Below are 112050 nucleotides of genomic sequence, written 5' to 3' on the forward strand. Positions count from 1 at the left end.
CCGCGCCGGGGACGTTGGGGACAACGCCCCCCCCCCGGCCCCCCCAGCGGGGGCGGCCCCGCCCCCCCCGGCCCCCCCGCCCCCCCCGCCCCCCGCGGGTGGGGACGTCGCTGTCACCCCTGGGGACCCCCCTGGGGACCCCCCTGGGGACACTGGGGGCAGGGACCCCCCTGGGGACCCCCCTGGGGACACTGTGGGGGGGGGCGCCGCGGGGGGACACGCGCTTGGGGACAGCGCCGGGGTCCCCTGAGGGGACGTTTGGGGGCGTCTGCTTGGGGACAGCTCCTGGTGGCATTTCCTTGGGGACCCCTTTGGGGACACCGAGTGGCCCTTCCTTGGGGACCCCGTTGGGGACACCTGGTGGCATTTCCTTGGGGACATCTCTTGGTGCTTCCTTGGGGACCCCTTTGGGGACACCTGGTGGCCCTTCCTTGGGGACATCTCTTGGGGTCTCCTTGGGGACATCTGGTGGCATTTCCTTGGGGACCCCTTTGGGGACGTCTCCTGGGGTCTCCTTGGGGACCCCTTTGGGGACACCTGGTGGCATTTCCTTGGGGACCCCTTTGGGGACATCTCTTGGTGTCTCCTTGGGGACATCTCCGTCTCCTGGGGTCTCCTTGGGGACCCCTTTGGGGACACCTGGTGGCCCTTCCTTGGGGACATCTCCTGGGGTCTCCTTGGGGACCCCTTTGGGGACATCTCTTGGTGTTTCCTTGGGGACATCTGGTGGCCCTTCCTTGGGGACATCTCTTGATGTCTCCTTGGGGACCCCCTTGGGGACACCTGGTGGCACCTCCGTGGGGACCCCTTGGGGACCTTCTCCGGGGTCCCCCTTGGGGACCTGGGCGGGGGACACGTCCCTGGGGACACCTGGGGACACTTTTTGGGGTCCCCTCCAGGGCAGCGCTGTGGGGACATCCCTGGGGACCCATTTGGGGACATCTGGGGCCTCCTTGGGGACATCCCTGGGGTCCCATTTGGGGACATTTCTGGGGAACCCCTTGGGGACACTTTTGGGGACCCCTCTGCCTTTGGGGACATTTCTGGGGGTTCCTTTGGGGACATTCGCGGGGATCCCTTTGGGGACACTTTTGGGGACCCCTCTGCCTTTGGGGACATTTCTGGGGGTCCCTTTGGGGACGTCCCTTGTGTCCCCCCCCTTGGGACGTCCCCAGGGGGGTCCCCGGCCACCACGGGGACGGTGACACCGGCGCCTGGGCAAGGGGACCCTGGCGGGTGTCCCCAAGGACCCCCCTGGGGACAACGCGCCCTCGGGGACATCCCTGGTGTCCGTGGGGACGTCACTGGTGACAAAGGGCACGGCCCTGGTGACACTTCTGGTGGGGTCTGTGACATCTCTGGTGGGGCCGGTGACACTTTGGGTGTCCCAGGTGGCACCTCTGACGTGGTCGGTGACATCTCCGGTGGGTTTGGTGACATCTCCGGTGGGGTTGGTGACACTTGTGGTGCCCGTGGGGACGTCCCTGGTGTCCCAGGTGACATCTCTGATGGGTTTGGTGACATCTCCAGTGGGGTCGGTGACACTTCTGGTGTCCCAGGTGGCATCTCTGGTGGGGTCGGTGACACTTCTGGTGTCCATGGGGATGTCCCTGGTGTCCCAGGTGACATCTCTGATGGGTTTGGTGGCACCTCTGGTGGGGTTGGTGACATCCCTTGTGTCCCAGGTGACATCTCTGGTGGGGTCGGTGACACTTGTAGTGTCCATGGGGACATCCCTGGTGTCCCAGGTGACATCTCTGGTGGGTTTGGTGGCAACTCTGATGTGTTTGGTGACATCTCTGGTGGGGTCGGTGACACTTGTGGTGTCCATGGGGATGTCCCTGGTGTCCCAGGTGCCACCTGTGATGGGTTTGGTGACATCTCTGATGGGTTTGGTGACATCTCTGGTGGGTTTGGTGACATCTCTGGTGGGTTTGGTGGTAACTCTGATGGGTTTGGTGACATCTCTGATGGGTTTGGTGGCATCTCTGGTGGGGTCGGTGACATTTGTGGCGTCCATGGGGATGTCCCTGGTGTCCCAGGTGCCACCTCTCGTGTCCTTGGGGACATCTCTGGTGCCACAGGGGACGTCCCTTGTGCCAAAGGGGACACGTCCTGTGACAAAGGGGACACATCCTGTGACAAAGGGGACATCAGCGCCCAGGGGACCGTCCCTTGTCCCCGAGGTGACGTCTGTCCCGCCGGTGCCACCAAAGGGGACGTCCCTTGTGTCCTTGGGGACATCTCTTCTCTCCGAGGTGACACCTCCTGTCCCCACGGGGCCACCTCCGGTGACAAAGGGGACGTCCCTTGTCCCCCAGGTGCCACCTCTGGTCTTGGTGGCCCCTCTTGTCCCCAAGGTGCCACCTCCAGCTCCAAAGGGGACGTCACTTGTGTCACCAACACCTTCTCTTGTCCCCAAGGGGCCACCTCCCGTTCCAAAGGGGACGTCCCTTGTCCCCCAGGTGCCACCTCTTGTCTTGGTGGCCCCTCTTGTCCCCAAGGGGCCACCTCCAATGACAAAGGGGATGTCCCTTGTCCCCCAGGTGCCACCTCTCGTCTTGATGGTCCCCATGGGGACATTTCCAGCTCCAAAGGGGACGTCCCTTGTGTCACCGCCACCTTCTCTTGTCCCCAAGGGGCCACCTCCGGTGACAAAGGGGACACCCCAGGTGCCACCTCTGGTCTTGGTTGTCCCCATGGGGACATCTCCAGTTCCAAAGGGGACGTCCCTTGTCCCCCCGGTGCCACCTCTCGTCTTGGTGGCCTCTCTGGTGGCAATGGTGGCCGCTCTTGTCCCCAAGGGGCCACCTCCGGTGACAAAGGGGACGTCACTTGTGTCAACGATGACCCATCTTGTCCCCACGAGGCCACCGCCGGTGACAAAGGGGACACTCCAGGTGCCACCTCTGGTCTTGGTGGCCCCTCTTGTCCCCAAGGGGCCACCTCCAGTTCCAAAGGGGACGTCACTTGTGTCACCGACACCTTCTCTTGTCCCCAAGGGGCCACCTCCCGTTCCAAAGGGGACGTCACTTGTGTCACCGACACCTTCTCTTGTCCCCAAGGTGCCACCTCCCGTTCCAAAGGGGACATCACTTGTGTCACCGACACCTTCTCTTGTCCCCAAGGGGCCACCTCCAGTTCCAAAGGGGATGTCACTTGTGTCACCGACACCTTCTCTTGTCCCCAAGGGGCCACCTCCCGTTCCAAAGGGGACGTCCCTTGTCCCCCAGGTGCCACCTCTTGTCTTGGTGGCAGCGGTGGCCTTTCCTGTCCCCATGGGGACATCTCTAATGACAAAGGGGACATCCCAGGTGCCACCTCTGGTCTTGGTGGCCCCTCTTGTCCCCAAGGGGCCACCTCCAGTTCCAAAGGGGACGTCCCTTGTTCCCCAGGTGCCACCTCTTGTCTTGATGGTCCCCATGGGGACATCTCCAGCTCCAAAGGGGACGTCCCTTGTGTCACTGCCACCTTCTCTTGTCCCCAAGGTGCCACCTCTCGTCTTGGTGGCCTCTCTGGTGGCAGCGGTGGCCGCTCTTGTCCCCAAGGGGGCACCTCCGGTGACAAAGGGGACACCCCAGGTGCCACCTCTGGTCTTGGTTGTCCCCATGGGGACATCTCCAGTTCCAAAGGGGACGTCTGTTGTCCCCTCGGTGCCACCTCTCGTCTTGGTGGCCTCTCTGGTGGCAGCGGTGGCCGCTCTTGTCCCCCAGGTGCCATCTCTTGTCTTGGTTGTCCCCAAGGGGACATCTCCAGCTCCAAAGGGGACATCACTTGTGTCACCGTCACCTTCTCTTGTCCCCAAGGGGCCACCTCCAGTTCCAATGGGGACATCCCATGTGTCACTGCCACCTTCTCTTGTCCCCAAGGGGCCACCTCCAGTTCCAATGGGGACGTCACTTGTGTCACTGCCACCTTCTCTTGTCCCCAAGGGGCCACCTCCAGTTCCAACGGGGACGTCCCTTGTGTCACCGCCACCTCCTCTTGTCCCCAAGGTGCCACCTCTTCTCTTGCTTGTCCCCAAGGTGCCACCTCCCCTTCCAACGGTGCCATCCCTTGTGTCACCGCCACCTCCTCTTGTCCCCAAGGTGCCACCTCCAGTTCCAACGGGGACGTCCCTTGTGTCACCGCCACCTCCTCTTGTCCCCAAGGTGCCACCTCCAGTTCCAACGGTGCCATCCCTTGTGTCACCTCCCTGCTCACCGCCGCCTCCTTTTGTCCCCACGCTGCCACCTCCCCCACCTCCCCCCACTCCCCGGGGTGCCCCTGGGTCTCCCCATTGTCCCCAATGTCCCCAATGTCCCCAACGTCCCCGGTGGCCGCGGGACACTCGACCAGCGACCCCCTCTCGGCCCTGAGTGACGAATCGTCCCCCGCGCTGTCACAGCGGGGGCGCAGGGGGGGTCCCCGCTCCCGCCACCCCCTCACCAGCTCCCCGGGGGGGGCCAGCGCGCAGCGGCAGGTGACGGTGACACCGGCGTCACCGTCGTCCCCGCGGCACAGGGGACACGGCAGCGGGCGCCGCGGGGGGGGGCTGCTGTCCCCGCTCCCCATTGTGCTCCCCCCGGAGCTTTGTGTCCCCCAAGTGTCCCCTCCCGTCCCCAGGGCCGCCCGGAAGGGGTTGGCGACGCGGATAGGAGGGGGTGGCATCGTCCCCGTTGTCCCCAATGCGTCCCCTCCTGCCTCGTGCTCCTCCAGGCGGATGAAATACTCGCTGCCCCCCGAGGGGCTTCGCGCCCCCAAAACCGGCAGCACCCCGGGGGTCCCCAACGTGGGGGGGGGCGCAGGGCGGGCGTCCCCCCCGGTGTCACCCCCGGTGTCACCTCCTGTCACCCCCCGCGCTCGCTCCCAAAGGCACTCGAAGGCCAAGCGGCCGCGGGTGCTCTGGGTGACGGTCAGGACGTCCTCGGGGTCTGGGGACAGCAGGGGGGACAGCAGGGGGAACGGGGACACGGCGGGGGGCGGGGACGGGGGGGACATGGGGGGCGGGGACCCCCCCGGGGGGCGGCGCAGGAGGTGACGCAGGTGACAATGGAGCTCGTCCAGGGACGGGCGCTGGGGCGGGGGGCGCCAGCAGGACTGGAGGAGCCCGAACCTGGGGACATCATGGGGACAGTGAGGGGACAGGGGGACATTGGGGGACATGGGGACAGGGGGACATGGGGATATGGGGGGACATATGGGGACATGGGTGACATGAGGGATATGGGGAGACATGAGGACATGGGGGGACATAGAGATATGGGGACATGAGGGGACATGAGGACATGGGGGGATATGGGGATGGGGGGGACATGAGGGGACATTGGGGACGGGGACATTGGGACATCATGGGGACATGGGGACAGTGAGGGGAAATGGGGGATATGGGGGGACATTGGGGGATAGGGGGACAGTGAGGGGACATGGGGGATATGGGGACAGGGGGACATGGGGGATATGGGGACAGGGGGACATTGGGGGACATGGGGATATGGGGGGACATATGGGGACATGGGTGACATGGGTGACATGAGGGATATGGGGAGACATGAGGACATGGGGGGACATGAGGGGACATGAGGACATGGGGGGACATGGGGATGGGGGGGACATGAGGGGACATTGGGGACGGGGACATTGGGACATCATGGGGTCATGGGGACAGTGAGGGAAAATGGGGGATATGGGGGGACATTGGGGGATAGGGGGACAGTGAGGGGACATGGGGGATATGGGGACAGGGGGACATGGGGGATATGGGGACAGGGGGACATTGGGGGACATGGGGATATGGGGGGACATATGGGGACATGGGTGACATGGGTGACATGAGGGATATGGGGAGACATGAGGACATGGGGGGACATAGAGATATGGGGACATGAGGGGACATGAGGACATGGGGGGATATGGGGATGGGGGGGACATGAGGGGACATTGGGGACGGGGACATTGGGACATCATGGGGACATGGGGACAGTGAGGGAAAATGGGGGATATGGGGGGACATTGGGGGATAGGGGGACAGTGAGGGGACATGGGGGATATGGGGACAGGGGGACATGGGGATATGGGGGGACATGGGTGACATGGGGAGACATGAGGACATGGGGGACATGGGGGGACACAGGGTTATGGTGACATGGGGGGATATGGGGATGGGGGGGACATTGGGGACAGGGGAACATTGGGACATCATGGGGGACATGGGGACAGGGAGGGGACATGGGGGGACACCCCAGTTGGGAGGGAGAACAGATGGGATGGGGATAGGGATGAGGACACGCGTGTCCCCCCAGATGTCCCCCCCGTGATGTCCTGGTGTCCCCTGATGTCCCCATGATGTCCCCAGTGTTGCCAAATCCCCATATGTCCCCATGATGTCCCCCTGTCCCCATGATGTCCTGATGTCCCCATCGTGTCCCCTATGATGTCCCCATGTTGTCCCCAGAATGTCCCCCATATGTCCCCATGATGTCCCAGTGTCCCCTTGTCCCCACAGTGCCCCTTGTCCCCCTGTCCCCCATAGTGCCCCATGTCCCCCTGATGTCCCCATGATGTCCCCATGTCGTCCCCATGTCCCCCTGATGTCCCCATGATGTCCCCCTATCCCCATGATGTCCCCATGTTCCCCTGATGTCCCCCTGTCCCCACAGTGCCCCATGTTCCCGATGTCCCCATGATGTCCCCCCATCCCCCTGACGTCCCCATGGTCCCCTGATGTCCCTCTGTCCCCATAGTGCCCACTGTCCCCATGATGTCCCCATGTCCTCCATCCCCCTGATGTCCCCCTGTCCCCATAGTGCCCCATGTCCCAATGTCCCCATGATGTCCCCATGTCCCCCATCCCCCTGATGTCCCCATGTTCCTCTCATGTGCCCCTGTCCCTCTGATGTCCCCATGTCCCCCATCCCCCTGATGTCCCCATGTCTCCCATCCCCCTGATGTCCCCATGCTCCTCTCATGTCCCCCTGTCCCCCTGATGTCCCCATGTCCCAATGTCCCCCTGATGTCCCCATGTCCCCCATCCCCCTGATGTCCCCATGTTCCCCTGATGTCCCCATGTTCCCCTGATGTCCCCCTGTCCCGATAGTGCCCCATGTCCCAATGTCCCCCTGATGTCCCCATGTCCCCCATCCCCCTGACGTCCCCATGTTCCCCTGATGTCCCCCGTCCCCATAGTGCCCCATGTCCCAATGTCCCCCTGATGTCCCCATGTCCCCCATCCCCCTGATGTCCCCATGTTCCCCTGACGTCCCCATGTTCCCCTGATGTCCCCATGTTCCCCTGACGTCCCCATGTTCCCCTGATGTCCCCATGTCCCCCATCCCCCTGACGTCCCCATGTTCCCCTGATGTCCCCATGTTCCCCTGATGTCCCCATATCCCCCATCCCCCTGATGTCCCCATGTTCCCCTGATGTCCCCATGTTCCTGACGTCCCCATGTCCCCCATCCCCCTGATGTCCCCATGTTCCCCTGACGTCCCCATGTTCCCCTGACGTCCCCCGTCCCCATAGTGCCCCATGTCCCAATGTCCCCCTGATGTCCCCATGTCCCCCATCCCCCTGATGTCCCCATGTTCCCCTGACGTCCCAATGTTCCCCTGATGTCCCCATGTCCCCCATCCCTCTGACGTCCCCATGTTCCCCTGATGTCCCCCGTCCCCATAGTGCCCCATGTCCCAATGTCCCCCTGATGTCCCCATGTCCCCCATCCCCCTGATGTCCCCATGTTCCCCTGATGTCCCCATGTCCCCCATCCCCCTGACGTCCCCATGTTCCCCTGATGTCCCCCGTCCCCATAGTGCCCCATGTCCCAATGTCCCCCTGACGTCCCCATGTCCCCTATCCCCCTGATGTCCCCATGTTCCCCTGACGTCCCCCGTCCCCATAGTGCCCCATGTCCCAATGTCCACCTGACGTCCCCATGTCCCCCATCCCCCTGATGTCCCCATGTTCCCCTGATGTCCCCTGTCCCCATAGTGCCCCATGTCCCAATGTTCCCCTGATGTCCCCATGTCCCCCATCCCCCTGATGTCCCCATGTTCCCCTGATGTCCCCATGTCCCCCATCCCCCTGACGTCCCCATGTTCCCCTGACGTCCCGCTGTCCCCATAGTGCCCCACGTCCCCCCGCTGTCCCCGTGTCCCCCTCACCAGTGGTGCCGGTGTGGCAGTGCCAGCCGGGGGCAGCCCAGGGGGGGCGGGTGGCCCAGCAGGAGGCGCCGCAGCAGCTGCTGGTCCGACAGGTGGGGGTGGGGCTGGCGGCCCAGCTCCAGCAGTTCCCACAGTGTCACCCCCAGGGACCTGGGGACATGGGGACAATGTCACCATCACCCCCGTGTCCCATCCCCCCAGCTCCAGCAGTTCCCACAGTGTCACCCCCAGGGACCTGGGGACATGGGGACAATGTCACCATCACCCCCGTGTCCCATCCCCCCAGCTCCAGCAGTTCCCACAGTGTCACCCCCAGGGACCTGGGGACATGGGGACAATGTCACCATCACCCCCGTGTCCCATCCCCCCAGCTCCAGCAGTTCCCACAGTGTCACCCCCAGGGACCTGGGGACATGGGGACAATGTCACCATCACCCCCGTGTCCCATCCCCCCAGCTCCAGCAGCTCCCACAGTGTCACCCCCAGGGACCTGGGGACATGGGGACAATGTCACCAACACCCCCGTGTCCCATCCCCCCAGCTCCAGCAGTTCCCACAGTGTCACCCCCAGGGACCTGGGGACATGGGGACAATGTCACCAACACCCCCGTGTCCCATCCCCCCAGCTCCAGCAGCTCCCACAGTGTCACCCCCAGGGACCTGGGGACATGGGGACAATGTCACCAACACCCCCGTGTCCCATCCCCCCAGCTCCAGCAGTTCCCACAGTGTCACCCCCAGGGACCTGGGGACATGGGGACAATGTCACCATCACCCCCGTGTCCCATCCCCCCAGCTCCAGCAGTTCCCACAGTGTCACCCCCAGGGACCTGGGGACATGGGGACAATGTCACCAACACCCCCGTGTCCCATCCCCCCAGCTCCAGCAGCTCCCACAGTGTCACCCCCAGGGACCTGGGGACATGGGGACAATGTCACCAACACCCCCGTGTCCCATCCCCCCAGCTCCAGCAGTTCCCACAGTGTCACCCCCAGGGACCTGGGGACATGGGGACAATGTCACCATCACCCCCGTGTCCCATCCCCCCAGCTCCAGCAGCTCCCACAGTGTCACCCCCAGGGACCTGGGGACATGGGGACAATGTCACCATCACCCCCGTGTCCCATCCCCCCAGCTCCAGCAGCTCCCACAGTGTCACCCCCAGGGACCTGGGGACATGGGGACAATGTCACCAACACCCCCGTGTCCCATCCCCCCAGCTCCCACAGTGTCACCCCCAGGGACCTGGGGACATGGGGACAATGTCACCATCACCCCCGTGTCCCATCCCCCCAGCTCCAGCAGTTCCCACAGTGTCACCCCCAGGGACCTGGGGACATGGGGACAATGTCACCATCACCCCCGTGTCCCATCCCCCCAGCTCCAGCAGCTCCCACAGTGTCACCCCCAGGGACCTGGGGACATGGGGACAATGTCACCAACACCCCCGTGTCCCATCCCCCCAGCTCCAGCAGCTCCCACAGTGTCACCCCCAGGGACCTGGGGACATGGGGACAATGTCACCAACACCCCCGTGTCCCATCCCCCCAGCTCCAGCAGCTCCCACAGTGTCACCCCCAGGGACCTGGGGACATGGGGACAATGTCACCAACACCCCCGTGTCCCATCCCCCCAGCTCCAGCAGCTCCCACAGTGTCACCCCCAGGGATCTGGGGACATGGGGACAGTGTCACCAAGGCCACCAACCTGTCCTTGGTGTCCCCCATGTCCCTGATGTCCCTTGTGTTCCTATGTCCTCCATTGTCCCTTATGTCCCTGTTGTCCCCAATGTCCCCCTTGTCTCCAGTGTCCCCCATGTCCCCATGATGTCCCCGTGTCCCCAATGTCCCTCATGTCCCCAATGTCCTCATGATGTCCCCATGATGTCCCCATGTCCCCCATGTCCCCCATGTCCCTTGTGTCCCCAATGTCTCCCATGATGTCACAATGTCCCAAATGTCCCTCATGTCCCCAATGTCCTCATGATGTCCCCATGATGTCCCCCATGTCCCCAATGTCCCTTGTGTCCCCCATGTCCCCATGGTGTCCCCCATGTCCCCAATGTCCCTTGTGTCCCCCATGTCCCCATGATGTCCCTCATGTCCCCAACGTCCCCATGTCCCCCACATCCCCCTGATGTCCCCATGTCCCCGATGTCCCCACGATGTCCCCCTCACCAGACGTTGCTCTCCTTGCTCGGCGCCGCCACCGTCACCGTCCCCTGTGTCTGTGTCACCAGCTCAGGTGCCACCCAGCGCAGGGGGACCCAGACGCGCTCGGGGGTGACGTAGTAATCCTCCTGGGGACAGGGGACACCGGGACGTTGGGGACATGGGGACATGGGGACGGGGGGGATATGGGGACATGGGGGACATGGGGACACAAGGGACATGGGGGATATGGGGACACAGAGGACACCAGGGACATAAGGGACTTTGGATCACCTTGTCCCCAGCTGTCCCCACCCCTGGTCTGTCCCCAGCATTGTCACGTTGTCCCCAATGTGTCCCCACCCCTGGGGTCTGTCCCATTGGGTCCCCAGCATTGTCACCTTGTCCTGTCCCCAACCCAGCCAGTCCCCGTGTCCCCAACCCTGTCCCCCCCCACCCCCAAGTCCCTGTCATCCTCTTTGCTATGTCCCTATGTCCCCATCCCTGTGTCCCTGTGTCCCCATCCCCATGTCCCCATCATTGTCCCCATCCCTGTGTCCCCCCATCCTTGTCCCCAACCCAGCTGATCCTTGTCCCCATCATTGTCCCCATCCCTGTGTCCTTGTCCCCATCCCCATGTCCCCATCCTTGGCCATGTCCCCATCTCTGTCCCCATCCCTGTGTCCCCCCCATCCCTGTCCCCATGTCCCCCCATCCTTGTCCCCAACCCAGCTGCTCCTTGTCCCCATCTCCTGCTCGTGTCCCCCCATGTCCCCTGTGTCCCCCATGTCCCCTGTGTCCCCATGTCCCCCATGTCCCCCTATGTCCCCATGTCACCCCATGTGCCTCATGTCCCCCCAAGTCCCACCATGTCCCCCCATGTACCCCTATGTCCACCCATGTCCCCATGTCCCCCCATGTCCCCTATGTCCCATCATGTCCCCATGTCCCCCCATGTCCCCCATGTCCCCATGTCCCCATGTCCCCATCTCACCCATCTCACCCCATGTGCCCCGTGTCCCCCCAAGTCCCCCTATGTCCCCCCATGTACCCCTATGTCCACCCATGTCCCCATGTCCCCCTATGTCCCCATCTCACCCCATGTGCCCCGTGTCCCCCCAAGTCCCCCTATGTCCCATCATGTCCCCATGTCCCCCGTGTCCCCACAGTGTCACCCACCCGGTAGTTGCTGTGGCCCAGCCCATAGTCCCCCAAGCGCAGCGTCAGCTCCGACGTCAGGAGGCAGTTCCGCAGGGCCAGGTCACTGCGGGGGGACCCAGGCGTCCGGGAGGGACCCAGGCGTCCGGGGGGGACCCAGGCGTCCGGGAGGGACCCAGGCGTCCGGGGGGACCCAGGCGTCCGGGGGGGACCCACCCCCCAGGGGACCCAGGTGAGTGGGGGACCCAGGTGTCCAACCCCCGACCCCAAGAGGGACCCAGGCGTCCAGGGGACCCAGGCATCCAACCCCCGACCCAAAGAGGGACCCAGGCGTCCGGGGGACCCAGGCATCCAACCCCCGACCCAAAGAGGGACCCAGGCGTCCGGGGGACCCAGGCATCCAACCCCCGACCCAAAGAGGGACCCAGGCGTCCGGGGGACCCAGGCGTCCGGGGGACCCAGGCATCCAACCCCCGACCCAAAGAGGGACCCAGGCATCCGAGGGGACCCAGGCATCCAACCCCCAACCCAAAGAGGGACCCAGGCGTCCGGGGGACCCAGGCATCCAACCCCTGACCTAGAGAGGGACCCAGGCGTCCGGGGGACCCAGGCATCCAACCCCCGACCCCAAGAGGGACCCAGGCGTCCGGGGGACCCAGGCATCCAACCCCCGACCCAGAGAGGGACCCAGGCGTCCGGGGGACCCAGGCATCCAACCCCCGACCCCAAGAGGGACCCAGGCGTCCGGGGGACCCAGGCATCCAACCCCCGACCCAAAGAGGGACCCAGGCGTCCGGGGGACCCAGGCATCCAACCCCCGACCCAAAGAGGGACCCAGGCGTCCGGGGGACCCAGGCGTCCAACCTCCAACCCCAAGAGGGACCCAGGCGTCCGGGGGACCCAGGCATCCAACCCCTGACCCAGAGAGGGACCCAGGCGTCCGGGGGACCCAGGCATCCAACCCCTGACCCAGAGAGGGACCCAGGCGTCCGGGGGACCCAGGCATCCAACCCCCAACCCAAAGAGGGACCCAGGCGTCCGGGGGACCCAGGCATCCAACCCCTGACCCAGAGAGGGACCCAGGCGTCCGGGGGACCCAGGCATCCAACCCCCGACCCCAAGAGGGACCCAGGCGTCCGGGGGACCCAGGCATCCAACCCCCGACCCCAAGAGGGACCCAGGCGTCCGGGGGACCCAGGCATCCAACCCCCGACCCAGAGAGGGACCCAGGCGTCCGGGGGGACCCAGGCATCCAACCCCCGACCCCAAGAGGGACCCAGGCGTCCGGGGGACCCAGGCATCCAACCCCCGACCCCAAGAGGGACCCAGGCGTCCGGGGGACCCAGGCATCCAACCCCTGACCCAAAGAGGGACCCAGGCGTCCGGGGGACCCAGGCATCCAACCCCCGACCCAAAGAGGGACCCAGGCGTCCGGGGGACCCAGGCATCCAACCCCCGACCCAAAGAGGGACCCAGGCGTCCGGGGGACCCAGGCGTCCAACCCCAGACCCAAAGAGGGACCCAGGCGTCTGGGGGACCCAGGCATCCAACCCCCGACCCAAAGAGGGACCCAGGCGTCCGGGGGACCCAGGCGTCCAACCTCCAACCCCAAGAGGGACCCAGGCGTCCGGGGGACCCAGGCATCCAACCCCAGACCCCAAGAGGGACCCAGGCGTCCGGGGGACCCAGGCATCCAACCCCAGACCCCAAGAGGGACCCAGGCGTCCGGGGGACCCAGGCGTCCAACCTCCAACCCAAAGAGGGACCCAGGCGTCCGGGGGACCCAGGCATCCAACCCCCGACCCAAAGAGGGACCCAGGCGTCCGGGGGACCCAGGCATCCAACCCCCGACCCAAAGAGGGACCCAGGCGTCCGGGGGACCCAGGCATCCAACCCCAGACCCCAGGAGGGACCCAGGCGTCCGGGGGGACCCAGGCATCCAACCCCCGACCCCAAGAGGGACCCAGGCGTCTGGGGGACCCAGGCATCCAACCCCCGACCCAAAGAGGGACCCAGGCGTCCGGGGGACCCAGGCGTCCAACCCCAGACCCAAAGAGGGACCCAGGCGTCCGGGGGACCCAGGCATCCAACCCCCGACCCCAAGAGGGACCCAGGCGTCCGGGGGACCCAGGCGTCCGGGGGACCCAGGCGTCCAACCTCCAACCCCAAGAGGGACCCAGGCGTCCGGGGGACCCCGGCGTCCGGGGGTACCTGTGCAGGAAGCCGTGCTGGTGCAGGTGCCGCAGCCCCCGCGTGAGCTCGAGCGCCAGGCGCTGCAGCGTGGCCAGGTCGCGGGGGGGCAGCTCCGGCGTCCCCCCCCCCGGCCCCCGCTGCGCCCGCAGGTACCGCTTCACGTCCCCCTGAGAGCAACGGGAACCCCCGTGTAAACCAAACCCTCGTGCAAACCAAACCCTCGTGCAAACCAAACCCTCGTGCAAACCCTCCTGCAAACCAAACCCTCGTGCAAACCCTCGTGCAAACCAAACCCCCTGTGCCCGCAGGTACCGCTTCACATCCCCCTGAGAGCAACGGGAACCCTCGTGTAAACCCTCGTGTAAACCAAACCCTCGTGCAAACCAAACCCTCGTGTAAACCAAACCCTCGTGTAAACCAAACCCTCGTGTAAACCAAACCCTCGTGTAAACCAAACCCTCGTGCAAACCCTTGTGCAAACCCTCGTGTAAACCAAACCCTCGTGCAAACCAAACCCTCGTGCAAACCAAACCCTCGTGTAAACCAAACCCCCGTGTAAACCAAACCCTCGTGTAAACCAAACCCTCGTGTAAACCAAACCCTCGTGTAAACCAAACCCTCGTGCAAACCAAACCCTCGTGCAAACCAAACCCTCGTGTAAACCAAACCCCTGTGCAACCCCCCCTTGTGCAACCCCTCCTTGTGCAACCCCCCTCATGCAAAACCGCTTGTGCAAACCCCCACATGTGAGCCCCTGGTGCAACCCCCCGTGCAAACCAAACCCCCGTGCAAGCCCCCGTGCAAACCCCCGTGCAAGCCCCCGTGCAAGCCCCCGTGCAACCCCCGTGCAAACCCCCGTGCAAGCCCCCGTGCAAGCCCCCGTGCAACCCCCGTGCAAACCCCCGTGCAAGCCCCCGTGCAAACCCCCGTGCAAACCCCCGTGCAAACCCCCGTGCAAGCCCCCGTGCAACCCCCGTGCAACCCCCCGTGCAACCCCCCGTGCAAGCCCCCGTGCAACCCCCCATGCAAGCCCCCGTGCAAACCCCCGTGCAAGCCCCCCGTGCAAACCCCCGTGCAAGCCCCCCGTGCAACCCCCCGTGCAACCCCCCGTGCAACCCCCCATGCAAGCCCCCGTGCAACCCCCCATGCAAGCCCCCGTGCAAACCCCCGTGCAAGCCCCCCGTGCAAACCCCCGTGCAAGCCCCCGTGCAAGCCCCCGTCCAAACCAAGCCCCCGTGCAACCCCCCGTGCAAACCCCCGTGCAAACCCAACCCCTGTGCAAACCCTCTTGTGCAACCCCCCCTTGTGCAACCCCCCTCATGCAAAACCGCTTGTGCAAACCCCCACATGTGAGCCCCTGGTGCAACCCCCCGTGCAAACCAAACCCCCGTGCAAGCCCCCGTGCAACCCCCCGTGCAAACCCAACCCCTGTGCAAACCCTCTTGTGCAACCCCTCCTTGTGCAACCCCCCTCATGCAAAACCGCTTGTGCAAACCCCCACATGTGAGCCCCTGGTGCAACCCCCCGTGCAAACCAAACCCCCGTGCAAACCCCCGTGCAAGCCCCCGTGCAACCCCCCGTGCAAGCCCCCGTGCAAACCCCCGTGCACGCCCCGGTGCACGCACCAGCTGGCAGAACTCCATGACGAGCAGCAGGGGCCCGGCCCCGCCCCCCCCGCACAGCCCCAGGCAGCGCAGCAGATTCGGGTGCTGGAGGCTCCTGGGAACGGGGGGGGGACCCATTAAACCCCCCCACCCCAAAACCCCCGGACGCCTGGGTCCCTCCCGGACGCCTGGGTCCCCACCCCAGGGTCTGTCCCGAACTCCTGAGTCCCTCGGATGCCTGGGTCCTTCCCGAACGCCTGGGTCCCTCCTGAACTCCTGGGTCCCCACCCCAGGGTCTGTTCCAAACTCCTGGGTCCCCCCGCCCCGAACTCCTGGGTCCCTCCCGAACGCCTGGGTCCCCTTGGGGTGGGATCACCCGAATGCCTGGGTCCCCCCCTAAACCCCTCAATTCCCCTTCCCCCCAAACTTCCTGTGTCCCCCAAATTCCAGGGTCCCCTCCCGCACTCCTGGGTCCCTCCCGAACTCCTGGGTCCCCCCTGAACTCCTGGGTCCCTCCCCGAACTCCTGGGTCCCTCCCGAACTCCTGGGTCCCCCCCTGAACTCCTGGGTCCCCCCTGAACTCCTGGGTCCCTCCCCGAACTCCTGGGTCCCTCCCGAACTCCTGGGTCCCTCCCTGAACTCCTGGGTCCCTCTCGAACTCCTGGGTCCCTCCCGAACTCCTGGGTCCCCCCTGAACTCCTGGGTCCCTCTCGAACTCCTGGGTCCCTCCCGAACTCCTGGGTCCCCCCTGAACTCCTGGGTCCCTCCTGAACTCCTGGGTCCCTCCTGAACTCCTGGGTCCCCCAGACGCCTGGGTCCCCCCACCCCAGGGTCCCTCCCGCACTCCTGGCTCCCTCCCGAACTCCTGGGTCCCCCCACCCCTGGTTCTCCCCGGACGCCTGGGTCCCCCGGACGCCTGGGTCCCCGGTACCGGTACGGCAGCGCCTCCTGCAGGAATCTGCGCTGCTCGGGGGCTGCGGCTCCGGCCCGAAGCTCCTTCAGCACCACCTGCCCCCCCCCGGGGTCCCCCAGCAGCTCCCCCAGGATCACCTGCGGGGGGGGGGGGGGGGAGGAGGTTTTTGGGGTTCAGGGGGGTGACCCCCCCACCCCAGCCCCCCCCCCCGGGACCCCCAAATTCACCTTCCCGAACCAGCCGGTGCCGATTTCCTGCAGGAAGTTGAGTTGGTGCCGGGACAGCGCGGGGGGGGCTGAAACGGGAGAACCCCGAAATACCCATTGAGTGACCTAGAACCCACCCCCAACCCATTGGGTGACCTAGAACACACAGACACACACACCCACCATTTGGGTGACCTAGAACCCCCTCCTCCTCCCAAAGGCCCGTTGGGTGACCTAGAACCCCCCACCCTCCAAAAGAGCCATTGGGTGACCTAGAACCCTCCACCCAACCACTGGGTGAACTAGAACCCCCTCCCCCTCCAGCCAACCGTTGGGTGACCTAGAAGCCCCTCCCCCTCCAAAAGGGCCATTGGGTGACCTAGAGCCCCCCACCCTCCAAAAGAGCCATTGGGTGACCTAGAACCCTCCACCCAACCACTGGGTGAACTAGAACCCCCTCCCCCTCCAGCCAACCGTTGGGTGACCTAGAAACCCCTCCCTTTCCAAAAGAACCATTGAGTGACCTAGAACCCCCGCTTCCAAAAGACCCAGTGGGTGACCTAGAACCCACCCGCACCCCCCAAGAGCCATTGGATGACCTAGAACCCCCATTGTCTCCCTACAGACACTCATCGGGTGACCTAGAACCCCCCATCCATTCACCCCAAAGGGCCCATTTAGTGACCTAGACACCCCCCCCATTGGGTGACCTAGAACCCCCCTCCATTCACCCCAAACCACCAATTGGGTGACCTAGAACCCACCTCCCCCCTCCCCAAAAGACCCCTTGGGTGATCCTAGAACACCCCCCACCCCCACCCTCCCGAGCCATTGGGTGACCTAGAACCTTCTTCCATTCACCCCAAAGTGCCCATTGGGTGACCTAGAACCCACCCACCCCACCCCTCCAAGACCCATTGGGTGACCTAGACCCCCCCCTTACCCCCCCCAAAGACCCCATTGGGTGCCCCCCACCCCCCCATTACCATTGGGCGCCGCTTTCGGGGGGGTCCCCGCGCCGCCCCCCCCGTCCCCCACGGGCAGCACAAAGACGGGGGGCGGGGGGGGGGGCGGGGACGGGGGGGGCGACGCCGACGCCTCCTCAGCGGGGGGGGTGAACTCCCCCGAGTCACCCTCGGGGTTCTCGAACTCCTGCGGTTTTGGGGGGGGGGGGGGGGGCAAGGTCAACCCCCCCCCATTATTGACCCCCCAATTATTCCCTCTCCCAGGACCCCCCCATTATTTCTCGACCCCCCCCCCATTATTTCTTCCCCCCCCATTATCCCGCGCCAAGGACCCTCCCATTATTTAATGCCCCCCCCATTGGTTAATGACCCCCCCCGTTGTTAATGACACCCCCTTAGTTAATGCCCCCCCATTGTTAATGACCCCCCCATTGTTAATGACCCCCCTATTATTTAATGACCCCCCGATTATTATTAATGACCCCTCCATTGTTTAATGACCCCCCCCATTGTTATTAATGCCCCCCCATTATTTAATTGCCCCCCCATTATTATTAATGACCCCCCCACCTTGAATCCCATCTCCCCAATTTGCAGCACAGGCTGAACCCCCCCATTGTTTAGTGCCCCCCCATTATTTAATTGGCCCCCCCATTATTACTAATGCCCCCCCATTGTTAATGCCCCCCATTGTTTAATACCCCCCCCACTGTTTAATGGCCCCCCATTGTTAATGACCCCCCCATTATTAATGCCCCCCCATTATTTACTGACCCCCCCCATTACTGATGCCCCCCCACCTTGAACCCCATCTCCCCCATTTGCAGCACAGGCAGGACCCCCATTGGTTAATGAGCCCCATTATTAATGACCCCCCCATTATTTAATGCCCCCCCATTATTAATGCCCCCCCATTGTTAATGCCCCCTCATTGTTTAATGCCCCCCCATTGTTAATGACCCCCCATTATTTAATGCCCCCCCCATTGTTTAATGATGCCCCCCAACTTGAATCCCCTGTCCCCCATTTGCAGCACAGGCAGGACCCCCATTGGTTAATGAGCCCCATTATTAATGCCCCCCCATTGTTAATGCCCCCCCATTACTGGTGCCCCCCCCATTACTGATGCCCCCCCCCCATTGTTAATGCCCCCCCCATTGCTGGTGACCCCCCCACCCTGAACCCCATCTCCCCCATTTGCAGCACAGGCAGGACCCCCCATTGGTTAATGAGCCCCATTATTAATGACCCCCCATTATTTAATGCCCCCCCATTATTAATGCCCCCCCATTGTTAATGCCCCCTCATTGTTTAATGCCCCCCCATTACTGGTGCCCCCCCCATTGTTAATGCCCCCCCATTGCTGGTGACCCCCCCACCCTGAACCCCATCTCCCCCATTTGCAGCACAGGCAGGACCCCCATTGTTAATGACCCCCATTATTAATGACCCCCCATTATTAATGCCCCCCCATTATTAATGCCCCCCCATTGTTAATGCCCCCTCATTGTTTAATGCCCCCCCCATTACTGATGCCCCCCCCATTGTTAATGCCCCCCCCATTATTACTGGTGCCCCCCACCTTGAAGCCCAGCTCCCCCTGTTTGCAGCACAGGCAGGACCCCCATTGTTAATGACCCCCGTTGTTAATGACCCCCATTGTTAAACCCCCCCCCATTACTGGTGCCCCCCCCATTACTGATGCCCCCCCCATTGTTAATGCCCCCCCATTACTGGTGCCCCCCCACCTTGAAGCCCAGCTCCCCCATTTGCAGCACAGGCAGGACCCCCATTGGTTAATGAGCCCCATTATTAATGACCCCCCATTGTTTAATGCCCCCCCATTACTGGTGCCCCCCCCATTACTGATGCCCCCCCACATTATTAATGCCCCCCCCATTACTGGTGCCCCCCCACCTTGAAGCCCAGCTCCCCCCGTTTGCAGCACAGGCAGGACCCCCATTGTTAATGACCCCCATTGTTAATACCCCCCCCCATTACTGGTGCCCCCCCCATTACTGATGCCCCCCCCATTGTTAATGCCCCCCCATTACTGATGCCCCCCCCATTGTTAATGCCCCCCCATTGTTTAATGCCCCCCCCATTACTGGTGCCCCCCCCATTGTTAATGCCCCCCCCATTATTACTGGTGCCCCCCACCTTGAAGCCCAGCTCCCCCCGTTTGCAGCACAGGCAGGACCCCCATTGTTAATGACCCCCATTGTTAATGACCCCCATTGTTAAAACCCCCCCCATTACTGGTGCCCCCCCCATTACTGATGCCCCCCCCATTGTTAATGCCCCCCCCATTATTACTGATGCCCCCCCACCTTGAAGCCCAGCTCCCCCCGTTTGCAGCACAGGCAGGACCCCCATTGTTAATGACCCCCATTGTTAAAACCCCCCCCATTACTGGTGCCCCCCCCATTACTGATGCCCCCCCCATTGTTAATGCCCCCCCATTACTGGTGCCCCCCCACCTTGAAGCCCATCTCCCCCATTTGCAGCACAGGCAGGACCCCCATTGGTTAATGACCCCCATTGTTAATGATCCCCATTGTTAATGACCCCCCCCATTACTGGTGCCCCCCCCATTACTGATGCCCCCCCCACATTATTAATGCCCCCCCATTGCTGGTGCCCCCCACCTTGAAGCCCAGCTCCCCCCGTTTGCAGCACAGGCAGGACCCCCATTGTTAATGACCCCCATTGTTAATGACCCCCATTGTTAATGACCCCCCCATTACTGGTGCCCCCCCCATTACTGATGCCCCCCCACATTATTAATGCCCCCCCCATTACTGGTGCCCCCCCACCTTGAAGCCCAGCTCCCCCCGTTTGCAGCACAGGCAGGACCCCCATTGTTAATGACCCCCATTGTTAATACCCCCCCCCATTACTGGTGCCCCCCCCATTACTGATGCCCCCCCCATTGTTAATGCCCCCCCATTACTGATGCCCCCCCCATTGTTAATGCCCCCCCATTGTTTAATGCCCCCCCCATTACTGGTGCCCCCCCCATTGTTAATGCCCCCCCCATTATTACTGGTGCCCCCCACCTTGAAGCCCAGCTCCCCCCGTTTGCAGCACAGGCAGCTGAGCAGGAGGAGGACGAAGGCGCCGAGTCCGGAACACGAGAGCAGAACCGCGGCCGAGGGGGGGGGGCACGGGACCCCGGCCCGGGGGGGGGCTCCCTGGGGGCACCAACCGATGGGGGGGTCACGGGGGGCTGGGGGGTCCATAGGGGGTGATTTGGGGGGTCCTTGGGGTGATGTATGGGGGGCTCCCTGGGGGCACCAACCGATGGGGGGTCACGGGGGGCTGGGGGGTCCATAGGGGGTGATTTGGGGGGTCCTTGGGGTGATGTATGGGGGGCTCCCTGGGGGCACCAACCGATGGGGGGTCACGGGGGGCTGGGGGGTCCATAGGGGCTGATTTGGGGGGTCCTTGGGGTGATGTATGGGGGGGGTCACTGGGGGGGCACCAATCGATGGGGGGGTCCCGTGGGGCTGGGGGGTCCATAGGGGGTGATTTGGGGGGTCCTTGGGGTGATGTATGGGGGGGTCACTGGGTGGGCACAAATCAATGGGGGGGTCACATGGGGGGGTTATGGGGGGGTCACATGGGGCTGGGGGGTCCATAGGGGGTGATTTGGGGGGTCCTTGGGGTGTATGGGGGGGGTCCCTGGGTGGGCACAAATCAATGGGGGGGTCACGTGGGGCTGGGGGGTCCATAGGGGGTGATTTGGGGGGTGATGGGGGTGTATGGGGGTGTATGGGGGGGTCACTGGGGGGGCACCAATCGATGAGGGGGAGTCACATGGGGGGGGTATGGGGGGGTCACATGGGGGGGTATGGGGGTCCCGTGGGGCTGGGGGGTCCATAGGGGGTGATTTGGGGGGTGCTTGGGGTGATGGGGGTGTATGGGGGGGTCACTGGGGGGGCACCAATCGATGGGGGGGGGATCACAGGGGGGGGTATGGGGGGGTCCCTGGAGGGGCACCAATCAATGGGGGGGTCACATTGGGAGTTATGGGGGTCCCGTGGGCCTGGGGGGGGATATGGGGGGTCTATAGGGGGTGATTTGGGGGGTCCTTGGGGTGATGGGGGTGTATGGGGGGGGTCACTGGGGGGGCACCAATCGATGGGGGGGGGGTCATATGGGGGGGTATGGGGGGGGTCACGTGGGGCTGGGGGGTCCATAGGGGGTGATTTGGGGGGTCCGTGGGGTGATGGGGGTGTATGGGGGGGTCCTGGGGGGGCACAGAAATCATGGGGGGGGTCCTATGGGGGGGGGTCTGGGGGGTCCCATGGAGGGGGTTATGGGGGTCCCGTGGGGCTGGGGGGGGTTGGGGGGTCTATAGGGGGTGATTTGGGGGGTCTTGGGGTGATGGAGGGGGCAGCCTGGAGGTGTGGGGGGGATTCGGGGATGGGTCCCATGGGGGGGGTCCCATAGGTGGGGGGGTCCCAAGGGTGGAGGGGGGGGGGTCTCCATTTCCAGGCCCCCCTCCCCCCAGGGGCCCGATCCTGCACCGGGGATATTTGGGGGGGGTTTGGGGACAATGCGGGGGACAAGATGGGACACAATGGGGGGGGACAATAGGGGGATGGGGACAAAGCGGGGGGGCAAGAAGGGGGGCTGGATGGAGATGGGGACGGACAGACGGACATGGGGCTGGGGGGACTGGCAGAGGGATGGATGGACGGACAGACAGACGGATGCAGGGCTGGGTGGGTGGGGGGACAGGCGGACGGATGCAGGGACGGATGGACAGACGGACGGACGGATTTGGGGGTGGATGGGTGGGGGGATGGACAGACGGATGCAGGGATGGATGGACCAGGGGGTGGATGGATAGACGGATGGATGAGGGGATGGACAGAGGGATGCAGGGATGGATGGACAGACAGATGGACAGATGGATGGGGGGGTGGGTTGAGGGATGCAGGGATGGATGGACCAGGGGATGGATGGACAGATGGACAGATGGACAGATGGATGGATGGATGGATGGACAGATGGATGGATAGGGGATGGACAGAGGGATGCAGGGATGGATGGACCAGGGGATGGACGGACAGATGGACAGATGGACAGATGGATGGATGGATGGATGGACAGATGGATAGATGGATGGGGGGATGGACAGAGGGATGCAGGGATGGATGGTTGAATAGATGGATGGACAAACAGATGGACAGATGGATGGATGGACAGACGGATGGATGAATGGGGGGGTGGGTTGAGGGATGCAGGGATGGATGGACCAGGGGATGGATGGACAGATGGACAGATGCATGGATGGACAGATGGACAGATGGATGGATGGACAGATGGACAGATGGATGGGGGATGGACAGAGGGATGCAGGGATGGATGGACCAGGGGATGGATGGACAGACGGACAGGTGGATGGATGGACAGATGGACAGATGGATGGATGGGGGGTGGACAGAGGGATGCAGGGATGGATGGACAGACGGACAGATGGATGGACAGATGGACAGAGGGACGGATGGGGGATGGACAGAGGAATGCAGGGATGGATGGACCAGGGGATGGATGGACAGACGGACAAATGGACAGATGGACGGATGGGGGATGGACAGAGGGATGCAGGGATGGATGGACCAGGGGATGGATGGACAGACGGACAGATGGACGGATGGGGGATGGACAGAGGGATGCAGGGATGGATGGACCAGGGGATGGACGGATGGACGGACGGATGGTCAAATAGATGGATGGCTGGACAGACGGACGACCGGACAGACGGACGAATGGATGGCCGGGCAGACAGACAGACGGCCGGACGGCCGGCCAGGCGGACTCACCGCGGGGGGGGGGGCGCCCCCAGGACGCCGTGGGGCCCCACGGAGGCCATGGCGGTGCCGGTGACAGCGCCGGTGACAACGACGGTGACAGCGCCGGTGCCGAGGAGCAGCAGGGCCGGGGGGGGGCCCGGCCGCACCATCGCTAACGGGGGGGGCCCGGCCGGGGGGGGGGCGGCCCGGAACGGGGGGGGGCGCCCGGGGCCATCGTGGGGGGGGGGGCAATAGGGGGGTGTGGGGGGGCAATAAAGGGGGTGGGAGGGGGGAATAAGGGGGTTGGGGGGGAATAAGGGGGGTGGGAATAAAGGGGATGGGGGCGATAGGGGGGGTGGGAATAAAGGGGGGGGTAATAGAGGGGGTGGGGGGGAATAAAGGGGGTGGTGGGGAGAATAAGGGGGGGGGAATAAAGGGGTGGGGGGCAATAAGGGGGGTAGGAATTAAGGGGGGGCAATAAGGGGGGTGGGGGGAATAAGGGGGCGGTTTTGGGGGGCTTATGGGGGGTCTAGAGGGGGGTGGGGGGGACAATGGGGGGGTCTAGAGGGGGGTGGGGGGGACAATGGGGGGGTCTAGAAGGGGGTGGCGGGGACAATAGGGGGGCTGGAAATAGGGGTGGGGGGGCGGGAGCGAGGATGGAGGACAATGGGGGGGAATAAATGGGGCGGGGGGGGGATAAATGGGGCGGGGGGGATGGGGGATGGGGGGCAGTGGGGGATGGGGGGCAGTGGGGGGGATGGGGGGCGGTCGGGGGGGCAGCGGCGGCCCCGGGGGGTCCGGGGGGGTCCGGGGGGGTCCGGGAGGCGCCGGCGGAGCCGCCGGTGCGATCGTTCGGGATCGTTCCTGCCCCCCCGCGCCCCCCCCCCCCGCCCCGGCCCCGCCCCGCCCGCCGCCCGCGCTGATTGGCTGGAGCGGCTGCCCGTCAGAAAGGGGGCGGGGCCGGGATGCGGGCGGTTGCCAGGGAGACCGGGATGGGTACCGCGGGGGGGGGGCGGGGGAGAGGGGATTGGGGGGATATGGGGGGACATGGGGGGATATGGGGAGATATGGGATATGGGGACGTGGGGGGCATGGGAATATGGGGCATATGGGGGGATATGGGGACATGGGGGGACATGGGGATACGGGGGGATATGGGGGACATGGGGGATATGGGGGGACATGGGATGGGGGGATATGGGGGGACATGGGGGGATATGGGGATATGGGGGGACATGGGGATACGGGGGGATATGGGGGACATGGGGGATATGGGGGGACATGGGGACATGGGGGGACATGGGATGGGGGGATATGGGGGGACATGGGGGGATATGGGGATATGGGGGGACATGGGGATACGGGGGGATATGGGGGACATGGGGGATATGGGGGGACATGGGGACATGGGGGGACATGGGATGGGGGGATATGGGGGCACATGGGGGGATATGGGGATATGGGGACATGGGGGACATGGGAATATGGGGACATGGGGGGATATGGGGGGACATGGGGGATATGGGGACATGGGGGACATGGGAATATGGGGCATATGGGGGGATATGGGGACATGGGAATACGGGGGGATATGGGGACATGGGGGACATGGGATATGGGGACATGGGGGGGATATGGGGGGACATGGGGGATATGGGGACATGGGGGGATATGGGGACATGGGGGACACGGGATATGGGGACATGGGGATACGGGGGGATATGGGGGGACATGGGGACATGGGGGGACATGGGAATATGGGGGGATAGGGGGACATGGGGGGATATGGGGACATAGGGACATGGGGACATGGGGGGATGGGGGGGACAGGGGGATATGGGGGACATGAGCGGATATCAGGGGACAAGGGGGGACAGGGACATGGGGGGATGGGGATGTGGGGAGCTGGGGACATGGGGGATATGGGGGGGACACAGGGGACAGTGGGGGGACATGGCTGGTTGTCCCCAGGTTACCACATGGTGACGCTTGGGGGACACACGCGTGACACACGGGGACACATGGGAACACACGCGTGACACGTGACCTGGCAAAGTGACACCTGTGGACGCGCAGGTGACACACGAGTGACGTGTGTCCATGGGGGGGGACACATGGGGACACCAAGGGACACCTGGGGACATGTGGTGACACATGGGGACGTGTCTATGGACACATGGTGACACCTGGGGACACACAAGTGACACCCGGTGATCCCTGTGGGCACACGGTGACACCGAGGGACACCCAGGGGACACACGGGGACAGCCAGGGGACACACGGGGACACGCGTCCATGGACACGCGGTGACACCTGCTGACACCCATGGACACACAAGTGACACGCGGTGACACCTGTAGACATGTGGTGACCCCCGGGGACACACGGTGACACTCAGGGGACACCCGGTGACACTCAGGGGACACCCAGTGCCACATGTCCATGGACACACAAGTGAAACCTGGTGACACGCGGTGACAACTGTAGACACAAGGTGACATTCAGGGGACATACGGTGACACACGGTGACACTTGGGGGACACGGGGTGACACTCGGGGTCCCCCGGAGACCACCGTGGGACACCTGGGGGACAGGGGGTGACATTCAGGGGACATATGGTGACACATGGTGACACCTGGGGGACATGGGGTGACATTCGGGGGACATATGGTGACACATGGTGACACTTAGGGGACATGGGGTGACATTCAGGGGACATGGGGTGACACATGGTGACACTTGGGGGACACGGGGTGACATTCGGGGGACATATGGTGACACATGGTGACACTTAGGGGACATGGGGTGACATTCAGGGGACATGGGGTGACACATGGTGACACTTGGGGGACACGGGGTGACATTCGGGGGACATATGGTGACACATGGTGACACTTGGGGGACACGGGGTGACATTCAGGGGACATATGGTGACACATGGTGACACTTGGGGGACACGGGGTGACATTCAGGGGACATATGGTGACACATGGTGACACTTGGGGGACACGGGGTGACATTCGGGGGACATATGGTGACACATGGTGACACTTGGGTGACACATGGTGACACTTGGGGGACACGTGGTGACACTCAGGGACCCTGGTGATCCCGTGGGACCCACGGTGACACTCGGGGGACATACGGCGACACATGGTGACACTCGGGGTCCCCGCTGACCCCTCCGGACCCGCCGTAACCCCGCGGCCACCCCCCACCCAGCGCTGGCTCCGCCCACACCTGGCCCCACCCCTCCACCCTCTGCCCCGCTTCCCATTGGCCGGCGCCTCGCTTCCCATTGGCCGACCCGGCGCGGGGGGCGGGGCTGGTCCCGCCGGTCTATATAAAGCGGCACCGGGGGCGGCCACCTTCCTTTCCGGCGGCGCGGTCGCAGTGGAGCCGGGGTGAGGCCGGGCGGGCGGCGCGGGCCGGGCCCGGGGCCGGGCCGGGGGATGCTGGGGCCGCTTCACCGCGGGTCGGGGGGTCCCGGGGGTTGGCGGGGGATCCCGGGGAAGAAACCGCGGCCTAGCGCGGGGCCTGCGGCCGCTCCGCGCATGCGCGGGGGGACACTCCGGACCGTGCGGAGGCGCAGCGCCCCCTGGCGGCGGGGCGGTGGGCGCATGCGCGGAGCTGAGGAGGGCGACACGTGGGGGGAGCGTGGGCTCCTTTTGGGGGTCCCAGCGCACTAAACCACCCGAGAGGGTGATTTGGGGGCCCCCTAGAGCCCTATGGGGGGGTCCCGACCCGCGGCATTAAGCTGGGGGGCGCTGGGGGCTGTTTTGAGGGGTCCAGGAGCCCTGAGGAGGTGGGGGGGGTGATTTGGGGGGGGTCCTGGGTCCCCATGGGGTCTAGCAAACTCCCCCCAAACCAACCAGCCCCGCTTTAGGCGCCAAGAGATCCCCCCAAACCACCCCCCCTTAATAAAGGTCTAAGAAACCCCCCCAAAACCAACCCAACCCCCCCATAAGGACTCAGCAGACCCCCCCCAATAATTATGGGGCAGCTCTTAACCCTTTGGGGAGTCCCCAAATCGTTCCCGGGAAGGGGGGGGGGTGGTTATTCCTCACTCCAAAAGCCCCATTTTGGGGGAAGGGGGAGCCCCAAAAACACGATTGACCCCCCCCCAATCTTCTGACCCCCCCATATCTCGTGTGTCCCCCCCCAGTCACGATGCCGGTGGCACGGAGCTGGGTTTGCCGCAAAACTTATGTCACCCCCCGCCGGCCCTTCGAGAAGTCCCGGCTGGACCAGGAGCTCAAGCTCATTGGTGAGTCTGGGGGGGCCCCAGTGTCCCCCAATTGCCCCTCAGTGTCCCCTGATTGCTCCTGGGGGTCTCCCAGTGTCCCCATCTTGCCCCCCAGTGTCTCCCAGTTGCCCTTGCGGGTCCCCCAATTGCTCCCTGAGTTCCCCACCTTGTCCCCCAGTTCCCCCCAGTGTCTCCCAGTTACCCTTTGGGGTCCCTCAGTTGCCCCCCAGTGTCCCCTAATTGCTCCAGGGGGTCTCCCAGTGTCCCCATTCTTCCCCCCAGTGTCTCCCAGTTGCGCTTTGGGGTCCCTCAGTTGCCCCCCAGTGCCCCCTAATTGCTCCAGGGGGTCTCCCAGTGTCCCCATTCCTCCCCCCAGTGTCTCCCAGTTGCCCTTGGGGGGTCCTCAGTTGTTCTGGGGTCCCTACCTTGTCCCCCAGTTGCCCCTGGGGGTCCCCGTCTACCCCCCAGTGTCTCCCAGTTGCCCTTGGGGGTCCCCCAATTGCTCCCTGAGGTCCCCACCTTGTCCCACAGTTCCCCCCAGTGTCTCCCAGTTACCCTTTGAGGTCCCTCAGTTGCCCCCCAGTGTCCCCTAATTGCTCCTGGGGGTCTCCCAGTGTCCCCATTCCTCCCCCCAGTGTCTCCCAGTTGCCCTTGCGGGTCCCCCAATTGCTCCCTGAGTTCCCCACCTTGTCCCCCAGTTGCCCCCAGTGTCTCCCAGTTGCCCTTTGGGGTCCCTCAGTTGCCCCCCAGTGCCCCCTAATTGCTCCTGGGGGTCCCCCAGTTGCCCCCGGGGTGTCCCAGTTGCCATGGGTGCTCATCGTGTCCCCCCCAGTGTCTCCCAGTTGCCTTTGGGGGTTCCCCAATTGCCCCCCAGTGTCCCCTAATTGTTCCTGGGGGGTCCCAAGTGTCTCCCAGTTGCCTCCCAGTGTCTCCCAGTTGCCCCTGGTGTCCCCAGTCCCCCCACCTTGTCCCCAAATGGACCCAAAATGTGGGTGTTTCCCCCCAGGGGAGTACGGGCTGCGCAACAAGCGCGAGGTCTGGAGGGTCAAGGTCAATTCCAGTTGGCTCTCAGTGTCTCCCAGTTGCTCCCAGTGTCTCCCAGTGTCCCCAGCACCCCCAATCCCCCCCCGTTGTCCCCAAACTGACCCAAAATGTGGGTGTTTCCCCCCAGGGGGGTATGGGCTGCGCAACAAGCGCGAGGTCTGGAGGGTCAAGGTCAATTCCAGTTGGCTCCCAGTTGCTCCCAGTGTCTCCCAATTGCTCCCAGTGTCTCCCAGTTGCTCCAAGTATCTCCCAGTGTCCCCAGCACCCCCAATCCCCCCCCATTGTCCTCAAACTGACCCAAAATGTGGGTATTTCCCCCCAGGGGAGTACGGGCTGCGCAACAAGCGCGAGGTCTGGAGGGTCAAGGTCAATTCCAGTTTGCTCCCAGTATCTCCCAGTATCCCCAGCACCCCCAATATCCCCCGTTGTCCCCAAACTGACCCAAAATGTGGGTGTTTCCCCCCAGGGGAGTACGGGCTGCGCAACAAGCGCGAGGTCTGGAGGGTCAAGGTCAATTCCAGTTGGCTCCCAGTTGCTCCCAGTGTCTCCCAATTGCTCCCAGTGTCTCCCAATTGCTCCCAGTGTCCCCAGCACCCCCAATCTTCCCCTGTTGTCCCCAAACTGACCCAAAATGTGGGTGTTTTCCCCCAGGGGAGTACGGGCTGCGCAACAAGCGCGAGGTCTGGAGGGTCAAGGTCAATTCCAGTTGGCTCCCAGTTGCTCTCAGTGTCTCCCAGTTGCTCCCAGTGTCCCCAGCACCCCCAATCCCCCCTGTTGTCCCCAAACTGACCCAAAATGTGGGTGTTTCCCCCCAGGGGAGTACGGGCTGCGCAACAAGCGCGAGGTCTGGAGGGTCAAGTTCACGCTGGCCAAGATCCGCAAGGCTGCGCGGGAGCTGCTGACGCTGGACGAGAAGGACCCGCGCAGGCTCTTTGAGGGTGGGCGTTTCCCCCCCATTTCCCCCCCATTTCCCCCCCATTTCCCCCCCATTTCCCCCCCATTTCCCCCCATTTCCCCCTCATTTCCCCCTCGTTTCCCCCCTGTTTCCCCCTCTTTTCCCCCCGATTTTCCCCCCATCTTTCCCCATGGAACGTGTTGTTTCATATTGTGGTGGTGGACAAGGGGCAGATGAAGTTCAATTGTCCCCCACTTCCTCCGCCACTTCCCCCGCCATTTCCACTTCCCCCCCCCAGGGAACGTGCTGTTTCATATTGTGATGCTGAACAAGGGGAAGATGAAGCTCACTTCCCCCCCCCTTCCCCCCCCCTTCCCCCCCCCCAGGTGCTGGACGAGGGGAAGATGAAGCTCAATTGTCCCCCAGTCCCCCCATTTCCTCCCCATTTCCTCCCCATCTCCCCCATTTTTTCACCGTTTCTCCCCATTTTTTCACCGTTTCTCCCCATTTTTTCACCCTTTTCCCCCATTTTTTCACCCTTTTCCCCCATTTTTTCACCCTTTTCCCCCATTTTTTCACCCTTTTCCCCCATTTTTTCACCCTTTTTCCCCATTTTTTCACCATTTTCCCCCTTTTTTCCCCTCCCCCCCGCCAGGAAACGCCCTCCTCCATCCCCTGGTCCGCGGGGGGGTCCTCGACGAGGGGAAGATGAAGCTCAATTGTCCCCCCACTTCCTCCACATCACCCCTATTTTTTCATCTATTTCCCCCGTTCTTTCACCGTTTTTCCCCGTTTTTTCACCATTTCCCCCCATTTTTCCTCTCCCCCACCCAGGAAACGCCCTCCTGCACCCCCTGGTCCGCGGGGGGTCCTGGACGAGGGGAAGATGAAGCTCAATTGTCCCCCAGTCTCCCCATTTCCTCCCCATTTCCCCCATTTTTTCACCGTTTCTCCCCATTTTTTCACCGTTTCTCCCCATTTTTTCACCATTTCTCCCCATTTTTTCACCGTTTCTCCCCGTTTTTTCACCATTTCCCCCCATTTTTCCTCTCCCCCCCCCCAGGAAACGCCCTCCTGCGCCGCCTGGTCCGCGTGGGGGTGCTGGACGAGGGGAAGATGAAGCTGGATTACATTTTGGGGCTCAAAGTGGAGGATTTCCTGGAGCGGCGCCTGCAGACCCAAGTGTTCAAGCTGGGGCTGGCCAAGTCCATCCATCACGCCCGCGTCCTCATCCGCCAGCGCCACATCCGGTGGGTTCCCCGCCCCACCGGGGACCCCCCCGCGACGTGAGGGACCCCCCAAAATCCACCAGAACCCCCCAAATCCGATGGTTTCGCCCCAAAACGTTCGGCAAGGGTCACTGCGGCAAGCGCCGTACACCTTGCGAAGGGGACGGGGGCCCAGCACAGGTAACCCCCCCCAAATTAAAACCTGGGGGAGCCACATGCTCCCCAAGACCCCTCCCTTAAATTTTGGGGGGCTCATTTTGATCTGCACCCCAAAATTGTGCTCCTACCCTCCATTTTCAACCATCCCCCCATTTACGCTCTTCCATTTTCAGTATGGACACCCCAAAAATTGGGGGTCTGTACCCAGGTAACCCCCCCAAATTAAAACCGGGGGGGGGCCACACGCTCCCCAAGACCCTCCCTTAAACTTTGGGGGGCTCAGTTTGATCTGCACCCCCAAATTTTGCTCCTACTCCCCCATTTCCCACCCAAATTGCACCTTCCCAGTCTCATTCTGGATACCCCAAAAATGGGGGAACTGCACCCACATAACCCCCCCAAATTAAAACCTGGGGGGGGGGACACATGCTCTCCAAGACCCCCCCTTAAATTTGGGGAGGGCTCATTTTGATCTGCACCCCCAAATTGTGCTGCTACCCCCATTTTTTGGGGTCCCCCATCCCATTTAGGACCCATTCCCCATTGACTTTGATGCTCCTGGATGGTCCTGGGGGGTGTTGATTTTTGGGGTATTTTCCTCATTTTTGGCCATTTTTCCACATTTTTTAGGCGTCTCCCCCATTTTGGGGGTGTTCCCCCCCATTTCTATGTCCTTGACCCCCCGTTTTGGGTCATTTTCCCCGTTTTAGGGTGTGGAACCAGGTGGTGAACATCATGGGCCTACATTCCCCATTGAGTTTTTTGCCCGTTTTCCCCCATTTTTGGGGGCTGTTTTTCCCCATTTTTCGACTGTTTTTCCCCGGTTTTGGGGTGCCCCCCCATTTTGGGGGTGTCCCGCTCTATTTCCAGGTCTCTGCCCCCTCCATTTTGGGTCATTTTCCTCTCTTTTAGGGTGCGGAAGCAGGTGGTGAACATCACCTCGTCCATCGTGCGCCATTGAGTTTCTGGGTTGATTCCCCCCATTTTTGGGCCGTTTTTCCCCATTTTTTCACCGTTTTCCCCCATTTTTTTGCCATCCCCCCCATTTTGGGGGTGTCTCCCCCCATTTCCTGGTCTCTGCCTCCCCCATTTTGGGTCCTTTTCCTGTATTTTAAGCTATGGAAGCAGGTGGTGAACATCACCTCGTCCATCGTGCGCCATTGAGTTTCTGGGTTGATTCCCCCCATTTTTGGGCCGTTTTTCCCCATTTTTTCACCGTTTTTTCCCCATTTTTTCACCGTTTTTCCCCATTTTTTCACCATCCCCCCCATTTTGGGGGTGTCCCACCCCATTTCCTTGTCCCTGGCCCCTGTTTTCCCGGTTTTAGGGTGCGGAAGCAGGTGGTGAACATCACCTCGTCCATCGTGCGCCATTGAGTTTCTGGGTTGATTCCCCCCATTTTTGGGCCGTTTTTCCCCATTTTTTCCCCATTTTTTCCCCATTTTTTCCCCATTTTTTCCCCATTTTTTCCCCATTTTTTCCCCATTTTTTCCCCATTTTTTCCCCATTTTTTCCCCATTTTTTCCCCATTTTTTCCCCGTTGCCCCCATTTTGGGCCGTTTTTCCCCATTTTCTGGTCTCTGTCCCCCCCTTTTGGGTCCTATTCCTGTATTTTAAGCTGTGGAAGCAGGTGGTGAACATCACCTCGTCCATCGTGCGCCATTGAGTTTCTGGGTTGATTCCCCCCATTTTTGGGCCGTTTTTCCCCATTTTTTCACCTTTTTTCCCCATTTTTTCCCCATTTTTCCCCTTTTTTTTCCTGTTGCCCCCATTTTGGGCCGTTTTTCCCCATTTTCTGGTCTCTGTCCCCCCCTTTTGGGTCATTTTCCTGTATTTTAAGCTGTGGAAGCAGGTGGTGAACATCACCTCGTCCATCGTGCGCCATTGAGTTTCTGGGTTGATTCCCCCCATTTTTGGGCCCTTTTTCCCCATTTTTTCACCGTTTTTCCCCATTTTTTCCCCATTTTTCCCTATTTTTTTCCTGTTGCCCCCATTTTGGGGGTGTCCCCCCATTTTCTGGTCTCTGTCCCCCCCTTTTGGGTCATTTTCCTGTATTTTAAGCTATGGAAGCAGGTGGTGAACATCACCTCGTCCATCGTGCGCCATTGAGTTTCTGGGTTGATTCCCCCCATTTTTGGGCCGTTTTTCCCCATTTTTTCACCGTTTTTCCCCATTTTTTCCCCATTTTTCCCCATTTTTTTCCTGTTGCCCCCATTTTGGGCCGTTTTTCCCCATTTTCTGGTCTCTGTCCCCCCCTTTTGGGTCATTTTCCTGTATTTTAAGCTGTGGAAGCAGGTGGTGAACACCACCTCGTCCATCGTGCGCCATTGAGTTTCTGGGTTGATTCCCCCCATTTTTGGGCCGTTTTTCCCCATTTTTTCACTGTTTTTCCCCATTTTTTCACCATCCCCCCCATTTTGGGGGTGTCCCCCCCCATTTCCTTGTCCCTGACCCCCCGTTTTCCCGGTTTTAGGGTGCGGAAGCAGGTGGTGAACATCACCTCGACCATTGCGCACCATTGAGTTTCTGGGTTGATTCCCCCCATTTTTGGGCCGTTTTTCCCCATTTTTTCACCATTTTTCCCCATTTTTTCACCATCCCCCCCATTTTGGGGGTGTCCCCCCCCATTTCCTTGTCCCTGACCCCCTGTTTTCCCGGTTTTAGGGTGCGGAAGCAGGTGGTGAACATCACCTCGACCATTGCGCACCATTGAGTTTCTGGGTTGATTCCCCCTATTTTTGGACCGTTTTTCCCCATTTTTGGGCCGTTTTTCCCCGTTTTTTCACCATTTTTCTCCATTTTTTCACCATCCCCCCCATTTTGGGGGTGTCCCCCCCCATTTCCTTGTCCCTGACCCCCCGTTTTCCCGGTTTTAGGGTGCGGAAGCAGGTGGTGAACATCCCGTCGTTCATCGTGCGCCTGGACTCGCAGAAGCACATCGACTTCTCCCTGCGCTCCCCGTACGGGGGGGGGCGGCCCGGCCGCGTCAAGAGGAAAAACGCCAAGAAGGGCCAAGGGGGGGCCGGGGGGGGCGAGGATGAGGAGGAGGATTGAGCCCCCCCCAAAAAATGGGGAGTTCCCCCCCAGATTACGGTGAGTTTGGGGCATTTTGGGGATGGTTCAGGGGCTTTTTGGGGGTGTTTTTTTATGGCTGGGGGGGTAGGAAAAGGGGTGGGGGGGGCAGGAGACAAGGAGGGTAGACCCCCCCCCAAAATATGGGGACCCCCCCCAAATATGGGGAGCCCCCCCAAATTAATGGTGGGTTTGAGGGGGATTTGGGGATGGTTTTAATGGGATTTTGGGGATGTTTTTCAGGGCTGGGGGGGTAAGAAAAGGGGTGTGGGGGGGTGAGGATGAGGAGGGTTGAGCCCCCCCCAAAATATGGAGAGCCCCCACCCCAAAAAAATGGGGAGCCCTCCCCAAATTACGGTGAGTTTGGGTCATTTTGGGGTGGTTTTGGGGGTGTTTGTCAGGGCTGGGGGGGGCAGAGGATGAGGAGGGTTGAGCCCCCCCCCAAAATAATGGGGAGCCCCCCCAAATTTACAGTGAGTTTGGGGGGATTTTGGGGGAGTCTCAGGGTCTATTTTGAGGGGGTTATTTAATTTTGGGGGGGTTCAGGGTCTATTTTGGGGGGGTCATGGTCTATTGGGGGGCATTCATGGTTTATTGGGGGGGTTCATTGATCATTGGGGGGGGTTTCAGGGTCCCTTTGGCGGGGTCATTGATCTTTGGGGGGTTTCAGGGTCTATTTGGGGGGGTTCATTGATCTTTGGGGGGGTTTCATGGTCTATTTGGGAGGGTTCAGGGTCTCTTTGGGGGGGCGTTATTTAGTTTTGGGGGGGGTCATTGATCTTTGGGGGGTTCAGGGTCTGTTTGGGGGATTCATTGATTTGGGGGGGTTTCAGGGTCTATTTGGGGGGGTTCATGGTCTGTTTGGGGGGGTCATGGTTTATTGGGGGGCGTTCATGGTTTATTGGGGGGGTTCATGGTCTGTTGGGGGGGACATTGATCTTTGGGGGGGTTCATGGTCTATTGGGGGGGTCATTGGTCTTTGGGGGGGGTTCATGGTCTATTGGGGTTCATGGTCTATTTGGGGGGGGCTCATTGATCTTTGGGGGGGTTCATGGTTTATTTGGGGGGGATCATTGATCTTTGGGGCGGGTTCATGGTCTATTGGGGGGGTTCCTGGTCTATTTGGGGGGTCATTGATCTTTGGGGGGGTTCATGGTCTGTTGGGGGGGGCTCATGGTTTATTTGGGGGGGATCATTGATCTTTGGAGGGGTTCATGGTCTATTGGGGGGGTTCCTGGTCTATTTGGGGGGGTCACTGATTTTGGGGCCCCCCATGATGGAAGCACTGGGCGCCGACCCCCGTGATGACACCTGTGCCCCCCCCAGGGCCTTTGACACCCGGGGGGGCTGAGGGGGCCCCGGGGGGGACACACGGACACCGGACCCACGGACGTCGGCTTGGGGGGGCCCCATTGACCCCCATTTCTCTCCGCAGGTCCCGATGCCGGGGGGGGGACAATAAAAGGAGTTGAACCAATGGGGGCTCTGAGCTTTATTTTGGGGGGGGGGGGGGGGGGCACAATATTGGGGATCACAATTGGGGGGGGGGCACAATTTTGGGGGGGTTTGGGGAGGGTTTTTTGAGGGGGTCCCAACTGGGAAAGAGGGGGGTCCAGACCCCTATTTTTGGGGGGTGGAGGGGGTCAGATTTGGGATATTTTGGGGTGATTTTGGGGTCATTTTGACTCCATTTCGGGGTCATTTTGGGGCCATTTTGGCTCAATTTTGGGCCCGATTTTGGGTCATTTTGTGTCACTTTGGGGGTGTTTCTTGTGATTTTTGTGCTTGGGCCATTTTGGGTTGATTTAAGGGCAGTTTGGGGCATTTTGGGTTGATTTGGGGCCATTTTTAGGTTGGTTTGGGGCCATTTTAGGCTTGTTCGGGGGCCATTTTGGCTCAATTCGGGGCCATTTTGGGTTAATTTGGGGGCGTTTCTTCTGATTTTTGTGGTTGGGCCGTTTTGGGTTGATTTAAGGGCACTTTGGGCCATTTTGTGGCCATTTTGGGTTCATTTAAGGGCAGTTTGAGGCCATTTTTGGCTCATTTTTGGGCCATTTTGTGTCAGTTTTGGGGCGTTTCATCCAATTTTTGTGCCGGTTTGTGCCATGTGGGGCACTCTGGGTCAGTTTTAGGGCATTTTGGGCCATTTAAAGTCGAATTTTGGGTGTTTTGGGTCCTTCCCCCCCCAACATGGAAGGGCAACTTCCGCCACACTCAACATGGCGCTTCCCGCGCCGGAAGCTTTGCGTCACGTGCCTCGGCACCTACCAATAGCCGCGCAGCTTCGCGCCGGAAGCGCGGCGCTGGCCCCGCCCACCCGGGCTGTTGGCGGGAGAACGCGGGTGAGCGCGGGTCCGGGGAGGGGGGTCCGATCCTGAGGCGATTTTGGGGGGTCCTGAGGGGATTTTGGGGGTCCCGGGGGGGCTTTTAGGATCCTGGAGGGTTCTGAGGGGGTTTCGGAGGGGCTGGGGGGGTCCCAGGATCTGGAGGGGCCTCGCAATTTGGGAGGGGGGAGCGCTGAGGGGTCCTCAGGGCCGGAGGTTGTTCCGGGGGGTCCCTGTGGTTTGGGGTCCCGGATGTGGGGGGGGTCCTTGTGGTTTTGGGGTCACTGGGAGGTGGGGGGGGGGGGTCAGGGGGGTCCCTATGACCAGAGGTTGTTCCTGGGGGGGGTCCCTGTGTTTTTGGGGGTCCCTGTGATACGGGGGGGGTCCCTGGGACCTGGGGGAGTTTGGGGGGTCCCTGTGGTTTTGGGGTCACTGGGATGTGGGGGGGGTCTCGGGGGGGTCCCTGTGTTGTGGGGGGGTCCCTGGGACCTGGGGGAGTTTGGGGGGTCCCTGTGTTGTGGGGGGGTCAGAGGGGGTCCCTGGGACATGGGGGGGTTTGGGGGTGGTGTCCCCATGTTTGGGGTCCCCATGCCATGTTGTGACCCCCCTGCCCCCCCAGGATGGAGCCACCACATTTGGGGCTGCCCGGGGGGCCCCCCCAGGCCAAGCGCTGGCAGGGGGGGTCCCCATATTTGGGGTCCCCATGCCATGTTGTGACTCCCCCAGGATGGAGCCACCGTTGGGGTCACTTGGGGGGCCCCCCCAGGCCAAGCGCTGCCAGGGGGGAACCAGGGGAAGTCCCTGGGACATGGGGGGGGGTCCCTGTGGTTTGGGGGTGGTGTCCCCATGTTTGGGGTCCCCATGCCATGTTGTGACCCCCCCAGGATGGAGCTGCCGTTGGGGTCGCTTGGGGGGCCCCCCCAGGCCAAGCGCTGGCGGGGGGGGCCGGGGGGGTCCCACACCCCCTCCCAGTTCGAGGAGGAGCTGGCGCAGCTGGAGGAGCTGGAGGAGGAGGAGGAGCTGGAGGAAGAGCCCCCCCTGGGGCCCAGTCAGTGGGGCAGGGGCTGTGGGGGCTATGGGGCAGGGGGGGGCTGTGGGGAGCTATGGGGCAGGGGGGGCTGGGGAGGTTATGGGGGTTTGGGGGGCACAATAGGGAGTTTGGGGGGTTATGGGTGTCTGGGGGGCTATGGGGCAGGATGGGTGGCTATGGGACTATGGGGGGACTATGGGGGCTTGGGGGGCACAATAGGGGGTTTGGGGGGACTATGGGGGTTTGAGGGGGTTGTGGGGGCTTGGGGGGCACTGGGGGGCGTTATGGGGGCTTGGGGAGGGCTGGGGGGGTTATGGGGGCTTGGGGGGCACAATAGGGAGTTGGGGGGCACTATGGGGGTTGTGGGGGGCTATGAGGTATCTATGGGTCTCTCCCCAGCCAGTCAGCTTGTGGGTCAGGGGTCTCTATGGGTCTGTATGTGTATCTATGGGTCTATACGGGGTGTTTATGGGTCTCTGTGGGTCTGTACGTGTCTCTGTGGGTCTCTGTGGGTCTGTACGTGTATCTGTGGGTCTCTATGGGTCTGTATGTGTATCTGTGGGTCTCTATGGGGTGTTGATGGGTCTCTATAGGTCTGTATGTGTATCTATGGGTGTCTATGGGGTGTCTATGGGTCTGTATGTGTATCTATGGGTCTCTGTGGGTCTGTATGTGTATCTATGGGTCTCTATGGGTCGTTTATGGGTCTCTATGGGTCTGTATGTGTATCTATGGGTCTCTATGGGGCGTTTATGAGTCTCTGTGGGTCTGTATGTGTATCTATGGGTCTCTCTGGGTCTGTATGTGTATCTATGGGTCTCTATGGGGTGTTGATGGGTCTCTATGGGTCTCTATGGGGCGTTTATGGGTCTCTCTGGGTCTCCCCCAGCCGGTCAGTTTGTGGGTCCCGTGAACCCCAAGTGGCTCCGCCCGCCCCTCCCCCCGCAGCCCCCGGACCCCCTGACGTTCCTGCAGCTCGACGTGGATCATTACACCGGTACGGACCCCCGGGACCCCCCCACCCATGGGACCCCCCCCCGGGACCCCCTCATGAGACCCCCACCCATGGGACCCCCCCGGGACCCCCCCATGAGACCCCCACCCATGGGACCCCCCCAGGAGCCCCTCATGAGACCCCCACCCATGGGACCCCCCCAGAGACCCCCTCATGAGACCCCCACCCATGGGACCCCCCCGGGACCCCCTCATGAGACCCCCACCCATGGGACCCCCCCGGGACCCCCTCATGAGACCCCCACCCATGGGAACCCCCCCGGGACCCCCTCATGAGACCCCCACCCATGGGAACCCCCCCGGGACCCCCACATGAGACCCCCACCCATGGGACCCCCCCGGGACCCCCTCATGAGACCCCCACCCATGGGACCCCCCCGGGACCCCCCCACCCATGGGAACCCCCCCTAGAGCCCCCCAAACCCCCTGAGCTTCCTGCAGCTCCACATGGATCGTTACACCAGTATGGACCCCCCACCCATGGGACCCCCCCTTGGAGCCCCCACCCATGGGACACCTCCCACGGGACCCCCCCACCCATGGGATGACCCCCGGGACCCCCCCTGAGACCCCCACCCATGGGAATCGCCATAGAGCCCCCCCACTCCTGGGACCCTATGAGACCCCTCCCCACCCATGGGAACCCCCCTAGAAACCCCCTGAGACCCCCACCTATGGGAACCCCCACCCATGGGAATCCCCCCTAGGATCCCCCCAATCATGGGATCCCCACCCATGGGACCCCCCCTGAGACCCCCACCCATGGGAACTCCCACCCGTGGGAATCCCCCCTAGGACCCTCCCATCCATGGGACCCCCCCCACCCATGGGAAATCCCCCCTAGGATCCCCCCAATCATGGGACCCCCACCTATGGGACTCCTCTCACCTATGGGACCCCCACCCATGGGAACCCCCATAGGACCCCAAACCATGGGACCCCCCCAGACCCTCACCCATGGGAACCCCCCCATGGGAACCCCCTGAGACCCCCACCCATGGGACCCCTTGGGAACCCCCCAGGACCCCCCCACCCATAGGACCCCCCCAGTCATGGGACTCCCATCCATGGGACCCCCCCACCCATGGGAACCCCTGGGACCCCCACCCATGGGAACGCCCATAGGACCCCAAACCATGGGACCCCCCCAGACCCTCACCCATGGGAACCCCCCCATGGGAACCCCCTGAGACCCCCACCCATGGGACCCCTTGGGAACCCCCCAGGATCCCCCCACCCATAGGACCCCCCCAGTCATGGGACTCCCATCCATGGGACCCCCCCACCCATGGGAACCCCTGGACCCCCACCCATGGGAACCCCCATAGGACCCCAAACCATGGGACCCCCCAGGACCCTCACCCATGGGTACCCCCTAATCATGAGACCTCCCCCCCACCCATGGGACCCCAAATCATGGGACTCACCCCAGGTCCCCCCCCCACAAGCACCCAGGGACCCCCTGAAACCCCCACCCTTGGGACCCCCCACCCACATAAACCCCCACATTGGGGGGATGGGGGGGTCACCCCCATCTCCCCCTACCTGGGGGTGACCCTGCCCCTCCCCCCCCCAGGTACAGCCCCCCCCGGGATTCCGGGGGCCCCCCCGGGCCCCTCCCCCATCCTGCGCCTTTTTGGGGTGACGGGGGCGGGAAACAGCGTCTGCCTGCACGTGCACGGCTTCTGCCCCTACTTCTACGTGCTGGGCCCCCCCGGTGAGTGACGGCCCCCCCAGGGGGACCCCAAAACCCCCCTGACCCCCCCCGACCCCCCCTGAACCCCAGAACCCCCCCTGAACCCCAATATCCCCCCTGAACCCCCAAACTGCCCCCTGAACCCCAACCACTTTCTACTCCTATTTCTACATTGTGGGCCCCCCCCAATGAGTGACAACCCCCCCCGGGGACCCCAAAACCCCCCCTGGGGACCCCAAAACCCCCCTGGGGTCCCCAAAACCCCCCCTGAACCCCAAAACCCCCCATGAACCCCCAAACTGCCCCCTGAACCCCAACCACTTCCTGCTCCTATTTCTACATTGTGGGCCCCCCCAATGAATAACAGCCCCCCCCGGGGACCCCAAAACCCCCCTGGGGACCCCAATATCCCCCTGACCCCCCCCAAAACCCCCCTGACCCCCCCCAAAACCCCCTTTGGTGCCCCCCTAACCCCCCCCGCTGACCCCTCCATTGCCCCCAGGGCAGGACCTGGACTCACCCGCACCCCCTTTCCTTGTGTCCCCCCATTTCCTGACCCCCCCCAAATTTTCCGGGTGGGGGGGGAGGAGCTCAGGGGACCCAGCCCGTGCCCCCCCCGCCCCGCTGACCCCCCCGTTGCCCCCCAGGTTTGGAGGCGCAGCACCTGGCGCCGCTGCAGCGGGAGCTGGAACAGGGGCTGCAGCGCGACCTGCGCGGGGGGGACCCGGGGGGCGCCCCCAAATCCGCCGTGCTGGGGCTGGAGCTCTGCTGGAAACAGAGTGAGTGACCCCTGACCCCCCCTGAGACCCCCAAACCCCCCCTGAACCCCCCTGAACCCCAAACCCTCCCCATAACCCCCCCATAACCCCCCTGAACCCCCAAACCCCCCCATAACCCCCCTGAACCCCAAACCCTCCCCATAACCCCCCTATAACCCTCCTGAACCCCCAAACCCCCCCATAACCCCCCTGAACCCCAAACCCTCCCCATAACCCCCCCATAACCCCCCTGAACCCCCAAACCCCCCCATAACCCCCCTGAACCCCAAACCCTCCCCATAACCCCCCTATAACCCTCCTGAACCCCCAAACCCCCCCATAACCCCCCTGAACCCCAAACCCTCCCCATAACCCCCCCATAACCCCCCTGAACCCCCAAACCCCCCCATAACCCCCCTGAACCCCAAACCCTCCCCATAACCCCCCCATAACCCTCCTGAACCCCCAAACCCCCCCATAACCCCCCTGAACCCCAAACCCCCCTGAACCCCAAACCCGCTGTGCTGGGGCTGCAGCTCTGCTGGAAACAGAGTGAGTGACCCCTGACCCCCCCTGAACCCCCCAAACCCCCCCATAACCCCTCTGAACCCCCAAACCCCCCTGAACCCCAAACCCCCCCATATGGGGTTCCAGGGTCCCTCCCCCTGTCCGTTTGTCCCCGTGTCCGTCTGTCCTGACCCCCCTGTCCCGCTGTCCCCAGGCATGCTGGGGTTCCAGGGGGCCGTGTCCGTCTGTCCTGACCCCCCTGTCCCGCTGTCCCCAGGCATGCTGGGGTTCCAGGGGCCGTGTCCGTCTGTCCTGACCCCCCTGTCCCGCTGTCCCCAGGCATGCTGGGGTTCCAGGGCCCGTGTCCGTCTGTCCTGACCCCCCTGTCCCGCTGTCCCCAGGCATGCTGGGGTTCCAGGGGCCGTGTCCGTCTGTCCTGACCCCCCTGTCCCGCTGTCCCCAGGCATGCTGGGGTTCCAGGGGCCGTGTCCGTCTGTCCTGACCCCCCTGTCCCGTTGTCCCCAGGCATGCTGGGGTTCCAGGGACTGTGTCCGTCTGTCCTGACCCCCCTGTCCCGTTGTCCCCAGGCATGCTGGGGTTCCAGGGGCCGTGTCCGTCTGTCCTGACCCCCCTGTCCCGCTGTCCCCAGGCATGCTGGGGTTCCAGGGGCCGTGTCCGTCTGTCCTGACCCCCCTGTCCCGCTGTCCCCAGGCATGCTGGGGTTCCAGGGCCCGTGTCCGTCTGTCCTGACCCCCCTGTCCCGCTGTCCCCAGGCATGCTGGGGTTCCAGGGCCCGTCCCCCTGTCCGTTTGTCCGCGTGTCCGTGGCTCTGCCGCGCCTGCTGGGCCCCGCGCGCCGGCTCTTGGAGCAGGGGCTGCGCTGGGGGGCGCTGGGGGTGCACCCCGCCCCCCCCTTCGAGAGCAACGTGGACTTCGAGATCAGGTCAGACCCCCCAGTTAATTAACCCCAATTAACCCCCTTGTCCCCAAACTGATCCCTGGGGTCCCCAAACTGTCCCTGGGGGTTTGGGGGTGCACCCCGCCCCCCCCTTTGAGAGCAACGTGGACTTCGAGATCAGGTCAGACCCCCCAATTAATTAACCCCAATTAACCGCCTTGTTCCCCCAATTAACCCCAATTAACCCCTTTGTCCCCCCAATTAACCCCAGTTAACCCCCTTGTTCCCCCAATTAACCCCAATTAACCCCCTTGTCCCCCCAATTAACCCCAATTAACCCCCTTGTCCCCCCAATTAACCCCAATTAACCCCCTTGTCCCCCCAATTAACCCCAATTAACCCCCTTGTCCCCCCAATTAACCCCCTTGTCCCCCCAATTAACCCCAATTAACCCCAATTAACCCCCTTGTCCCCCCAATTAACCCCCTTGTCCCCCCAATTAACCCCAATTAACCCCGTTGTTCCCCCAATTAACCCCCTTGTCCCCCCAATTAACCCCAATTAACCCCCTTGTCCCCCCAGTTAACCCCAATTAACCCCCTTGTCCCCCCAATTAACCCCAATTAACCCCCTTGTCCCCCCAATTAACCCCCTTGTCCCCCCAATTAACCCCAATTAACCCCCGTGTCCCCCCAATTAACCCCAATTAACCCCCGTGCCCCCCCAATTAACCCCCATGTCCCCAAACTGATCCCTGGGGTCCCCAAACTGTCCCTGGGGGTTTGGGGGTGCACCCGCCCCCCCCTTCGAGAGCAACGTGGACTTCGAGATCAGGTCAGACCCCCTAATTAATTAACCCCAATTAACCCCAATTAATTAACCCCCGTGTCCCCAAAATCAACCCCAAATTACCCCCCGTGTCCCCTGGGGTCCCCAAACTGTCCGTGTGGCTCTGGGGGGGCAGCCCCGTGTCCCCCTGTCCCCTCCATGGCCCACTGGCCCATGTCCGCGTGTCTGTCCCATGTCCCCATGTCTGTCCCCATTCCCCGTATTTGTCCCCATGTCTGTCCCACATCCCCGTGTCCCCACGTCTGTGCCGTGTCCGTCCGTCTGTCCAGGTTCATGGTGGACGCGGGGCTGGTCGGTTCTGTCTGTCTGTCTGTCTGTCTGTCCCATGGTGTCCATCTGTCCGTCCAGGTTCATGGTGGATGCGGGGCTGGTCGGCTGCTGCTGGGTGGAGGTTCTGTCTGTCTGTCTGTCTGTCCCATGATGTCCGTCCATCCATGCAGGTTCATGGTGGATGCGGGGCTGGTCGGGTGTGTCTGTCTGTCTGTCTGTCCCATGATGTCCGTCTGTCCGTCCAGGTTCATGGTGGATGCGGGGCTGGTCGGGTGTGTCTGTCTGTCTGTCTGTCTGTCCCATGATGTCCGTCTGTCCGTGCAGGTTCATGGTGGATGCGGGGCTGGTCGGGTGTGTCTGTCTGTCTGTCTGTCCCATGGTGTCCGTCTGTCCGTCCAGGTTCATGGTGGATGCGGGGCTGGTCGGGTGTGTCCGTCTGTCTGTCCCATGGTGTCCGTCTGTCCGTCCATGCAGGTTCATGGTGGATGCGGGGCTGGTCGGGTGTGTCTGTCTGTCTGTCTGTCCCATGGTGTCCGTCCGTCCATGCAGGTTCATGGTGGATGCGGGGCTGGTCGGGTGTGTCTGTCTGTCTGTCTGTCTGTCCCATGGTGTCCGTCTGTCCGTCCAGGTTCATGGTGGATGCGGGGCTGGTTGGGTGTGTCTGTCTGTCTGTCTGTCCCATGGTGTCCGTCTGTCCGTCCAGGTTCATGGTGGATGCGGGGCTGGTCGGGTGTGTCTGTCTGTCTGTCTGTCTGTCCCATGGTGTCCGTCTGTCCATGCAGGTTCATGGTGGATGCGGGGCTGGTCGGGTGTGTCTGTCTGTCTGTCTGTCTGTCCCATGGTGTCCGTCTGTCCGTGCAGGTTCATGGTGGATGCGGGGCTGGTCGGGTGTGTCTGTCTGTCTGTCTGTCTGTCCCATGGTGTCCGTCTGTCCGTGCAGGTTCATGGTGGATGCGGGGCTGGTCGGGTGTGTCTGTCTGTCTGTCTGTCTGTCCCATGGTGTCCGTCCGTCCGTGCAGGTTCATGGTGGATGCGGGGCTGGTCGGGTGTGTCTGTCTGTCTGTCTGTCTGTCCCATGGTGTCCGTCTGTCCGTGCAGGTTCATGGTGGATGCGGGGCTGGTCGGGTGTGTCTGTCTGTCTGTCTGTCTGTCCCATGGTGTCCGTCCGTCCGTGCAGGTTCATGGTGGATGCGGGGCTGGTCGGGTGTGTCTGTCTGTCTGTCTGTCTGTCCCATGGTGTCCATCTGTCCGTCTGTCCAGGTTCATGGTGGATGCGGGGCTGGTCGGGTGTGTCTGTCTGTCTGTCTGTCCCATGGTGTCCGTCCGTCCGTCCAGGTTCATGGTGGATGCGGGGCTGGTCGGGTCTGTCTGTCTGTCTGTCTGTCCCATGGTGTCCGTCCGTCCGTCCAGGTTCATGGTGGATGCGGGGCTGGTCGGGTCTGTCTGTCTGTCTGTCTGTCCCATGGTGTCCGTCTGTCCGTCCATGCAGGTTCATGGTGGCTGCGGGGCTGGTCGGTTCTGTCTGTCTGTCTGTCTGTCCCATGGTGTCCGTCTGTCCGTCCAGGTTCATGGTGGATGCGGGGCTGGTCGGGTGTGTCTGTCTGTCTGTCTGTCCCATGGTGTCCGTCTGTCCATGCAGGTTCATGGTGGATGCGGGGCTGGTCGGGTGTGTCTGTCTGTCTGTCTGTCTGTCCCATGATGTCCGTCTGTCCGTCTGTCCGTGCAGGTTCATGGTGGATGCGGGGCTGGTCGGGTGTGTCTGTCTGTCTGTCTGTCTGTCCCATGATGTCCGTCTGTCCGTCCGTCCATGCAGGTTCATGGTGGATGCGGGGCTGGTCGGGTGTGTCTGTCTGTCTGTCTGTCCCATGATGTCCGTCTGTCCGTCTGTCCGTGCAGGTTCATGGTGGATGCGGGGCTGGTCGGGTGTGTCTGTCTGTCTGTCTGTCTGTCCCATGATGTCCGTCTGTCCGTCTGTCCGTGCAGGTTCATGGTGGATGCGGGGCTGGTCGGGTGTGTCTGTCTGTCTGTCTGTCTGTCCCATGATGTCCGTCTGTCCGTCCGTCCATGCAGGTTCATGGTGGATGCGGGGCTGGTCGGGTGTGTCTGTCTGTCTGTCTGTCCCATGATGTCCGTCTGTCCGTCTGTCCGTGCAGGTTCATGGTGGATGCGGGGCTGGTCGGCTGCTGCTGGGTGGAGGTTTCCCGCGGGCGGTTCCACCTGCGCGGGGGGGACCCCCCGGCCGCCCCCCCCGTGTCCCTGTGCCAGTTGGAGGCCGACGTGGCCTGGGGGGACCTGCGCGCCCACCCCCCCGAGGGACCGTGGCTGGGGCTCCCCCCCCTGCGCCTGCTCAGCTTCGACATCGAGTGCGCGGGGAGGAAAGGTGGGACGGACGGACACACAGACAGATGGGGGACATGGGGGGACAGGGGGACATGGGACAGACAGGGGGACAGGGGGGGACAGGGGGACATGGGACAGACAGGGGGACATGGGGGGACAGGGGGACATGGGACAGACAGGGGGACAGGGGGGGACAGGGGGACATGGGACAGACAGGGGGACATGGGGGTGGACAGGGGGACATGGGACAGACAGGGGGACATGGGGGTGGACAGGGGGACATGGGACAGACAGGGGGACATGGGGACATTGGGACACTGAGGACACTGTGGGGACAGGGGGACATTGGGACGGACATTGGGACATGGGACAGACAGGGGGACATGGGAAGGGACAGGGGGACATGGGGACATTGTGGGACTGGGGGCATGGGACAGACATGGGGACAGATGGGGACACTGAGGACATTCGGGGGACGGGGGGACATGGGGGGACATTGGATCCCAGAGGTGACACTGGGGGGTTCAGGGGGGTCTGTGGGGGTTATTGGGGTTCAGGGGGGTTATTGGTGTCTATAGGGGGTTATTGGGGTTCAGGGGGGTTATTGGTGTCTATAGGGGGTTATTGGGGTTCAGGGGGGTTATTGGTGTCTATGGGGGGTTATTGGGGTTCGGGGGGGTTATTGGTGTCTATGGGGGGTTATTGGGGTTCAGGGGGGTTATTGGTGTCTATGGGGGTTATTGGGGTTCAGGGGGGTTATTGGTGTCTATGGGGGGTTATTGGGGTTCAGGGGGGTTATTGGTGTCTATAGGGGGTTATTGGGGTTCAGGGGGGTTATTGGCGTCTATGGGGGGTTATTGGTGTCTATAGGGGGTTATTGGTGTCTATGGGGGGTTATTGGGGTTCGGGGGGGTTATTGGTGTCTATAGGGGGTTATTGGGGTTCAGGGGGGTTATTGGCGTCTATGGGGGGTTATTGGGGTTCAGGGGGGTTATTGGTGTCTATAGGGGGTTATTGGGGTTCAGGGGGGTTATTGGTGTCTATGGGGGGTTATTGGGGTTCAGGGGGGTTATTGGTGTCTATGGGGGGTTATTGGGGTTCGGGGGGGTTATTGGTGTCTATGGGGGGTTATTGGGGTTCAGGGGGGTTATTGGTGTCTATAGGGGGTTATTGGGGTTCGGGGGGGTTATTGGTGTCTATGGGGGGTTATTGGGGTTCAGAGGGGTTATTGGTGTCTATGGGGGGTGTTGGGGTTCAGGGGGGTTATTGGTGTCTATAGGGGTTATTGGGGTTCGGGGGGGTTATTGGTGTCTATAGGGGGTTATTGGGGTTCGGGGGGGTTATTGGTGTCTATGGGGGGTGTTGGGGTTCAGGGGGGTTATTGGTGTCTATGGGGGGTTATTGGGGTTCGGGGGGGTTATTGGTGTCTATAGGGGGTTATTGGGGTTCGGGGGGGTTATTGGTGTCTATAGGGGGTTATTGGGGTTCAGAGGGGTTATTGGTGTCTATAGGGGGTTATTGGTGTCTATAGGGGGTTATTGGGGTTCGGGGGGGTTATTGGTGTCTATGGGGGGTGTTGGGGTTCAGGGGGGTTATTGGTGTCTATAGGGGTTATTGGGGTTCGGGGGGGTTATTGGTGTCTATGGGGGTTATTGGGGTTCAGGGGGGTTATTGGTGTCTATAGGGGGTTATTGGTGTCTATAGGGGGTTATTGGGGTTCAGGGGGGTTATTGGTGTCTATGGGGGGTTATTGGGGTTCAGGGGGGTTATTGGTGTCTATAGGGGGTTATTGGTGTCTATGGGGGGTTATTGGGGTTCAGGGGGGTTATTGGTGTCTATAGGGGGTTATTGGGGTTCGGGGGGGTTATTGGTGTCTATGGGGGGTTATTGGGGTTCAGGTGGGTTATTGGTGTCTATGGGGGGTTATTGGGGTTCAGGGGGGTTATTGGTGTCTATAGGGGGTTATTGGTGTCTATAGGGGGTTATTGGGGTTCAGGGGGGTTATTGGTGTCTATGGGGGGTGTTGGGGTTCAGGGGGGTTATTGGTGTCTATGGGGGGTTATTGGGGTTCAGGGGGTTATTGGTGTCTATGGGGGGTTATTGGGGTTCGGGGGGGTTATTGGTGTCTATAGGGGGTTATTGGGGTTTGGGGGGGTTATTGGTGTCTATAGGGGGTTATTGGTGTCTATGGGGGGTTATTGGTGTCTATGGGGGGTTATTGGGGTTCGGGGGGGTTATTGGTGTCTATGGGGGGTTATTGGGGTTCGGGAGGTTATTGGTGTCTATAGGGGGTTATTGGGGTTTGGGGGGGTTATTGGTGTCTATGGGGGGTTATTGGGGTTCAGGGGGGTTATTGGTGTCTATGGGGGGTTATTGGGGTTCGGGGGGGTTATTGGTGTCTATAGGGGGTTATTGGGGTTCAGGGGGGTTATTGGTGTCTATGGGGGGTTATTGGGGTTCGGGGGGTTATTGGTGTCTATGGGGGGTTATTGGGGTTCAGGGGGGTTATTGGTGTCTATGGGGGGTTATTGGGGTTCGGGGGGGTTATTGGTGTCTATAGGGGGTTATTGGGGTTTGGGGGGGTTATTGGTGTCTATAGGGGGTTATTGGGGTTCAGGGGGGTTATTGGTGTCTATGGGGGGTTATTGGGGTTCGGGGGGGTTATTGGTGTCTATAGGGGGTTATTGGGGTTTGGGGGGGTTATTGGTGTCTATAGGGGGTTATTGGGGTTCAGGGGGGTTATTGGTGTCTATAGGGGGTTATTGGGGTTCAGAGGGGTTATTGGTGTCTATAGGGGGTTATTGGGGTTCAGGGGGGTTATTGGTGTCTATAGGGGGTTATTGGTGTCTATGGGGGGTTATTGGGGTTCAGGGGGGTTATTGGTGTCTATGGGGGGTTATTGGGGTTCAGGGGGTTATTGGTGTCTATGGGGGGTTATTGGGGTTCAGGGGGGTTATTGGTGTCTATAGGGCTTATTGGGGTTCAGGGGGGTTATTGGTGTCTATGGGGGGTTATTGGGGTTCGGGGGGGTTATTGGTGTCTATAGGGGGTTATTGGGGTTCAGGGGGGTTATTGGTGTCTATAGGGGGTTATTGGTGTCTATGGGGGGTTATTGGGGTTCGGGGGGGTTATTGGTGTCTATAGGGGGTTATTGGTGTCTATGGGGGTTATTGGGGTTCAGGGGGGTTATTGGTGTCTATAGGGGTTATTGGGGTTCGGGGGGGTTATTGGTGTCTATAGGGGGTTATTGGGGTTCAGAGGGGTTATTGGTGTCTATAGGGGGTTATTGGTGTCTATAGGGGGTTATTGGGGTTCGGGGGGGTTATTGGTGTCTATGGGGGGTGTTGGGGTTCAGGGGGGTTATTGGTGTCTATAGGGGTTATTGGGGTTCGGGGGGGTTATTGGTGTCTATGGGGGTTATTGGGGTTCAGGGGGGTTATTGGTGTCTATAGGGGGTTATTGGTGTCTATAGGGGGTTATTGGGGTTCAGGGGGGTTATTGGTGTCTATGGGGGGTTATTGGGGTTCAGGGGGGTTATTGGTGTCTATAGGGGGTTATTGGGGTTCAGGGGGGTTATTGGTGTCTATAGGGGGTTATTGGTGTCTATGGGGGGTTATTGGGGTTCAGGGGGGTTATTGGTGTCTATAGGGGGTTATTGGGGTTCGGGGGGGTTATTGGTGTCTATGGGGGTTTATTGGGGTTCAGGTGGGTTATTGGTGTCTATGGGGGGTTATTGGGGTTCAGGGGGGTTATTGGTGTCTATAGGGGGTTATTGGTGTCTATGGGGGGTTATTGGGGTTCAGGGGGGTTATTGGTGTCTATAGGGGGTTATTGGTGTCTATGGGGGGTTATTGGGGTTCAGGGGGGTTATTGGTGTCTATAGGGCTTATTGGGGTTCAGGGGGGTTATTGGTGTCTATAGGGGGTTATTGGGGTTCGGGGGGGTTATTGGTGTCTATAGGGGGTTATTGGGGTTTGGGGGGGTTATTGGTGTCTATAGGGGGTTATTGGTGTCTATGGGGGGTTATTGGTGTCTATGGGGGGTTATTGGGGTTCGGGGGGGTTATTGGTGTCTATGGGGGGTTATTGGGGTTCGGGGGGGTTATTGGTGTCTATAGGGGGTTATTGGGGTTTGGGGGGGTTATTGGTGTCTATGGGGGGTTATTGGGGTTCAGGGGGGTTATTGGTGTCTATGGGGGGTTATTGGGGTTCGGGGGGGTTATTGGTGTCTATAGGGGGTTATTGGGGTTCAGGGGGGTTATTGGTGTCTATGGGGGGTTATTGGGGTTCAGGGGGGTTATTGGTGTCTATGGGGGGTTATTGGGGTTCAGGGGGGTTATTGGTGTCTATGGGGGGTTATTGGGGTTCGGGGGGGTTATTGGTGTCTATAGGGGGTTATTGGGGTTTGGGGGGGTTATTGGTGTCTATAGGGGGTTATTGGGGTTCAGGGGGGTTATTGGTGTCTATAGGGGGTTATTGGGGTTCAGAGGGGTTATTGGTGTCTATGGGGGGTTATTGGGGTTCGGGGGGGTTATTGGTGTCTATAGGGGGTTATTGGGGTTTGGGGGGGTTATTGGTGTCTATGGGGGGTTATTGGGGTTCGGGGGGGTTATTGGTGTCTATAGGGGGTTATTGGGGTTTGGGGGGGTTATTGGTGTCTATAGGGGGTTATTGGGGTTCGGGGGGGTTATTGGTGTCTATGGGGGGTTATTGGGGTTCAGGGGGGTTATTGGTGTCTATAGGGGGTTATTGGTGTCTATGGGGGGTTATTGGTGTCTATGGGGGGTTATTGGGGTTCAGGGGGGTTATTGGTGTCTATGGGGGGTTATTGGGGTTCAGGGGGTTATTGGTGTCTATGGGGGGTTATTGGGGTTCAGGGGGGTTATTGGTGTCTATAGGGCTTATTGGGGTTCAGGGGGGTTATTGGTGTCTATGGGGGGTTATTGGGGTTCGGGGGGGTTATTGGTGTCTATGGGGGTTATTGGGGTTCAGGGGGGTTATTGGTGTCTATAGGGGGTTATTGGTGTCTATGGGGGGTTATTGGGGTTCGGGGGGGTTATTGGTGTCTATGGGGGTTATTGGGGTTCAGGGGGGTTATTGGTGTCTATAGGGGGTTATTGGGGTTCAGGGGGGTTATTGGTGTCTATGGGGGGTTATTGGGGTTCAGGGGGGTTATTGGTGTCTATAGGGGGTTATTGGTGTCTATGGGGGGTTATTGGGGTTCAGGGGGGTTATTGGTGTCTATAGGGGGTTATTGGGGTTCAGGGGGGTTATTGGTGTCTATGGGGGGTGTTGGGGTTCAGGGGGGTTATTGGTGTCTATGGGGGGTTATTGGGGTTCAGGGGGTTATTGGTGTCTATGGGGGGTTATTGGGGTTCGGGGGGGTTATTGGTGTCTATAGGGGGTTATTGGGGTTTGGGGGGGTTATTGGTGTCTATAGGGGGTTATTGGTGTCTATGGGGGGTTATTGGGGTTCAGGGGGGTTATTGGTGTCTATGGGGGGTTATTGGGGTTCAGGGGGTTATTGGTGTCTATGGGGGGTTATTGGTGTCTATGGGGGGTTATTGGGGTTCAGGGGGGTTATTGGTGTCTATGGGGGGTTATTGGTGTCTATGGGGGGTTATTGGGGTTCAGGGGGGTTATTGGTGTCTATAGGGGGTTATTGGGGTTCAGGGGGTTATTGGTGTCTATAGGGGGTTATTGGGGTTCAGGGGGGTTATTGGTGTCTATGGGGGGTTATTGGTGTCTATGGGGGGTTATTGGGGTTCAGGGGGGTTATTGGTGTCTATGGGGGGTTATTGGGGTTCGGGGGGGTTATTGGTGTCTATGGGGGGTTATTGGGGTTCAGGGGGTTATTGGTGTCTATGGGGGGTTATTGGGGTTCAGGGGGGTTATTGGTGTCTATGGGGGGTTATTGGGGTTCGTGGGGGTTATTGGTGTCTATAGGGGGTTATTGGGGTTCGGGGGGGTTATTGGTGTCTATAGGGGGTTATTGGGGTTCGTGGGGGTTATTGGTGTCTATAGGGGGTTATTGGGGTTCGGGGGGGTTATTGGTGTCTATAGGGGGTTATTGGGGTTCGGGGGGGTTATTGGTGTCTATAGGGGGTTATTGGGGTTCGGGGGGGTTATTGGTGTCTATAGGGGGTTATTGGGGTTCAGGGGGGTTATTGGTGTCTATAGGGGGTTATTGGGGTTCGGGGGGGTTATTGGTGTCTATAGGGGGTTATTGGGGTTCAGGGGGGTTATTGGTGTCTATAGGGGGTTATTGGGGTTCGGGGGGGTTATTGGTGTCTATAGGGGGTTATTGGGGTTCGGGGGGGTTATTGGTGTCTATAGGGGGTTATTGGGGTTCGTGGGGGTTATTGGTGTCTATAGGGGGTTATTGGGGTTCAGGGGGGTTATTGGTGTCTATAGGGGGTTATTGGGGTTCGGGGGGGTTATTGGTGTCTATAGGGGGTTATTGGGGTTCAGGGGGGTTATTGGTGTCTATAGGGGGTTATTGGGGTTCGTGGGGGTTATTGGTGTCTATAGGGGGTTATTGGGGTTCAGGGGGGTTATTGGTGTCTATGGGGGGTTATTGGGGTTCGGGGGGGTTATTGGTGTCTATGGGGGGTTATTGGTGTCTATGGGGGGTTATTGGGGTTCAGGGGGGTTATTGGTGTCTATGGGGGGTTATTGGGGTTCAGGGGGGTTATTGGTGTCTATAGGGGGTTATTGGTGTCTATGGGGGGTTATTGGGGTTCAGGGGGGTTATTGGTGTCTATAGGGGGTTATTGGTGTCTATGGGGGGTTATTGGGGTTCAGGGGGGTTATTGGTGTCTATGGGGGGTTATTGGGGTTCGGGGGGGTTATTGGTGTCTATGGGGGGTTATTGGGGTTCGGGGGGGTTTTGGGGTGTCCCTGACCCCGTGCCCCCCCAGGCGTGTTCCCCGAGGCCGAGCAGGACCCCGTGATCACGGTGGGGGCCCTGGTGCAGCGCCAGGGGGACCCCGAACCCTTCGTGCGCGTGGTGCTGACGCTGGGGACCTGCAGCCCCATAGCGGGGGCTCAGGTGTGCAGCTTCCAGACCGAGCAGGACCTGCTGCAGGTGAGATAGGGGGAGCTATGGGGCGATCTATGGGGCTGGGGGGTCTATGGGGCTCAGGTGTGCAGCTTCCAGACCGAGCAGGACCTGCTGCAGGTGAGATAGGGGGAGCTATGGGGCGATCTATGGGGCTGGGGGGTCTATGGGGCTCAGGTGTGCAGCTTCCAGACTGAGCAGGACCTGCTGCAGGTGAGATAGGGGGAGCTATGGGGCGATCTATGGGGCTGGGGGGTCTATGGGGCTCAGGTGTGCAGCTTCCAGACCGAGCAGGACCTGCTGCAGGTGAGATAGGGGGAGCTATGGGGCGATCTATGGGGCTGGGGGGTCTGTGGGGCTCAGGTGTGCAGCTTCCAGACTGAGCAGGACCTGCTGCAGGTGAGATAGGGGGAGCTATGGGGCGATCTATGGGGCTGGGGGGTCTGTGGGGCTCAGGTGTGCAGCTTCCAGACCGACCAGGACCTGCTGCAGGTGAGATAGGGGGAGCTATGGGGCGATCTATGGGGCTGGGGGGTCTGTGGGGCTCAGGTGTGCAGCTTCCAGACCGAGCAGGACCTGCTGCAGGTGAGATGGGGGGAGCTATGGGGTGAGCTATGGGGCTGGGGGGTCTATGGGGCTCAGGTGTGCAGCTTCCAGACTGAGCAGGACCTGCTGCAGGTGAGATAGGGGGAGCTATGGGGCGATCTATGGGGCTGGGGGGTCTATGGGGCTCAGGTGTGCAGCTTCCAGACTGAGCAGGACCTGCTGCAGGTGAGATAGGGGGAGCTATGGGGCGATCTATGGGGCTGGGGGGTCTATGGGGCACAGGTGTGCAGCTTCCAGACCAAGCAGGACCTGCTGCAGGTGAGATAGGGGGAGCTATGGGGCGATCTATGGGGCTGGGGGGTCTATGGGGCACAGGTGTGCAGCTTCCAGAATGAGCAGGACCTGCTCCAGGTGAGATAGGGGGCGATCTATGGGGCTGGGGGGTCTATGGGGCTCAGGTGTGCAGCTTCCAGAATGAGCAGGACCTGCTGCAGGTGAGATAGGGGGAGCTATGGGGCGATCTATGGGGCTGGGGGGTCTGTGGGGCTCAGGTGTGCAGCTTCCAGACCGAGCAGGACCTGCTGCAGGTGAGATAGGGGGAGCTATGGGGCGATCTATGGGGCTGGGGGGTCTATGGGGCTCAGGTGTGCAGCTTCCAGACCGAGCAGGACCTGCTGCAGGTGAGATAGGGGGAGCTATGGGGCGATCTATGGGGCTGGGGGGTCTATGGGGCACAGGTGTGCAGCTTCCAGACTGAGCAGGACCTGCTGCAGGTGAGATAGGGGGAGCTATGGGGCGATCTATGGGGCTGGGGGGTCTATGGGGCTCAGGTGTGCAGCTTCCAGAATGAGCAGGACCTGCTGCAGGTGAGATAGGGGGAGCTATGGGGCGATCTATGGGGCTGGGGGGTCTATGGGGCTCAGGTGTGCAGCTTCCAGAATGAGCAGGACCTGCTGCAGGTGAGATAGGGGGCGATCTATGGGGCTGGGGGGTCTGGGGGGGGTCTATGGGGCTATGGGGTGTCTATGGGGCTATGGGGCACAGGTGTGCAGCTTCCAGACTGAACAGGACCTGCTGCAGATATGGGGCAGCTATTGGGCTGGGGGTCTATGGGGTCTGTGGGGATCTATGGGGGTTTGGGGGGGTCTATGAGGGTCTGTGGGGATTGGGGGGATCTCTGGGGGTTTGGGGGGGTCTATGGGAGTTCTCTGGGGGTTTGGGGGGTCTATGGAGGTCTATGGGGATTTGGGGGGGTCTATGGGGTCTGTGGGTGTCTATGGGGATTTGGGGGGTCTGTGGGGGTCTGTGTGGGGTCTGTGGGGGTCTCTGAGGTCTGGGGGGGTCTGTGGGGGTCTATGGGGGTTTAGGGGGGTCCGTGGTGGTTTCGGGGTCCCCTGACCCCCATCTGTCCCCCAGTCCTGGGCCGAGTTTGTGCGCCTGGTGGATCCCGACATCATCACCGGGTACAACATCCAGAACTTCGACCTCCCCTACCTGCTGCAGAGGGCCGAGGTGCTCAAGGTGAGCTCTGCCCCATAGCTGCCCCATAGCGACCCATAGAGACCCATAACCCGACCCACAGACACCCATAACCCACCCACAGAGACCCACAGTGACCCCCAACCTGATCCCCATTCCCCAGCCCTCCCCTACCTGCTGCAGAGGGCCGAGGTGCTCAAGGTGAGCTCTGCCCCATAGCTGCCCCATAGCGACCCATAGAGACCCATAACCCGACCCACAGACACCCATAACCCACCCACAGAGACCCCAAACCTGATCCCCATTCCCCAACCCTCCCCTACCTGCTGCAGAGGGCCGAGGTGCTCAAGGTGAGCTCTGCCCCATAGCTGCCCCATAGCTGCCCCATAGCGACCCATAACCCGACCCACAGACACCCATAACCCACCCACAGAGACCCCAAACCTGATCCCCATTCCCCAGCCCTCCCCTACCTGCTGCAGAGGGCCGAGGTGCTCAAGGTGAGCTCTGCCCCATAGCTGCCCCATAGCGACCCATAGAGACCCATAACCCGACCCACAGACACCCATAACCCACCCACAGAGACCCACAGTGACCCCCAACCTGATCCCCATTCCCCAGCCCTCCCCTACCTGCTGCAGAGGGCCGAGGTGCTCAAGGTGAGCTCTGCCCCATAGCTGCCCCATAGCGACCCATAGAGACCCATAACCCGACCCACAGACACCCATAACCCACCCACAGAGACCCCAAACCTGATCCCCATTCCCCAACCCTCCCCTACCTGCTGCAGAGGGCCGAGGTGCTCAAGGTGAGCTCTGCCCCATAGCTGCCCCATAGCTGCCCCATAGCGACCCATAACCCGACCCACAGACACCCATAACCCACCCACAGAGACCCCAAACCTGATCCCCATTCCCCAGCCCTCCCCTACCTGCTGCAGAGGGCCAAGGTGCTCAAGGTGAGCTCTGCCCCATAGCTGCCCCATAGCGACCCATAGAGACCCATAACCCGACCCACAGACACCCATAACCCACCCCACAGAGACCCCAAACCTGATCCCCATTCCCCAGCCCTGCCCGACCTGCTGCACAGGGTGGAGGTGTTGAAGGTGAGACCCATAGCCTGCCCCATAGCGACCCATAACCTGCCCCCAGTGACCCCCCAGCCCCATAGATCCCCCATAGCCCCCCAGTCCTGCAGCACATCCATGACGACCCTCCCGTCCATGGGCACCACCCTGCCCCATAACCCCCTATAACCCTCTTGTACCGCCCCATAACCCCCATAACCCCCACATACAACCCCCCATAACCCCCTGTACTGCCCCATAACCCCCATGTACAACCACCCATAACCCCCCTGTACCACCCCATAACCCCCATAACCCCCACGTACAACCCCCCATAACCCCCCTGTACCGCCCCATAACCCCCACGTACAACCCCCCATAAACCCCCTGTACCGCCCCATAACCCCCATAACCCCCCTGTACCGCCCCATAACCCCCACGTACAACCCCCCATAAACCCCCTGTACCACCCCATAACCCCCATAACCCCCATGTACCACCCCCCATAACCCCCCTGAACCTCCTCCAGGGTCTCCCCCAGACCCCCAGTGACCCCCATAGATCCCTTCCAGCCCCACAGATCCCCCCCAGCCCCATAGACCTGCAGCACATCCATGACAACCCTCCCATCCATGGGCACCACCCTGCCCCATAACCCCCCAAAAACCCCCCCAAACCCCCCCAAACCTCCCCCTACCCAGCCCCCCAAGCGCCCCCCAGCCCCCCAAGCGCCCCCCATGGCTCTGCCCCCCAGGTGCCGTCGTTCCCGCTGCTCGGGCGCATCCGCGGGCGCCGCTGCCGCATCCGCGAGGCCGCGTTCCAGTCGCGGCAGCTGGGCCGGCGCGAGGGGAAGGCCGTGCCCATGGACGGGAGGGTGGTCCTGGACCTGCTGCAGGTGTGGGGCGGCTGTGGGGCTGGGGAGGTCATGGGGTCATTGGGGGTTATGGGGTACGTGGGGGTTATGGGGTACATGGGGGTTATGGGGTACATGGGGGTTATGGGGGAAAGCGGTGCCCATGGACGGGAGGGTGGTCCTGGACCTGCTGCAGGTGTGGGGCGGCTGTGGGGCGGCTGTGGGGCTGGGGAGGTCATGGCGTGATTGGGGGTTATGGGGTACATGGGGGTTATGGGGGTGATTGGGGGTTATGGGGTACATGGGGGTTATGGGGTACATGGGGGTCATGGGGGTTATGGGGGTTATGGGTACATGGGGGTTATGGGGTACATGGGGGTTATGGGTACATGGGGGTTATGGGGTACATGGGGGTCATGGGGGTTATGGGGTACATGGGGGTTATGGGGTACATGGGGGTCATGGGGGTTATGGGGTACATGGGGGTTATGGGTACATGGGGTTATGGGGGAAGGCCGTGCCCATGGACGGGAGGGTGGTCCTGGACCTGCTGCAGGTGTGGGGCGGCTGTGGGGCTGGGGAGGTCATGGCGTGATTGGGGTACATGGGGGTTATGGGTACGTGGGGGTTATGGGGGTTATGGGTACATGGGGGTTATGGGTGCATGGGGGTTATGGGTGCGTGGGGGTTATGGGTGCGTGGGGGTCATAGGGGTTATGGGGTCGTGGGGGTTATGGGGGTCATAGGATACATGGGGGTTATGGGGTGATTGGGGGTTATGGGGTACATGGGGGTCATGGGGGTTATGGGGTGATTGGGGGTTGTGGGGTACATGGGGGTTATGGGGCAGCTATGGGGCTGGGGGGCATTTTTGGGGTGTTTCGGGGTGCTCCGGGGTATTTCGGGGCGCCCCGTCTGTATTTTTGGCTGTTTTAGCCCATTTTTGCCCATTTTGCCAGGTTCTGCTGGGGGAGCCCCAGCTGCGCTCCTGAGGCCTCAGGGCCTGTTTGGCTCCATTTTGGTGCAGTTTTGGTCCCTTTTGGTGCAGTTTTGGTCCCTTTTGGTGCAGTTTGGGGCTATTTTGGGGTATCCTGGGGACATTTTGGGGTGTTTTGTTTGTATTTTGGGCTGTTTTGTTGGTATTTTGGGGCATTTTTGCCCATTTTGCCAGGTTTTGCTGGGGGAGCCCCAGCTGCGCTCCTGAGGCCTCAGGGCCTGTTTGGCTCCATTTTGGTGCAGTTTTGGGCCATTTTGGTGCAGTTTTGGGCCATTTTGGTCCCTTTTGGTGCAGTTTTGGGGTGTTCTGGGGTGTTTCGGGGTGCTCCGGGGTATTTCGGGGCGCCCCGTCTGTATTTTTGGCTGTTTTAGCCCGTTTTTGCCCATTTTGCCAGGTTCTGCTGGGGGAGCCCCAGCTGCGCTCCTGAGGCCTCAGGGCCTCTTTGGCTCCATTTTGGTGCAGTTTTGGGCCATTTTGGTCCCTTCTGGTGCAGTTTTGGGGTGTTTTGGTGCGGTTTTGGGGTGTTCTGGGGTGTTTCGGGGTGCTCCGGGGTATTTCGGGGCGCCCCGTCTGTATTTTTGGCTGTTTTAGCCCATTTTTGCCCAATTTTGCCAGGTTTTGCTGGGGGAGCCCCAGCTGCGCTCCTGAGGCCTCAGGGCCTGTTTGGCTCCATTTTGGTCCCTTCTGGTGCAGTTTTGGGGTGTTTTGGTGCGGTTTTGGGGTGTTCTGGGGTGTTTCGGGGCGCTCCGGGGGTGTTTCGGGGCGCCCGGTCTGTATTTCGGGGCGTTTCAGCCCGTTTTGGCCCCGTTTCGCCAGGTTCTGCTGCGGGAGCACAAGCTGCGCTCCTACAGCCTCAACGCCGTCAGCGCCCATTTCCTGGGGGAGCAGAAGGAGGACGTGGCCCCCGGGATCATCACCGACCTGCAGGTGTCCCCAGCGGGTCCCCAGTGTCCCCAACGGGTCCCCAGTGTCCCCCCATGTCCCCAGCGGGTCCCCAGTGTCCCCAACGGGTCCCCAATGTCCCCAGCGGGTCCCCAGTGTCCCCAACGGGTCCCCAATGTCCCCAGCGGGTCCCCAGTGTCCCCAACGGGTCCCCAATGTCCCCCCATGTCCCCAGCGGGTCACCCATGGCCCCAACGGGTCCCCAATGTCCCTCCATGGCCCCAATGGGTCCCCCATGTCCCCAGCGGGTCCCCAGTGTCCCCAACGGGTCCCCAATGTCCCCCCATGGCCCCAATGGGTCCCCCATGTCCCCAACGGGTCCCCAATGTCCCCAGCGGGTCCCCCATGGCCCCAACGGGTCCCTGATGTCCCCAGCGGGTCCCCAATGTCCCCCAATGTCCCCAACGGGTCCCCAATCTCCCCCCATGGCCCCAACAGGTCCCCAATGTCCCCAAGAGGTCCCCAGTGTCCCCCCATGGCCCCAACGGGTCCCCAGTGTCCCCCCATGTCCCCAACGGGTCCCCAATGTCCCCCCATGGCCCTAACGGGTCCCCAATGTCCCCAACGGGTCCCCAGTGTCCCCCCATGGCCCCCTGTGTCCCCCCATCTCCCCCTCTGTCCCTCCATCTCCATCCCATGTGTCCCACAAGTGTCCCCAATGTCCCCCCATATCCCCCCATGTCCCCATATCCCCCCGTGTCCCCCATGTGTCCCCTCCATGTCCATCCCGTGTCTCTGCTGTGTCCCCTGTGTGTCCCCCCATGTCCCCCATGTGTCCCCAATGTAACCCCCGCCATGTCCCCAATGTCCCCCCTGTGTTCCCCATATCCCCCGGTGTCCCCTCCATGTCCCCCATGTCCCCATATCCGTCCATGTCCATCCCATGTCCCCAACATGTCCCTGCATGTCCCCCTTGTGTCCCCGATGCCCTCATTGTCCCCATTGTCCCCATTATCCCCATACCCCCATTACCCCCATTGCCCCCATTGTCCCCATTGCCCCCATTGTCCCCATCATCCCCAATGTCCCCATTACCCCCATTGTCCCCATTGTCCCCATTGCCCCCATTGCCCCCATTGCCCCCATTGTCCCCATCGTCCCCAATGTCCCCATTACCCCCATTACCCCCATTGTCCCCATTGCCCCCATTGCCCCCAATGTCCCCATCGTCCCCAATGTCCCCATTACCCCCATTGCCCCCATTACCCCCATTGCCCCCATTGTCCCCATTGCCCCCATTGTCCCCAATGTCCCCATTGTCCCCATTATCCCCATACCCCCATTGCCCCCATTGCCCCCATCGTCCCCATTGCCCCCAGTGTCCCCATCGCCCCCAGTGTCCCCATCGCCCCCAATGTCCCCTGTGTCCCCGTGTCCCCAGAACGGCTCGGACGTCACCCGGCGCCGCCTGGCCGTGTACTGCCTGAAGGACGCGTTCCTGTGTCCCCATGTCCCCAATGCCCCCCATGTCCCCAATGCCCCCCATGTCCCCACTGTCCCCAATGCCCCAATGCCCTCATTGTCCCCATTGCCCCCAGTGTCCCCGTTGCCCCCATTGCCCCCAATGTCCCCATTGCCCCCAATGTCCCCAATATCCCCGTGTCCCCAGAACGGCTCAGACATCACCCGGCGCCGCCTGGCCGTGTACTGCCTGAAGGACGCGTTCCTGTGTCCCCATGTCCCCAATGCCCCCCATGTCCCCACTGTCCCCAATGCCCCAATGCCCCCATTGTCCCCATTGCCCCCAGTGTCCCCATTGTCCCCATTGCTCCCAGTGTCCCCATCGCCCCCAATGTCCCCCGTGTCCCCGTGTCCCCAGAACGGCTCGGACGTCACCCGGCGCCGCCTGGCCGTGTACTGCCTGAAGGACGCGTTCCTGTGTCCCCATGTCCCCAATGCCCCCCATGTCCCCACTGTCCCCACTGTCCCCAATGCCCCCATTGTCCCCATTGCCCCCAGTGTCCCCATTGCCCCCATTGCCCCCACTGCCCCCATCGCCCCCAATGTCCCCTGTGTCCCCGTGTCCCCAGAACGGCTCGGACGTCACCCGGCGCCGCCTGGCCGTGTACTGCCTGAAGGACGCGTTCCTGCCGCTGCGGCTGCTGGAGCGGCTGATGGTGCTGGTGACCCAGGTGGAGATGGCCCGCGTCACCGGCGTCCCCCTGCGCTACCTGCTGGCCCGGGGACAACAGGTCAAGGTCGTGTCACAGCTGCTCAGACAGGTCAGGGGACATTGGGGGACATACGGGGACAATGGGGGTATGGGGACATTGGGGGACAAGGGGACATAGGGGGATATGGGGATGTGGGGGTATGGGGACATGGGACAATGGGGACAGGGGAGGACAAGGGGCCATAGGGATATGGGGACAGGGGGATATGGGGTTATAGGGACATGGGGGGACAGGGGGATATAGGGATATGGGACAATGGGGACATGTGGGGACATAGAAGGACAGGGGGATATGGGGACATGGGACAATAGGGACAGGGGGACGTGGGGATATGGGACGTGGGGATATGGGGACAGGGGGTATGGGAACAAAGGGACATAGGGGAATATGGGTGTATGGGGACATATGGGGACATGGGGGGACATAGGGGACACAGGGATATGGGGACATGGGGGGACATGGGGATATAGGTATATGGGGACATAAGGACAATGGGGACATGGAGATTTGGGGACATGGGACAATGGGGACAGACAAAGGGACATAGGGGGACATGGGACAATGGGGATGGGGGGACATGGGACAATGGGGTCATGGGGATAGGGGGACATGGGGCCATCAGGGGGGGGGGGACAGGGGGTCGGGGGGGGTCGGTGTCCCCAGGGGGGTCAATGAGGGGTCAGGGGGGGTCGGTGTCCCCAGGGGGGTCAATGGGGGGGTCAGGGGGGGTCGGTGTCCCCAGGGGGGTCAATGGGGGGTCAGGGGGGTCGGTGTCCCCAGGGGGGTCAATGGGGGGGTCGGGGGGGTCGGTGTCCCCAGGGGGGTCAATGGGGGGGTCAGGGGGGTCGGTGTCCCCAGGGGGGTCAATGGGGGGTCGGGGGGGGTCGGTGTCCCCAGGGGGGTCACAGGTGTCCCTGTCCCCCAGGCCATGGCTGAGGATCTGCTGATGCCGGTGGTTCGGTCCGAGGGGGGGGAGGATTACGAGGGGGCCACCGTCATCGAACCCAACAAGGGGTGAGTGGGACCCCCCAAAGCCCCCTGGGACCCCCCAACTGTCCCTTGGGACCCCCAGGTCCCCCTGAGACCCCTGACCCCCATTTTACCCCCCCCCATGTCCCCCTGTGACCCCCCATGTCCTCATGTCCCCATGTGACCCCCATGACCCCTCTGACCCCCATGTCCCCCTGTGACCCTCATGACCCCCATGACCCCATGTCCCCCCATGTCCCTGTGACCCTCATGACCCCCCATGTCCATATGACCCCTCTGACCCCCATGTCCCCCTGTGACCCCCCATGTCCTCATGTCCCCATGTGACCCCCATGACCCCTCTGACCCCCATGTCCCCTTGTGACCCCCATGTTCCTCTGTGACCTCCATGACCCCTCTGATCCCCATGTCCCCCATGTCCCTGTGACCCCATGTCCCCCCATGTCCCTATGACCCCTGTGACCCCCATGACCCTCATGACCCCGCATGTCCCTCTGTGACCCCCATTTTGCCCCGTGACCCCCCCATGTGCCCCCTCAAGATGCCCCCTGTGCCCCCCTTGACCTGACCTTGACCTCACCTTGACCCCTGCCCCCCGCAGCTACTACGACACCCCCATCGTGACCTTGGACTTCTCGTCCCTGTACCCGTCCATCATGATGGCGCACAACCTGTGCTACACCACCCTGCTGCCCCCCGGGGGGCTGCAGCGCTTCGGGTGGGTACCCCAAACCTGCTGCACCCCCAAACCGAGCTGCACCCCCTGCTGCACCCCCAAACCGAGCTGCACCCCCCTGCTGCACCCCCAAACTGAGCTACAGGCCCCTGCTGCACCCCCAAACCGAGCTGCACCCCCCTGCTGCACCCCCAAACCGAGCTACAGGCCCCTGCTGCACCCCCAAACCTGCTGCACCCCCAACCTGTGCTACACCACCCTGCTGCCCCCCGGGGGGCTGCAGCGCTTCGGGTGGGTACCCCAACCTGCTGCACCCCCAAACAGAGCTGCACCCCCTGCTGCACCCCCAAACTGAGCTGCACCCCCTGCTGCACCCCCAAACTGAGCTGCACCCCCCTGCTGCACCCCCAAACCGAGCTACAGGCCCCTGCTGCACCCCCAAACTGAGCTGCACCCCCTGCTGCACCCCCAAACCGAGCTACAGGCCCCTGCTGCACCCCCAAACCGAGCTACAGGCCCCTGCTGCACCCCCAAACCGAGCTGCACCCCCCTGCTGCACCCCCAAACCGAGCTACAGGCCCCTGCTGCACCCCCAAACCTGCTGCACCCCCAAACCGAGCTGCACCCCCCTGCTGCACCCCCAAACCGAGCTACAGGCCCCTGCTGCACCCCCAAACCGAGCTACAGGCCCCTGCTGCACCCCCAAACCGAGCTGCACCCCCCTGCTGCACCCCCAAACCGAGCTACAGGCCCCTGCTGCACCCCCAAACCTGCTGCACCCCCAAACCTGCTGCACCCCCTGCTGCACCCCCAAACTGAGCTGCACCCCCTGCTGCACCCCCAAACTGAACTGCACCCCCAAACCGAGCTGCACTCCCTGCTGCACCCCCAACCTGTGCTGCACCCCCCTGCTGCCCCCCGGGTGGGTACTGGGGACACAGTGGGCACTGGGATATACTGGGATGTACTGGGGGGCCCTGGGGTCAGTCTGTCCCCCCCCGTCCCCAGGGTGTCCCCCAAGGATGTCACATGCACCCCATGTGCTGGGGGGGAACTGGGAGGAATTGGGGGGCACTGGGGGTCAGTCTGTCCCCCCATGTTCCCTGGGTGTCCCCTGAGGGTGTCACCTGCACCCCATGTGCTGGGGGGCACTGGGGGACACTGGGGGTCACTGGTGTCAGTGTCCCCGTGTCCCCTGTCCCAGGCTGACCCTTGATGACGTCACACGCACCCCATGGGCTGGGGGGCATTGGGGGTCACTGGGGGGCATTGGGGGTCACTGGGGGTCGGTCTGTCCCCCCATGTCCCCCTGTGTCCCCTGGGTGTCCCCCGAGGGTGTCACCTGCACCCCATGTGCTGGGGGACATTGGGATGCACTGGGGGTCACTGGGATGTATTGGGGGTCACTGGGGGGCATTGGGGGTCACTGGGGGACATTGGGGTCACTGTCCCCGTGTCCCCTGTCCCAGGCTGACTCTCGATGACGTCACACACACCCCATGTGCTGGGGGGCATTGGGATGCACTGGGGGTCACTGGGATGCACTGGGGGTCACTGGGGGACATTGGGGTCACTGGGGTCACTGGTGTCAGTGTCCCCGTGTCCCCTGTCCCAGGCTGACCCTCGATGACGTCACATGCACCCCATGGGCTGGGGGGCATTGGGGGTCACTGGGGGGCATTGGGGGTCACTGGGGGTCGGTCTGTCCCCCCATGTCCCCCTGTGTCCCCTGGGTGTCCCCTGAGGATGTCACCTGCACCCCATGTGCTGGGGGGCATTGGGGGACACTGGGGGGCATTGGGGGTCACTGGGGGTCGGTCTGTCCCCCCATGTCCCCCTGTGTCCCCTGGGTGTCCCCTGAGGATGTCACCTGCACCCCATGTGCTGGGGGGCATTGGGATGCACTGGGGGACACTGGGGGTCACTGGGGGACATTGGGGTCAGTGGGGTCAGTGTCCCCGTGTCCCCTGTCCCAGGCTGACCCCCGATGACGTCACGCGCACCCCCACCGGGGAGCTGTTTGTCCGTCCGTCCGTGCGGCGGGGGCTGCTGCCCCGCGTGCTGGAGGGGCTGCTGGGGGCACGCGCCAGGTGGGGACATCGGGGACATCGGGGGGATGGGGGACATTGTGGGGATATGGGGACAATGGGGACATTGGGGATGGGGACATCAGGGGGATGGGGGACATTGTGGGGATATGGGGACAATGGGGACATTGGGGATGGGGACATCAGGGGGATGGGGGACATTGTGGGGATATGGGGACAATGGGGACATTGGGGATGGGGACATCAGGGGGATGGGGGACATTGTGGGGATATGGGGACAATGGGGACATTGGGGATGGGGACATCGGGGGGATGGGGGACATTGTGGGGATATGGGGACATCAGGGGGATGGGGGACAGGGGGACATTGTGGGGACAGGGGGACAATGGGGACATTGTGGGGATATGGGGACAATGGGGACATCGGGGGGATGGGGGACATGGTGGGGATATGGGGACATCGGGGGGATGGGGGACAGGGGGACATTGGAGGGACAGGGGGACAATGGGGACATTGTGGGGATATGGGGACAATGGGGACATCGGGGGGATGGGGGACAGGGGGACATTGGAGGGACAGGGGGACAATGGGGACATTGTGGGGACAGGGGGACAATGGGGACATCGGAGGGATGGGGGACATTGTGGGGATATGGGGACATCAGGGGGATGGGGGATAGGGGGACAATGGGGACATCAGGGGATGGGGACATTGAGGGGACAGGGGGACATTGGGGGGACAATGGGGACATCGGGGATGGGGACATCAGGGGGATGGGGGACATTGTGGGGATATGGGGACATCGGGGGGATAGGGGACAGGGGGACATTGGAGGGACAGGGGGACAATGGGGACATTGTGGGGACAGGGGGACAATGAGGGGACATGGGGACAGCAGGGGGATATGGGGACAATGGGGGGATATGGGGACACAGGGACTGGGGGACAATGGGGGATACGGGGACAGGGGGACAATGGGGACATGAGGACAATGGGAGGATATGGGGATGCTGGGGGGACATGGGGACAGGGAGACAATGGGGGGATGTTGGGGACATTTGGGACAGGGAGATATGGGGGACATTGGGGATCAGGGGGACAGGGAGGACATGGGGACACTGGGGACATGGGGACAGGTGGACATGGGGACAGGTGGACATGGGGACAGGTGGACATGGGGATATGGGGACAGGGGGACATGAGGACAGGGGACACAGGGACTTGGGGCTGTGGGGACATTGCAGGGGACATGGGGGCTCTGGGGGCCCCCAAGGGGCTGGGGGTCTCTATGGGGTCTCTATGGGGTCTGTGGGGGGTCTATGGGGTCTCTATGGGTCTCTGTGGGGTCTCTATGGGGTCTGTGGGGTCTCTATGGGGTCTCTGTGGGTCTCTATGGGTCTCTGTGGGGTCTGGGGGGTCTCTATGGGGTCTCTGTGGGTCTCTATGGGTCTCTGTGGGGTCTGGGGGGTCTCTATGGGGTCTCTGTGGGGTCTATGGGGTCTCTATGGGGTCTGTGGGGTCTCTATGGGGTCTCTATGGGTCTCTATGGGGTCTGGGGGGTCTCTATGGGGTCTGTGGGGTCTCTATGGGTCTCTATGGGTCTCTGTGGGGTCTATGGGGTCTCTATGGGGTCTGTGGGGTCTCTATGGGGTCTCTGTGGGTCTCTATGGGTCTCTGGGGGGTCTATGGGGTCTCTATGGGTCTCTGTGGGGTCTCTATGGGGTCTGTGGGGTCTCTATGGGGTCTCTATGGGTCTCTATGGGGTCTATGGGGTCTGGGGGGTCTCTATGGGGTCTATGGGGTCTCTATGGGGTCTGTGGGGTCTCTATGGGGTCTATGGGGTCTGTGGGGTCTCTATGGGTCTCTGTGGGGTCTATGGGGTCTCTATGGGGTCTATGGGGTCTGGGGGGTCTCTATGGGGTCTATGGGGTCTCTGTGGGGTCTATGGGGTCTCTATGGGGTCTATGGGGTCTGTGGGGTCTCTATGGGGTCTATGGGGTCTGTGGGGTCTCTATGGGTCTCTGTGGGGTCTATGGGGTCTCTATGGGTCTCTATGGGGTCTCTATGGGTCTCTGTGGGTCTCTGTGGGTCTGTGTGTCACTGTGGGTCTGTCACGATGTGTCCGTGTGTCCTGCGGGGTAAGGGTGGAACTGAAATGGGAACAGGACCCTGTGTGTCTGTCCGTCCGTCTGTTGTGTGTCCGTCTGTCCATAGGGTGAAGGTGGAGCTGAAGCAGGAACAGAGCCCCTGTGTCCGTGTGTCCGTGTGTCTGTGTGTCCGTGTGTCCCACGGTGTCCGTGTGTCCGTCCGTAGGGTGAAGGCGCAGCTCAAGCAGGAGCAGGACCCGTGTGTCCGTGTGTCTGTGTCCGTGTGTCCCACGGTGTCCGTCTGTCCGTCCGTAGGGTGAAGGCGCAGCTCAAGCAGGAGCAGGACCCGTGTGTCCGTGTGTCTGTGTCCGTGTGTCCCACGGTGTCCGTGTGTCCGTCCGTAGGGTGAAAGCTGAGCTCAAGCAGGAGCAGGACCCGTGTGTCCGTGTGTCTGTGTCCGTGTGTCTGTGTCCGTGTGTCCCACGGTGTCTGTGTGTCCGTCCGTAGGGTGAAGGCGGAGCTCAAGCAGGAGCAGGACCCGTGTGTCCGTGTGTCTGTGTCCGTGTGTCCCACGGTGTCCGTGTGTCCCACGGTGTCCGTGTGTCCGTCCGTAGGGTGAAGGCGGAGCTCAAGCAGGAGCAGGACCCGTGTGTCCGTGTGTCCCACGGTGTCCGTCTGTCCGTCCGTAGGGTGAAGGCGGAGCTCAAGCAGGAGCAGGACCCGTGTGTCCGTGTGTCTGTGTCCGTGTGTCCCACGGTGTCCGTGTGTCCGTCCGTAGGGTGAAGGCGGAGCTCAAGCAGGAGCAGGACCCGTGTGTCCGTGTGTCCCACGGTGTCCGTGTGTCCGTCCGTAGGGTGAAGGCGCAGCTCAAGCAGGAGCAGGACCCGTGTGTCCGTGTGTCCCACGGTGTCCGTGTGTCCGTCCGTAGGGTGAAGGCGGAGCTCAAGCAGGAGCAGGACCCGTGTGTCCGTGTGTCTGTGTCCGTGTGTCCCACGGTGTCCGTGTGTCCGTCCGTAGGGTGAAGGCGCAGCTCAAGCAGGAGCAGGACCCGTGTGTCCGTGTGTCCCACGGTGTCCGTGTGTCCGTCCGTAGGGTGAAGGCGCAGCTCAAGCAGGAGCAGGACCCGTGTGTCCGTGTGTCTGTGTCCGTGTGTCTGTGTCCGTGTGTCCCACGGTGTCCGTGTGTCCGTCCGTAGGGTGAAGGCGGAGCTCAAGCAGGAGCAGGACCCGTGTGTCCGTGTGTCTGTGTCCGTGTGTCCCACGGTGTCCGTGTGTCCGTCCGTAGGGTGAAGGCGGAGCTCAAGCAGGAGCAGGACCCGTGTGTCCGTGTGTCTGTGTCCGTGTGTCCCACGGTGTCCGTGTGTCCGTCCGTAGGGTGAAGGCGGAGCTCAAGCAGGAGCAGGACCCGTGTGTCCGTGTGTCCCACGGTGTCCGTGTGTCCCACGGTGTCCGTCTGTCCGTCCGTAGGGTGAAAGCTGAGCTCAAGCAGGAGCAGGACCCGTTCCGGCGCCAGGTGCTGGACGGGCGGCAGCAGGCGCTGAAGGTCAGCGCCAACTCGGTCTACGGCTTCACCGGGGCGCAGGCGGGGAGGCTGCCCTGCCTGCCCATATCGCAGGTGAGACCCACAGCGACCCATAGAGACCCATAGAGACCCACATCCCCCCATAGAGACCATAGAGACCCATAGAGACCGTAGAGACCATAGAGACCATAGACACCCACAGCCCCACAGCTTCACTGGGGCGCAGGCGGGGAGGCTGCCCTGCCTGCCCATAGCGCAGGTGAGACCCACAGCGACCCACACCTGCCCCATAGCGACCCACATCCCCCCGTAGAGACCATAGAGACCCATAGAGACCATAGAGACCATAGACACCCACAGCCCCACATCCCCCCGTAGAGACCATAGAGACCCATAGAGACCATAGACACCCACAGCCCCACGGCTTCACCGGGGCGCAGGCGGGGAGGCTGCCCTGCCTGCCCATATCGCAGGTGAGACCCACAGCGACCCATAGAGACCCATAGAGACCCATGGAGACCATAGAGACCCATAGAGACACACATCGCCCCATTGAGACCATAGAGACCCATAGAGACCACAGAGACCATAGACACCCACAGCCCCACAGCTTCACCGGGGCGCAGGCGGGGAGGCTGCCCTGCCTGCCCATAGCGCAGGTGAGACCCACAGCGACCCACAGCGACCCATAGAGACCCACAGCGACCCATAGAGACCCATAGAGACACACATCCCCCCATAGAGACCATAGAGACCCATAGAGACCATAGAGACCATAGACACCCACAGCCCCACGGCTTCACCGGGGCGCAGGCGGGGAGGCTGCCCTGCCTGCCCATATCGCAGGTGAGACCCACAGCGACCCACACCTGCCCCATAGCGACCCACATCCCCCCGTAGAGACCATAGAGACCCATAGAGACCATAGACACCCACAGCCCCCCATAGAGACCATAGAGACCCATAGAGACCATCGAGACCATAGACACCCACAGCCCCACGGCTTCACCGGGGCGCAGGCGGGGAGGCTGCCCTGCCTGCCCATAGCGCAGGTGAGACCCATAGAGACCCACTGACCCATAGAGACCCATAGAGACACACATCCCCCCATAGAGACCATAGAGACCCATGGAGACCCATAGAGACACACATCCCCCCATTGAGACCATAGAGACCCATGGAGACCCATAGAGACCATAGACACCCACAGCCCCACGGCTTCACCGGGGCGCAGGCGGGGAGTCTGCCCTGCCTGCCCATATCGCAGGTGAGACCCACAGCGACCCACAGCGACCCATAGAGACCCATAGAGACCCATGGAGACCATAGAGACCCATAGAGACACACATCCCCCCATTGAGACCATAGAGACCCATAGAGACCCATTGAGACCATAGAGACCATAGACACCCACAGCCCCACAGCTTCACCGGGGTGCAGGCGGGGAGGCTGCCCTGCCTGCCCATAGCGCAGGTGAGACCCATAGAGACCCATAGAGACCCACAGCGACCCACAGCGACCCATAGAGACCCATGGAGACCATAGAGACCATAGACACCCACAGCCCCCCGTAGAGACCATAGAGACCCATAGAGACCATAGACACCCACAGCCCCACAGCTTCACCGGGGCGCAGGCGGGGAGGCTGCCCTGCCTGCCCATAGCGCAGGTGAGACCCACAGCGACCCATAGAGACACATAGAGACCCATGGAGACCATAGAGACCCATAGAGACACACATCCCCCCATAGAGACCCATAGAGACCATAGACACCCACAGCCCCACGGCTTCACCGGGGCGCAGGCGGGGAGGCTGCCCTGCCTGCCCATATCGCAGGTGAGACCCATAGAGACCCATAGAGACCCACAGCGACCCACAGCGACCCATAGAGACCCATAGAGACACACATCCCCCCACTGAGACCATAGAGACCCATAGAGACCATAGACACCCACAGCCCCACAGCTTCACTGGGGCGCAGGCGGGGAGGCTGCCCTGCCTGCCCATAGCGCAGGTGAGACCCACAGCGACCCACAGCGACCCATAGAGACCCATAGAGACCCATAGAGACCCACATCCCCCCATTGAGACCATAGAGACCCATAGCGACCCACATCCCCCCATAGAGACCATAGAGACCCAGAGCCCCATGGCTTCACTGGGGCGCAGGCCAGGCGGCTGCCATGTCTGCCCATAGCGCAGGTGAGACCCATAGAGACCCATAGCGACCCATAGAGACCCACAGAGACCCATAGCGACCCACACCCCCCCATAGAGACACATAAAGACCCATAGCGACCCATGTCCCCCCATGTCTCCTTGTCCTCATGTCCCCATATCTCCCCCTGTCCCCATATTCCCCCATATCCCCATGTCCCCATATCTCCCCATGTCCCCATATCCCCCTGTGTCCCCTCCATGTCCCCCCACATCCCCCATGTCCCCAATGTCCCCCTGTGTCCCCTCCATGTCCCCCCACATCCCCCATGTCCCCAATGTCCCCCTGTGTCCCCTCCATGTCCCCCCACATCCCCCATGTCCCCAATGTCCCCCTGTGTCCCCTCCATGTCCCCCCACATCCCCCATGTCCCCAATGTCCCCCTGTGTCCCCTCCATGTCCCCCCACATCCCCCATGTCCCCAATGTCCCCCTGTGTCCCCTCCATGTCCCCCCACATCCCCCATGTCCCCATATCCCCCTGTGTCCCCTCCATGTCCCCCCACATCCCCCATGTCCCCAATGTCCCCCTGTGTCCCCTCCATGTCCCCCCACATCCCCCATGTCCCCAATATCCCCCTGTGTCCCCTCCATGTCCCCCCACATCCCCCATGTCCCCAATGTCCCCCTGTGTCCCCTCCATGTCCCCCCACATCCCCCATGTCCCCAATGTCCCCCTGTGTCCCCTCCATGTCCCCGATGTCCCCCAATGTCCCCAATGTCCCCCTGTGTCTCCCCATGTCCCCATATCCCCCTGTGTCCCCTCCATGTTCCCGTGTCCCCATGTCCCCATATCCCCCTGTGTCCCCATATCTCCCAATGTCCCTCGTGTCCCCCATATCCCTGATGTCCCCAATGTCCCCATATCCCAATGATGTCCCCGCAATGTCCCCGATGTCCCCCAATGTCCCCAATGTCCCCGATGTCCCCAGAGCGTCACAGGATTCGGGCGGCAGATGATCGAGCAGACAAAGCAGCTGGTGGAGAGCAAGTACAGCCTGGCTCAGGGGTTCAGCGCCGACGCCAAGGTACGGGGGGGTTTTGGGGTCCCCGGGAGGTTTTGGGGGGTCCCCGAGGGTCCCCAGGGCTCTCATGAGGGTCCCCAGAGGTTTTCGGGGCGATTTGGAGTTTTTTTGGGGGGTTTTAGGGGGTTCTGGGGGGTTCAGGTGTCCCCAGGATGGTGAATACCCCCTGGCCCAGGGTTGTTTCCAATGGGAAGATTTGGGGGTACAGGGGGGTTTTTGGGGTTCTGGAGGTTTTGGGGGGGCCCTGAGGGTCCCCAGGGCTCTTGTGAGGGTCCCCAGAGGTTTTTGGGGTGATTTGGGGTTTTTTTTGAGGGGTTTTAGGGGGTTTTGGGGGGTTCAGGTGTCCCCAGGATGGTGAATACCCCCCTGGCCCAGGGTTGTTTCCAATGGGAAGATTTGGGGGTACAGGGGGGTTTTTGGGGTTCTGGAGGTTTTGGGGGGGCCCTGAGGGTCCCCAGGGCTCTTGTGAGGCTCCCCAGAGGTTTTGGGGGCAATTTGGGGTGTTTTGGGGGGTTTTCAGGGGCTTTTGGGGGGTTCAGGTGTCCCCAGGATGGTGAATACCCCCCTGGCCCAGGGTTGTTTCCAATGGGAAGATTTGGGGGTACGGGGGGGTTTTGGGGTCCCCAGGGGGATTTGGGGGGGCCCTGAGGGTACCCGGAAGGGTCCCCAGGGGGACTTGGGGGGTTTGGGGTGATTTTGGGTCAATTCTGCGTGGATTTTGGTTCATTTTGGGTGAATTCTGGGTCGATTTTGGGTGGATTTTGGGTTGGTTTTGGGGTGTCCCCAGCAATGTCCCCAATGTCCCCCCAGGTGTTCTATGGGGACACGAACCCCAGGATGTGTCACCTGGGGGGGTCTTGGTGGCCGTGGGGGTTTCGGTCCATTTGGGTTGATTTGGGTTGATTTTGGTTGGATTTGGGTGGATTTTGGTTGGATTTGGGTGGATTTTGGGTTGATTTTGGGGTGTCCCCAATGATGTCCCCAATGTCCCCCCAGGTGTTCTATGGGGACACGAACCCCAGGATGTGTCACCCGGGGGGGGTCTTGGTGGCCGTGGGGGTTTCGGTCCATTTGGGTTGATTTGGGTTGATTTGGGTTGATTTTGGTTGGATTTGGGTGGATTTTGGTTGGATTTGGGTGGATTTTGGGTGGATTTTGGGTTGGTTTTGGGGTGTCCCCAGCAATGTCCCCAATGTCCCCCCAGGTGTTCTATGGGGACACGAACCCCAGGATGTGTCACCCAGGGGGGTCTCGGTGGCCATGGGGGTTGGGTCCATTAGGGTTGATTTGGGTTGGATTTGGGTGGATTTTGGTTGGATTTGGGTGGATTTTGGGGGGTTTTGGGGTGTCCCCAATGATGTCCCCAATGTCCCCCCAGGTGTTCTATGGGGACACGAACCTCAGGATGTGTCACCTGGGGGGGTCTTGGTGGCCATGGGGGTTTGGGTCCATTTGGGTTGATTTTGGTTGGATTTGGGTTGATTTGGGTTGGATTTAGGTGGATTTTGGGTTGATTTTGGGGTGTCCCCAGCAATGTCCCCAATGTCCCCCCAGGTGTTCTATGGGGACATGAACCCCAGGATGTGTCACCTGGGGGGGTCTTGGTGGCCGTGGGGGTTTCGGTCCATTTGGGTTGATTTGGGTTGATTTTGGTTGGATTTGGGTGGATTTTGGTTGGATTTGGGTGGATTTTGGGGGGTTTTGGGTGGATTTTGGGGGGTTTTGGGTTGGTTTTGGGGTGTCCCCAGCAATGTCCCCAATGTCCCCCCAGGTGTTCTATGGGGACACGAACCCCAAGATGTGTCACCTGGGGGGGTCTCGTTGGCCGTGGGGGTTTGGGTCCATTTGGGTTGATTTTGGTTGGATTTGGGTGGATTTTGGTTGGATTTGGGTGGATTTTGGGTTGGTTTTGGGGTGTACCCAATGATGTCCCCAATGTCCCCCCAGGTGTTCTATGGGGACACGAACCCCAGGATGTGTCACCTGGGGGGGGTCTCGGTGGCCATGGGGGTTGGGTCCATTAGGGTTGATTTTGGTTGGATTTGGGTGGATTTTGGTTGGATTTGGGTGGATTTTGGTTGGATTTGGGTGGATTTTGGGGGGTTTTGGGGTGTACCCAATGATGTCCCCAATGTCCCCCCAGGTGTTCTATGGGGACACGAACCCCAGGATGTGTCACCTGGGGGGGTCTCGGTGGCCATGGGGGTTGGGTCCATTAGGGTTGATTTTGGTTGGATTTGGGTGGATTTTGGTTGGATTTGGGTGGATTTTGGGTTGGTTTTGGTGCGTTTTGGGGTGTCCCCAGCGATGTCCCCGCTGGTGTCCCCCCAGGTGGTCTATGGGGACACGGACTCGGTGATGTGTCACCTGGGGGGGGTCTCGGTGGCCGAGGCCATGGCCCTGGGCCGGGAAGCGGCCGCTTGGGTGTCCGGGCACTTCCCCCCCCCCATCCGCCTGGAGTTCGAGAAGGTACCAAAATGACCCAAAACGGCCCAAAACGGCACCTGGGGGGGGGGCGAGGGGTCCCCAGTGTCACCGAGGGGTCCCCATTGTCCCCAGGGTGTCACCAGTGTCCCCAGGGTGTCCCCAAGGGGTCCCCAGTGTCACCAGGGGGTCCCCAGTGTCCTCAAGGGGTCCCAATATCACCAAGGGGTCCCCAGGGGGTCCCCATTGTCACCAAGGGGTCCCCATTGTCACCAGGGTGTCACCAGTGTCCCCAGGGTGTCCCCAAGGGGTCCCCATTGTCTCCAGGGTGTCACCAGTGTCCCCAGGGTGTCCCCAAGGGGTCCCCATTGTCACCAGGGGGTCCCCATTGTCCCTAGGGTGTCACCAGTGTCCCCAGGCTGTCCCCAAGGGGTCCCCATTGTCCTCAAGGGGTCCCCATTGTCACCAGGGGGTCCCCATTGTCCCCAGGGTGTCACCAGTGTCCCCAGGGTGTCCCCAAGGGGTCCCCAGTGTCACCAGGGGGTCCCCAGTGTCCTCAAGGGGTCCCAATATCACCAAGGGGTCCCCAGGGGGTCCCCATTGTCACCAAGGGGTCCCCATTGTCTCTAGGGTGTCACCAGTGTCCCCAAGGGGTCCCCATTGTCACCAAGGGGTCCCCATTGTCTCTAGGGTGTCACCAGTGTCCCCAGGCTGTCCCCAAGGGGTCCCCATTGTCACCAAGGGGTCCCCATTGTCCCCAGGGTGTCCCCAAGGGGTCCCCATTGTCACCAAGGGGTCCCCATTGTCCCCAGGCTGTCCCCAAGGGGTCCCCAGTGTCACCAAGGGGTCCCCATTGTCCCCAGGGTGTCCCCAAGGGGTCCCCAGGGTGTCCCCAAGGGGTCCCCAGTGTCCTCAAGGGGTCCCCATTGTCCCCAGGGTGTCCCCAAGGGGTCCCCAGTGTCACCAAGGGGTCCCCATTGTCCCCAGGGTGTCCCCAAGGGGTCCCCAGTGTCCCCAAGGGGTCCCCATTGTCCCCAGGGTGTCCCCAAGGGGTCCCCATTGTCACCAGGGGGTCCCTGTGCCCACAAAGGAGAGGGGGATCCCCATATGTCTCCATTGTCCCCAGGGTGTCCCCGAGGGGTCCCCGGTGTCCCCAAGGGGTCCCCAGTGTCACCAAGGGGTCTCCATTGTCACCAAGGTGTCACCAGGGGGTTCCTGTGTCCCCAAGGGGTTCCCGTGTCACCAATGGTGTCCCTGTGGTGTCCCCATGATGTCCCCACGGTGTTCCCATGATGTCCCCATGTCCCTGTGGTGTCCCCACGGTGTCCCCATGGTGTCCCCGTGTCCCTGTGGTGTCCCCATGATATCCCCACGGTGTCCCCATGCTGTCCCCATGTCCCAGGTGTACTGGCCGTACCTGCTGATCAGCAAGAAGCGTCCTGTGGTGTCCCCGTGGTGTCCCCATGTCCCCGTGATGTGTCCCCATGCTGTCCCCATGATGTCCCCATGTCCCCATGATGTCCCCATGATGTCCCCATGCTGTCCCCATGCTGTCCCCATGTCCCAGGTGTACTGGCCGTACCTGCTGATCAGCAAGAAGTGTCCTGGGGTGTCCCTGTGGTGTCCCCATGCTGTCCCCATGTCCCCGTGATGTGTCCCCATGCTGTCCCCATGCTGTCCCCATGTCCCCGTGATGTGTCCCCATGCTGTCCCCATGCTGTCCCCATGTCCCAGGTGTACTGGCCGTACCTGCTGATCAGCAAGAAGCGTCCTGTGGTGTCCCCGTGGTGTCCCCATGTCCCCGTGATGTGTCCCCATGCTGTCCCCATGATGTCCCCATGTCCCCATGATGTCCCCATGATGTCCCCATGCTGTCCCCATGCTGTCCCCATGTCCCAGGTGTACTGGCCGTACCTGCTGATCAGCAAGAAGCGTCCTGTGGTGTCCCTATGGTGTCCCCATGCTGTCCCCATGTCCCCATGCTGTCCCCATGCTGTCCCCATGATGTCACTGTGATGTCCCCATGCTGTCCCCACGCTGTCCCCAGGTGTACTGGCCGTACCTGCTGATCAGCAAGAAGCGTCCTGGGGTGTCCCTGGGGTGTCGCCATGCTGTCCCCATGTCCCCGTGATGTGTCCCCATGATGTCCCCGTGATGTCCCCATGCTGTCCCCATGTCCCCGTGATGTGTCCCCATGATGTCCCCGTGATGTCCCCATGCTGTCCCCATGTCCCCGTGATGTGTCCCCATGCTGTCCCCATGATGTCACCGTGATGTCCCCATGCTGTCCCTATGTCCCCATGCTGTCCCCATGATGTCACCGTGATGTCCCCATGCTGTCCCCATGATGTCCCCATGTCCCAGGTGTACTGGCCGTACCTGCTGATCAGCAAGAAGTGTCCTGGGGTGTCCCTGTGGTGTCCCCATGCTGTCCCCATGTCCCCGTGATGTGTCCCCATGCTGTCCCCATGCTGTCCCCATGTCCCCGTGATGTGTCCCCATGCTGTCCCCATGCTGTCCCCGTGATGTCACCGTGATGTCCCCATGCTGTCCCCATGTCCCAGGTGTACTGGCCGTACCTGCTGATCAGCAAGAAGCGTCCTGGGGTGTCCCCGTGGTGTCCCCATGCTGTCCCCATGTCCCCGTGATGTGTCCCCATGCTGTCCCCATGTCCCCATGCTGTCCCCATGCTGTCCCCATGCTGTCCCCATGATGTCACCGTGATGTCCCCATGCTGTCCCCATGCTGTCCCCATGTCCCCGTGATGTGTCCCCATGCTGTCCCCATGATGTCCCCATGTCCCCATGATGTCCCCATGCTGTCCCCATGCTGTCCCCATGATGTCCCCATGTCCTCATGATGTCCCCATGATGTCCCCATGCTGTCCCCATGCTGTCCCCATGTCCCAGGTGTACTGGCCGTACCTGCTGATCAGCAAGAAGCGTCCTGGGGTGTCCCTGTGGTGTCCCCATGCTGTCCCCATGTCCCCGTGATGTGTCCCCATGCTGTCCCCATGATGTCATCGTGATGTCCCCATGCTGTCCCCATGTCCCAGGTGTACTGGCCGTACCTGCTGATCAGCAAGAAGCGCTACGCGGGTTTGTGCTTCTCGTCGTCCCCCGATGTCCCCGACAAGCTGGACTGCAAGGGGCTGGAGGCCGTGCGCAGGGACAACTGTCCCCTGGCTGCCAACCTGGTGACGTCGTGTCTGAGACGGATCCTGCTGCACAGGTACGGACACACGGACACAGACAGACACACAGACAGACACACAGACAGACACACAGACAGACACACAGACACACAGGGACACAGACAGACACACAGACACACAAACAGACACACAGACACAACTGTCCCCTGGCTGCCAACCTGGTGACATCGTGTCTGAGACGGATCCTGCTGCACAGGTACGGACAGACGGACACACACGGACACACCGACACACAGGGACACACAGACAGACACACAGGGACACACAGACACAACTGTCCCCTGGCTGCCCAGGGACTCCATAGGACAACATGGGGTGCCGTGGGGGGCCATGGGGTTTTTGGGGGTGCCCCTCACCCCATGTTCCCCCAGGGACCCGCAGGGGGCGCTGTCCCTCGCGCGGGCCGCCATCGCCGACCTGCTGTGGGGGGGCGGTGGTTTCGGGGTCCCCTCACCCCATGTCTGTCCCCAGGGACCCCATAGGACAACATGGGGGTGCGGTGGGGGTTTCGGGGTCCCCTCACCCCCTGTTTTCCCCAGGGACCCGCAGGGGGCGCTGTCCCTCGCGTGGGCCGCCATCGCCGACTGCTGTGGGGGGGCGGTGGTTTCGGGGTCCCCTCACCCCATGTCTGTCCCCAGGGACCCCATAGGACAACATGGGGGTGCCGTGGGGGTTTCGGGGTCCCCTCACCCCGTGTCTGTCCCCAGGGACCCCATAGGACAACATGGGGTGACAGGGACCCCATAGGACGACATGGGTGCCATGGGGGTGCGGTGGGGGTTTGGGGGTGCCCCTCACCCCGTGTCTGTCCCCAGGGACCCCATAGGACAACATGGGGGTGCCGTGGGGGTTTCGGGGTCCCCTCACCCCGTGTCTGTCCCCAGGGACCCCATAGGACAACATGGGGGTGCGGTGGGGGTTTCGGGGTCCCCCTCACCCCGTGTCTGTCCGCAGGGACCCGCAGGGGGCGCTGTCCCTGGCGCGGGCCGCCATCGCGGACCTGCTGTGCCAGCGCGTGGACCTGTCCCAGCTCGTCATCACCAAGGAGCTCACGCGGGCGGCCGCTGCCTACGCGGCCCCGCAGGCGCACGTGCGGCTGGCGCAGAGGTGGGACCCCCAACGGCCCCCCCGCGCCCCCAAACCGCCGCCACAACGGGGGGGTCCCCGCGCTCACAGCTCGTTAACAGCCAGGGGTTGATGAGGGCGACCGGGGCCTAGGTGGCACCACAGGCCTGGGTGGTCAAGAGGTGGGGACCCCAATAATAACACCCCAAAATGGCACCTAAAAGTGACCCCCCAAAGTGGGGACCTCAAAATGGGGACCCCCCTGTGCCCCCAAAACCGCCACCTCAAAATGGGGATCCCCCCTCTCATAGCTCGTTAACAGCCAGGGGTTAATGAGGGCGACCGGGGCCTAGGTGGCACCACAGGCCTGGGTGGCTGAGAGGTGGGGACCCCAAAAATGACACCTAAAAGTGACCCCCCAGTAATGACACCCCCATAATGGGGACCCCCATGTGCCCCCAAAACCGCCACCCCAACGGGGGGGTCCCCGCGCTCACAGCTCGTTAACAGCCAGGGGTTAATGAGGGCGACCGGGGCCTATGTGGCACCACAGGCCTGGGTGGCTGAGAGGTGGGGACCCCAAAAATGACACCTAAAAGTGACCCCCCAGTAATGACACCCCATAATGGGGACCCCCATGTGCCCCCAAAACCGCCACCCCAACGGGGGGGTCCCCGCTCTCATAGCTCGTTAACAGCGAGGGGTTAATGAGGGCGACCGGGGCCTATGTGGCACCACAGGCCTGGGTGGCTGAGAGGTGGGGACCCCAATAATAACACCCCAAAATGGCACCTAAAAGTGACCCCCCAATAATGACACCCCCATAATGGGGACCCCCATGTGTCCCCAAAACCGCCGCCCCAATGGGGGGGTCCCCGCTCTCATAGCTCGTTAACAGTGAGGGGTTAATGAGGGTGACCGGGGCCTATGTGGCACCGCAGGCCTGGGTGGCTGAGAGGTGGGGACCCCAAAAATGACACCTAAAAGTGACCCCCCAATAATGACACCCCCATAATGGGGACCCCCATGTGCCCCCAAAACCGCCGCCCCAATGGGGGGGTCCACGCGCTCACAGCTCGTTAACAGCCAGGGGTTAATGAGGGCGACCGGGGCCTATGTGGCACCGCAGGCCTGGGTGGTCAAGAGGTGGGGACCCTAAAATAGGGACCCCAAAATGACACCTAAACGTGACCCCCCAATAATGACACCCCCATAATGAGGACCCCCCTGTACCCCCAAAACTGCCGCCTCAAAATGGGGATCCCCCCGCTCACAGCTCGTTAACAGCGAGGGGTTAATGAGGGCGACCGGGGCCTATGTGGCACCACAGGCCTGGGTGGCTGAGAGGTGGGGACCCCAATAATAACACCCCAAAATAGCACCTAAAAGTGACCCCCCAATAATGACACCCCCATAATGGGGACCCCCATGTGTCCCCAAAACCGCCGCCCCAATGAGGGGGTCCCCGCGCTCACAGCTCGTTAACAGCCAGGGGTTAATGAGGGTGACCGGGGCCTAGGTGGCACCACAGGCCTGGGTGGTCAAGAGGTGGGGACCCCAATAATAACACCCCAAAATGGCACCTAAAAGTGACCCCCCAAAGTGGGGACCTCAAAATGGGGACCCCCATGTGCCCCCAAAACCGCCACCCCAACGGGGGGGTCCCTGCTCTCATAGCTCGTTAACAGCGAGGGTTTAATGAGGGCGACCGGGGCCTATGTGGCACCACAGGCCTGGGTGGCTGAGAGGTGGGGACCCCAATAATAACACCCCAAAATGGCACCTAAAAGTGACCCCCCAATAATGACACCCCCATAATGGGGACCCCCATGTGTCCCCAAAACCGCCGCCCCAATGGGGGGGTCCCCGCTCTCATAGCTCGTTAACAGTGAGGGGTTAATGAGGGTGACCGGGGCCTATGTGGCACCGCAGGCCTGGGTGGCTGAGAGGTGGGGACCCCAAAAATGACACCTAAAAGTGACCCCCCAATAATGACACCCCCATAATGGGGACCCCCATGTGCCCCCAAAACCGCCACCCCAATGGGGGGGTCCCTGCTCTCACAGCTCGTTAACAGCGAGGGGTTAATGAGGGCGACCGGGGCCTAGGTGGCACCACAGGCCTGGGTGGTCAAGAGGTGGGGACCCCAATAATAACACCCCAAAATGGCACCTAAAAGTGACCCCCCAAAGTGGGGACCTCAAAATGGGGACCCCCATGTGCCCCCAAAACCGCCGCCCCAATGGGGGGGTCCCCGCGCTCACAGCTCGTTAACAGCCAGGGGTTAATGAGGGTGACCGGGGCCTAGGTGGCCCACACAGGCCTGTGTGGTCAAGAGGTGGGGACCCTAAAATAGGGACCCCAAAATGACACCTAAAAGTGACCCCCCAATAATGACACCCCCATAATGAGGACCCCCCTGTACCCCCAAAACTGCCGCCTCAAAATGGGGATCCCCCCGCTCACAGCTCGTTAACAGCGAGGGGTTAATGAGGGCGACCGGGACCTATGTGGCACCACAGGACTGTGTAGATGGGAGGTGGGGACCCCAAAATGGGGACCCCAAAATGACACCTAAAAGTGACACCCCCAAAATGGGGACCTCAAATGGGACCCCCCCAAAGTGGGGACCCCATGCTGGGACCCCCAAATAGGCATCTTCAAGTAGGGACCCCAAAAGGGGGACCCCAAATGAGACCCCAAAATGGGGATCCTAAAATGGGGACCCCAAAAGTGACCCCAAACTGTCCCCTTTTGTCCCCAAAGTGGGGGGGTGGGGACAAGGCAGGGTGGGGGGTCCCCCCAAACGTGGGGTGTCCCCAACCCGGGGGTGTCCCCCCAAACGTGGGGGTGTTCCCAACCCAGGTGTCCCCCCCCCAAACATGGGGTGTCCCCCCCAAATGTGGGGGTGTCCCCAACCCGGGTGTCCCCCCCAAACGTGGGGTGTCCCCCCAAACGTGGGGTGTCCCCAACCCGGGTGTCCCCCCCAAAACGTGGGGTGTCCCCCCAAACGTGGGGGTGTCCCCAACCCGGGTGTCCCCCCCAAATGTGGGGTGTCCCCAACCCAGGTGTCCCCCCCAAACATGGGGTGTCCCCCCAAACGTGGGGGTGTCCCCAACCCAGGTGTCCCCCCAAACGTGGGGTGTCCCCCCAAACGTGGGGGTGTCCCCAACCCAGGTATCCCCCCCAAACGTGGGGTGTCCCCCCAAACGTGGGGGTGTCCCCAACCCAGGTGTCCCCCCCCAAATGTGGGGTGTCCCCCCAAACGTGGGGTGTCCCCCCAAACGTGGGGGTGTCCCCAACCCGGGGGTGTGCCCCCAAACGTGGGGTGTCCCCCCAAACGTGGGGGTGTCCCCAACCCGGGGGTGTCCCCCCAAACGTGGGGTGTCCCCCCAAACGTGGGGGTGTCCCCAACCCGGGTGTCCCCCCAGGATGCGCCAGCGCGACCCCGGCAGCGCCCCCGGGCTGGGCGACCGCGTCCCCTACGTCATTGTCACCGGGGTCAGGGGGGCAGCGGCCTACACCAAGTCTGAGGTGACAATGGGGACATGGGGGGGACAGGGGGGGATATGGGGGATATTGGGGGGACAGGGGGATTTGGGGACATGGGGGGATATGGGGGACATGGGGGATATGGGGACAGAGGGACATGGGGGATATGGGGGCAGTGAGATTTGGGGGGACAGGTGGACATTGGGGGGACAGAGGGACGGGGGATATTGAGGGGACGTGGGGGGACAGGGGAACATGGGGGGATGTGGGGGTATTGGGGACAGGGGGACATTGAGGAGGACAGGAGGACATGGAGGGGACAGGGGGACATGGGGGGATGTGGGGGTATTGGGGGCAGGGGGACATTGGGGGGGACAGGAGGACATGGAGGGGACAGGGGGACATGGGGGGATGTGGGGATATTGGGGACAGGGGGACATTGGGGGGGACAGGAGGACATGGGGGGACAGGGGGACATGGAGGGGACAGGAGGACATGGGGGGACATGGGGATATTGGGGACACTGGGGGGACAGGGGGATTTGGGGGGATATGGGGGCCATGGGGACATTGTGGGGGACATTGGGGTGTCAGGGGGTGCCAGGTTTGTCCTGGGGAAGACAATGGGGGACAATGGGGGACAGGGGGTGTTTGGGGGTGCCATTGGTGACAGTGGTGTCCCCAGGACCCCGTTGACACCCCAGAGCACGAGCTGCCCAGGGATGGGGACAATGGGTGATGGGGGGACAATGGACAACAATGGATAACAATGGGTGCCAGGGGGTGTCAAGGGGACATTAGGGGGTGCTGGGGGAGGTGACACCGGTGACATTGGTGATATTGGTGACAGTGATGCCCCAGGACCCCATTGACACCCCAGAGCATGAGCTGCCCAGGGATAGGGGACAATGGGTGACAATGGGTAACAATGGATAACAATGGGTGCCAGGGGGTGTCAAGGGGACATTAGGGGGTGCCGGGGGAGGTGACACCGGTGACATTGGTGATATTGGTGACAGTGATGCCCCAGGACCCCATTGACACCCCAGAGCACGAGCTGCCCAGGGATGGGGGACAATGGGTGACAATGGGTGATGGGGGGACAATGGATAGCAATGGATAACAGGGGGTGCCAGGGGGACGTTTGGGGTGCCGGGGGAGGTGACATCGGTGCCATTTGTGTCCCCAGGACCCCATCTATGCCCTGGAGCACAACCTGCCCATCGACACCCGGTATTACCTGGAGCAGCAGCTGGCCAAGCCGCTCCTCAGGATCTTCGAGCCCATCCTGGGCGAGGCTCGGGCCGAGAGCGAGCTGCTCAGTGAGAAACGACCCAAAACGACCCAAAATGCCCCAAAAACCACCCGAAATACCCCAAAAACCACCCCGGAAACCCCAAAAATGACCCAAAATACCCCTAAACACCCTGAGACCCCTGAGCCACCCTGGGCGAGGGATGGGCCAGGAGCGAGATGCTCTGGGAGAAACCGCCCAAAATCACCCAAAATGCCCCAAAAACGACCCAAAATACCACAAAAATGATCCAAAATACCCCAAAAACCACCCCGGAAACCCCCAAAATGACCCAAAATACCCCTAAACACCCTGAGACCCCTGAGCCACCCTGGGCGAGGGATGGGCCAGGAGCGAGATGCTTGGGGAGAAACCGCCCAAAATCACCCAAAATGCCCCAAAAACGACCCAAAATCACCCAAAAACGACCCAAAATACCACAAAAATGATCCAAAATACCCCAAAAACCACCCCGGAAACCCCAAAAATGACCCAAAATACCCCTAAACACCCTGAGGCCCCCTGAGCCACCCTGGGCGAGGGATGGGCCAGGAGCGAGATGCTCTGGGAGAAACCGCCCAAAATCACCCAAAATGCCCCAAAAACGACCCAAAATGCCCCAAAAACGACCCAAAATACCACAAAAATGATCCAAAATACCCCAAAAACCACCCCGGAAACCCCAAAAATGACCCAAAATACCCCTAAACACCCTGAGGCCCCCTGAGCCACCCTGGGCGAGGGATGGGCCAGGAGCGAGATGCTCTGGGAGAAACCGCCCAAAATGCCCCAAAAAACACCCAAAATGCCCCAAAATCACCCCAAAATACCCCCAAAATGACCCGAAATACCCCAAAAACCACCCCAGAAACCCCAAAAATGACCCAAAATACCCCTAAACACCCTGAGACCCCTGAGCCACCCTGGGCGAGGGATGGGCCAGGAGCGAGATGCTCTGGGAGAAACCGCCCAAAATCACCCAAAATGCCCCAAAAACGACCCAAAATACCACAAAAATGATCCAAAATACCCCAAAAACCACCCCGGAAACCCCCAAAATGACCCAAAATACCCCTAAACACCCTGAGACCCCTGAGCCACCCTGGGCGAGGGATGGGCCAGGAGCGAGATGCTTGGGGAGAAACCGCCCAAAATCACCCAAAATGCCCCAAAAACGACCCAAAATCACCCAAAAACGACCCAAAATACCACAAAAATGATCCAAAATACCCCAAAAACCACCCCGGAAACCCCAAAAATGACCCAAAATACCCCTAAACACCCTGAGGCCCCCTGAGCCACCCTGGGCGAGGGATGGGCCAGGAGCGAGATGCTCTGGGAGAAACCGCCCAAAATCACCCAAAATGCCCCAAAAACGACCCAAAATGCCCCAAAAACGACCCAAAATACCACAAAAATGATCCAAAATACCCCAAAAACCACCCCGGAAACCCCAAAAATGACCCAAAATACCCCTAAACACCCTGAGGCCCCCTGAGCCACCCTGGGCGAGGGATGGGCCAGGAGCGAGATGCTCTGGGAGAAACCGCCCAAAATGCCCCAAAAAACACCCAAAATGCCCCAAAATCACCCCAAAATACCCCCAAAATGACCCGAAATACCCCAAAAACCACCCCAGAAACCCCAAAAATGACCCAAAATACCCCTAAACACCCTGAGCCACCCTGGGCGAGGGATGGGCCAGGAGCGAGATGCTCTGGGAGAAACCGCCCAAAACCACCCAAAATACCCTAAAATCACTCCAAAATGACCCGAAATACCCCAAAAACCACCCCAGAAACCCCCAAAATGACCCAAAATACCCCTAAACACCCTGAGACCCCTGAGCCACCCTGGGCAAGGGACGGGCCCAATTTCCCCCCGAATTCCCCCCAAGTTCCCCCCAATTCCCCCCCAATATTCCCCCAGTTCCCCCCAATTTTCCCCCAAATCCCCCCCCAATTCCCCTCAATTCCCCCCAAATTTCCCCCAATTCCTCCCTCAATTCGCCCCTCAATTCCCACCCAAATTCCCCCCAAATCCCCCCATATTCCCCCCAAATTTCCCCCCAAATTTTCCCCAAATTTCCCCCTAAATCCCCCCAAGTTCCCTCCAAGTTCCCCCCAATTTCCCCCCCAATTTCTCCCCCCAATTCCCCCCCAATTCCCCCCTCAATTCGCCCCTCAATTCCCACCCAAATTCCCCCAAATCCCCCTAAATCCCCCCAAGTTCCCCCCAATTTCCACCCCAAATTCCCCTCAATTTCTCCCCCAATTTCCCCCCAATTTCCCCCCCAATTTCCCCCCAAATTCCCCCAATTCCCCCCATTTCTCCCCCCAATTCCCCCCATTTCTCCCCCCAATTCCCCCCCATTTCTGCCCCCATTTCTCCCCATATTTTCCCCAAATTCCCCCTAAATCCCCCCCAATCTCCCCCGTTTGCAGGGGGGGAGCACACGCGCTGCAAGCGGCTCCTGACGGCCACGCTGGGGGGGCTGCTCCCCTTCGCCACCAAGCGCAGCAGCTGCGTGGGGTGCAGGGCCCTGCTGCCCCACCACGGTGAGACCCCAGAACGGGACCCCAAACACCCCCGGGACCCCCAGAACCCCCACCAGGATTGGACCCCAAAACCCCCAGGATTGGGCCCCCCAAACCCCCAGGATTGGGCCCCAAAAACCCCCCAGGATCGGGCCCCCAAACCCCCAGGATCGGGCCCAAAACCCCCAGGATCGGGCCCAAGTCAGCCCAGGATTGGGCCCCAAAAATCCCTCAGGATCGGGCCCCAAAACCCCCCAGATCGGGCCCCAAAACCCCCAGGATCGGGCCCCAAAACCTCCAGGATCGGGCCCAAGTCAGCCCAGAATTGGGCCCCAAAACCCCCAGGATCGGGCCCCAAAATCCTGCAGGATTGGGACCCAAAACCCCCAGGATCGGGCCCAAGTCAGCCCAGGACTGGGCCCCAAAACCCTGCAGGATTGGGCCCAAAACCCCCAGGATCGGACCCCCCAAAACCCCCAGGATTGGGCCCCAAAACCTCCCAGGATCGGACCCCAAAGCCCCCCAGGATCGGGCCCAAAGGATCCCCAAATGGGCCCCAATTCACCCCTAAATTCACCCCCAATTCACCCCAAAATCACCTGCTGGGCGCTGCTGCCCCACCACGGTGAGACCCCAAAAATTGGGGGACCCCAAAATACCCCCCCCAGGGGCCCCAAAACCCCCCAGGATCGGGCCCAAATCAGCCCCAAGTGGACCCAAATTCACCCCCAAATCAGCCCCAAATGGACCCAATTCACCCCAAATTCAGCTGCCGGCTGCTGCTGCCCCACAGCGGGGGGACCCCAAAGATGGGGGGACCCCAAAATCCCCCCTGGGGACCCCAAAACCCCCCGGATCAGCCCCATTTCCCCCCCAGGCGCCGTCTGCGATTTCTGCCGGGAGCGCGAGTCCGAGCTCTACCAGAAAGAGGTGGGGGCCGGACGCCTGGGTCCGCTCTGCATGGGTCCCCCGAACTCCTGGGTCCCCCCCGAACTCCTGGGTCCCTCCTGGACTCCTGGGTCCCTCCCGAACTCCTGGGTCCCTCCCCGAACTCCTGGGTCCCCCGAACTCCTGGGTCCCCCCCAAACTCCTGGGTCCCCCTGAACTCCAATGTCCCCCGGATGCCTGGGTCCCTCCCGAACTCCTGGGTCCCCCCCAAACTCCTGGGTCCCCCTGAACTCCTGGGTCCCCCCCGAACTCCTGGGTCCCTCCCCGAACTCCTGGGTCCCTCCTGAACTCCTGGGTCCCCCCCAAACTCCTGGGTCCCTCCCGAACTCCTGGGTCCCCCCGAACTCCTGGGTCCCTCCCGAACTCCTGGGTCCCCCCTGAACTCCTGGGTCCCTCCCGAACTCCTGGGTCCCCCCGAACTCCTGGGTCCCCCTGAACTCCTGGGTCCCTCCCAAACTCCTGGGTCCCTCCCGAACTCCTGGGTCCCTCCCGAACTCCTGGGTCCCCCTGAACTCCAATGTCCCCCGGATGCCTGGGTCCCTCCTGGACTCCTGGGTCCCCCCCGAACTCCTGGGTCCCTCCCGAACTCCTGGGTCCCCCCCAAACTCCTGGGTCCCTCCTGAACTCCTGGGTCCCCCCCAAACTCCTGGGTCCCTCCTGAACTCCTGGGTCCCCCCGAACTCCTGGGTCCCTCCCGAACTCCTGGGTCCCCCCCGAACTCCTGTGTCCCCTGACCTCCCGTGTCCCCCCGGACGCCTGGGTCCCCCGGACGCCTGGGTCCCGCAGGTGCAGGAGCTGGCGGAGCTGGAGCGCAGTTTCTCGCGGCTCTGGACCCAATGCCAGCGCTGCCAGGGCTCCCTGCACCAGGACGTGCTCTGCGCCAGGTGACACCCGCGGCTCCCCCGTCACCCGTGTCACCCCCCGTGTCACCCCATGACACCCCGTGTCACCCCATATCACCCCATTGTCACCCCATGTCATCCCAGTGTCACTGCGTGTCACCCCATGTCACCCCATGTACCCCAGTGTCACCCTTTGTGTGTCACCCCCATGTCATCCCATGTCACCCCATGTAACCCCAGTGTCACCGCGTGTCACCCCATGTACCCCAGTGTCACCCTGTGTGTGTCACCCTGTGTCACCCCCATGTCATCCCATGTCCCCCCGTGTCACCCCATGTCATCCCAGTGTCACCGCATGTCACCCCATGTAACCCCAGTGTCACCACATGTCACCCCATGTACCCCAGTGTCACCCTGTGTGTGTCACCCTGTGTCACCCCCATGTCATCCCATGTCACCCCATGTCATCCCAGTGTCACCGCGTGTCACCCCATGTCACCCCATGTACCCCAGTGTCACCCTGTGTGTGTCACCCTGTGTCACCCCCATGTCATCCCATGTCCCCCCGTGTCACCCCATGTCATCCCAGTGTCACCGCGTGTCACCCCGTGTCACCCCATGTAACCCCAGTGTCACCGCATGTCACCCCATGTCACCCCATGTACCCCAGTGTCACCCTGTGTGTGTTACCCTGTGTCACCCCCATGTCATCCCATGTCACCCCATGTAACCCCAGTGTCACCGCGTGTCACCCCATGTCACCCCATGTACCCCAGTGTCACCCTTTGTGTGTCACCCTGTGTCACCCTCATGTCATCCCATGTCACCCCATGTCATCCCAGTGTCACCGCGTGTCACCCCATGTCACCCCATGTACCCCAGTGTCACCCTGTGTGTGTCACCCCGTGTCACCCTGTGTGTGTTACCCTGTGTCACCCCCATGTCATCCCATGCCCCCCTGTGTCACCCCATGTCATCCCAGTGTCACCGCGTGTCACCCCGTGTCACCCCATGTAACCCCAGTGTCACCCTGTGTGTGTTACCCTGTGTCACCCCATGTCATCCCATGTCACCCCATGTAACCCCAGTGTCACCGCGTGTCACCCCATGTCACCCCATGTACCCCAGTGTCACCCTGTGTGTGTTACCCTGTGTCACCCCCATGTCATCCCATGTCACCCCATGTAACCCCAGTGTCACTCTGTGTCACCCCATGTCACCCCATGTACCCCAGTGTCACCCTGTGTGTGTCACCCCGTGTCACCCCATGTACCCCCCATGTCACCCTTGTGTCACCCTGTGTCACCCACCCCACTGTCACCCTGTGTCACCCCTGTTGTCACCCTATGTCACCCCCATTGTTACCCAGTGTCACCCCACTGTCACCTTGTGTCACCCCCCATGTCACCCCGTGTCACCCCATGTAACCCCAATGTCACCCTGTGTCACCCAATGTCACCCCATGTACCTCAGTGTCATCCCATGTCACCCCAGTGTCACCCTGTGTGTGTCACCCCGTGTCACCCAGTGTCACTCAGTGTCACCCCATGTCACCGTATTGTCACCCCATGTACCCCAGTGTCACCCCCCGTGTCACCCACCCCATGTAACCCCAGTGTCCCCCATGTCACCCCATGTCACCCACCCAGTGTCACCCCATGTCACCCCCATGTCACCTCCGTGTCACCCCGTGTCACCCTGTGTCACCCCATATCATTCCAATGTCACCCCATTGTCACCCTGCATCACCCCAGTGTCACCCACCCCGTGTCACCCCATGTACCCCATGTCACCCTGTGTCACTCACCCGTGTCACCCATGTACCCCATGTCACCCAGTGTCACCCAAGTGTCACCCTGTGTCACTCCATTGTCACCCCATGTACCCCAGTGTCACCCCATTGTCACCCCGTGTCACCCATCCCGTGTCACCCTCTGTCACCCCATATCTCCCCCGTGTCACCCAATGTCACCCCAGTGTCACCTGTGTCACCCCAATGTCATCCCTTGCCACCCCATTGTCACCCCGTGTCACCCCAGTGTCACCCTGTGTCACCCTGTGTCACCCCATGTCACCCAGTGTCACCCACCCCATGTAACCCCAGTGTCCCCCGTGTCACCCCATGTCACCCACCCATTGTCACCCCAGTGTCCCCTCCCCTCCTCCTGTCAACAGGAGGCACTTTAGGCCCCCCTGACCTGTCCCTTTGTCACCCTCAGTCCCCCTGAACTCCTGAGTCCTCTCCCGAACTCCTGGGTCCCCCTGTCCCTATGTCCCCAATGTTCCCAGAATGTCCTCAATGTCCCCATATCCCCACATCCCCCAATGTCCCCACGTCCCCCCATGTCCCCCCATTGTCCCCATATCCCCCATTGTCCCCATGTCCCCCCAATGTCCCAAATGTCCCCATGTCCCCAGTGTCCCCATATCCCCCATTGTCCCCATGTGTCCCCAATGTCTTCAATGTCCCCATATCCCCCAAATGTCCCCATGTCCCCAGTGTCCCCAATGTCCCCATGTCCCCCCATTGTCCCCATATCCCCCATTGTCCCCATGTCCCCCCATTGTCCCCATGTCCCCCCAAAGTCCCCATGTCCCCCCATTGTCCCCAATGTCCCCATGTCCCCCCATTGTCCCCATATCCCCCATTGTCCCCATATCCCCCAATGTCCCCATATCCCCCATTGTCCCCATGTCCCCTCATTGTCCCCATGTCCCCCCATGTCTCTCCAATGTCCCCATATCCCCCATTGTCCCCATATCCCCCAATGTCCCCATGTCTCCCCATTGTCCCCATATCCCCCAATGTCCCCATGTCCCCAATGTCCCCATGTCCCCCCATTGTCCCCATGTCCCCGCAATGTCCCCAATGTCCCCGATGTCCCCGCAGCCGGGACTGCCCCATCTTCTACCTCCGCCGGAAGGTGCAGAAGGAGCTGGACACGCAGCAGCAGCTGCTCAACCGCTTCGGGCCCCCCAGCTGGTGAGGGGGGTCCCCCGGATGCCTGGGTCCCCCCGGACGCCTGGGTCCCCCCCGGACGCCTGGGTCCCACCCCCACTCCTTTTTTTTCTATGGTGAATTAAAACAAAATGAAATAAAAAGTGGATTTTTAGGTGATCTCAAGGCTTGGGGGGGTGGGGGACGAGGGGCCCGAACGCCTGGGTCCCCTCTATAGGGCCCGAACGCCTGGGTCCCCGCTATGGGGACAATGTGGGGAATGAATGGGGGGCGCTGCTGTGTCTTCCGCGCCTTTGACTGACAGCGCTGCCCGCCTATCAACGCGCCGCGGGGCGGGAGAGGGGGGCGGAGCTTGCAGTGGCTCTTTCCCCGTGACTGACGCGGCGCCGCCCAATCACCGCGCGGCGCTCCCGCCCTCCAACCAATGGGACGGCGTCGCCGGGGGGAGCGGCGGCCAATGGGAGAGCGCGCGGGGGCCCCGCCCACGCCATAAAAGGCGGGGGGGGCTGCTCCTCGCGCTCACAAGATGGCGGAGGCGACGAATTGTATCATGGAGGTGAGCGGGAGATGGCGGGAATTGCGGCTTAATTGGGGTTAATTGCGGCTTAATTGGGGTTTCACGGGGCCGGGGGGGCCCTCAGTGTGCCGGGGGGGGCCCCGAGGTGCCCGGGCGGGGCGCGGGGGTCGCTTAACGCGGCCGGGAGGCCCGAAATGGGGTCGGGGGGGTCGGTTAATGCACCTGGAAGGGCCCAAATGGGGCCGGGGGGGACCCGGGGGCGCCCAAATGGGGCTGGGGGGGGCTCGGGGGGGGCTGTTTGGGACTGGGGGCGGGTTAATGGGGTTGGGGGGGTCGCATTGTAATAAAGTGGGGGCTTAATTGGGGCTGGGGGGGGGCTGGTGAGTTTTGGGGGGGGTCTGCGGGTTCTTAATTGGGTCTGAGGGGTTTTAATTGGGTTGGAGTGGGGGGACCTAATGCAGCTGGGGGGGACCCTGGGGGCCCTTAATTGGGTCTGTGGGCCCTTAATTGGGTCTGGGGGCCTTTAATTGGGTCTGGGGGGCTCTAATGAGTCGTGGGGGGGTCTGGGGGGGCCTCAATGGGTCTGGGGGATGCGGTGGGGTTCGGGGGGAGGGGCCACGTGGCGACGGGGCCACGTGGGGAGGGGCGCGGGGCCCCCTTTGGCCACGCCCACCCGTTCTGTGACCACGCCCGCCCGTTTTGGCCACGCCTACTTCCAAAGTGGTTTCTCCCCCTCCCTGTGTGGCCACGCCCACCGCCTCCCTGGCCACGCCCCCGACCCAAGGATCCCGCCAGCGCGGGGACAAAAAAAAGGGGGCGGGGCCTGTCGTGATATTGGGGGGGGGGGATTGGGGGGGTCGTTGTGATTGGGGGGGGGGGAAATGTTACACAGGAGCTGCTGCCCCCCCAAAAATACTCCCCCCCAGCCCCCCCAAAATAGGGCCCTGACCCCCTAAGAATGGGGCCTTGACCCCCCCAAATCCCCAGCACCCCCAAATAGGGTGATGACCCCCCCAAAATGCATGGTCCCATGATCCCCCAGAACCCCCCAATAAAAGGTCCCACCCCCCCCCAAAAAATGCTCCCCTGACCCCCCCACATCCTCTGAACCCCCCAAAAAATGAGCCCATGATCCCCCCCAACCCCCCCAAATCACCACCCTGAGCCAACCCCCCCAGGGCTGCTCCCACACCCCAGTGTTTTGGGGTGCCCCCCCCATTTTTAGGGTCCCCCCCTTTCCAGGGTGTCCCCCCCTTTTTGGGATCCCCCCATTTTGGGGTGCCCCCCGTTTTGAGGTCTCCCCCATTTCCAGGATCTCACCCATTTTGGGGTCCCCTCCACTTTGGGGTGCCCCCCATTTTGGGGTCTCCCCCATTTCCAGGGTCCCCCCATTTCAGGGTCCCCCCCATTTTGGTGTGTCCCCCCTATTTCCAGGTTGTCTCCCCCCCATTCTGGGGTCCCCCCCATTCCGGGGTCCCCCCCATTTCGAGGTTGTGTCCCCCCCATTCCGGGGTCCCCCCCATTCCGGGGTCCCCCCCATTTCGAGGTTGTGCCCCCCCCATTCCGGGGTCCCCCCCATTCCGGGGTCGCCCCCATTCCGGGGTCCCCCCCATTTTGGGGTCCCCCCCATTTTGGGGTGACCGTGTCCGTGTCTCTCCCGCAGACCCTTGTAGCCTCCCTGGCTACCGGGATGAGGCTCCAGCCGCCGCTAGAAACTGTAAATATCCACAACCCCCCCAAAAACCCCCCCAAAACCCCCCCAGGACCCCCCAAAACCCCCAACACCCCCCCCCAAAAAAAAACAGCACCCCAAAACCCCCATAAACCCCCCAAACCCCCACGCAGCAGCACCAGGATTGAAGCAGGGAGGGGGGGTGTTGATCCCAATGGATTTTCAGGGGGAATCCCCAAGATTTTGGGGGCGGGGGGGGTGTCCCCCATATGGTGACCCCCCCATTTTTGTATATGTCCCCCCCCCATAGGTTTCGTGCCCCCCCGGCGAGAGCAGCAAACCCTCAGCGGAGGAGATGACCTCCAAGGACTATTATTTCGATTCTTACGCCCATTTCGGCATCCACGAGGTAACGGGGACCCCCCCCGCACCCCAAAAAGCCCCCCCACATCCCCTTGACCCCCCCACATCCCTTTACCCCCTCCCCAATCCCCTCGACCCCCCCCAAAATATTTGCATTGCACCAAAATACAGTAAATACGGTAATTTGGGGGGGGGAGCCCTTTATCCTTCCTTTGGGGGAGGGGGCGCACATTTTGGGGGGGGCTGTGGGGCTTGGACACCCCCAAAATTTCTTGGCACCCCCCCCCCCCATTTTCTTGGGCCCACCCAAATTTATTTGCTCCCCCCAAACCTTTTGTGCCTGCCCCAAAATACTGGAAAATACGGTAATTTTTTTTGTGGGGGCCCTTTATCCTCCCAGGAGGGGGAGGAGCGGGTTTGGGGGGGGTTGGGGGTTCAATGGGGGTTAAGGGAGGGGCTCAGGGGGGTGTTTTGGGGTTCAGGACCCCCCCAAACCCCCCAGGAGACACCAAAGCACAAAGTGACCCTGGGGCCTCCATAGATACTCATGGGGACTATGGAGCGATTTGGGGGGTTCAGGGCGGGTTTGGGGGTTCGGGACGGGTTTGGGGTTTTGGGGGGGGGGGTTCGGGGGGGTATTTTGGGGTTCAGGGCCCCCCCAAACCCCCCAGGAGACACCAAAGCACAAAGTGACTCTGGGGCCCCCATAGAGACTCATGGGGACTATGGAGCGATTTGGGGGGTTCAGGGTGGGTTTGGGGGTTCAGATTGGATTTGGGGGTTCATGGGGGGGTTTGAGGGGGGTCCTGGGGGTATTTTGGGGTTCAGGGCCCCCCCAAAACCCCCCAGGAGATGCTGAAGCACAAAGTGATCCTGGGGCCTCCATAGAGACTCATGGGGACCCCACAGAGACTCATGGGGACTATGGAGCGATTTGGGGGGTTCAGGGCGGGTTTGGGGGTTCGGGGCAGGTTTGGGGTTTTGGGAGGGGGTTCGGGGGGGTATTTTGGGGTTCAGGACCCCCCCAACCCCCCGTTTTCCCCCAGGAGATGCTGAAGGACGAGGTGCGCACCCTCACGTACCGCAACTCCATGTTCCACAACCGGCACCTGTTCAAGGACAAGGTGGTGCTGGACGTGGGCAGCGGCACCGGCATCCTCTGCATGTTCGCCGCCAAAGCCGGCGCCAAACGCGTCATCGGGGTCAGTTTCGGGGTCCCCCGCGGAGTTTGGGGTCCCCCGGGGGTCCCTTGGAGTCCCTGTGGGGTTTGGGGTTTTTTTGGGGGATCATTTTGGGGGGTTTTGGGGCCATTTGGGGGCATCAGCATCCTCTGGATGTTCCCAGCTCAAGCTGGTGCTTGATGGCTCATTGGGGTCAGTTTCGGGGTCCCCCACGGAGTTTGGGGTCCCCCGGGGTCCCTTGGAGTCCCTGTGGGGTTTGGGGTTTTTTTGGGGGATCATTTTGGGGGGTTTTGGGGCCATTTGGGGGCATCAGTATCCTCTGGATGTTCACAGCTCAAGTTGGTAATTGATGGCTCATTGGGGTCAGTTTCGGGGTCCCCCGCGGAGTTTGGGGTCCCCCGGGGGTCCCTTGGAGTCCCTGTGGGGTTTGGGGTTTTTTTGGGGGTCATTTTGGGGGGTTTTGGGGCCATTTGGGGGCACCAGCATCCTCTGGATGTTCCCAGCTCAAGCTGGTGCTTGATGGCTCATTGGGGTCAGTTTCGGGGTCCCCCGCAGAGTTTGGGGTCCCCCGGGGGTCCCTTGGAGTCCCTGTGGGGTTTGGGGTTTTTTTGGGGGATCATTTTGGGGGGTTTTGGGGCCATTTGGGGGCATCAGTATCCTCTGGATGTTCACAGCTCAAGTTGGTAATTGATGGCTCATTTGCATCAGTTTTGGGGTCCCCAGGGGAATTTGGGGTCCCCCATGGAAATTGGGGTCCCTTGGAGTCCTCAGGACATTCCTGGGGGGTTTTGGGGTTATTTTGGGTCATTTGGGGGGGGGCTTGGGGGTTTTTGGGCCATTTGGGGGCACCAGCATCCTCTGGATGTTCACAGCTCAAGCTGGTACTTGATGGCTCATTTGCATCAGTTTTGGGGTCCCCAGAGGAATTTGGGGTCCCCCATAGAAATTGGGGTCCCCTAGGGGTCCCTCGGAGTCCCTGTGGGGTTTGGGGTTTTTTTGAGGGGTAATTTTGGGGGGTTTTGGGGCCATTTGGGGGCACCAGCATCCTCTGAATTTTCACAGCTCAAGCTGGTGCTTGATGGCTCATTGGGGTCAGTTTTGGGGTCCCCAGAGGAATTTGGGGTCCCCCATGGAAATTGGGGTCCCTTGGAGTCCTCAGGACATTCCTAGGGGGTTTTGGGGTTATTTTGGGTCATTTTGGGGGGGGCTTGGGTGTTTTTGGGCCATTTGGGGGCACCAGCATCCTCTGGATGTTCACAGCTCAAGCTGGTACTTGATGGCTCATTTGCATCAGTTTTGGGGTCCCCAGAGGAATTTGGGGTCCCCCATGGAAATTGGGGTCCCCTGGGGGTCCCTCGGAGTCCCTGTGGGGTTTGGGTTTTTTTGGGGGGGTCATTTTGGGGGGTTTTGGGGCCATTTGGGGGCCTCTGAATGTTGGCGGCTCAAGCTGGTGCTTGATGGCTCATTGGGGTCAGTTTTGGGGTTCCCCGTGTAATTTGGGGTCCCCCCGTGTAATTTGGGGTCCCCCCATGTAGTTTGGGGTCCCCTGGGGTTCCCTTGGGGTCCCCATGGGGTTTCTGGGGGGGTCTGGGGTTCATTTTGGGGGGTTTTGGGTCATTTTGGGGTCCCTCACCCCGTTTCCCCCCAGATCGAGTGCTCCAGTATTTCCGACTACGCCGTCAAGATCGTCAAAGCCAATAAACTGGATCACGGTGAGACCCCAATTAACCCCCAGCGCCCTAATTACCCCCACATCCCCCCCCAACCACCTAATTAACCCCAGGACCCCCCCAGCCCCCTAATTACCATTAATTACCATTAATTACTACCAAAGTTCTGTCAACCATCAATGGGAACCCGGAGCTTCCAGTGCAGAATTGTCCCCCCATTTCCCCCCTAATTACCCCTAATTACCTCCTAATCCCCCTAATTACCCCCCACATCCCTCCCACTACCCCCCCAATCCTCTGATTACCCCCATCCCCCTAATTAGCGTTAATTAGCGCTAATCACCCCCAAAGTGCTGTCACCCATCAATGGCAACCTGGAGCTGCCGCTGCAGCATCATCCCCCAATTCCCATCCATTTCCCCCTTAATTACCCCTAATTACCCCCACATCCCTCCCCCCAACCCCCTCATAACCCCCAATCCCCCTAATTAGCGTTAATTAGCGCTTATCACCCCCAAAGTGTTGTCGCCCATCAATGGGAACCCAGAGCTTCTGATGCAGCACCGTCCCCCAGTTCCCCCCTATTTCCCCCCATAATTCCCTCCAAACTCCCCCCCCAGCGCCCCCCTGGCCCCCTAATTAATGCTAATTAACACTAATTGCCCCCGCAGTGGTGTCGATCATCAAGGGGAAGGTGGAGGAGGTGGAGCTGCCGGTGGACAAGGTCGACATCATCATCAGCGAGTGGATGGGCTACTGCCTGTTCTACGAGTCCATGCTCAACACCGTCATCTACGCACGGGACAAGTGGCTGGTGAGGGGGCGACACCCCAAATCACCCCCCTGGGGACACCCCCAGACCCCCCTGGGTCCCCCTGACCCCCCAGAAAACACAGGGCCCCCAAAATCCACCCCAAATCCACCCGAAATCCACCCAGTCCCCCCATTCAACCCCATTGACCGTACTATGAGTCCATGCTCAACACCCTCATCTACGCACGGACAAGTGGCTGGTGAGGAGGGGACACCCCAAATCACCCCCCTGGGGACACCCCCAGACCCCCCTGGGTCCCCCTGACCCCCCAGAAAACACAGCCCCAAAAACCCCCCAAAATCCACCCAAATCCACCCCAAATCCACCCAGTCCCCCCATTCAACCCCACTGACCGTACTATGAGTCCATGCTCGACACCCTCATCTACGCACGGACAAGTGGCTGGTGAGGAGGGGACACCCCAAATCACCCCCCTGGGGACACCCCCAGACCCCCCTGGGTCCCCCTGACCCCCCAGAAAACACAGCCCCAAAAACCCCCCAAAATCCACCCAAATCCACCCCAAATCCACCCAGTCCCCCCATTCAACCCCACTGACCGTACTATGAGTCCATGCTCGACACCCTCATCTACGCACGGACAAGTGGCTGGTGAGGAGGGGACACCCCAAATCACCCCCCTGGGGACACCCCCAGACCCCCCTGGGTCCCTCTGACCCCCCCGGAAAACACAGCCCCAAAAACCCCCAAAATCCACCCAAATCCACCCAGTCCCCCCATTCAACCCCACTGACCATACTATGAGTCCATGCTCGACACCCTCATCTGTGCACGGGACAAGTGGCTGGTGAGGGGGGGACACCCCAAATCACCCCTCTGGGGACACCCCCAGACCCCCCCGGGTCACCCTGACCCCCCCAGAAAACACAGGGCCCCCAAAATCCACCCCAAATCCACCCCAAATCCACCCAGTCCCCCCATTCAACCCCACTGACCGTACTATGAGTCCATGCTCGACACCCTCATCTACGCACGGACAAGTGGCTGGTGAGGGGGGGACACCCCAAATCACCCCCCTGGGGACACCCCCAGACCCCCCTGCACCCCCCTGACCCCCCCTAGAAAACACAACCCCCAAAATCCACCCCAAATCCACCCCAAATCCACCCAGTCCCCCCATTCAATCCCATTGACCGTACTATGAGTCCATGCTCAGCACCCTCATCTACGCACGGGACAAGTGGCTGGTGAGGCGGGGACACCCCAAATCACCCCCCTGGGGACACCCCCAGACCCCCCCGCACCCCCCTGACCCCCCCAGAAAACACAGGGCCCCCAAAATCCACCCAAATCCACCCAGTCCCCCCATTCAACCCCATTGACCGTACTATGAGTCCATGCTCGACACCCTCATCTACGCACGGGACAAGTGGCTGGTGAGGGGGGGACACCCCAAATCACCCCCCTGGGGACACCCCCAGACCCCCCTGGGTCCCCCTGACCCCCCAGAAAACACAGCCCCAAAAACCCCCCAAAATCCACCCAAATCCACCCCAAATCCACCCAGTCCCCCCATTCAACCCCACTGACCGTACTATGAGTCCATGCTCGACACCCTCATCTACACACGGGACAAGTGGCTGGTGAGGGGGGGACACCCCAAATCACCCCCCTGGGGACACCCCCAGACCCCCCGCACCCCCCTGACCCCCCCAGAAAACACAGGGCCCCCAAAATCCACCCAGATCCACCCAGTCCCCCCATTCAACCCCACTGACCGTACTATGAGTCCATGCTCAACACCCTCATCTACGCACGGACAAGTGGCTGGTGAGGAGGGGACACCCCAAATCACCCCCCTGGGGACACCCCCAGACACCCCTGCACCCCCTGACCCCCCCAGAAAGCACAGCCCCAAAAAACCCCAAAAAAACTCCTGGGTCCCTCCCCGAACTCCTGGGTCCCTTTCTGTGGTTCCCCGAACTCCTGGGTCCCTTTCTAGGGAGTCCCCGAACTCCTGGGTCCCTTGTCCCCGAACTCCTGGGTCCCTCCCCGAACTCCTGGGTCCCCCGAACTCCTGGGTCCCTGTCCGTGTGTCCGCAGACCCCCGACGGTCTCATCTTCCCCGACCGCGCCACCCTCTACGTCACGGCCATCGAGGACCGGCAGTACAAGGACTACAAGATCCACTGTGAGCCGCTTTTTGGGGCCAAAAACCCCCATGTTGGGTCTCTACACTCATCCCCCTCCTCCCCCAAGGTGTTAAAATGCCCATTTTTGGGTTTTCTCCCCCAAAATAAGGGTGGGAAAACGTTTACGGCTTCGACATGTCGTGCATCAAGGACGTGGCCATCAAGGAGCCGCTGGTGGACGTGGTGGACCCCAAGCAGCTCGTTACCAACGCCTGTTTAATTAAGGTAGTTAATTAGCCCAGTGGTAATTAGGGGGGGGGTCACCTGAACCCCCCCTGGGTCGTTTTTGGGGCAAAAAATGGGGTTTTTGGGGTATTTCTGGTTCCCTGAATTAACACCCAGGGGTGACTTGGGGGGGGGGGTCACGTGACCCCGTTGGGAAATTGGGGGTCACGTGACCCCACCCTGGGTAACTGTTGGGGTCACGTGACCCCCCCACACTCAATTTTTGGGGGGTCATGGGGTTGGATTTGATGTTTTTGGGGCCAAAAATGTGGATTTTGGGGACTCTGTGGTTCTGCAAATTGCACCTGATGGGGGTCATGTGACTTTTGGGGGTTGTCATGTGACCTCCTGGGAAATTAGGGGGTCACGTGACACCCCCCCCCCCCCCCCCGGTCATATTTGGAGCTTGAATTTGCCTTTTTTAGCCCCAAAAATGTGTTTATTGCATTTTGGGGTGAATTTGGGGGTTTTTGGGGGGTCCGTATTTTAGGCTGTGGTTTTTTGGGGTGAATTTGGAGGGTTTTGGGTCATTTTTGGCGCTGATTTTGGGCTCATTTCCCTATAAATTTTCCAATTACTCAATGAAGGTTCAAGAGCTGAGTTTGGGTGGATTTGGGTGCATTTTGGGGTCAGTTTGGAGGTTTTTGAGGCCGTTTTTTGGGTCTCTATCTCAGGCTGAGTTTTGGGTCAAATTTTGCCACTTTTGGTCATTTTTGGCGCTGATTTTGGGCTCATTTCCCAATAAATTGGCCACTTACTCAATGAAGGTTCAGGAGCCGAGTTTGGGTGGATTTAGGTCCATTTTGGGGCTTGGTTTTGGGTCTGTTTGTGTTATTTCCACGCCTCCATCTCCGGCCGTATTTTGGGTCCGATTTCGCCGTTTTTGGTCATTTTTGGCGCTGATTTTGGGCTCATTTCCCAGGAATTGACCGTGAACTTCGTGAAGGTTCAGGAGCCGAGTTTGGGTGGATTTAGGTCCATTTTGGGCTGATTTTCGGGCCATATTCCTGTGATTCTCACACCTCCATCTCCGGCCGTATTTCGGGTCGGATTTCGCCGTTTTTGGTCGTTTTTGGCCGCGGTTTTCACCGCTTTCGCCCGTTCTTCCCCCAGGAGGTCGACATCTACTCGGTGAAGGTGGAGGAGCTGACATTCACCGCCCCGTTCTGCCTGCAGGTCAAGCGCAACGATTACGTCCACGCGCTCGTCGCCTATTTCAACATCGAGTTCACGCGCTGCCACAAGAGAACCGGCTTCTCCACCAGTAGGCGGGGCCTGGAGGGGCGGGGCCTGGAGGGGGTGGAGCCTAAAGGGGGCAGGGTCAGCCACAGAGGGGGCGGAGCCAATGCTAAGGCTCAATGGGGTTCCCTATGGGCACAAGAGAAGCGGCTTCTCCACCCATAGGGGGCGCCTAAGGGGCGGAGCCTAAGGGAGGGGGCGGAGTCAGCCCAGAGGGGGCGGAGCCAACAGCAGCCCCTGTCGCGGTCTCCATAGCAACAGCTGATAAAGCAGGGAGAGGGGGCGGAGTCAGCCCCAGATGGGGCGGAGCCAATAGCAGCCCCTGTCGCAGTCTCCGTAGCAACAGCTGATAAAGGAGGGAGAGGGGGTGGAGTCAGCCCTGAGGGGGCGGAGCCAACAGCAGCCCCTGTCGCGGTCTCCATAGCAACAGCTGATAAAGGAGGGAGAGGGGGCGGAGTCAGCCCGGAGAGGGCGGAGCCAACAGCAGCCCCTGTCGCGGTCTCCATAGCAACAGCTGATAAAGGAGGGAGAGGGGGCGGAGTCAGCCCGGAGAGGGCGGAGCCAACAGCAGCCCCTGTCGCGGTCTCCATAGCAACAAGTGCAGCAACAAGTGTCCCCATTGATGTCCTCATCTCTCTGATGTCCCCAGTGTCCCTGATGATGTCCCCATGTCCCCATTGATGTCCCCATTGTCCCCATTGATGTCACCAGGCCCAAGTCCCCATTGATGTTCCCATTGATGTCCCCATGTCTCTCATGTCCCTGTTGATGTCCCCATGTTTCTGATGATGTCCCCATGTCTCTGATGGTGTCTCTGATGATGTCCCCATGGTGTCCCCATGTCTCTGATGCTGTCCCCATGTCTCTCATGATGTCCCCATGTCTCTGATGATGTCCCTGTTGATGTCCCCATGTTTCTGATGATGTCCCCATGGTGTCCCCATGTCTCTCATGATCTCCCCATGGTGTCCCCATGTCTCTGATGATGTCCCCATGTCTCTGACGATGTCCCCATGATGTCCCCATGTCTCTGATGGTGTCTCTGAGGATGTCCCCATGTCTCTGATGATGTCCCCATGGTGTCCCCATGTCTCTGATGGTGTCTCTGATGCTGTCCCCATGTCTCTCATGATGTCCCCATGTCTCTCATGATGTCCCCATGTCTCTCGTGATGTCCCCATGGTGTCCCCATGTCTCTGACGATGTCCCCATGGTGTCCCCATGTCTCTGACGATGTCCCCATGGCGTCCCCATGTCTCTGACGATGTCCCCATGGCATCCCCATGTCTCTGATGGTGTCTCTGACGATGTCCCCATGATGTCCCCATGTCTCTCATGGTGTCTCTGATGCTGTCCCCATGTCTCTGACGATGTCCCCATGTCCCCAGGCCCCGAGTCCCCGTACACGCACTGGAAGCAGACGGTGTTCTACATGGAGGAATACCTGACGGTGAAGAGCGGCGAGGAGATCTTCGGCACCATCACCATGAAACCCAACGCCAAGAACAACGTACGGGGACACGGGGGACGCGGGGGGGACGCTGGGGACATGGGGGGGACATTGGGGTGACCTCGGGGACAGGGGGTGGATTGTGGGGACATGGGGACGCTCAGTGTTCTGGTGGTGTCACCATGGAGCTCAAGGTCAAGAACTTGAGTCTGGAGACCCTGGGGAGACTTGGGGTGACTTTGGGGACATTGGGTGGACCTTGGGGACATGGTGGGGACCTTGGGGGGACCCTGGGGATGTGGGGGGGACCCTGGGGACACGGGGGGACATTGGGGACAGGGGCTGGTTCGTGGGGACATGGGGACGCTCAGTGTTCTGGTGGTGTCACCATGGAGCTCAAGGTCAAGAACTTGAGTCTGGAGACCTTGGGGACACTTGGGGTGATCTGGGAACACAGGGGGGACATGGGTGGGACCTTGGGGACACGGGGGGGTCCTTGGGGACATTGGGTGGACCTTGGGGACATGGGATGGACCTTGGGGACACAGGGGGGACATTGGGGTGACCCTGGGGACATGGGGACACTCAGTGTTCTGGTGGTGTCGCCATGGAGCTCAAGGTCAAGAACTTGAGTCTGGAGACCCTGGGGAGACTTGGGGTGACTTTGGGGACATTGGGTGGACCTTGGGGACATGGCGGGGACCTCGGGGACATTGGGATGACCTTGGGGACATGGGGACACTCAGTGTTCTGGTGGTGTCACCATGGAACTCAAGGTCAAGAACTTGAGTCTGGAGACCTTGGGGACATCAAGGGGACATGGGTGGGACTTTGGGGACAGGGGCTGGATCGTGGGGACATGGGGACACTCAGTGTTCTGGTGGTGTCACCATGGAGCTCAAGGTCGAGAACTTGAGTCTGGAGACCCTGGGGAGACTTGGGGTGACTTTGGGGACATTGGGTGGACCTTGGGGACATGGTGGGGACCCGGGGGACATTGGGGACAGGGGCTGGATCGTGGGGACATGGGGACACTCATTGTTCTGGTGGTGTCACCAGGGAGCTCAAGGTCCAGAACTTGGGTCTGGAGACCTTGGGGACATTGGGTGGACCTTGGGGACATGGCGGGGACCTTGGGGACATTGTGGGGGGACCTTGGGGGGGGGGGGGGGCGGTTGGGGTCCCCCCCTTATCTTGGTGACCCCTCTTCCCCTAGCAGTGACCCCATGACCCCTGGGTGACCCCATGACCCGTGGTGACCCTGTGTCCCCTCCCCCCATCATTGACCCCCTGGTGACCCTTGTGACCCCTTGGCTGACCCCATGACCCTTGGCTGACACCATAACCCCCAACTGACCCTGATGACCCCTAGTGACCCTTGGCTGAGCCCGGGTCACCCCATGACCCTGGCTGACCCCTATGACCCCGGGTGACCCCATGACCCCGGGTGACCCCTATGACCCCGGGTGACCCCATGACCCCCGGGTGAACCCATGACCCCTGGGTGACCCCGTGACCCCACGGTGACCCCATTTCCCCCCCAGCGCGACCTGGACTTCACCATCGACCTGGACTTCAAGGGGCAGCTCAGCGAGCTCTCCTGCTCCACCGATTACCGCATGCGCTGACCCCAAAACCGGGGGGGCACCCCCAAACCTGGGGGGGGGGGCACCCCCAAACCCCCCCCCCCTCAAATCACCGGACCCCCCCCTACCCAACGGTGCCACTTACGGGGGGGTCACATTGTCCCTGTGTCACCAATAGGGGGACAAACACCCCCCCCCTCCATTCACTATAATATGGGGGACACCCCAAAAATGGGGGACACCCCAAAAATGGGGGGACCCCAAGTGACCCCCCCCCCTCCCTTATTATGATGATTTGGGGCCATTGTCCCCATGTCACCCCCCCCATTATTATTGGGGTCCCCAATGGGTGTCCCCCCCCATAAGTAAGGGGGGACCCCAAAAATGGGGGGAGACCCCAAGTGACCCCCCACCAATACCAGGGACACCCCCCCCATGGTTGGGGTGACATTGGCCCCATGTCACCCCCATTATTATTGGGGTCCGGGGGGGGGGTCCCCAAATTGCCCCCCACCCCCCCATTAATAGGGCTCATTCTGTATTATTGGGGGGGTCCCCAAGTTCTTTGGGTGGGGGGGGTCCCCAGTGGCCCCTCCCCCCTTATGTGGGGGGGTGTGACAATTTGGGGGGGTCCCCAATGTCCCCTCCCCCCCCCCATTTCGTAACTTATGGTTTTGTATCAATAAACATGAAAATGGGGCCGTGATGTCATCAGGGTTGATGATGTCATCGCGTTGGTGACGTCACTGGTTTTGTGATGTCATCGGGTTGGTGACGTCACTGGGGGGGGTCCCCAATGTCACGGCTGAGACTGTGGGGGGGGGGTGACCCCCAAATCTTTATTCCCTGCACATGTGACACCCACACCCCACCCCCCCCAACAAGCACCTGGGGGGACCCAGGCGTCCGGGAGGGGACCCAAAATTTGGGGGGGGACCCAGGAGTTTGGGAGGGACCAAGAATCTGGGGGGACCCAGGCGTCCGGGAGGGGACCCAAAACTTGGGGGGACCCAGGAATTTGGGAGGGACCCAAATAGGGGACCCAAAATTTGGGGGGACCCAGTATTTTGGGAAGGGACCCAGGCGTCCGGGAGGGACCCAAATAGGGGACCTGAAATTTGGGGGGACCCAGGAATTTGGGAGGGGACCCAGGCGTCCGGGGGTCACAGCTCGTCATGTGGTCTCTCCAGGTCTTCTCCGTAATTGGTGGCGCGACTGCCCACAAAGAGCTGCCATTGGGCCAGGATCTCGGCGCGGGTCAGCTGACCGTCCTGGGGGACCCAGGCGTTCGGGAGGGACCCAGGCGTTCGGGAGGGACCCAGGAGTTCGGGGGGACCCAGGAGTTCAGAGGGACCCAGGAGTTTGGGAGGGACCCAGGAGTGTGGGAGGGACCCAGGAGTGCGAGGGGGGACCCAGGAGTTTGGGAGGGACCCAGGAGTGTGGGGAGGGACCCAGGAGTGCGAGGGGGGACCCAGGAGTGCGGGGAAGGACCCAGGAGTTCGGGAAGGACCCAGGAGTTCGGGAAGGACCCAGGAGTTCGGGAAGGACCCAGGAGTTCGGGGGGACCCAGGAGTGCGGGGAAGGACCCAGGAGTGCGGGAGGGACCCAGGAGTTCGGGGAGGGATCCCAGGAGTTTGGGGAGGGACCCAGGAGTTTGGGGAGGGACCCAGGAGTTCGGGAGGGACCCAGGCGTTCGGGGCCGTCACCTTGTCCCCGTCCGCGTGGTGAATCAAATGCGCCGCCTCCACCTCCGCCCAATCACCGCTCGGGGGCCGCACCCACATGGCCACCTCGGCGCGATTCAATTGGCCGTCGCCGTCCTGGTCCCGCCCCTTCCGGAACTGCTCCCGCTCCTCCGCCACCCACGGGGGCTCCGGGGAATCCGGGGACCCCCCGGTGAGCTCGGCTGGGGGAGGGGCCAGGTCAGGGACCCAGGAGTGCGGGGGGGACCCAGGAGTGCGGGAGGGACCCGGGAGTGCGGGAGGGACCCGGGAGTTCGGGGGGGACCCAGGAGTTCGGGGAGGGACCCAGGAGTTCGGGAGGGACCCAGGAGTGCGGGAGGGACCCAGGAGTGCGGGGAGGGACCCAGGGGTGCGGGAGGGACCCAGGCGTTCGGGGGGGACCCGGGAGTTCAGGGAGGGACCCAGGAGTTCGGGGAGGGACCCAGGCGTTCGGGGGGGACCCAGGCGTTCGGGGGGGACCCGGGAGTTCGGGAGGGACCCGGGAGTTCGGGAAGGACCCGGGAGTTCGGGGTGTCCTCATTTCCCCCAGAAAAGGGGACCCTCCGCAAAAAGGGACCCAGGCATTCGGGGAGCCCCAAAAAGGGACCCAGGAGTTCGGGGAGCCTCCCCAAAAAGGGACCCCGGCGTCCGGGCTCACCGATGTACTCGTCCTCCTGGATGAGCCCGTCCCCGTTCCTGTCCATGTCCTCGATGGTCTCCTGTCACACGGGGACGGTCACCCCCAGCCCCCCGGGACCCCGGCGTCCGGGGACACTCAGCAAGGGACCCAGGAGTTCAGGGACCACCCCCAAAAAGGGACCCAGGAGTTCGGGGACCCCCCCCAAAGAGGGACCCAGGAGTTCGGGGACCCCCCCCCAAAAAGGGACCCAGGAGTTCAGGGACCCCCCCCAAAGAGGGACCCAGGAGTTCGGGGACCCCCCCCTAAAAGGGACCCAGGAGTTCGGGGACCCCCCCCAAAGAGGGACCCAGGAGTTCGGGACCCCCCCCCAAAAAGGGACCCAGGAGTTCGGGGACCCCCAAAAAGGGACCCAGGCATCCAGAGACCCCCAAAAAGGGACCCAGGCGTTCAGGGACTCCTCCAAAAAGGGACCCAGGAGTTCGGGGGACCCCCAATAATGGACCCAGGCATCCGGGGGACCCCCAGTAATGGACCCAGGCATCCGGGTGACCCCCAAAAATGGACCCAGTTGTCCTGGGGACTCCTCCAAAAAGGGACCCAGGCGTTCAGGGACCCTCCATAAAGGGACCCAGGAGTTCGGTGGACCCCCTGAAAATGGACCCAGGCGTCCGGGTGACCCCCCGAAAATGGACCCAGGCGTCCGGGGGACCCCCAGTAATGGACCCAGGCATCCGGGTGACCCCCCGAGAATGGACCCAGGCATCCGGGTGACCCCCCGAAAATGGACCCAGGCGTCCGGGGGACCCCCAGTAATGGACCCAGGCATCCGGGTGACCCCCCGAAAATGGACCCAGGCGTCCGGGGGACCCCCAGTAATGGACCCAGGCATCCGGGTGACCCCCCGAAAATGGACCCAGGCGTCCGGGGGACCCCCCGAAAATGGACCCAGGCGTCCGGGCGCTGACCGTGACCACGACGCCGCTCATGTGCTCGAAGTCCTCGGGGTGCAGGAAGGCGGCGAATTCCCCGCGGGTGACGCTGCCGTCCCCGTCCCCGTCGGCCGCCCGGAAGCGCCGCTCGTCGCGCGCCAGGAGGCGCTGGTACAGCTCGGGGTGCTCCGTGTCCCCAAAGTCACCTGCACGGGGGGGAATGGGGGTCAGCGGGGACCCAGGCGTCCGGGAACGCTCCTGAGGGTCCCAGGAGTTCGGGGACCCCTCATCCTGCTCAAAGAAATCCTGGGTCCCCCCTGAAATCCTGGGTCCCTCCCGAACCCCTGGGTCTCCCCGAACTCCTGGGTCCCCCCCGAACTCCTGGGTCCCCTATTTGGGTCCCCCCCAAACTCCTGGGTCCCCCCGCACTCCTGGGTCCCTCCCGCACTCCTGGGTCCCCCACCCAAACTCCTGGGTCCCTCCCGAACTCCTGGGTCCCCCACCTGAACTCCTGGGTCCCCCCCGCACTCCTGGGTCCCCCCGCACTCCTGGGTCCCTCCCGCACTCCTGGGTCCCCCACCCAAACTCCTGGGTCCCCCACCCAAACTCCTGGGTCCCTCCCGAACTCCTGGGTCCCCCACCTGAACTCCTGGGTCCCCCCGCACTCCTGGGTCCCCCCCGCAATCCTGGGTCCCCCCGCACTCCTGGGTCCCCCCGCACTCCTGGGTCCCCCCCGCACTCCTGGGTCCCCCCCGCAATCCTGGGTCCCCCCGCACTCCTGGGTCCCCCCGCACTCCTGGGTCCCCCCCGCACTCCTGGGTCCCCCCCGCAATCCTGGGTCCCCCCCGAACTCCTGGGTCCCCCCGCACTCCTGGGTCCCCCCCCGCACTCCTGAGTCCCCCCCGCACTCCTGGGTCCCCCCGAACTCCTGGGTCCCTCCCCGAACTCCTGGGTCCCCCCCGAACTCCTGGGTCCCTCCCGAACTCCTGGGTCCCCCCCGAACTCCTGGGTCCCCCCCGGTCCCCCCGCCCCCCGGTCCCTCACCGCGGTCCCCGAAGGTCCCATCCCGATACTCTGTCCAGGTCACCACGCCGTCCCCGTCCTGATCGTGGCGCCCCCACGCGCGCCCCACGCTCTCCTCGCGCGCCCCGCGCAGCCGACGCTCCAGCCAATCACGGAGCTCGCTCAGCGTCACGGCCCCGCCCCCGTCCTTGTCAATCAACGGCACCAGCAGCCTGGGGGCGGAGAAAAAGGGGTGAAGGGGACCCCAAAAACACCGCAAATCACCCCAAAATCACTCCTGGGTCCCTCCCCCGAACTCCTGGGTTCCTCCCCCGAACTCCTGGGTCCCTCCTCGAAGTCCCGGGTCCCCTCCCGAACTCCTAGGTCCCTCCCCGAACTCCTGGGTCCCTCCTGGACTCCTGGGTCCCTCCCGAACTCCTGGGTCCCCTATTTTGGTCCCTCCTGAACTCCTGAGTCCCCCCCGAACTCCTGGGTCCCTCCCCGAACTCCTGGGTCCCTCCCGAACTCCTGGGTCCCTCCAGAACTCCTGGGTCCCTTCCCGAACTCCTGGGTCCCTCCCGAACTCCTGGGTCCCTCCCGAACTCCTGGGTCCCTTCCCGAACTCCTGGGTCCCCCCGAACTCCTGGGTCCCTCCCCGAACTCCCGGGTCCCTCCCGAACTCCTGGGTCCCCCGAACGCCTGGGTCCCTCCCGAACTCCTGGGTCCCCCCCGAACTCCTGGGTCCCCCGAACTCCTGGGTCCCTCCCGAACTCCTGGGTCCCCCCCGAATGCCTGGGTCCCCACCCCAGTCTCCTCCTGCTCTCCTCAGGACTCAGCTGCTCGAACGTTTTGGCCTCTTCTGGCCCCAAAAAGGCGTCGTGGTCGTAACTGGAGCCCCGGGAATGGTCGTGGGGGGGGACGAACCCCCCGAGCGGCTGCGGGGACCCCAAAACCACCCCCAGCAGCGGGAGCAGCCGGAAGCAGCAGCGCAGCATCTGGGGGGACACGGACACCCCAAAATCAGCACAAAATGGCCCCAAATTGACCCGAAATGGCCCCAAATTGACCCAAAATGGCCCAAAATTGACCCGAAATGGCCCCAAATGCCCCCGGAACGACCCAAAATGGCCCAAATTGACCCAAAATGGGCCCAAAATCAGCACAAAATTGACCCGAAATGGGTCCAAAATGGCCCAAAATTCACCCGAAATGGCCCCAAATGCCCACAGAACGACACAAAATGGCCCAAATTGACCCAAAATGGCCCAAAATTGACCCGAAATGGCCCCAAATGCCCCCGGAACGACCCAAAATGGCCCAAATTGACCCAAAATGGGCCCAAAATCAGCACAAAATTGACCCGAAATGGGTCCAAAATGGCCCAAAATTGACCCGAAATGGCCCCAAATGCCCCCGGAACGACACAAAATGGCCCAAATTGACCCAAAATGGGCCCAAAATGGTCCAAAATTGACCCCAAATGGCCCCAAATGCCCCCGGAGCAACCCAAAATGGCCCAAAATTGACCCGAAAGGGCCCCAAATGCCCTCAGAGCGACCCAAAATGGGTCCAAAATGGCCCAAAATTGACCCGAAATGGCCAAAAATGCCCCCCGAACGACCCAAAATGGCCCCAAATTGACCCAAAATGGGCCCGAAATGCCCCCCAAACAACCCAAAATGGCCCTAAATTGACCCAAAATGGGCCCCAAATGCCCCCGGAACAACCCAAAATGGCCCCAAATTGACCCAAAATGGCCTGAAATTGAACAGAAACAGCCCCAAATGCCCTCAGAACGACCCAAAATGGCCCAAAATTGACCCCAAAATGGCCCAAAATTGACCCGAAAGGGCCCCAAATGCCCCCAGAACGACCCAAAATGGCCCAAAATTGACCCCAAAATGGCCCAAAATTGACCCGAAAGGGCCCCAAATGCCCCCAGAACGACCCAAAATGGCCCCAAAACACCCAGGGTTTGACCAAAAAGGTCCCAAATGGGCCCAAAACGGCCCGAAATTGAATGAAAATTCCCCCCAAATTGACCCAAAATGGCCCAAAATTGTCCCAAAATGCTACAAAATTGACCCAAAATGCCTCAAACTTGACCCAAAATGCCCCAAAATTGACCCAAAGTGGCCCCAAAACACCCCGGGTTGGACCAAAAATGGTTCAAAATGGCCCCAAAATACCCCCAATTTGACCCAAAATGGCCCCAAATTCCCCCAATTTGACCCAAAATGGCCCCAAATTCCCCCAAGATTCCCCTCAACCCCCCCAAAAAAGGGACCCAGGAGTTCGGGGAACCCCAGAAAGGGACCCAGGAGTTCGGGGACTCCTAAAAAGGGACCCAGGCATCCGGGGACCCTCCCCAAAAAGGGACCCAGGAGTTCGGGAACTCCCCAAAAAGGGACCCAGGAGTTCGGGGACTCCCCAAAAAGGGACCCAGGAGTTCGGGACCGCTCCCCCCCAAAAAACCGCCAAATCCCCAGACCCTCCCCCACCCCTCCCGCCCCCCAAATCCCCAAAAAAACCCCAAATACCCCAAATCTCCCCCAAAATCCCCTTCCCCCCCCCCCATTTCCCACCTTAGTCCCGGCCCGACCCGGGATTGGAGGGAGGGGGCGTGGCCTTGCGCGCCTCGTCCCGCCCCCTCTGTTCGCTTCTGACCAATCGGCAGCCGCGCTGCCCACGTGGGGGCGGCTCCGCGCGCTCCCATTGGCTGCCGCCCGCCACGTTGCTGCGGGAGAAACGGGTTTTTTGCTGGAAAACCGAGTTTTTCGGCCCAAAATGAGGGAGGGGGCGGGGCCAAGGTGGGGGGAATGGGCTGGACTGGGATATACTGGGATATACTGATCTGGAATGGGTTGTACTGCGTTATACTGGGATATACTGGGTTATACTGGGCTGGACTGCGTTGTACTGGATTATACTGGTCTGGAACGGGTTATACTGGGTTACACTGGTCTATGCTGGTCTGGACTGGGTTATACTGGGCCAGACTGGCTTATACTGTCTGTACTGGGTTGTACTGGTCTATACTGAGTTATACTGGGTTATACTGGTCTGGAATGGGTTGTACTGAGTTATACTGGGTTATACTGGTCTATACTGGGTTATACTGGTCTATACTGGGCTGGAACGGGGGCCCCACCCGCTGCCGTTGCCACCACCCGTGGGAACCGGGACCCACCCGGACACCTGGGTCCCCTCTTGGGGTGTGGGGCCCGGACGCCTGGGTCCCTTTTTGGGTGTGGGGCCCAAACGCCTGCGTCCCCTCTTCATGGCTTTGGGGGCAATGAAGGTCCCAGACGCCTGGGTCCCTTCTTGGGTTGTGGGGCCTGGACGCCTGGGTCCCTTCTTGGGGTGTGGGGCCCGAACGCCTGGGTCCCCTCTTGGTGGCTTTGGGGTCAATGAAGGTCCCGGACGCCTGGGTCCCTTAGGGGGGGTGGGGCCGCTCAGGGCGTGGTCCCGAGTGTGTGGGGGGGGGGCCCTGGGAACCCGGACGCCTGGGTCCCCTCCCGGACGCCTGGGTCCCCTCCGCCCCCCCCACCTCTTCCTGTTTGTTCGGGTCGGGGGCAGGAAACGCGGGGGGGGAGGGGCGGGGTGGGGGAGGGGGGGGACCCCGAGGCCTTAAAAGCGCCGGGCGGGGGAGGGGGGGCAGCACCCGCGGGGACCCAGGTAAGAGGGACCCAGGCGTCCGGGAACCCCCCAAAGGGACCCAGGCGTCCGGGACCCACAATGACCCCCAACACCCCCCCCCTCCATAAGGGGACCCAGGCGTCTGGGAACCAACCCCAAGTGGACCCAGGAGTCCGGGACCCACATTGACCCCCCAACCCCATCCCACAAGGGGACCCCCATAATCCCCTGCCAAGTGGACCCAGGCATCCGGGCGGTCATGACCCCCCCCAAAAGGGACCCAGGCGTCCGGGACCCACAACGACCCCCAACCCCATCCCCCAGGGACCCCCATAATCCCTCCCTCCCCCCCCCAAAATGGACCCAGGCGTCCGGGAGGTCATGACCCCCTCAGCCCCCACCTTCCCCTCACCTCCCTCCCCAACCCCCCTAAAAGGGACCCAGGCGTCCGGGATCCACATCGACCCCCAACCCCCGCCCCCTCCCCAAGGGGACCCAGGCGTCCGGGGGTGGGGGTCCCGGTTTGGGGGGATTGCCCCTGCCCCCCCCGCCCTCTCCCAACCCTCGTACCGGTGTCATTGTCATTGTCACCCCCGGTGCGTGGGGTGGGGGGGGATGGGCGGAGGGACATGACGTCATCGGTGACCCCCCCTGTGACCCCCCCCCCCAATATCCCACCCATGGGGGACGCAGGAGTTCAGGGAACCCAGGAGTTCGGGGGGAACCCCATGAGTTCAGAAGGGAGCCAGGAGTTCGGGGGGGGGACCCAGGAGTTCGGGGGGAGGACCCAGGAGTTCGGGGGGAACCCCATGAGTTCAAAAGGGATTCAGGAGTTCGGGAGGGGAACCCAGGAGTTCGGGGGGAGGACCCAGGAGTTCGGGGGGAACCCCATGAGTTCAAAAGGGATTCAGGAGTTCGGGAGGGGAACCCAGGAGTTCGGGGGGAGGACCCAGGAGTTCGTGGGGGGGACCCAGGAGTTCGGGGGGGACCCAGGAGTTCGGGGAGGGACCCAGGAGTCCGGGGGCTCCCCCCACCCATATCAGCCGCCCCCCCGGGTCCGGGTCGGTCCTCCAAGGAGCTGAAAATCGCCGGGACCACCCCCGCACCAACGAGACGAGCGGCCAGAGCGGCCTCGTCACCATGGAAACCGCCCCATGCTGCGGCTGGGACCCCGGAGGCGGCCCCGCCCTGACCCCGCCCACCGGGGGAGGGGCTGATGACCACGCCCAGTCCGTTGGCCACACCCCTTTCTCAGGAGACACCGACCCCCGCTGACCTCCGACCTCTGAGCTTTGCCCCCCCTTAGGCTTGATGGGTCCCCTCTCGAA

The 112050-nt window shown here is 61.8% G+C and overlaps 4 protein-coding genes and 1 non-coding gene across 9 annotated transcripts; 4 read left to right on the forward strand and 1 right to left on the reverse strand.

Annotated features, from left to right (window-relative positions):
* The first annotated feature begins 26512 nt into the window (after positions 1–26512).
* RPS9 (ribosomal protein S9) lies at positions 26513–35255 on the forward strand. Of its 3 annotated transcripts, XM_071801156.1 has the most exons (7): positions 26513–26537; positions 27299–27400; positions 28551–28579; positions 29268–29361; positions 30382–30568; positions 33583–33799; positions 35214–35255. In XM_071801156.1, the coding sequence occupies exons 2-6, from the start codon at positions 27304–27306 to the stop codon at positions 33758–33760; spliced, it is 585 nt and encodes a 194-aa protein (XP_071657257.1). In that variant the 5' UTR covers positions 26513–26537; positions 27299–27303; the 3' UTR covers positions 33761–33799; positions 35214–35255. The 3 variants fall into 3 exon arrangements, with proteins under 3 accessions (XP_071657257.1, XP_071657256.1, XP_071657255.1); XM_071801155.1 differs by lacking the exon at positions 28551–28579 and having other exon boundaries at positions 29239–29361; positions 35105–35255; XM_071801154.1 differs by lacking the exon at positions 28551–28579 and having other exon boundaries at positions 29239–29361.
* On the forward strand, positions 35044–35136 carry LOC136114331 (small nucleolar RNA SNORD88). The gene has a single exon (XR_010653078.1). It is a non-coding gene; the product is annotated as a small nucleolar RNA SNORD88 (small nucleolar RNA).
* An 822-nt stretch (positions 35256–36077) lies between the features above and the next one.
* On the forward strand, positions 36078–90052 carry POLD1 (DNA polymerase delta 1, catalytic subunit). 2 transcript variants are annotated; one of them, XM_071801130.1, is made up of 27 exons: positions 36078–36120; positions 36987–37150; positions 38022–38129; positions 39723–39863; positions 40490–40621; positions 41881–42049; positions 45277–45503; positions 52383–52513; positions 53899–53934; positions 54485–54589; positions 56371–56511; positions 58283–58393; positions 60439–60630; positions 61508–61596; positions 62174–62290; positions 64225–64338; positions 67851–67998; positions 71056–71151; positions 73480–73617; positions 76628–76803; positions 77741–77893; positions 81283–81385; positions 82532–82664; positions 85081–85194; positions 86051–86103; positions 86908–87005; positions 89854–90052. In XM_071801130.1, the coding sequence occupies exons 2-27, from the start codon at positions 36988–36990 to the stop codon at positions 89948–89950; spliced, it is 3285 nt and encodes a 1094-aa protein (XP_071657231.1). In that variant the 5' UTR covers positions 36078–36120; position 36987; the 3' UTR covers positions 89951–90052. The 2 variants fall into 2 exon arrangements, with proteins under 2 accessions (XP_071657231.1, XP_065715751.2); XM_065859679.2 differs by lacking the exon at positions 53899–53934 and having other exon boundaries at positions 52383–52549.
* A 336-nt stretch (positions 90053–90388) lies between these two features.
* PRMT1 (protein arginine methyltransferase 1) lies at positions 90389–103490 on the forward strand. 2 transcript variants are annotated; one of them, XM_071801149.1, is made up of 11 exons: positions 90434–90478; positions 92103–92156; positions 92422–92520; positions 93521–93676; positions 95304–95367; positions 95997–96139; positions 98203–98290; positions 98401–98516; positions 99630–99780; positions 101144–101265; positions 102750–103490. In XM_071801149.1, the coding sequence occupies exons 1-11, from the start codon at positions 90449–90451 to the stop codon at positions 102831–102833; spliced, it is 1107 nt and encodes a 368-aa protein (XP_071657250.1). In that variant the 5' UTR covers positions 90434–90448; the 3' UTR covers positions 102834–103490. The 2 variants fall into 2 exon arrangements, with proteins under 2 accessions (XP_065715754.2, XP_071657250.1); XM_065859682.2 differs by lacking the exon at positions 92103–92156 and having other exon boundaries at positions 90389–90478.
* A 113-nt stretch (positions 103491–103603) lies between these two features.
* Positions 103604–111353, reverse strand: RCN3 (reticulocalbin 3). Its single transcript, XM_065859635.2, has 8 exons — positions 111293–111353; positions 109669–109820; positions 107888–108078; positions 107126–107316; positions 106118–106287; positions 105171–105231; positions 104498–104697; positions 103604–104062 (listed from the first exon to the last, which is right to left on the reverse strand). Exons 1-8 carry the CDS (start codon positions 111351–111353, stop codon positions 103955–103957), a joined length of 1134 nt encoding a protein of 377 aa, XP_065715707.1. The 3' UTR covers positions 103604–103954.
* Between the last annotated feature and the right edge of the window lie 697 nt (positions 111354–112050).

This window comes from Patagioenas fasciata, chromosome 35 (genome assembly GCF_037038585.1).
Source record: "Patagioenas fasciata isolate bPatFas1 chromosome 35, bPatFas1.hap1, whole genome shotgun sequence".
NCBI lineage: Eukaryota > Metazoa > Chordata > Aves > Columbiformes > Columbidae > Patagioenas > Patagioenas fasciata.

Bases quoted from the DNA above. Each gene is read 5' to 3' on its own strand.
- RPS9 (XM_071801156.1), top strand. From the start codon at position 27,304: ATGCCGGTGGCACGGAGCTGGGTTTGCCGCAAAACTTATGTCACCCCC. The intron at 27,401-28,550 runs GTGAGTCTGGGG...GTTTCCCCCCAG, and splicing joins CCAGGAGCTCAAGCTCATTG to GGGGGTATGGGCTGCGCAAC. The intron at 30,569-33,582 runs GTGGGTTCCCCG...TCCCGGTTTTAG, and splicing joins ATCCGCCAGCGCCACATCCG to GGTGCGGAAGCAGGTGGTGA.
- POLD1 (XM_065859679.2), top strand. From the start codon at position 36,988: ATGGAGCTGCCGTTGGGGTCGCTTGGGGGGCCCCCCCAGGCCAAGCGC. The intron at 42,050-45,276 runs GTCAGACCCCCC...CTGTCCGTGCAG, and splicing joins AACGTGGACTTCGAGATCAG to GTTCATGGTGGATGCGGGGC. The intron at 81,386-82,531 runs GTGACAATGGGG...TTGTGTCCCCAG, and splicing joins CGGCCTACACCAAGTCTGAG to GACCCCATCTATGCCCTGGA.
- PRMT1 (XM_071801149.1), top strand. From the start codon at position 90,449: ATGGCGGAGGCGACGAATTGTATCATGGAG. The intron at 90,479-92,102 runs GTGAGCGGGAGA...TCTCTCCCGCAG, and splicing joins CGACGAATTGTATCATGGAG to ACCCTTGTAGCCTCCCTGGC. The intron at 92,157-92,421 runs GTAAATATCCAC...CCCCCCCCATAG, and splicing joins TCCAGCCGCCGCTAGAAACT to GTTTCGTGCCCCCCCGGCGA.
- RCN3 (XM_065859635.2), bottom strand. From the start codon at position 111,353: ATGTCCCTCCGCCCATCCCCCCCCACCCCACGCACCGGGGGTGACAAT. The intron at 109,821-111,292 runs GTACGAGGGTTG...TTTCTCCCGCAG, and splicing joins TGACAATGACAATGACACCG to CAACGTGGCGGGCGGCAGCC. The intron at 104,063-104,497 runs GTGACGGCCCCG...TGGGTCCCCCAG, and splicing joins ACCACGCGGACGGGGACAAG to GACGGTCAGCTGACCCGCGC.